General features: G+C 42.8%; 1 protein-coding gene and 2 pseudogenes across 1 annotated transcript; 1 reads left to right on the top strand and 2 right to left on the bottom strand.

Moving 5' to 3' along the window:
• Positions 1-27290: 27290 nt before the first annotated feature.
• Positions 27291-29906, bottom strand: LOC134456160 (uncharacterized; annotated as a pseudogene).
• A 9414-nt stretch (positions 29907-39320) lies between these two features.
• On the top strand, positions 39321-41870 carry LOC134457436 (uncharacterized). The gene is made up of 3 exons (XM_063209450.1): positions 39321-39361; positions 40675-40903; positions 41377-41870. Exons 1-3 carry the CDS (start codon positions 39321-39323, stop codon positions 41839-41841), a joined length of 735 nt encoding a protein of 244 aa, XP_063065520.1. The 3' UTR covers positions 41842-41870.
• A 4836-nt stretch (positions 41871-46706) lies between these two features.
• LOC134457435 (guanylate-binding protein 1-like) lies at positions 46707-121611 on the bottom strand (annotated as a pseudogene).
• Positions 121612-128918: the final 7307 nt, after the last annotated feature.

Genomic DNA, 128918 nt, shown 5'->3' with positions numbered 1-128918 from the left:
ATTTCAAGACTTGACATTCACAGGTGATCCTACTTGGTTTGGCTAAATTGGTCTGATCCAGAGCCATTTAATAACAGAGTTGCGCAAACCGGGGACCAGGAAGTCGGTTGGTGATGTGATTCGCGTAGATTAAAATGTTTCTTAACAGTAAACTTCTGTTCGTTGGAAACTAACACAGAACCATCACATACCAAACAAAGATTAAGTACAAACAAATTACATTACCTTTACCACATTTTCTGTGTTCTACGGCCACCTCCTGGAACTAAGTAACTTCTAATAGAACTAAAGTCAATGGGGATTTCCATGTTAACGCTCCGTGAGGCTCCATGAGAGCCGCCATTGCTGTGGAAAGATTGGTCCATAGAGGTCTATGGGAGTGGCGTAACTCTGATATTAGATGGCTCTGGTCTGATCTCATTGCAGGTAATTGACCCCACCCCCCAACACCAGGACAAGATTGTAGACAATTAGACAGCTTGCCAACTTCCCAAAACAAAATGAAAAAGTGAAAAAAAAACAATACACAAAGAACATTGTCAATAAAACCACAGCTACAATTATTACTAGACCACAGCCGCGATGCTGGAACAATTTGTTACAGAGAGCAAGACATATTGTGTTCCTCATTTATGCCCTGAGGCTCCACTGAATTTAGAGTATGAATCCAAAATGCCTTTCTATGAAGCCTCTCTGTCTAATTGTCTGCAATCTTGTCCTGGTGTTGGGGGGTGGGGTCAATTACCTGCAATGAGATGAGACCAATTTAGCCAAACCAAGTGGGATCACCTGTGAATGTCAAGTCTTGAAATGTGTGTCTCTCTCTTGCTATCATTTGACTCTGAAGAAGGTGTAGCAACACCGAAACGTTGGTCGGGTGTGTGCAAAAAATAAAGTCTTGAAAACTAAGCTGCAGTGTGGTCCAGCTTCTCCTTTCCAGCTATGCCAGTGACTTACTGGCAGTGTTGCCAGATGAGGCTGATGATTTCCAGCCCAAAAAATGCTCAAAACCCGCCTGGAAGCACTAAATCCCGCCCAATTCTATTGATGTCGATGGGAAAGATTGAGCGAGTTTTCCTGTAAAATGCCATTTTTACCCGCAGACGGCTATCCCAAGCAGCCCAATTGGGTGGGAAACAGCCCAATCTGGCAACACTGCTTACCGGAGCCTCAGTGCCAGTGATTTCAAAAGCACTGGGACACTGATCTGTGATAGGTCTGTTAGAGCATTAGGTCCAACCCCCTATGGGCGGGGTTGAAAAGGTGGGGAAAAGGCTTGTAGTCTCAACAGAAATCCACCTCTCTTACACTTCCTATGTCGATGATGCAAAATGACCATTTTTACATCATTGACATAGGAAGTGTTAAGAGATGAATGCGGGTTTCTCCTATCTCAGGGGGAATTGAGAGATCTTTGCAAGACCATTCAAAAGTATGACTGGGTGTCTAGCAATGGAAAGCCTAATGCAAAATGGGTGGAGTGTCCCTTTAATTGTTTGAAAACAGCTTTTTCTAGGATTTTGCTCAGGGCGGGTAGGTTGGAAATAGGTCTGTAATTGTTGAGAATGCTTTAATTTACAGAAATTGCACCACGCAGTCCTTTGAATTTGCCTTATGTAGGCCTATTCCTTTTTAGGTGGATATATAATGCTGTATAGGTTATGGTGTGATGGAAAGGTGGTGCTATAGGATTTTTTAAATGATACTGATTTTTGTCATTTTCAAAACTTTTTTTCAACAATATCGAATCGGCCTCAAATATCGGCATCGGCCGTATCGGTTATCGGCCAAGGGTGATGGAAAAAATATCGGTATCGCATCTGCCATTAAAAAACCCGTATCGGTCGACCCTTACTCAATATGTCTTGCTTTCTGTAACAAATTGCTCCAGCATCGTGGCTGTGGTCTTGTAATAATTGTAGCTGTGATTTTATTGACAATGTTCTTTGTGGATTGTTTTTTCACTTTTTTGTTTTGTTTTTGGAAGTTATAATTATCTAACTGTCTAATTATCTACAATCTTGTCCTGGTGTTGGGGGGTGGGGTCAATTAGCTGCAATAGACCAATTTAGCCAAACCAAGTGGGATCACCTATGAATGTCAAGTCTTGAAATGTGTGTCTCTCTCTTGCTATCATTTGACTCTGAAGAAGGTGTAGCAACACCAAAACGTTGGTCGCGTCGCGTGTGTGCTCAAAATAAAGTCTTGAAAACTAAGCTGCAGTGTGCTCCAGCTTCTCCTTTCCAGTGATGTCTGTCCCACTGTGATGCACCTGCAAGCAGGGTTGCCAGATGAGGCTGATGATTTCCAGCCCAAAAATGCTCAAAACCTGCCTAGAAGCTCAAAATCCCTAGCCTGGTCCTGACCATCCCATAATACTACCATTTCATTTCGTATTTATGGTCTGGCATTTGTTTGCTCTGAAGCGATTGTAGGAAGCAGGAAGTTTGCACTCAGTTATGGTTTGAAATTATTGGACACCTCTCACCCAATCGCTGGCAGTTACTCAACAACAACATAGCGCAGACCAATGGCTCTGGCGCAGATGTGTACGTCATTGTCACGAGCGTCCTCCCCCTTTCGGGGGGGGGGGCGTTGCGATCAAAATTCTACTGCTCCAGGCACTCCACAGACAAGCACGGCCAGACTACAGGAGTGGAGCCAATCCTTTGGCGGAAGTACGTAGGATGGCTTGCGAGGCTACAAAATCCCACCCAATTCTATTGATTTCTATGGCTAAAATTGGGCAGGTTTTGCTGCTAAATGCAATTTTTACTCGCACACGGCCATCCTATGCAGCCCAATTGGGCGGAAAACAGCTCAATCTGGCAACACTGCCTGCAAGCAGTGGGATGGTTGCAAATAAGTTGGTGTGGCCTGTGGAACTTGAGCATGGCAGTGCATCATGGGGATTGTTGTCACAAATCCACAAGCACTAAAAAGTCATTTTCTGCCTTTTCTTAGCCAAGAGGGCACCAAATTAGAAATGTATGCTACTATTCTACTATATATATGACCCACTTTCAATACATATTCATGTCTCCACCGGTGGAATGCCCCTTTAAGCTGCACATTTACTTTATACTATCCCTTTTCACCACAAAGGGAAAGCTGAATGACATGTTTTTGTCCATTTTGTGCTGTAGAAGACACTCAGGACCTTGTGGACAACCAAGGCAGACTTGGGGAGTCCTAGGGGGACGTTGAGAAAGATACACTTTAGAGGGGGTAGGGCTTAGTTATCATTGGGGGCATTAGTCCATTTGTTGTTGTAATACTAAGGGAGCGTTGGTAGGCTTAGGATGGGGTCAAGGAGGCGTTGGGAGGCTTAGCATGAGGTCCAGGGGCGATTGTTCAAAAAGGGTTGAGAACCACTACATTACATAGTACTGTATTTGTTCTGTTTATTGCATACTTTCCTGCCAGATACCAGCCAGGTGTTGGCAGTGCATGGCCAAAGTACACATGAGATGACTGATGTGGACCCACATACTGTACATCTGGTATGTTCTGTTCTGTAGTTTTAGCGGAGGCACGGAAGAGGATTATGAACTATCCTGTAATGCTCTATTTAATTCCAACAAAATTCCAATATTATTCATGTACCCTTATTGTAAAGTGTCACCCTATTTTCTCTGTCCAATATTTCTTCAGCACATTTGCCGTGTGGGCGTCACTGTGTGCGTCTTGCAGCTGAGGGCTCAATAGAGGCCAAGCGATCATGCTAGTCCTTGTATCCTGATCAAGACAAAGAGGTACTGGTTTTGTCTATAATTAACTGATATTTTGTGCAGCAGTCAACTAAGATTGCACAAAATGGTAAAACTACTTTGTGTTTTCCAGCTACATTACGTGTTGGATCGCAGCAATCCAGGCCTTGAATATATATAGTGAGAGACCACACGATCTGACTGACCCGTTCTGACTTCCAAACACTAGGCCTGCAGCAGAAGATGGAGTAAATTGTTAGTTTCCGTGTGGCAAGAATAACAGTTCCAAGTTTGGCACATGTAATGACAAACCTCTTTTTTTGGTACAGATTGAGAATGCCTGTTTTGGGGCACAGGTGGGTAGACAACGAAAGAACCAATCACGGACAGAAAATGAGACAGGGGCAAAAGAGACCGGCAAAGACAATAAACAGATAACAATCCTTCCTTTTTTGGACCTACACTTCACCCGGTACAGATGAGCACCTGAGTAATATTACCCTGCAAAGTCTCCTGAGCGCTTTAAGCCCTTTAGTGTCTAAACAGATAACAATGGTGGAAACAATGGCCAGTGTAAACGAGACTAACTAGAACAGGTGAACGCATTGACGTAACGAAGACGTGAACAGGGACTAAAGTTCTCCGGCCCCATGCCGGATTTCCGGCTTGTAGTGATTGGCCGGGGATTTTAAAAAACAATAAATCGAAAATAAATTGACGGCAATTAAAAAAAATGAGTGTTGAAATCCCTCTTGTGTTTGTCAGCCAATGGTAGTAAAGCAGTGCTCTGAAACTGACAGTATTGGCCAATCAGAAGAAGAATGGGGCCGGTCTAGGAAAAGCCTTTACCCCCTCCTCTCATTTCTTCCTTACTTCGATGCGGTGCAGTGCTGAAGATCGACACGGAAAGTCACCTTGCGCCGTTACAGCTCCACTCAATGGAGAGAGCAGGGACGTGCACAGGAATTTCAAAGGGCAGTTGCTCTAACCTGAAGAAAGGGCAACCCCCCCCCCGGAAACTGCACCATGGGTATTATTATTTTTAGTAGTAGTAGTAGAAGTAGTATATTATTGTCATAATTATTAATATTTTTTATTGTATAGTATCCTGAATATGCGTACCATATGATATAGCATGCTAGTTTTTAAACATGTAGGCCTACCTATTAATCATATCAGAGATGATCAGCCTTATGCCCACCTGCCCTAAATGTCTCCTGATCCACATTTCCTCATGTGTGGTATGTGGCTGCCCCTAAATTAAATGAAATTATGAGAAAAAGCCTTGATAGTTTTTAAACCTGTATCAGTCACAGAGATTATCAGTCTTATGCCTACCTGCCCTATGTGCAGAGGTCTGTGGCTCTGAGTCATCCTCATCTTAAATGAAATGAAATGATGAGTAAATTAATAGGCTAAATATGAGGATGCTTAATCAATTAACCCACTGTCATCTTTATAATCCTTGTAGCAGCCAAAGTAGACTTTAAGTTATAATAAATAGAACTAGTTAAAAATTGTTAAAAAGATCATTTAATTTGAATTTGAAATTTAATTAATAGGCATATTCCATGATTAAAATGATGAATATTATATAGGAAAGCTAAAACAATAAGAATTCACAGGTTTAGGTCATTTGTTGGGTCTTTTGTAGCCTATATTAAAAATGTGTACTGTCGCTTTAAGAATGGACGAGTCGGCTTTCATTTCAGATCGCAAAGAACCGTGGCGTGGGAGCACCAGTTCTTATATGTTGCTCTGAAGCTCCGAGCTTCTCGCAGACTTTATAACCTTTTATTTTCATTACAGATATTTTAGTTAGTTCATGCACATTTTGTAGGCCTATGTCTTGAGAAGAACCGTAAACGTCAGTTATCACGTGGAGTGCATTTATTTCAATTACATGGACATTGACAGTGGAAACAGTAGCCTATCTTTGAGTCGGAGAATAGGCTATATCAGCTTAAGAAAAAGCACTTTTATAGCGGTCTCACCAATAGGCTATCAAACCTCTACAATCCTGAAAAAGATTCTCTGCCTCACCTGCACCTGTTCATTTTTTTTCGCAGCCAACTCTGCAGAGATGTGCTTCCTTTAGCTAGCCTACCCCCTTAAGTTCTCTCTTGCTTGATAAAACGACATGTCATCTGCATGTTTCTTAGTTGGGTTAGCCTTCCACAAAACAACCTGAGCCATGTAAAACGTTGACTGCAAGCAAGCTAGCTGGCTGTCGTATTCCCCCAATATCTGAACGTGGCACACCCCGGCTGTCAGATTATTTAGGATCAAACGTCCTCGAGATCGGCTTTAAGAGACATTAATTGTGATCATGTAGTTTAATACTGTGTAGTCTGCTGTGTTTCCAGCTCACCTCAGGCCGTCAGGGCAGTCGCTCTACTCCCACGACATCTTCGACATATTTTGCGTCTCTGCCCTGGTCGCATGCATGCTTGTTCCCCCCTCCCTCCCATGTAGAGCTGCGCGTGCCCCCCGCATCGCGCATGCTGCCCCTCCCTTTGCCTATCTCGAGGTGCAGGTGAATCTGAATTTGAAAACTTAATTTAGGAAGCTTCAATCAAAAATACGAATTGCAAAGCAAATCAGTTGAAACATGAAATCTTAGCCTATTTTTCCGAGGCATATCTACAGCTGGCTGTCGGGTTTTTTTGCTACCTAAACGTGGCGCTGGTGACAGTCAGATTTATGATCACTAAATGTTCTAAACTCAACTTTAGTATTAGAGAGGTTGATTGTGAGATATTTTGTACCATAATATGTAGACTGTGTGTAGGGCTCTAGCCGACACCCAGGCATCTTCAAAATCGTTCGTGTGTCTTATAGGCGCTCAAGGGCCTCGCGTGCCTTCTCCCTCCCCACCGGAGTTGTTGCGTAGCCTACCTACCTCACATCGCTCGTGCCCATTCTCGACGGGTCTGATGAATTTGTATGACTGACTTAAGTCTTTATTGTACAAAACTTCAATCAAAATTATGAATTATAAAGAAATCAAATGATATTGAAATATGAAATTATAATTGCCATATTATTTTCCCCTCCCTTGGAAGGGCAATATCAGCCAATGTGGGCAAAAGGGCCGTTGCTCGGGCACCGTGGGCAACTATGCTCTGCACGTGCCTGGGTGAGAGGGTAAAAAGTTTAAAGAAAAGAACTTTTGTGTTTGGAGAGAAGGGCGAGGGAGAGAGAGAGAAAACGGAATTGCATGGTGGCGTGGGCAAAATGCAGTTCGTGAACTCTGGGGCAGATGTGACGACCCTAGAGAAAGGTTTTAAAAATAAATGGCGCTGGGCATGGCTGGAGGATACTGGGCGAGATGGCAAGCCATTTAGAAATTGGTGCAAGAAGTTGGGCATACCAGGTGCTTGCTACTGCACGCTATGTTCCAGGAATATAATTTACGGATCCAGTGGCAAAAAGGCGCTACGTAAACACGAATTAGACCTTGGCCATCAAGCTGCTGTCCGTGGGGTCCCACACACCACACGCTTGCCGGGAGCTACGGCAACAGCTGCTGTGCCAACATCAATAACTGACCGAGTGTGCGAGGGTGTGTGCTTTCCTCGCAGAACACAACCTGTCATTCACCCTTGCTCAAACCCTGGTCGACCTATGCAAAAAGGTTGCGGGAGACAAAGCGGCTCTCAGTAGAATGTCAAATCAGCTGGCCAGCTATTTTAATACGCACGGCATTACACCGGAGTTCAAGCGGCAGCTGTCCAACAAATTGAAAAACGACATGTTTTCATTGAACATGGACGAGGCCACCAATAACAACATGGACAAAGTTCTGAATGTCACTTGTTAGATATTTTGATACCGAGGAAAATGCCGTAACAACACAACACCTCTCGAGCCGAAAACTTAATATAGCCAATGCTGCCGTACTTGCACAGGAGGTGAAGGACATACTGCAGTCTTATGGATTAGGGCTGCAGCGGGTGACCAGCATCTTACTGGACAATTGTGCGGTGATGCGAGGGAAGAAGGCCGGCCTCGAAACACTGTTGCGTAAGTAGAGGTGCTTAACTCGAATCTTTGAGGCGTTCGGATTGATTGGATCATTCCAAGGAGAGTATCCGGATAAGACGGATCACTCGGATCACACGGATCACTTATTTAAAATAGGCCTAAATAAAAATAAATAATAATAATGTATTTTTTAAAACGTTTCTGCCGTTAAATAGCTATGCCTTTGTTGTTCCATTTATCAATTCATGTTGATAAATCAAAGAGTAAGACAGTTTGATCAACAAAACTCACTTTATGAATGTCACAGTTCCAAACTCATGCTGCGATCCGACCCACATCTCCTCACTAAACATGCGACCACAACTCGAACAGCCTTTGGCAGCAGTGAAAAGGCATGTTCCCAGGGATTAAAGTTTTCCGTCGCTATGACGGATTTCCGTCAACTGGATTTTCGTTTCGACGGATTTCCGTCCTTATAATTCATGTCAGTTAATTTACAATTTTTACTTTCCAACTGAACTCAAATCGAGAGCACTCCTGGCCATGAGAAGGGGACGAGAGGTGTGTTTGGTGCACGGATTTAGTTTTACACTCCAGCACCGGTTGTGTCATACAACAGATTCGCTCAGTAGTTTTGAGCCATCCCCTGGTCCTCCGTGTTCCAAAAAAAAAAGTACACCAGCGGTCAACAATTCGGTTGCGGCGCAGCGCGAGAGATTACAAAAATCAAATAGCCAACATTGTTGCTGATGGCAGAAAAGAAAATAAGTGTAATACTATGTCTTTAAAGTGCAATGACAATCATTAAACGGGTTGGACTGATATTCTTATATGGGCTAATAATGCGCATGGAATGCATAGCTGGAAGAAGGTAGGACACGTATGTTTCCATTATCATTGCACCTGCCGTGGCGATAGTTAGAAAAAAAAAGAATAGTTTACTTCGACTGCGCATGATGTCCTTTTCATGAAGGGTTTTTCTTTTAAGCATTGTTACTTATACTAACATTATTCATAGCCCCAATAGAGCTCTTCAGCGTTGACGTCAACTTGTATGCGGCGTTTGGACTACCGGTTCCCTGGCGATTTTTTACATTGCAAAACGCCATAGAGATTCAGGTTTGGCAAAAAATATAAGTTGCACGGCAACAACGAACATTAGCCTGTCCCCGCATCCCTTTCTCATTAGTGGAACGGATCGTATCATCATGTTGGTGTATTCACATGTTAAATCATGACGATTATAATTCAATATTGCTAACCCCTTTCTGATCATTAAAACTTCCGAACTACACACTTTCCTTTGGTTGCCATGGGTACAACCTTCCGCACGTACATGCCGTTAGATACTGGCGCCGTTTCTGTAGTCGCCAAAAGCTTCCGGGTTTAGCATATGGACGCAACATCGTATTTATGTCGAAGTTTGACACAAAATGATCAACCATGTCATACCTACAGCCTATTTTTAACACCCTCGACAGTTTGCGGGGGTTCGCTAAGCGCGTGCTTGCACTCGGAGCTTATTTGAAATTTACCCCTATTCATTCCCAATGGAGGCCGGAAGCCGATAGGAACCAGGACGTCCTTAAATGCTAACATGAAAGACTACAATCTACTACATGCTTCCGCTTCCGCTGAAGAACTCTATGGGACGGCTATCATTGGCAGCTAGCTAGAATATACCATGCGTAATAACATGCGTTTCATCCTCAAAGTTTAGCGCGTTTGTCTGGCTACGTGTAGAACTAGCTGTAGTTGTCTTTCTGACAACGGATAATTTACAGTCTCACCTGTAATCATAGCATATTAACTTTGTTGTTGCCGATATATTTAAGAAATAAGTTGAAAATGGGTTTCATTTTACAGGGGTCACGGAGGCTATCCCTGGCAGAGCCAATATTTTATGCCACGTCTTGTTCTGGGAAGCAGTGTTCTCCTGGGTGGTCAATAATTGCTGTTTCGGTGTTTGTTTCACTTTCAAGGCTTGTTGTAGGCTACTCTGTGATGCTATTTTTGCTAACTGGAATAGTGTGCAGCAACAGTTGTGTGTGCTCGTTTTTGAGTGGCTCAACGTCTTCTCGGACTATACGCTTCATTTGAGTTCAGTTATTTGCGCACTGCGCACTCAGGACTGATAGGTGGGTGATTTGTCTTCATTCGAGTGGAAAGTTGCGCGACAAGCTTGGGAAAGTGTGCTACTTTTGTTATATAGACGTATGTCTGACTGTGTCGTGTCTGCTTGCGTCGTGTCAGCTTGTAGGATAGAACAAGAGTGCGTGCGGGAATCGGGGACGTTTTTTAAATCACTGGTAAGCGTGTGCCTGGCACCGCACATCGAGAAGCAAAAAACTACCGGTAGCCATAGGTTTTCAAAACGGTAGAATACAAGAGGTAGACTACCGCACCCTGTTTGTAAACATCAACAAGTTATTTGTAACAGGACGAATAGTGAAAAACATACAAAATAACCAACTAGTTTAAATGTCAGAAATACAACTGCAAGCAATGCGCAGTGCTTTCACCAGAACAGTGTTTGCCCATTCTGATGGGAAAGTAAAAATATAGCCGCCTACTACAACAAAAAAACCATAATGGGATCACTGTATCAACGCATTGCAATTCCAAGTCAATAATTCTGTGATATCAGCTAGACCATTTTGAAGCAACACTTAATGTGAATCCATTCTGCATAGTGTTGTGAACAATTCATAAACAATGGGTAGAAATAAGAGGAAATAACCAAAACATGCCCCAAATTGCAGTTCAATGTTTGCAGTCTGATATAGTATCCATTATCCCTCCATTCTCGGCCAGTTCTTGTCAATCTGGTGGCCTAGGCCTGCCCCCTTTCCCTCTTTCATTTTTTTGTATTTAGAAATTGGCATCTGTAAACATAGCATAGCATCTGATCTAGTACCTACAGGTACATTCATACTGAGTGTTTATATTGGCCTACTGAGTGTATAATGAATATTCATTACCTCCACCAAGGAGGTTATGTTTGTTAATGTGAAGTGTAAAGTGTTATGTTGGTTGAAGTTCTGATTTTGTGGCACTTTTTGGTATTACTGGCGCCCTCAATACATAGGCCTATTCTGCTCCAGGCGACTGCCCTGTCTGCCTATGCCTAGTGCTGGCTCTGGCACCATTCCTTGCATAAAACCAGTGTATGTTTCGTTATGAGGGCAGAGCCTGGCTACATTGGTTTTCGTTGGGTTACGGAGTGATACTCGATCGGGTGCCTAACCGGTAAAAAAGTTCAGTCAGATGACTTTTTTTTGCTTTAATCCCTGTGTTTCTCATTTTGCAATAAATAATGTGTGTGTTTGTATTTAAGAAGACTAAACGTCAAATATTTGGGAGCAGAAGTCTAGTTGAGCAGGGATAGTCAGGAGGCGAGCAGCAGATGACCACTCGCTTCCGCTGCCGAGTTACCTTGCGACTCGCACACTCGTGGCAAAAACGAAACTTAAGCGTTGATCCGATCCGTAGGGGATTCGCTGCTACCAATAACTCAGTCAGGATTCGTCTCACCGAGTCGCTGAGGGCGCTGCTGCTGAGTGACTCGGACGAGGGGAGTGACACAGCAGTGGCTTTAAAGTAGTAATGTGTCGTTCAGGAACGAACCGGTCGTTTTGAACGAGTCTCTGAAGTGAACGAAGCGAACTAGTTCCCCGCCTCTCGTTCACTTCGTTCATTGGTGAATCACCAGTCTCTGTCTCTAATGTCAGTCAGTAGCCGAAGTGGTCGTCCAATGAGCATTTTAATCTGCGCAAAGGGGCGCCACTTTATCTCTAAATGTGATAGCTTAATACTATCAGAGCTTTTACACATACCAGATATTTAGTTCATAATTTGGAGCTCGGCAGCTCACCTACTCCACAGTTCACAGCTCTGAACGAGCTGACTGAGCTCTCGTTCGTGAACGAGGAGCCAGTGAACTCCAGCCAATGGTTTCCATGACCACGAATATACAACTTAACGTGGCAGAGACAAAGGCATACTTCTAGTTGGTAATGCAACTTGTAAATGATCTTTTATTCTTTTTTAATGGCTGCTACTGTTCAATAAATAAAATTAATCTGCAAAATGGGTTTCAGGTGATAGGTTTAGACAAGAGGAGCACCTTAGATCTACACAGCGCAGCAAGAACGAACTGTGTTCAGCCCGCGAACGAGACCAGCCTGGGCGCATAGCAACAGTCTCCATGACCACGAATAAACAATTTAACGTGGAAGAGACCAAGGCATACTTTTCTGTTAAAAGCAGCTTGTAATTGAGCTTTTTTTAAATGCGTGCTGCTGTTAAATAAATAATATTGTTAGGCAAAATGAGTTTAGTTGATATGTTTGGACAAGAGAAGCACACAGGCAAAGTAAGAACGCCCCCCTCCTCCTCTCGTTCACTGAACTAGTTCGCTCGACATTCACCCCTTGCTCTCTTGCATTGTGGCGTGACGTAATGAAAATGAACGACTGAACGAACTGTGAACGAACGAATTCCTCAGCAGAACTGAACGAAGAGAACGAACTGGCAGGAAAGAATCGCCATGCCCTTCACTACTTTAAAGACTCCTACGCTGTAACGCAGTGAGTGATAGAGTCACGTCTGTATAATTTCCCTAAGAGTAGCCTACAGAGTGAGATGTTAAAGCGTTGGCAGAGCACTGTTAACATTTAGAAATGTAGGCTAGAGCTCAACCGAGTCAGAAGCACACACATACTGTAGAGAGCGGGGATCCGCGACTCAATTGGCCACAACAGGCTGGACGGATCAAACAGGCTCGATGAATGACGAGGCGGGAGTTGGTTCAGTTTTACTCAGTGAGTGTTCGTGACTGAACAGCATACTAGGGAGATTAGAGAATGGCTGTTGTAGTCAACTAAAGAGGATATATTCCGGTTTCACAATTTCTCGCTCTGTAACTGCCATTTTGTTGACATATTCATGAAATGCCGTCTGGCCCGCCTTTGGCGGATCAATGCACGACAGCCATCCGGTCTGTTTGGATGAGGTCTTGATCCGGCTCTCCAACCGGATCCTCCGGGTTTTATATCATCTCTATGCGTAAGGAGAACCCTCACCTACTGGATGTATCTGGCGACACTGTCCATATGGTGTCTAATGCGGCAAAAGCCATGATGAGCCCTTTCAAGGGAGAAGTGGAGGATTTCTGCTCTGATGTGTACTTTGACATTGAGAAGTCTCCGAAACAAAAAGAGATCTTTTCGGAATTCCAGATATTGGGTAACACTTTACAATAATGGTGCATGAATTATAACAGAGTAATGTTGGAGGTAATGTATGATTTATGGTAAATTAACCCATGATTCATGTATGCAGTGATATTTAATCAATTATTAGTTAATAAGGAGTCATGACATGAGTTATGAGGTCTCACCATTAAGTAAATGTGGTATATCAAAAGGTAATTAATGGTGGTAATTACAAGGTTAACATATCATATATTAACATGGCTGATGAAAATCATGTCAGATCAAACCAATCATACATGAATCCGACCTTAGTTAATGTTGCCTTTTGAGCAAAAATGGAATAGTGTTGGAGTCATTAAATGACACTATAGGTGGTAGCCTATTTAGGCTACTAGTGTGGATTTATAGGGCTAGCCGAAATCAGCCTATTGGCAATGTGGATAGGCCTAATCCTGCATTGTGGAGCCAGTCATCTCAATCAGACCTATGGCAACTTCACAGAGGCTAGAGTAGGCTATTGTCAGGAAGCGGCTGTGGCGTTCGTAGCTGGGGTGTACGTCTTACCGCAGAGATACACCAGCGGCGACGCGATTCAAGCGACAGAGTGTAGCAGCAAGCGATACGAGCGATTGAGGAGACAAGAGTATGTCCGTACAGGCAGAAGGCAAAGCATTCAAGCATTCCCATTGGCTGTGGTCACTGACCTCTATACAGTCATTGGCTGTCGCGGCTTGTCGCCGAACCGCGTCATAGAAAGTTGAAAAGATTTCAACTTCAAATTGTCGCGCTCGTCGCGCAAATCGCTCTAGTCTCCAGAATCGCTTTTGTCTCTCGACTCAATACAAAGTCAATTACTTCCGTCGCTCGACTCGCTCAGATCGCCGCTGGTGTATTTCTGCGGTTAGGCTTCCCCCGTAAACACGAGGAGTCACATTTCATTCTTGTTATCTGCTCCCGTTTCAATGTAACGTTTCGTTTCCCACTGTCTGCATTCTTTTAGTGGCTTATTCAAGATGTTCCGATGCATAGTCCTTACAGCAGGCATCACCAACATGGTGCCCGTTAGGCGCCAGCCGAAGATGTTTGTGGTGCCCAGTGCTTTGAACTCAGTTCCCCTTCCTCATAATTTTCACCATCAGTGTTTCGACAGAATTTATCTTGTGCCACATTTTTTTAAGTGGCAAGAGAAAAAAACTTGAATAGTGTGGTTCCTACACTTCTTTTTGGATAGTAGGCTTATTTTCGGACGGTTTGGGTTCCTGCACCTCTTTTTTCCCACTTAAAGCACTGGTGGTGCCCTAGTGACGACTTCCACATTTTAATCCCGTTTTTTTATTATTATTATTAATTTCAATGAGATTACTTCTTGATAATGTATAAAAATATCAAGTATGAACCCGAACCAAATTCTCAAATAGTGCAATTTGACAATGATATCAAGGATCCTTGCGGCAGCCTAGGGCCCTAGGCCATTGTGCCAAGAGCCAGCACTTCAGAAAACTGATAGACACCCTTCGGAACAACCCCACTAGTTACATTTTATAATAGGCCTCCACTGTTCACAGCACAATATTTAGGCCTACCCAGTGAAGTGATTGTGCCCACACATGCATCTGATACCGTCCAGGTTATATCAGCCAATGACTGGCCTAATGGTTAACATATTAGGCCTACATATCATTGACATATCATCAGTATACTATGAATTAATGTTTTTTTTTGGCCACCGCAAGGAAGGTCATTACATGATTATGTGTTCACATGATTACTACAATATCAATTCGCATTTTCTTGGCCACCTCAAGTAAAGTCATTACATTATGATAGGTTAACACATGATTACTATACTGAAAACAAGTGTAATGAACCATTCCTATACAGTCAAACTAATCCATCATTAACAGTCTTTTCAATCATTAACTCCCCATCTAAGTGAAGTCACAGCATTATGACCCATAGCTCAATACATATACAATGTAATGTATTTTCTGAACATTGAGTACAATCAAAACACCAGACAAAGTACAATAACGTTTTATTATTAAAACTAAACAAGTGCTAACACACGCACACAAACACACACATCGTCAACACGTGTGCAACCCCCCCCCCCCCAAAAAAAATGCCCAAATGTGTACAAACACACGGTGTAACATTAAAGTAATACTGTCCCATTTGTCCCGACAGATTTTAATTTTCTCTACAAGACTTGAATCATTTCAATATTCTATTTCAAGGCACTACACAGTCATGTGTATAGAGGCCTGTTCAATGTCGCCACTCCTTATGTCTTTTCACCACTGGTGTGTCTCATAAAATGGCCATATAGACTAGATTTTGGGTTCTTTCTAACATGCGGACTCCCGTCCTCCCTTACTCACTTGCCTGCTTGTGGCCTCGTGATGACATCATCGACGACAGAAATGTATTTCAATATCTTGCAAAAGCGCAATTCTAATGTCATTTACTCATTTGCAATCGAGATTGTAAATGACAAACAGCCTCCAAAAAGTTGTTGTGGCTATAGACGGCGGGGAAAATGTATTGCTTTCTCCATGGAGGCAGGGTGTCAGCAAAACGCGAGGCCACAAGCACGGTCAAGGATGGGAGTCTGCATATTGGAAAGCACTCATAGACTATGATCACTTTGCCTAGGTATAGTCCCATAACCTGAAACCAAAATAATGGAATTCGTGCTTATGCATGGGGAGGCTCTTGTTTTTTTTTGTTTTTTTTAAAACTGTAGTGCAGTTTTGCATTGAATTTAGGACACATCAACTAGCTGATAAGAACAAATGTTTTGTCCTGTCATCCCCACGAAACATGACCCTTTTTTAGTTCGACACATCAGCCGTAAGCTCCTACCCCAATGATTAGGTTGTGATTTGCAGTGGAACGAGAAGCGGTGCAATACAAGGACAAGGTAGCATAATCTAACGCCCCCAAATGCCCAAATGTGCACACATACACACACGGTGCAACACTTAGGTGATACTGTCCCATTTTTGGAAATAAGCTTATTGTACGCCTCTCCTTGAGTTAAATGATTGAGTTTTACCTTTCACCCGTACTTTCAACCAGTGTTGCCAAGTCAGCTTATTATAAGCGAGCTTGGGCTTCTTTTTTTGAGCAGTCGCTTTTAATTTTGTAAAGTCGCAGGTTGCGTTTTTTTTGGGCTTGTTCTTTTCAGGGTTGGGCTTGCTGTTTTCTCCTGCCCTGCGGGTGATTTGAATGTGTTTGGATGTGTTTCTCAATGGCAACTCGTTTTTTCTCACTCATCCTTACAAGTGACCCTACTACAAAATTGTTAACTCCCACTTTCTGTGGTCACTTGTGGGGATTTTCGCTGCCACGCAGACCCCCGCAAAGAGCAAGATCTTCCCTGACCAGGCACGCGACTGACAACCCACCCCTTCGGTTGCTTCTTTTGGGCTTGTCTTCACGACGCCCGTCAGTTGCTTCTTTTGGGCTTGTTTTTAGGGCGTCAGTCGCTTATTTGTCGTAGAAAATCTGGCAACACTGCTTTCAACCGTTCTCTGAGTATGATGGCAGTGCAAATTTTACCTCTAAGCTAGCAGTTAACATTGAGTCCTATTAGACCAGTTTGCCGGCAGTTGGTCTAATAGGATTCAATGTTAATTGCTAGCATGGAGGTAAAATTTGCACTGCCATACTAGGAAAACGATTGAAAGTACAGGAGGAAGGTAAGACTCAATCATTTAACTGAAGGAGAGGTGTAAAATAAGCTTATGTCCAAAAACGGGACAGTATCACTTTAACATTCCAGCCCTCAGTACTTAGAAACATAGAGAGAGAGAGACAGAGACAGAGACAGACAGATATACAGACAGACATACACACACGCACACAGTCACAGGAGAGGAGAGAAGAGGACGGAGGACAGAAGGAGAGAACTTGCGAACACTTGCACCCTATTGCGGAGCTCACCTTCAGGTGGGCACATGCAGAAAATTTAACAGCTTAATGATTAACAACGATTTTTTGAACCTGAACAAGGACTGCCTGCTTACCATTTTTTTTTTTTTTTTAATCTTTTTGAAATATCTAGCAGGTCCCCCTTTCTTTTCAGTTGCTGTATCTCCTGCATGTGCCCACCTCATTCACACTGTGTGGCACAGTCCTTGGCGAAGTTAAATAAACTATTACCAGGAAGATATGTCTCCCTAATTTCCGTTTAATCATCAGGGCTGACCGTTGCGAGCTCAGCAATAGGGGCTTGGTTGCAGATGGTATTTCGGTCGATCTGAATTTTTTTCGTACGCCGCCGTCTTGCTTAAACCCTTTCTCACCAGCCTGACCACCTCCATATAGCGCCCTATGGACTCCTCTGGAGTCGTCACTGTAAGAGAAAAACATAAAAATATTTATTTGCATGAGCATACAGTTGCACCCCAGTTACTTATGTGTTGATGCGTTTTTGTGCCTCAGCTTAATCAAACTAATGGCATACTACTACAAATCCCTTTTTCATTTTATGTAATCAGGGTTCTCAATCAAATAATTTCCCAGGACAGTTCCAAGACTTTTTTGAATAATTAATGATAGGCACTTCAGTCTCCTATCATTGATTATTCAATTTCTCATTTAAAAGGCACAATTTCTCATTTAAAAAGGCCCAATGGAATATTATTTGGGTGTTTTCACATACAGTATAGTCCCCTTTTAGTGGACTGTCCCAAAATGTGAACCCTAGAAAGAACGATTTATGATACAAACCACAAGACAAGTTCCTCTGTGAACTAAGGTGGAGGCTGTCAGAGCTTAGCCATGCCCTGAATCTAGAAACTGTACTTAATTATTATTGATGTAAGTAATCATGGTAGGAGTAGAGTGAATTGCAAAGGCTACAGCAACATTTTGTCCGACAATGTGTGGACAAATGTCCGTCACTACCAAAAACTATTTTGGAAGACTGCAATCCTGTCCTTGAAAGTCATTGATCATTACAAGTTTGGAGAGGTTATAAAAGGTTATAACATAGCCTCTGTGCGAAGTGTTAAAGAAACAACAAAAGCAAGGAAATGTGCCTTGCTTTTCCAATAATTTTGGAGTGGACTGTATTTACAAACAAACTGTCCAGTGTAGTGCTTGTATGGGTCATGTTCACACTACCTCTTTTGAAGGGTGCCCTGTCCTTCTTCCTCTTCTTCTTCTGCTTCTTCTCTCTCTTGTTCCTCTTCTTTCTCTTCCTCTCTGGCTCCGAGTCAATTGAAGTGGAGCTGGAGGTGGAGGAATCGGAGGGTCGAGCTTGTTGGGCAGCTGCTGCCCTGGTGGCGGTTGCAGCCACTCCCTCCATAGCGGTGGCCTTAAGTTTTAAAGCTGCAAAAAGAGAGGAACTGCTAAATACACAATCCTGAGACATGACCTGACAGCTGATACAGTCGTCAATTCCAATCTCATTTTTGTCAATTACAGACAGAACAGGCAACATGTACGAACATGACACAATACTTTCAATAGCTTTGATTTAGCCCTGAACGCAATGTTGAGAAAAATAGGGCGATATTGCGCCCGCCTGCGTTTCTCATCTCCAATTGGCCAATCAGAACTGAGCCATATGTGAGCTGCTGTGGCCAACTGGAGACGAGAAACGCAATACTATACTGTTAAACTAGATAATGAAAACACAGACCAAAATGAAATGCACATTCATGCATGTAAATACTGCAAATATGTGAAAAAATGGTGGACTGTTCCTTTAACATTAACACTCAACACTTACATATTAACACTTATCAGTATCATCATGTAAAGGAAATCCGGTAACACTTTACAATAAGGGTACAATGACGATGTCGGAATTATGTCGGAACTAATATATGATTAACGCATAACTTATGTATGCATTGATGTGTGATATACTAGTAATGAAATGGGAGTCCTGCTTGAAAACATAATGACCCACGATTAACTAATTGTGCACATCATGGTGTGAGTTCCAAGTGTTAACATATCATGTGTTAACCTTTCTGATAACACTGCTGTTAACATATCACGTATACGAGTGTTAATGCATCGTGTAGGCCTATTAACACTGCGGTTAATTATATCACATGAAGGCTAGCTTAATAGCCGGCTATACTGCCAGATCGATCCTTATCACATAGGCTATGAATTTGATCAGGCTGCCTCGGTTTAAGTTTGATCCTTATCACATAAGCTATGAATTTGACCAGGCTACCTTGGTTTAGGCCTAAGTTTAAGTGTGTCGAAGTAACCTAAGGGTGACGTGGTGAATCAAGGGGAAAAAAAATAAAGGTGCAAAATTACCAGTGGAAATGAATCCGATGTTAAAATTCTGCCTTATCACGATGCAGCCATTTTTCATTTAGTTTAGGCCTAATTTCTACCATGAAGACTCGAGAGGCCAATGAACGTTATTAGCATTTATTGAACAGTTGAACATGAAAGATGCCAAGGCCTATATCTCTTTGGCGTAGTAGGTTCCCGTCTTCTCGTTGATTTCCGTGGTACGGACTGCATATCCTCCCAGACCCACCGTCATTCTTGGGTAATGATGACGTGAGTAGCCGTGATGATCTGTCACGAGACTGAATGATTGATGACTGATGAGTTACGCAGGGGTGATAGCAGTCCGGCGCCGCGCCAGAAATCCGCCGTAGCGTGGCTGTAGAAAAAAAATAAAATAATAATTTCCCCAATATTAATAAAATAATAAACTATCGCGTAGGCCTTCATTAATGTATGGTGAAAATAAATGAGCGCGCAACAGCCTGTTGTAAGAGACGCGAAAGGAACCCAAATGAGCAGCAGCCCATAATTGTATCATCCCGACATCTTACTGAAAAATGTATCAATTTGTCACGTCTTGCTCTTGAGTCACTCACCACAGCACTGGCGGCAGTCTTCTAGTTCTAGTGAAAGGAGAAGTAGATTGGCTGTCAGTATGCACAGTAAAGAGAGTTCTAGGCCCCTACTGGTTACCCTTCTCAGATATTTTCACCGTCGACGGAGGCAAATCCAAAAATGGCATCTCGTTATACTGAAGAAACGGAAGAAAGTACTATAGGCCAAGTCTAGACCATTTGGATTCCGATAAAAATTAGCAACTATTGTTAGCACAAATCCACATGGCTTGCTAGTTGTGATGGGTGTGTTGAACCGTGTGGATGTCAGTGGAATACTAGTGAAATTCTGTGATCAAGAAAACGTTTGAAGGTAAGGCCATTTAGTTATTAATTTGCCCACTGTGGCATGTTGGCTTGGGCCCGAATGATTTTGCCTTGCGCAGGTTACTCCAAAAACCTGACCATAAACGGCTTATTGATGCGCATAAACGGGCTCAGTGAGAGTATATGTTTGAAATAGGTTCGTCTATTTTCCTCATTTATGTGCGCTAAATGACTGCGCAATGTTGACAAACTTTGATGGAGATAGACGTTCTTTCAAAAAAGTCTGTATGCTCAAAACGGTAGGCTATGCTATGCCCGTCATGATACTTTTTTTCTAGGTGTAGTGCGTAAATGTGGTCTGCATTGGAATAGCGGCTACCATTGCGACATGTCCAAATGACAATGGAATGCTTGGATCGCTAATGTTTGGCAAGCCTAGTTAGCCTACACCCCTTGTAGGCTAGTGTGAGCTGAGTTCGTGGATTTTGGTCTACTGTTGATTGAGGGATGGTGTTTTGCGTCATTCCTGACAAACCACGTGTCAAACTGATTTCAGGGAGATGTTTATATTAGTTATGCTGACTAAACCAACGCGCTCTGTGAAAATCCCCAAATAGGCAGTGGGCCAGAAATCCTATCTTGCAAGTTCGTCGGAGTGATCAGGTGGCAACTTGGTTTTTGCTCATATATATCCATCAGAGTGCATAAATCAATATTCTAAGTGTTGCCATCGTCAAAAGTTGCACATTCATATGAAAAACAAAGGTTGAAATAGCGATTTTTGGTAATGTAGGAATGTAATTAAAATTGACCTCTTCAACAAGAAAAGTGTCACCAAATAAATTTGAAGTGATCCACAAGAGCAAAACTTCACATATAAGTGTATATTATGCTTATCAATATTTCTTTATGGGTGTAATGGCAGTCAGGCATAGCGCCACCATGTGGTAGGTAATTGAACTGCTTGAAATGCACTGCAGCTACTGTTAATTCCATATAGGAAAAAGTGGTGAAGTTGATGTGTAGATTCTATTAAACATGGCCTATGAGTGAAATGGCAGTCAAGCATAGCGCCACCATTTGTTAGCCGATTGAACTGCTTGAAATGCACTGCAAAATGTCTCTTTCACTCAAGACTGATAGACACAATGTATAATACAGTAGGCCTAATTGCCAATTATTGGTCAAAGGTTTTCACGAAATTGAAAAAGACAAAATTCTCAACATTTTAAGTAAGACTCTATTATTAGTTGTATAGTATTATTATGATGTATAATTATGATAATTATGCAAATATAAAAATATACATCCAAGGTGGTCACAATTTTTCAACATGGCCACCCTCTCCACTTGTAAAAAAAAAGGCATGGAATAGTTCACTTAATGATACAAGCATGCAATTTGGCACAAAATGTTCATCAGAATCCACTCTTTGAAAAAAGGGTGCTGGCCTCAGGGAATTCCAAGATGGCCACCTTCCACCAATGACTCCTTAGCATATTAACTGATTTGCATTACAATTATTTTAAGAAAAAAAAAGATCTGTTTGATCACTATCCTATCATACAGTCTGACCAAAAAGATCTGCTATTTTTGCACGATGGCATTTTTAAAGCAAAACAACATAAATATTAGAAGTGTAGTCCTATAACAAAATCTCGAAAAGAACTGTGTAAGGCTGGACAGTGGACAAATAAGACATGTAGCATTTACACCCGTCATTCTCTACTCTCTGTAATGGGAGACCCAATAACCCAGAACACTTTCAATTATTTTCCTATCCCCAGTCAGCTGGATTTTCTAACTAGTCTTGGCCTTATCAGCAGATATATTCCAAAAAACTTTGAACAGCCTCATTTCCCATCCTCTGACAAGTCAAGTGGAGTGTACTGACTACTCATTGATGCTTTGATGCATTGGTGGCTTTTAAATTCCACTGCGGAAATTGGCAAAGGTGTTGTTATCCAAGTTGACAAGTTGGGGAACCCACAGTTATTTTCTTGTTAACTACACAGCATTTACAGTCCTTCCATTTTGGTCAAGTTGTACAGTAGGTAAGGACATTAGACTGATTGGCATGATGCTGTGCTGGAAACACGAGACCCTACATCTCCGATAGAATTGATTGTGTTTGATATCTTTGACCAAGTCAACTTTGATGATGTTGAGATTTTCCTGAGTAAGTTGGGAGCTGTATATCTTTTGACGTCTGCATCAGACTTGGTACAACCAAAACTCTCTCTGAATGAGATAGGCCTACATGGTCCTAGAGGGAAGCCAATAGCCACATCTTTTCCCATGCCAAATTATGGTAAGGCAGATCGCCGAACCACGTCTGTGTAATAATAAAAGAAAGTTAATGCATGGTGTGACCTTTTCTTACTTTTCCCTGCCAAATTATACCAATGACAATTTTCTCCACTCAAGTCTAGATGTGCAACATTTAAGGCTGATGTGTGGCCAAACCCAGAGCCTTCAATTCATTGTCATCCACAAACTTTACAACACAATTGGACAAGAGAAGGCCTAATACATGCTGTTCTGCCATGCTTTTACATGCTGTGACATGGTCACAGCCTTCAAAACCAATGATAAAGGAAAGTAGTGGAATGAGAGATTCAGCACTGCAGATTGTATGAGTGATGCGAGCCATTAACTATTTTGCAGAAAGACCATGTGAAGACATCCCTCCAACAGCAGCAGCACTGATACAACACACTACATAATATGCAACAACACACTACATAATATGCAACAAATCAAGCAGAGTGCCTGTGGGTTTTGAAGCATATGCCAACCAGAACTCAAAGAAATTAAATCCAACTGACGGGAGAAGATTGGCAAAGAATGAACAGGGCAGCCATTGCAAAGAAAAGTTTGCTAAGTGCGGCAGGTGCACATGCCTCAGGCTTGGTCTTGTATGCATAGTCTAGTGAAGCTGCAAATGTGAAGTACAGTTCTGCTTAATCCTTTTACTTCAGGCCTGTCAAGATTTTGACATTATATTGTGCAGTTTTAGTATTTGTGAATCATGTTTTTGAATAAGAAATCACAGATCCTTTTCAGACTGTATCATGTATACAGTATTGTTCTTCAGTAATTTGTTGATTTCATTGAAGTAATTGCATATATGTTGGTTAGCATTAGTAATTGTTGGTGGAGAGGATAGCATCTCGAAACGTGTCAAACATCTTGGATTTTCTTGTGAACAATGTTGTTGTTTCAAAGAGTATATTCTAATGAACAAGGGTGCGAAATTGCAAGCCAAAATGTCATTACGTGAACAGTTCTTGGTCTTCTGAGGCGGGTGGCATCTTGAAAAATGGTGGCCACTTTGGATTCTTTTGGTGGCCATCACACTTTTTAAAAGGGTGTATTCTATAGAACATTTGTGCCAAACTCCATGTTTGCATCACTAAGTGAACGATTCTTTTCCTTATTTATAAGTGGAGAGGGTGGCCATATTGAAAACGGTGGCCATCTGGATTTTATCAATGGACAATGCTCTTCTTTAAAAAGTGGATTGTACATAACATTTGCAGTATTTCATGCTATCATAATTAAAGCGATACGTGGCCTCATTATGACTCAATTCGAAACAGGGAAGGCAGCTGTCCTTCCAGTGAGCTAACTGGACATCGAGTCATGAAGTGTGGATCGAAATGAAAAATTGCTTTATTTCCTCCCTCGGCAGTTGACTGCATTTGTGGGCGTAACAGGGATATTTGAGGTCAGCATCAGATGCTGACTTCGCTGCTTTGGTACCCAACATGCTGTGCGCCACCTCCCTCTCAACCGGAAACCTGAAAATCAAATATGGCTACTACCCAAGCTACTACCTTATCATACTCTTTATTCTGACACTTATGTATGTAGATATTGAAAATCGAATGGATAAATCAACATTGTAGTATCTAAATATGCTGTCGCTAGATCTATTTATAGCCTATTGTACGATTCCGCCGTCTGACGATCATTCACCGTTCAAATAGCATGCGTAAGCTAAGCGCTAACGTGATGAACGTAACTCCCGCCATAGAATCACCGTAACATCAAATGCGCAAGGCAGCGCACTCGTTAGTGCCGTTCGTAACGGCTGCCTCATCAGCTAACTTCACCTATCTGATCAGTGACCTGTTTATGTAGGAGGAGAGTCATCGAGTCACTGCCTCCCGTTTCGAATTGAGCCTCTAAGTGCAGAGGGTGGCCATCTTAAAATATGGCCGCCAGCTTGGATTTTCTGCGCGGCCAAGGGCATTTTTTTAAAGAGTGCACACTAATGAACATTTGTGCCAAATCTATACGTGCACTTTTCTGTGCACTTACCGGTATATAAATAAGGAAAAACCGAAGTAGCGCCCCCTGTGGTGGTCAAGGGAGCAGGTTTATGCCCTGGCAACAGGCAGATTTGGATTCAGCACCCCCAAATTGATCAAGTGCACATATTTTTAAGTTGCTACTAAGAGGTCACAACAAAACTCATTTTCCAGATGAGCTATGATTTCTGGTCCGCAGCCTATGTGTCATATTTTGGTATTTTCTTCCATCTTGAGTCTAGATTGTAATGTATATGTATGTTGTTCGATAATTCAACCAATTAGCTGTCATGTTTAGAGAAAAACATGGCTTGAAGTAAAGAAACAGTCCAAAACCAGCATTTTAAGTCTGAACTAGCCCCCTGCAACCCTCCCACCCCCCCCCCCACCCCACCCCCCCACACACACACACCAAGTCTTCAGTTTCATGGAAAATGTTTTTACAAAGCAATCTGTAAAATGTTATAACTGAACAGGAAAGAAAACGTTGTTTCTACCCATAAATAAGCAAAAATGAATATAGCGCCCCTTGTGGTGGCCAAACGTGCAGGTTGACGGCGTGGCAACAGGCAGATTTGGATTCAGCACCCCCAAATTGATCAAGAAAACATGTTTTTAAGTTGCCACTAAACGGATACAACGAAACTCATTTTCTAGATGAGCTATGATTCTTGGCCCGCTGCCTAAAACAGCCTCGCACAGGTTCACACAGCCTTTCTCTCTCGCGCGCTCCCTGTCGTAGCCCTTCTGCGTAATCGAATCCAGTTATTCCACGCACGATGCACAGGTTGTATTGTCTGCACGCTCTGGGCTACTTAATCCCTACTCTCGGGCAGGGTGCAATTATCAATATCAGACTCTCATGAACTTCAAATACTTGGCTTGCGTTCATGTGGCCGCCACGGTGTCACCTAGACATGCAGTGAATGTTCATCTTATCTTCACGCCCTGTGCTATTTTCATGTAGCTTAATTCGGTCCTGACTTTGTTTTTGTTGCTTTCTGTTATCTTTTCAACTCGTACATTGTAATGGGCGTGTGTACACGCGAGTGATTTTCATGTATTTTAATTGACTACAACCCAATGCGAAAGTCGCGCAGTAGTCACACAGGCTATATATACTGTCCTGTCCGTAATAACCACTGGTTCTGTCATCCGTGGAGTCGAAATATGCGATGTGAACGTGGGCCTGCATGTAGCCAATCATGCGCTTGTGCCCTAAATATCATGTACCGGTAATTAAAGGGCGTTTCCCTACAACGGAAAGGCAGGGGTTATAGCACAGCCCTTAAACAATCTGTGGTTATAGGTAGACCATGGGGTCACGAGTAGGCTATCTAAACGTATATCCAGTAGCCTATACAAGTTATATGAGCAATGTCCCAATGAAAATGAAACTTATCAGCTTGCAGCAAATGTCATGTCATTTAAAAGTATTGCTCAATTAATTGGTAATCACCACCTCTATTTTGGACAGAGTGTAGTTACTGTACTTTGGAGTAGTATTGCCTCCTACTGACCTGTCTTGGTATGGCTGCTACATATGTAGCTTTCAGTTAATTCAATGTGGTAAAATATGCACCATGTTTTCAGAAATGCATTCTGGTGTTGAAATGTTGCATTGGTTCAATACCCACCTCAATAACTTTAGTGCAACATCACAAGCCTAGAATGCATTTCTAACTGCATACGTTGGTATTCGTTTTTACAGCTAGAATTGAACGTGGTGGTCAGTTTCTTTCAGCCAAGTGCTGTAGCCTACCAACAGGGAAATGATCTGTGTTTTCGTGAATAACACTATAGAAATAATGCAAAAATGAAAACATTATCTTAAATGTTTGAATAATGTGTTTGAATAATAATAAGGCCTACATTACGTCTCATATGCAGTATGTCCCGTCGTCCCCCGGCCCCCCCTCCCCGACCAGGAAAAAAGTTCAGGCTCAGGATTTTTTTTCACTATCACCCCTGGTTACGCAAGCTCCCATACCATATGTCCCAAGTGTCACGGTCTGCTTGTTAAAGAGGCGTACGAGTGCAATGCGTCTTATTGCTTATGTGTGGATGCAGAGCAGTCGGTAGGCTACTATTGTAGGGCTAGTGGGGCTTCGTCTTGTAACCAGCACCACGCCAGTGATATATTTCTGTATGAGCTCATATCTTAAGTAATGATTAGCCTAATTAATGTATTATTTAGCAACGTCTTTTGGAGTCATAATATGAGTCATGATGGCTACGGCATTAGCTAATGTATACATTAGAGATATTCATAGTATGTTAATATATGCGTCCAAGTCTGTTACTATATACTCACAAAAGATTTCTCGCTTAACTTATCATTCTTTGCCCCTCATTCTGCAGTCATGACATTATAATAGGTACTACGGCATTAGCTAATGTATACATTAGAGATATTCATAGTATGTTAATATATGCTTCCAAGTCTGTTGCTATATACTCACAAAAGATTTCTCGCTTAACTTATCATTCTTTGCCCCTCATTCTGCAGTCATGACATTATAATAGGTACTACGGCATTAGCTAATGTATACATTAGAGATATTCATAGTATGTTAATATATGCTTCCAAGTCTGTTACTATATACTCACAAAAGATTTCTCGCTTAACTTATCATTCTTTGCCCCTTATTCTGCAGTCATGGCATTATTATAATAGGTACTACACCATTCGCTAATATATACATTAGAGATATTCAGAATGTATATTCATCAATGACTAATATTTTAAACCAATACACCAGATTGTGTGCAATGAGCAAAAAGTTTAATGAACAAAAAAATGAAGAGAGAGAGAGAGAGAGAAATACACACACACACACACACACACAGAGTAAGTGCAAAAGTCCAAGCGGCATGGTCCAGAGCGCATGCGTACACACACACACACTAGACTCTGTACTGTCGTCGAATATCTCGCAGCAGTCTTCCGAGGGTGCCATTGCGATGCACGTTGCCGAGCCAGTGAGTCCACTCGATGAGGCAGAGGTGGTCCTTCAGGAGTGTCTCCGTTCTGTTTCCCCTCAGTCTCCAAATTGTGGACTTGTACTTCAGCCATGCCCTCTCAATGTGCTGGGTGTGGGCCCCGGTGTTTGGATCCACAAACCACTGTGAATGGTTCACCGCAAAGCGCAGCCAATGCACCCCTGTAGGCGCCCCACTGGTCACTGATGACGGTGGTTCCTGGACGCACATGTTTGACCAGGATGGGAATGAGATTCTCCCGTCGTCGTCTTCTCACCAGCCGCAACAAGGGGCGATTCCGCCGGCCACCTACTCCTAGGATGCCAAACACCCACTTTTTCCTTCGCCATGTAGCAGCCGCCCTTCCGCAGTGATACTGTAAATACACAAGAAAGTAAAGATTTAGCTGTAAATATTAACAGGGCTCCAAGTAAAGGGGAAGGGAACTATGTCAGATACAATTCACACAGCTTGGCCAGCGAGTTTGGCCAGCACCATGGGTACCGTAATCAGTTAAAGATGCTCCAACAACATGGTATACCTAAACTGGGGCTCTACAGCCCACCAGAAATGGGTTGGGGAGCGCAAGGGGGTGGGGGGTGGTTGGTGAAGAATACAGCTTAGAGGGTGCAGTGCCTAATTGCCATTGCGGGGCATTAGACATTAGCATTATTTTATGTTTCAATACCAACGGGGGCCTTGGCATTCCTAAGATTAGGTCAAGGGGAAATTGGGATGCTCATGAGGATAAGGGGAGGGTTTGTTTATATATATATAAAAGTTTGAGAACCATTCGTGTTTGTGTATGTGACACTTTTCCCCTCACCTTGCGTTTATGTCGGAAACAGCTCTCATCTATGACGGCAAACTCCTGTCCACCTCCCACTACTTGGCCCTGGCGTCTTCTGTAATTCTTCATGGCAGTCTTGCAAATTCCTCTGAGAATTTTGGCCATCTTGGAGAGTGTCCGGGAACTTCCGGCGAGCTGGTCCTCCACCATGTCGCTCTGCCGGAGACGCAGTCCCTGGGAGAAACTGACCAAATGCAGAATACAAGAAAAGCATGAAGCATACTGCCGATAACACAAGACTGTTGTCCAACATTCCCACGTGATCGTGTCTCCTTGAGAATGGAAGTTATGCACAATAAACTTACCGGTATATAAAGGTCATCCAGGACGCTAAGCTCACTTTTGACCTTTCAAAGAGCGAACCACGCCGCACCGTGCTGCTGGTCTTCCTCCCTTTGTGGCTTGCATGCCTGCACACCCTTCAAAATACAGCAAGAGCAGAACAGGTAAACAAAACGCACCGCACCAAAACAAAACAAAAAACAATCAAGAGCTGGCCTGAGCGCCATGACGGTTTTGACCGTTTTTGACCACCAGGTGGAGCTCTCGAACCCAATGCAGCAGAGCCGTATGCAGCTATGCAAAGCAGGAAAGTTTTTAAGAACTCGCTATGATTTGTTTACGGGATATATTTAATTACCGGTACATAACTATAGGCCTGCTTAGCTATATCGTATACCATGATGGCCTGAATAATACAATGTAATGTAAGATAAAGATTGTCCATATACATGTCCGTTGTTTGTTTGTTTATTTATTTAAATACCGTAAAACAATCCAAACCTTTTCGAAAATCGTTTGACATTTGCGAGAGTTACGGATATCTGATGAGTAATGTTTTCTAACTGTATGCAATAGGTTGAGCCCTGTGGTAAAGCCAGCAAAGCAGGGCTAGGCTTGATAAGAGTGAGTGAGTCGCTCTTGCTTAAATGTCCGCCATGTGTTAACGTTCGTCTTTCTTTGACGGCAACGCGGATGACTTGTGTCTTCAGATCTGTACTTTTACAGCCCTCTTGCGGCCTGTTTACTTATGCAATCGGGCTCGGGGGGGACGATGGATTGTTGTGCAGAAGAAAAGGGTCTGGCTCAATGCATGTACACTCCCGTTTGGCTTTGCGCCCATTTCTGGTCACACCAGTAATGCATTACGAATGCATATGTTGTGGGTGTGGATATGGTGTGCCTGCCTTAATGCAGTACGGTGGTTTTCCTGGGATAATTTGGGAAGCCACTACGGTGATTTTCCTGAGCTGGCTGACTTGAAACTCGGTACTGGTAGAGCCCAGTAGCTGCTAGCAGCTAGGCTACGAGACTAGGCCTGTGGGTGCACCAACCAGACTCCCAGTCCACAGCCTGTGCGGCGCTGTCTAACGTTCGAAAGAGTGACGACGACTTGGTCATATTCTTACGGTTCTACTCACCTATAACCTATACTATAACCCCATAGCTCTCCGATATGAAATGACACATGGTGTCCACGTAACAAACAGTTATCCCTTATATGAAGTTACTCACCATTTGAAACCATCGGATGTGCTGCTGCTGACCATTTTCATGTCGCGGTGGCAAAGTCGGCACTTCACCACTCTTGGCAGTAGCCTTTTCCTTTGCATCCATGCGATCAGTGTCTTTGTCGACTTTCCCAACGGCTCCCGAATCAGCAACAACATGAGTTCGGTGGCTAAAGACATTTTATTTTTATTTTTTTGCGGGGGGAGAAATTCGCTCAAAGATCCTCTTCTCTCTAGCATAGAAGATTAGCAAATGGCGTGTGCGTGGCATCTCCACCTTCTTCGGTCTGCCTGTCCGATTGGTCACTTCTTTTTGGAAACGGAAACACGTCATGGGCCCTTCAGACATTTATAGACGTTCTTTGATTACGATTGGTCCTCCAGTCAGGGGTGACAGATCAAATCTCCTTTTCAAAAGTATGGCCAGTCACTTGGAGACTGTTTGTTTCACCGAATTACTTTAAAGAAAAAGCAGCAACAAACCCACGGAATCAACACCCCAAAATAACTATAATTACTTTCAAAGAATTTCACCACACGTATATTCTCTATTATTACATCACTGTCAAATAATTCAACAAATTAGCCACTTAATAAATATCACCCCCCTGAGAATTTGAAGTTGACACAATTTGGTCAAAATGCAGGACCTTGCATTTAAAGCAATGCATTCGTTTGCTGTGTGAAGAACTTGGAAGTGTTACTCGCTGCCACCCGGACCATCAGTTTGACCCATCGGTTGTCTCCGAGGTGTAGAAATTCTCTGCTCCAACTAGGCCCATTTAAAAGTGTATGGCGTTTCACCCGCAGTCAGATGCCTCCGTTTCTGAAACTGAAGTACTATACTTCTTGCCAGCATTGTGGTAATGTCATTAATACAACCTTAATGCATGTGTTAGATCATCAAGCAGCTGGGAGGATTTAAGGGTGCAGCACACCATGAAAACGAGCCATGCCGCACAAGCCAAGGGGCAACGACATGTTAAAAAAAAAAAAAGCCAGTGCAGTACCTTATGACCTCGACTTTCCCATGCCCACGCAGCACCAAGATATGTGGATAAAGGATGGGACTCTATAGACACCTTTGGATCCAAAAGGTCAAATTCCCACTGGCAGCCAGGACAGTCATACTCATTTCAAGAGACAGTTGACTGTTTTGATTGTACAATATATGCCAGCCAGCAACCGTCTAAAGCTGGGCTTACACTGTGCGACTTTTGCCCCGATTTGGCACTCGCACGACTTTTTAAGAGTCGGGCCGATTTCTTGCTCAATCGCAGGTCAATCGTGAGTCTCGCATCGTGCAGTGTACATGGGGTAACGACAAGCGATTTCGCCTCACGATCGTGCAATCGCAGGGTCGCAAGAAAATCAAAACGGTTTGAAATTCTGGTCGTGGCTCGTGCGTAAATCGCAGAGTTAAAGCAGTGCTAAGACCCGATTTGACACTTCACATGCACAAATGAATAGGGCCGTGCGATTCGCTTTTGAGCGCAACCTCATCTCCACGTTCCCTCCTCTGCAGACAGAGGAAACATGCCTGTCGCGTCGTACGGTGGAAGCATTTCGCTCGCATCCGACTGTCGGCTCGTGTAGTGTGAGGACGTGAGTTGTGAACTTTTAAACAGTGCAATTCCATCGTGCAGTGTGAGCAGAAGCTTAAGACCCACGAGTGAAAATATCGCACAGTGTATGCCCGGCTTTAGACACGCGTGGGGAACCTCAAAGCCCGTTTGTGTGTCCCTTGAGGCCGTTTTATCACCCCCCCCCCCGATATCATTTTCATGTTATGCAGCTTCATATGACGACATAATTTGTAATGGAATCTAAGAACATACAGTTGCTTGCAATACAATCAAGTTATATTCAGGGGACCTAGAGAAGGTGGGATCTGTTTAAAAGCTGGCTGCCTTCAATACAGGCCTAAAGTGCAGGCGAGGACTTGTTACTTGCCTGTTTCTCAAGCGATGGTTGTTACGAGCTCACAAAGTTTAACAAATGTGCAAAAAGCACAAAGGGTCTGCGTGAGAGCCGGGCTAGACTTTTACGGCCCTCGGATGAATTTGAAGTGGCCCCTTGAATTAAAAAGGTCCCCCCCGCTCCTTGACTTGAGTTTACACATCCCCAACGATTAAGGTCTTTTTGTCATTACCTCATATGTTCGCACATGATATGATAACTCTACTGTAAAAAATTGGGTTTTTGAAAAAAATAAAATGTATTCAGCTGGACTTTTCAGTCAGGTACCAAATGATGACACAGTAGTACAATGCACTGTACATTCTGATGATTGCACTTGAAACTGCAGATGGTGTAAAATGAACAATTTATTACAGTACAATAACAATTTATTAACAGTAAAATCCAACCACCCAACACCCCCAAGACTTTAAAAAAACAAAACAAAACACATGGCCTTAAAGGGACACTCTGCAAAAAAGGTACTACAACTATGCTGATCACTGAAACTGGGCTGCTTATTGCCAAACTAATAATGATAATAAACTAATAATGAACAAATATCTTCCAGTATGGCCCAAGTAGTCATTTTTGCAGCTAATATTTGTATGAATTTTGGAAATAAACAACTAAAAATCTCAGTCCCTTTAACACCAAAACAAACCCCTTAAGACTAAACAAAAAAAAAAACCAAACAAACAAAAAAATCATGGCCTTAACAGCAACACAACAAACCAACACCCCCACCCACCCACCGCCTTATTTAAAATCTATCACTTCCATCACTTCTTCTTCTTCTCCTCCTTCTTCTTCTTCTTCTTCTGGTCCTTCTTCCTTTTATTTTTAGAAGGCTCAGATGAGTCGGAGGACGAGGAGGATGAGTCCGAGGGACTGGGCTGTGTAGGAGGTTGCGGTGGAGGAGGTTGCGGTGTAGCCGGCGGCGGCGGTTGTTGGCTCTGATTATTGGGGGGTTGGGCACTGGGAGCAGCCCTCAATCGTGAGGAAAGAGGAAATGAACAAAACCTCACAGCTGATACAAACATTCTTTCCAATCTCCTTGTCTCAATTACAGACCTATCCACAAAGTCAGAGAACGCACGCAAATCTGTAGTACAGGAGCTGGACCAAAAATAAGTCAACTGAAAGGAAAATGAAGGTTTGCAACACTGATGCCCCCAAAAATGTAATAGCGCAACGTTTCAGACTTTCAGTCCTTAGTCACAGCGCAACAGAGAACAGGTGTAGTGGGAGTGATATACAGTAAATACCTGGCGGGTAGGGGGGGGGGTCACATAAAAGGAAGGTGGAAGGTAGGCTATATACAGAGTTTGGCACCAGAGGGGACGTATCCCTTAACCTTATATACACTCAGCTACAGAAAGGTTGAACAATATTACAATTATTGACATCTGAAGTAATCACAAACATATCAGTTTATAAAGAGGTCTAAAGCAGATCACCAGTCTCATGGCCTCACCATAACAAGGTACAAGTACACATTATAATGTAGGCCTACATATGTATGTGCCACCTACACCTGTTCTCTGTTGCACAGTGATGAAGGACAGAGTCCAAAACGTTGCCCTATTACATTTTTGGCAGCTTCAAACAGTGTTGCAGACCATTATTTTCTTTACAATTATAGACCTAACAGCTTGTATAGTATGAATATCCTGTGCGGTCATTGACACAGCCACTCCTATGATTTAAATATTTGAATTCTATACAATCAGGAGCCAAATACCTTCGGTCAACCTGGCTCTTAAATAATCTCTCTCCTCAGTCAGGCTGGCAATCAAGTCCTCTTGGGATGCAACCTGTATCCTTAATTCTTCCGCCTTCACCCACTCTTTCTCCAGAGCCAGCTCTTCTGAAATGAACATTACAGAGAGAGTTACGGTGAAAGTCATCTGCAATTCTAATGTAGTACACTGTTGCCAGTCACATTAACTTCTCAGACACAAAGACAGAGTTCCAAAAAAAACATACTTCCACATTCCATATTAAATACTCAACAATGTAGTGTGTCAAAGTGAGACAGAAAATTACACAAGGACAAATGAACCATATAAACTGTACTCAAACATTAAAACAACAGAGTTGTGTCATCACAACAAATTCTTCGCACATGGTAACCGTGTGTTATACATACACTATGAGCACTAGACTGATGGCAACATGGCCATATAAATGGAGGGAAAATAAAACGAACAACAATGTAGCATCTAAATATGGGAGGTCAGGACTCGCATTTAGCAAAAATAGCCACAAAAGTCCAAAGGGGGGGCCATACACAAACATTTTGTCGGCGTGGGAAATCCTTGCAATGTAATGGTGGCAGCACTGCGTGGTTCAAACTTACACCACCTTACATATAGTATGGAATAATCAGGAAGTGACAGTGGACGTAATCAATTTACTCTTCATGTTACTCCGATAGGCCAGTAATGTTACCTTGTATTACAGGCCCTGATGTCTGGAGATGTATTAAGTGGAGTCATCTGTTAGGGCTGCACAATTAATAGAAAATAATTGAAAATCGTGATAATATGGAATAGCGGACGACAAGGTGTCCCGATATCAAGGGAAATAATGGACGAGGCGGAGCGTTCTAAACAGCCCGACGGCGCAGCCGAAGGGCTGTTCGCTTCGCCAAGTCCATTTTCCCTTGATATCGGGACACCTCGAAGGCCGCTATTCCGCTTATCACCCGGTTACCAGCATTTAAGTATGGAATAGCGGACGACGAGGTGTCCCGATATCAAGGGAAATAATGGACGAGGCGGAGCGTTCTAAACAGCCCGACGGCGCAGCCGAAGGGCTGTTCGCTTCGCCAAGTCCATTTCCCTTGATATCGGGACACCTCGAAGGTCGCTATTCCGCTTATCACCCGGTTACCAGCATTTAAGTATTAATTTATTAATTTATTAATAAGTTGATCTAAGGCTTCGTGAGAAAGTAGATTCACCACTGCGCTTGGTACGTTGCTATGGGCACCACTTCCTAATCTAGTGAGACGCGCCTCTATCGGAGGCATAGCCTAAGGACGCGCGCAGAATGTTGGGGTGACTTGACAACCAAATGCGATAGAATTGACGACTGGGTTTTTGACTTGACAACGAGATGCAATAGAATTAGTAACGGGGTCTTGACTAGACAACCAGATGCGATAGAACTAACAACGCGGTCTTGACTAGACAACCAGATGCGATAGAACTAGTAACGGCACTTCGCCAGAAAGTTAGAAAAGAAGCAACTTGGACGCCCGCACGCCCGCATGACATCATAGGTGTCCTGCTACCGGGGAATAAAGGACACCTGCTCAGCCAATCAGAAGACGTTCCCCCTGCTCACTGGGTGATAAGTATTAATTTATTAATATGTTGATCTAAGGCTTCGTGAGAAAGTAGATTCACCACTGCGCTTGGTACGTTGCCATGGGCACCACTTCCTAATCGAGTGAGACGCGCCTCTATCGGAGGCATGTAAGGACGCGGGCAGAATGTTGGTGACTTGACAACCAAATGCAATAGAATTGACGACTGGGTTTTTGACTTGACAACCAGATGCGATAGAATTAGTAACGGGGTCTTGACTAGACAACCAGATGCGATAGAACTAACAACGCGGTCTTGACTAGACAACCAGATGCGATAGAACTAGTAACGGCACTTCGCCAGAAAGTTAGAGAAGAAGCAACTTGGACGCCCGCACGCCCGCATGACATAATAGGTGTCCTGCTACCGGGGAATAAAGGACACCTGCTCAGCCAATCAGAAGACGTTGCGCCTGCTCACTGGGTGATAATATCGTGATATCGAAATCATCAATCGTGATTTAATGGTAGTAATAGTGATCTACCTTCAAGAGACTCCTTGAAGCCAGAACATTCTGACAGCCTGGTGTTTCTGGCCATTAATCTGTTTACCTAAGTTTCATACTATTGCCTTTTACATGATTATTACAATTCATTTTATTTTGATCATCCAGTATATAATTCATTCTTGGTTATATTTCATTTTGTTATAAATTTTTTTTTTTTTAAATCAGCAATTATCATGATGATTAATTTGTTAGAATCATGTGACGTCACTGTAGCTTTGCGCTGCCATTTTAGAGACATGGAAACTACACACAAAGAGACCATTTTAAACATGCCTGCAGTTCTTCTAGTGGCCGCTGTCGAAATACGGCTCTGAGCACAGCCAGAGATTTTGATAGGAAGGTGAGATGGGACAGCCATGTAATCTTACATAGAAATTAACTGTGAAGATTCGTAATGCAAATATGGCGTCTACTCGCACATCTCCCGCCTTTCTGGTAACAAGAGCCAATGTGCCTGCTGAGCTGCGGTGCCAGTGATCCAATCATCTGGCTGCATCGGCGCACGCGAAATGATGCGCATGCTCAGTTGTGAAAAGCCGTTGGTCTCGTGCCATTACGGAACTACTGCACCTGCGCTCTGTCAAAAAAAAAAGTGAGAAAAGTGGCTTAAAAAGCTTTGTTTTGACTCGTATAACACAACCAAGCAGTCTAGATTGACCAGTTTCACGGTGGTTTCAACCATATGGTTTTCACAACCGATGGGTTCTTCCCCGTCCTATACTCAGTTTCCCCATTCATTTTTCCCATTCACTCTCAGATCTGGTCTACTTATGGTGCATTCCCCAGAGGTAGGAGCTTCCTAGTAGGCAACAAGAAGGCAGCTACCTCCCACTTGAAAGCGTTCCAACCAGCAAGTCAAACAAACTACAAACATGGAGGGACAAAAACTACATATCCACTTCCCAAAGATGTCAGCAATGTGAACAACATCATGCATTATTTTCATTCAGCCGCATTTCATCTTTGAAATACACAATGTCAATATAACTACACCTTAGAAAAGTTAACAGGCTATTTTGCAACCGTTAACCTGTCCGAATCAACTTTACTTGTCCATAGAATGGTGATGTGCAACATAAACTATTTCTAACACTGTGCGCTGCCATTGCTGTGATGACATCACGATAGTCAATGGGGCGAAGTCGGTTTGCTTTGCTTTTGCCCCAGCTCGCGACTTGAACATTCCGCTTCAACAGGCGTTCCAATGCATTTTACCTAGTAGGAGGTCAGAAACATCCCATTTCCCATCCTCGGGGAATGCACCATTAATCGCGAAATAGCACTCCGAAGGCGTCACCAAGATGGCCGCCATATGTCCCGTCTCGATCTAAACCAGTGGTTCTCAAACTTTTTCCATCATTCCCCCCTTCAGAGGCTCTGAATGCTTCCTTTGCGGTCTCTGTTATTTGGCCATCTATGGGCAATTTGTTATTTTTAGAATGGCCATCTATGGGCACCTGCAAATCTGTTCTTAACATCACCTTTAACATTTGTTTTCAAAAATATGCAACTTGACAAGTCTTTATCACTATTCACTGGTGTTCCATAACATTTTTTAAACAAAATATGACATCTGTCGTGTTTTATGTAGCAACTGGTAAATTGAGTTTCACTTTCACTTTCCTTCACAAAATGGCAAGTAAAAAAATGACGGAAGCCATATTTCACCTTGAAACGTAAGCTGTAGACTTTACAAATGTTTAAGGTGATTTTAAGAACAGAGTTGCAGGTTGTGATAAGTTGCTAGTGAAATATCAAATACTTTGTAAATAACAACAAACAGAGTAATATAGCAATAATAACCTTCAAAGGCACTTACCCAGGTCAATGGCATCTAGGTCAGCAGGGGGTGAGAAAGCACTAGCTCCACCTAGAAACATCAACAGCATACAACTCACGTCACATTCCATTAAAATCTCACCATGTACTCCGCCAGATTACCCACACGAGCTTGTTGATGGCAACTTCATTTAGGTTATCCCTTATGTGAAAAGTCCCCAAAGTCTTTTGTTTTAAAAAGGTGCACAAAGAAGGAAATTGAAAAAAAGGTACTGCAACTATGCAGGGGGAAACTGTTGTCTGCAAATATTCAGGATAAGGGTAGGCTAATATTAGTGAATGGGAAGCATGCATTCTGTAAGTCATTAGCCCCATACGACTTGTGTTACTGTCGATCAACATTGACGAAGCACGTGAGCGAGAACTTGTTGTCACGATGTGGTTGTTATTAAATACAGCGCATTTGCAGTCGGCCACAAAAATGAACGAGACGATGAGCTCGCACCGGTTTGCTCTACTAACACACCACGTGTGAGGAGTGGGGGGACAGGCAATGAGGAGGAGCTGAAGTGGGGACCTGCGCAAACTTGTGTAGAGGTGTGAGACAAGAGCCATATACACACGTGAGTAAGTGGTTGACCAACCAGTTCATGGGGCGTGACCTCGGAGGCAGTCTGTCGACGAGCGTTGAAGGGGATAAGCAACTGCAGAGGTTGCAAGATCTGACTGCAACCGCATTCATCCCGCGATAGTGTTACACCATGTGACATGTCACCTCGTCAACGCAACGTCGACGAAATTTCGAAGTTTGACAGGAAATCTAACCGTCATGCAGCATTTTCATCCAGGATGCATTGCTGTCTGTATGTGCATGTCTGCGTTGATGTCATGTCGAATGTACTTACTTTCATGGTGTGCTGTAAATGCAACACGTTCCTCTGTCACCCACTCCCATACCAGATGGCATGTTTCTTTAGGTTGTAATCAGCATCACATCAGTGATGGTTTAAGAGAAAAGCCTACCTATATTTTTTGAAAAGTGATGCAGATGTTACCTGGGGGTTGCACGTGACATCCCCAATTGGCACTGTTTACGTCGTTAACATTTTAAAACTCACCGGTGCCTGCTCGACTCTAAATGTATTGTAATATGGATATCACTCAGGTTCTTCTTTGCTTCTTTTTAATTTTTTTGTGTTACATAGCAGCGGAGAACAGACAAACGTTTCGGCTGTTGCCTACTGAATTTTTTTTTAAAAAGAAGCAAAGAAGAACCTGAGTGCGATCCACCTCTTTACTTGCAAAGTTTATTCAACTGGAGACGCACCGAAGAGCGCGGTGTATCAACTACAATATTGTAATATGGATACAAATAGGTGAATACTTTTTTTCTCCTATCAAATAGGAAGAGTGATTATACTCATATTGTACGCACTTGGTTGGATGCCTTGTCTTTGTACACAGTATGTGTAGACCTATAATCAGCTCTAGCTTGTAAATGGTAGGGGATTGATTACAATTGTGCGTGGCTGTTAATTCTGTGTGATTCACATGGCGGTTTTTATTTATTTATTTATTTAAACTAAAACACACCGTCTACCAGCCAGGAAGATGTCAAACACAAATACATCCTCTTTTAAATTTCTCTGCTTCAAACAAGGTTGAACAGCCTATCTACAGCACCTTGAACACACACACACACCTTGGCCAATCACAATCTGAAGTACCCATGACGTATCTGATAAAGCGTCCAATCCCTATGATTGTAGGAGCACGGTACATTGACCTGACCACATCTGCAGCAGCAAGAGAAGACGACACAGACAGTGTTGGCAGCATGTGGCTCTCAACAGAGTTAATGCTTTGCTTATTTGTGAGCCCATGAGAAAGACGTCAAAGACACTCATAGCCTGGCCCCAAAAGAAGAGGCTACTGGCCAGATGTGTAAAATGTCGTGTTTGCCATCGCACCATGAGAATGGTGAAAACGGGGAAAAGCGATGGCTTCCGCTGGTGAGTAATTATTTCCTCTCGACTAGAACTATGTGTTTTGTGGACGCTACATGTCATTTCTCTGTGGCCTTGTAAGAAGAACCACTCTTTGGAAGTAGTTTGGCGGTGGTGCAAAGCCATTGCAGTTTGATGACCTGGCTTGTGTATGTTGGAAACCAGCAACTTCGTGACTTTCAGTCCCTTCAACGAAAAGGGCATAATAACTATTTCTGATAAACTAGGGCTGGCGTTCCAAAGTTTCAACCTTTTTATGTTGAAAGTAAAAACTTGAACGTGAAACTTCAGACGTTTTTATATGTTTCAGAAGTAGTACACGTGCTAGCTGTGTACACACACGTTAAGCTGGGCTTACACTGTGCGACTTTTGCCCTGATTTTGCCCAGTTTTGGCACTCGCACGACTTTTTGAGAGTCGGGACGATTTGTTGCTCAATCGCAGGTCAATCGTGAGTCTCGCATCGTGCAGTGTACATGGGGTAACGACAAGCGATTTCGCCTCACGATCGTGCAATCGCAGGGTCGCAAGGAAATCAAAACGGTTTGAAATTTTGGTCGCAGGTCGTGCGTAAATCGCACAGTTAAAGCAGTGCTACGACCCGATTTGACACTTCACATGCACAAATTAATAGGGCTGTGCGATTCGCTGTTGAGCGCGACCTAAGGTGCGCATGTTCCCTCCTCTGCAGACTGGGGAAACATGCCTGTCGCGTCGTACGGTGGAAGCATTTCGCTCGTATCAGACTGTCGGCTCGTGTAGTGTGAGGACGTGAGTCGTGAGTTGTGAACTTTTAAACAGTGAAATTCCATCGTGCAGTGTGAGCAGAAGCTTAAGACCCACGAGTGAAAATATCGCACCGTGTATACCCGGCTTTAGTTGCGCAGTTAGCCCCACTCTACGCGCAGCAAAGTCGTAGAACTAGAACCAAGGAGTTAAACAAAAAAACGAAGGAGTTTCAACAACCTTCTGGAGCCGTACAAGAAGCGTTTGAAGTGGCGGTTTGGTGACCTACCATGACCGCCATTGAAATTATAGGCCAGAGCCGTTTATAAATCTCGGCTCTGGCAATTGCCCCGTATGTGCGCCCCTATAGTGGCCTTTTTGGTTAGTAGCGCACGGATCTCCATTGCTTTGTGAAAGTATCCAACGCTGCATCGCAGAGCCGTTTAGAACTACAGTAGGCTATTAAGATTTTTCTTTATAAACGGCTCTGCTGCATCGAAACCTATAGTGACCCCTAGTGAAGGGTGCAGTGACGAGGGGGCGTTGGACAAAAGTTCAGTGTTATCGTTTGACTTTATTTTAATTTTTTTAAGTAATTTTCCTCCTTTGGTCAGTTTTTCGCAAGGTTTGCGCCTCAGACAGAGTGATATGGTGGAGGATGGCATTGCAAGGAGCTCACCGACTCTGTCGAAGATGGCTCAAACTATCCGGGTGGTTTGCAAGCGTGCCATGAAGGACTACACACGGCGCCATGGCCAGGTGGTTGGAGACGGAGGAGAATTTGCGGTCATCGACGAAAGTTGTTTCCGTCATAAACGCAAGGTGAGAATGAACAGTGTGGCAAAATAAAATGTTGAACTTGGACCTCATTAGGATGTGATTACTGCACACATGGTGTTGCTTAGTTCAAATTAACTTGCAGTGTCTGGAGTTATTTCCTTCCAGTGTTGCTTAAGTTTTCAATTAAATATTGTATTGACAGTGGTAAAGATTGAATGTTCTGTATGGACCTCACCAGCAAATCCCAAAGATTCTCAATCCATGTGCTAAAATGTGTCAATCTAAGTGTCTGATGATTTGAGTCTGATGAATCTCAGCATTGCCGATTGCAGATTCTGGTGAAAACTTGCCTTACATCATGGATTAGACATTGCAAAAGTCTATTGAGATGATGCAAAATGTATCAATTTTGTGCAGTAGAAGGGAGCAACGATATGCCCAGCTACAGAGCCTGGACTTCCGCTTTATTTGGATCTATGTTCATATTTACAGCTGTCTTTTTTGCATTTTTACAGTATCACAGAGGAAGGGCAGCTGCTACATGGCGACGGAGGAGGTGGGTCTTTGGGATCTTGGGCGTAAGGAACCAGCAGAGACGTCCCATCCTGCGCCTTGTGAGGAGAAGAGGGCGAGGGAATCTGATCCCCATCGTGGTGAAGCACGTCCGTCCGGGAGCCACTGTGATCAGCGATGAATGGGGGGCGTACAGAGGAGCGTTAGCTGGCCTGGGATACACACATTTCACCGTGAACCACTCACGATGGTTTGTGGATCCACAGACTGGGGCCCATACGCAACATGTGGAGAGGGCATGGCTGCAGTTTAAGTCCACCGCTTGGAGGCTCAGGGGTAACCAGACGGAGGCAATCCTGAAGGAGCATCTCTCCCTAATAGAATGGACATACTGGCTGGGAAATGGGCATCGTAATGGTCCCCTAGGAAGACTACTGAAAGACATTCGGCGCCACTATAGGGTGTAGTGTGTTCTCTCTTTCTTTCTTTCTCTCTCTCTCTCTCTCTCTCTCTCTCTCTCTCTCTCTCTCTCATTCGCTCTCTCTCTCATACAAGTGTGTTATGTGTTCGTAATTCTTTTTTTTTATTAACTTTGTTGGACTTGTACATACAGTATTGGTGTTCATTGTATTCAAAGTATTTAAAAAATACAGGAGTTTGTAACATGTAATTGTTATGAGTTGTGTGTCATAGTGCCGTGACTTCGCTTGGTTTAGATGGGTCTGTTGTGTACGAATGGTATTTTAACACAATTGCTAATAGTATGGTAATCATTATGATGTCATGACGTTAGAATAGGGTTACATGACTCGTAAGAAAAACCTTAATTAATCATTGGTTGACATATAAGCCCCATCAGGACATCGCTTCTTCAGACATTTGCTAATAGTTCTGTAACCATTATGATATCATGTCTTGTAAGAAAACCCTTAATTAATCATTGGTCGGTATATAAGTATATATAGGCTCAATCAGATCATCGCTTCTTAACACATTTGCTGATAGTACAAAAAACATTATGATGTCATGACGTTAGAATAGGGTTACATGAGTTGTAAGAAAAGCATTTATTAATCATTGGTTGGCATATAAACTCCATCAGAACATTGCTTCTTCACACATTTGCTGATGGTTAAGTAATCATTATGATTTGATGACTTGTAGGAAAACCCCTAATTAATCATTGGTTGTATATAAGCACATTCAGAACATCACTAGTTTACACATTTGCTAATGGTACAATAATCATTATAATGTCATGACGTTAGAATAGGGTTACATGAGTTGTAAGAAGTAATCATTATGATTTGATGACATTTAGGAAAACCCCTAATTAATCATTGGTTGTATATAAGCACATTCAGAACATCACTAGTTTACACATTTACTAATGGTACAATAATCATTATAATGGCATGACGTTAGAATAGGGTTACATGAGTTGTAAGAAAAACCTTTATTAATCATTGGTTGGCATATAAACTCGATCAGAACATTGCTTCTTCACACATTTGCTGATGGTTAAGTAATCATTATAAATTGGAAGAAAACCGCCAATTATCGGTTGGCATATAGGCCTATAACACTCCACCACACATTTGGTCATGGTTCAGTAGCCTAATCAGTAGCAGTTACATCACTGGTGAAATATGGTTTACTTTTACCCAATTTACAAGATATACAAAAAGTTGGCACTCACAAGGTAAGCTACCCCAGCTGGCGTTGTTTCTCTGACATTCTCGGTTCGCTGAAGTGCTGTAGCCTACCGGGTCTGGCGCAACCATGTGCTCATACAAGGTCTCCAGCGATGGCTAAGTATTTGCATCACATCCCTCACGAAAGCCACTACATCCAACGGTAAAGGCACGCAGTTTCTCTCCAAGCACAATCACCTTGCTCTTGGACGTCCTCTCACTCGCTCGTTTCAGGTAGGCCCATATGACTACCATGGACTGATATGGTAGGCTACGTCTTTTATCTGCAGTGGGAGTAGGCCTAGGCCTGGTAGCCTACTAAAATCGCGCTATTACTTTATCACACCATGAAACAGAATTACTTAGCCTAAGGTTAACTAATGTCTGATTCACATATGATCGGAAAGATATCGTAGGATCTTTTCCCGCATGTCTGATTCACATATGATCGGAAAGATATCGTAGGATCTTTTTCCGCACATGATTTATTAACATTTGGAACTCACGCCCTTAATTAACCTTTGGCGTACCACATTACTTCATAGTGAATCATCAATACTTAAATCTTGAGTCACACATACTTCTGTATCGACTACTAATTACTGCATACATTCATCATATGTTAATTCGCTATTAATCAGTCATTACTTCAAACGTTATTCAGTCATTATTCATGTAACCTTATTGTAAAGTGTTACCCATTCTTTTTTGTTTTGAGTGAGCAACAAATTCAAGCAGTTATGCAAGTTGTATACAGGTTACAACTCATTGTATTAGTCACATTTCTTGAATGCTGTCCTATGAAAATATAATATATTATATACTTACAGGAGGCTTTGGTGATGGCAACAGGAAGGCCGGCAGGACAGATGTTGGAGGATCTCTTAACGTCTCTCTCACAGACACACAGACAGGGGCAGGGCAGGTATTGGAGGATCTCTGAACGTATGTCTCTCTCACTACACACAGACACGGGCAGGGCAGATGATGGAGGCTTTGGGGAGGACCGCAAGCAAGTAGCAGAAGGCAGAACAGGTGGCACCAGGCAGGGTAGGCGTTGGAGGCTCGGTGAATGCATGTCTCTCTCACAGACACACAGACACGGGCAGGGCAGATGTTGGAGGCTTTGGGGACGGATGGCAAGCAAGTAGCAGCAGGCAGGACAGGTGGCAGCAGGCAGGGCAGGCGTTGGAGGCTCGGTGAATGCATGTCTCTCTCACAGACACACAGACATGGGCAGGGCAGGCGTTGGAGGCTTGGTGAATGCATGTCTCTCTCACAGACACACAGACACGGGCAGGGCAGATGTTGGAGGCTCGGTGAATGCATGTCTCTCTCACAGACACACAGACACGGGCAGGGCAGATGTTGGAGGCTCGGTGAATGCATGTCTCTCTCACAGACATGGGCAGGGCAGATGTTGGAGGCTCGGTGAATGCATGTCTCTCTCACAGACACACAGACATGGGCAGGGCAGATGTTGGAGGCTCGGTGAATGCATGTCTCTCTCACAGACACACACACACACCAGGCATATGTCTCTCTCACAGACACACACCGGGCATATGTCTCTCTCACAGACACACACACACACAGGCTGGGCAGATGTTAGAGGCTTTGGGGAGACAGCATGGCTTCTCGAGCAGATGGACAGAACAGGTGGCAGCAGGCAGGACAGGTGGCAGCAGGCAGGGCAGATGCTCGGTGAACGCATGTCTCTCTCACAGACCGGTGTCTTGCGGAACAACACCTCCATTTCCTCAATGAAGTGGTGCACCACTTCACTAGGACGACACAGAGCTCCTGGTTTGAAGTCCTTCAGATCCACCAAAGATGAAACTGCTGTGGAACTGCCTGCCGTGGAGCTGCCTGCTGTGGAACTGCCTTGCACTACAGCAGCCTTGCATACGTCACACAACTTTGAACATTTCACAATATCCTGCCATGTGGAACAGAATGCATCGGTCTGTTGTAGTGAGTGCAGGTGTGGTGCTAAGCTGCTGTACTTGAACAGTATTTGCAGTGCACTGTGCCTTGCTACCAAGGAAATCTGCCATAAAAAAGCTGTCATCCTCCTGGTAGCTTCCGGACCTGATAGCAGTCAGGAATTGGCCTACTGATATCAGCCGGAGGGCATGATGGAACTCAGAAGGTGATGGCACAGGGTTCTTTGCCCTTACACAGCTGAATGTGTTCTCCAGACAGTCTTGTGTAAACCTGGAGGTCAGAAGAAACTGGTGCCCCATAGACAGCATCTGCTCTTGGACGGCCAGGATGGTTTTAGTTGCCATGGTCACACCTGACTGGAATGGCTTCCAGTTTCCTTTTTCTCCAACCTTCATGTTCCGGAAGAGGTAGATCATGCCCTCCAGAAAGGAAATGGCCTTCTGGTACTCCTCCATTCTGTGCCTACTTAGGGCTGTGATGGGGTGGCGGGACGACATCAGGTCGAACCAATGGTCCATCTGCTCGAGAAGCCATGCTGTCGTCAAGTAGGATGCAGGCCGCTGATGTTGCTGAACCAGGAACTTCAGCCCTGCACTGCTTGACTTGCTGAAGACATGAAGGGCTGGTCCTACCTTCATCTTTGCAAAATGTGATGGGGAAATACATGTATTTGTTAAATGTGGTGGAATCTTCAGAGGCATGCCCTCCTGCATTGTGATGAGGTCCTTCAGCGGGGCCACAGACACCTCCCTGGATGGCAATTGTTCCCCCTTCACAACGTCATCTGGAAGGAGAAACGTTTGACCTTGTTCAAGCGCACTTTTCACATTCTTAATCAAGTGCGGCACATCGGGCATGAAATGCAGCTGTCTTGCTGGTGTAGCAGGATGTGCCACAGATGTGTTTGTGTGGTCCACGCCAAATGCCTTCCACATTGCCCGATTGCTGCTGCCTATGTCAGTGGTGACACAAACGACATGATGGCTGATATCTGCTGCCCTCTGTACAATTGCTGTTATTATGGCCTTGTACACAGCCCCGTTTGTAGAATTGCCAGTGAAGTGGTATGCCACTACCTGCTTCCACCTTGTCGTTGCTCCTGCCAACATGAACACACAAGCGTGAGTGGCTTGTCCTGTGTGGCCTGGCAAGGTAACATTGCCAAAAAGACTGCCCGTGGTGATGTTCAGCTCGATAGCAGGGGTGATGGCCATCTCGTCCGCAGTCAGGACACACTCCCTCTCTAGCTCCCCGAGTGCCAATGTCATTTTCAGGTGGTCAAAAACTTCTCCCAAAATGCCTGGCCGAAACTTCATGTGCTGCATTCTTGTCTGCAATGTCCTCAGTCCTGGCAAAGGCACTTGCATGTCTTGGAGGGTTTTGTAACCCGTTGGGCCACAAGCCAGACGAAGTTTCATTGCCTTCTTGACTGTGTCATTGCTCCATTTCATGCCCCTTGTAGACAGTTTGCCCATTGCCTTCACCTGGTCCTGTCCAAACACCTCCTCCCTCAGCTTCAGGCTTGTTCTCTCTGCTGCCCTCCTCAACGCAGCATTTTGTTTGCGCAATTTCCTAATTGTTGCCCTGGCTCGTGTAATGGTTTTCTGCTGTCGTTTTATCTTTTTATTCAGGTTGTCCAATTCAGTTGTAGTTGTTGTTGTTTCCTCTCTTTCTTTGTTGCGGTCATCAGTTCAGTCAAGGTCCTCCCTGTCGTAGTCTTCAATTCCGTCAAGGTCCTCCCTGTCGTAGTCTTCCATTCCATCAAGGTCCTCCCTGTTGTAGTCATCAGTTCCGTCAAGGTCCTCCCTGTTGCGGTCATCAGTTTCCTGAGTTTCCTCAAGTTCCTCCTCACTTTGCCTTCTGCTCTCCTCAGCAGCAATGTCCTCAGTAAGTGCTAATGGAAATATAAATTTGGTTCTTAGAACACCTGGAACTAGTTTTATTGAGATGTTACAGTGCACTGACTACTGCAGAAATATTGCTATACAATATACTGTTTCAGTTAAGTGTGATCATCATCATTAGTCTTTTTTCATCATTATTACTGTTATTGCTGGGTCATGTCACATGAAATCAGACACTTTGGGATCCCACCCACAACAGATTTCCATTTCATTTAGTGTGACTTTGTCATGGAACGTTAGAACCCTGAACATACCGTTGCATGAATCTGTGACCAATATTAAGGAAGAATCAGACTAATGAAGTCTTCAATAACATGGTTGGTCACTACACATTCACCCTTGATCATGTCAGTCAATTTCAGTCACACAAATATGTTTTTGGTAAGGCCCTTACTGGCTCTACAAATAGCAGAAGTAGCACGGAATACCGCAGTCATCTTAGTATGAATTATGGAAAGGTGAAATGTTAAAAGCTGAAATAGCACAGAGTATTTCTGGTATAATTTCTATGTTTGCCATATTTGTAGGCTATGAGATCATTTCATTCTTCAGAAAGTGTGGTCTTTGGGGCTTCAGTTTTTGCAGAGATGATAATGTGATAATAACATTGTAATGATAGTAAAGGAAGGATGAATCACCACACACTGGTATTATTTGCTTGGATTACTTTTACTGCGCTTCACCAGTACCTGGACAGTGGTTGTGCACAGGGACACCACTTTGAGTCCAAAGTTGTAATGATGTTGTAATACAGTAGGGTTACAGAGAAGTACCTCACCTGACACTCGCCCCAAAATGCTCATAGTCATACTAATGCTAATTTGGGCATAAAGTGTCTATTTGAGTGTCAGGTGGGGTAATGTCTTGTAATACTGCTCTATTCATACTTCACTGCAATTAATTTCACCTTATATGATTTCGGAACCAAGCAGTACATTTTTCCAGTGTTTTTCATGACACTGCAGGCTAGGCTTAGACAAGTTATTGGCCATTTGAAAATGTAGGGATTCTGTTATATTCAGTGTTGCATATTTGAATGTTATAATTGCAATTCGGTTTAGTATTGCATTCCATGCTGTTTGTGTATTTGTTAGAACCAGGAAAGAACTTTCAAACATCATAATCATCTCTGTGCCTGACATTGACTGTCATAATAAAGATGAAGTGTTCTTCCCTGTTAGTTAAGACTTTCTTAGTCTTCTTCCTTCATGTTGGTGCCAGATCCATGCAACTGCAGTTCTAGGATTGCTCTAGCTTACCACCTACCTTCTATCTAAGCACACAGAATTCAATTAATGTCTGACTGTCAGGCCCGAAAGTGTCTGGTTTCACGTGAAATGCTGCCATAATTGTATTTTACATTTTAACGAATTTGACATTACCGACACAGTTGCTAGTTCACATATTTGTGGTGATTACCCCGCAGTAAAGTTCGTTAGTCCTTATTTTTGGATTTTCGGATGGTGTATGTTAAGTCTATGGAAAGGCAGCCGCTTTAGGAACTACCTCGATCTCGTCGAGGGGCGGGACAGTTTATATATCCTGGTCTTCCAATCACGTAACTCTCCCCTCTGTATGGCTCTGCTTACCACCTCCTCTCGGCTGCTTACCACCTCCTCTCGGCTCCCTACCACCTCCTCTCGGCCATCCTCCTCCTCCTCTCGGCTGTCCACCTCCTCCTCTCGACTGTCCACCACCACCTCCTCTGGGCCATCCTCCTCCTCTGGGCCGTCCACCTCCTCCTCTCGGCTGTCCTCCACCACCTCCTCTGGGCTGTCCACCTCCTCCTCCTCTGGGCAACCAGTTATTTTCCCTTTTTTATGGTCCAGCCAAGAAATCTACTGCAACAGCCTTCCGATCAGAGTTCGGATGACTCAGCACCCAGTAAAAAGTGGAAAAAAATAGTGCACTTTGTGTTTCATTTTTGAAACAACTTGCGATCATTCCAACTTCACTGAAAAGTACTTTGGATATGCAAATGTAGCACTTTGTTCAGCACCCAGTAAAAAGAGGAAAAAATGGAGCACTTTATGTGTCATTTTTGAAACAGGTTGTGATCATTCCAACCTTCCTGAAGCACTTTGTTGAATTCTATCTGATTTAAGTTATCATTTTATGTAGTATTTAATGTTTTTGATGCATACCTGCCGACCATTACGCATTTTGTGTAGCAGATACGGATTTTGACATCAAACTACGGCGCTGTCACTTCAAAATACGGGAAAAAAACGAAAGCAAAGTGTGTTCATAGGCCCTTATAAATTGCTCTGTAGACTTGCAACCAGACAGAGCCGTAGATATGGCTCTGCTTGCAATTGTCTCGCGCTGGCCTTTCCATTGGCCAGCAACGTGTGGGGGGGAATATTGACCAATCAGAGCGCTAGTTTGGTCTTCATTTGTTGTGCTGCGCACCTCTCGAGGCAAGGCATCAGCTGCCGATAATAGAAAGCTTGCTTCGAAATCACACAAGCAGATCGGGTAATATATTCCTATAATCTCTGACACGAGTGTCCTCCTCCTGTCATCATGTATTATCCATCTTGGTACTGTCGCTGTAGTTTTACAAGTGAGCACCGTCAAAATCACCGTTTCAAAGGTAAATGGGCTTTGAGAAAGGTAGCCTGTATGGGAATAGTGAATTGCGTCCAGTTCCTAATCCGTAAACTTATGAAAATAAATAAAGGCCGAGGTCTGTCGTAATGGTTCACCCAATGTTTCGCCGTATTTGACGGCAATATGTTGTTGTTTGTTCTGATATTGGACCGAAACGAGATTACTGAGAAAATGTGTCTATGACTGCGCTATAAATTAGCAGATTAGCAGCAAACTTAATTCGGTTTCCCTTTGCGTCGGATCATTTTAACTCAGGAAAATAAAGCGATAGTTCTAACGGTTGTGCTCGGAGTACATCCGTAACCTACCATGACACCGTATAGGAATACTGTTGCCCCTGCGTCGTGGCCCGTTCTGTGAACAGGTGTAACAGGTCGTGCGCCATACCAAATATGCATCACTCCACGACTACTATCCGTAATCACGTATGGCAATCTATTAATAAAATCAATTCTCCTATCATCATATATGTGCCGAACAGTGAACAATACCCAACTCATGGCGGCAGATGAGTGTAGATACAGTAGGCCTACTATTATGCAGAGAAGTAAAAAAAAAAGAAGCGTGCATGCCCCTCAAAAGTTACCGTGGAAGTTCCAAGAGCAATGGCCATTAGTCCCCGTCCCTCAGTAGAGCCACTACATGACGCATTTTGTTCTGAATGAAGGCAAGTGTGATTTTGATGTTAGCCCCCAAGGTAATAATATTAACCTGATATTATCCTAGCTTAGATAACACTTGTCTTAATCTTTTTCTCTACTGCTGATGCTTCTTCACAGCAGGTGACATCACCATTTATTAATATTGGGGGAGATGATGAAAGAATCATTACAATTCAACTTTTTGTTAATAAAAATCACTGAAATGCCTCGGTATTATATAATCAAATGATACATTTTCCTACATGTACCTTCTACAGCCAAAAAAATAATCAGCAAATGCTTAAATTTCATACTCAATTCCAGCTCCTTAACACCCCCCAAGTGACCAAATGCTCTGTTTGGCTGGTACATAGGATATCTTAATAGCCACTTACTAGCCAGACTGGTGGTATGTTTGACTAGTAAGATTAACAGCCATATTGGCTGGTGATCAATAATGTTAATTTAGAGGCCTGAATTCCAGCACACTATATCGTAGCATTTTATTGGTGTTATGGTGTGAAACAAAACAAAAAAAGTTTAATAAATGATGGTAGTTCAAAGTACTGTGAAGAGCTAGATTTGCCAGATACACGGGATGTTAGGCTAAAATGCATTAAAATGCAGGAAATTGCATCTAAGAAAAGCTAATTTTTCTGGGGGAGGACCCCTACACCCCCTGCCTGAATGAAGTGTCTCATATCTTCCCTGTTGACATTTGGCAACCCTAGGTGTAGGGCAGACTATGCAAAACAAAGTAGCGTTTCAGATGGGCCCGCCGGCGGCCCCATTGCTTTGCCATGCCAAGTTGTTGCTCAAAAAAAAATTGAAAGGTTGGCAGGTATGTTGATGTTACTAGTTTTTGATGTTAACGTTCTATTGGTTTAAATAACATTTGTGTATTTAATTTGCCATTCTACTACTGATGTTCAAAGTTATTGAAATGGTGAAATTGTTCAATTATTTCAATTATTCAAACTTTTAATGCTCTCTTAATGCCATACTGAATTTCATCTACCTTTGTAACAGTTCACCTTGTGACTGTAGGTTAATTTATTACTTGTTAAGGACAACGCTGAGCACCAAAACTGGATATCAAAAGAAATGTGGTACATACAGGTGGTAGATATACACTGTAACAAATAGCTGTTTATTTACGGCAATTCTGCAACAGCATTCTACTGTTTTTCGAAAAAACAGACAACTACTGTGAAAATATTACTTTGAGTCACATATTGAGCATAAACAGTAAGTACTGCACAATAGCAGTATTCGCCGTTGTGGAAAAAACTAGAGATGCACCGGATCCTGATTTTTAGGATCCTGCCGGATACCAGATCCACTGAATAAGATCCTGCCGGATCCGGAACCGGATACCGGATCCTACAAAAGGGTTGAAACATATAGTCTACTCGCACACGTGGGCCCTTTTTATTACGTTGGCGCAAACTATTTTTTAGACTCATTGGCTTATTGCCACACTGCCTGCAATAGCCGCTTCCAAAGGGATTTCACTCCATGCAGTGATAGGGGTTGTGAAAGACTGAAAAGCCTAGGCTAGACATGCACCAGACCCTGATTTTTAGGTAACATGCCGGATACCAGATCCACTGCTTAAGATCCTGCCGGACCCGGACCCTGTGAAAAACTCTATTATCCTGACGGATCCGGAACCGGAACCGGATCCGGTGCATCTCTAGAAAATAACAAGTTATTTTAGGCAGCACCATTGAAACCCATTCATCCTCCACTTGTCCGTGATCACCATCAAACTTCAATACCACCTGAAGAACTGAAGTCATTCTGACTGGTTAAAGATTATCTGATACTATCAAGCATGATGAAACAATTTCTAAGGAAACTACAATACTTAAAAAGTGCTTGATGCAGCAAAGTGTGAGTAGCACATGCATTTTGATAGTGATGAAAGTGTGAATGGCTGAAACATGTTAAGAACTTGTAACACTCTTGCAACAAGCAGCCCCATCTAAACCAATCTGCTAATCAGTGCCTGGCCTCACCTGAGTAGGGCTGTTATGCCATTATTCAATTACGGGCGTCACCTGCCAAGGGCCTGATGACTCTGGTCACATGGTACTCTTGCACCTGTATATAAATCTGGACTATCAACACTTCAGTTGCTTGCCTGCCTGCTGGCTGGTCTGCATGGCACAGCATAGCACTTGTTTGCCTACAAGCTTGCCTACAAGCTTGCTTACATGCTTGCACACTTTCCTCTTTGTGAAAGCTTGCTGTATGTGGCATCATTTGTGGCATTGTTGCATATAGTGTGTCTGCTGTAAATTAGGCATTGCTTTGAGAGCTAGCTTGTAGTGCTGCTTGTTTGCTGTGCTACTTGGTGTAAAATATTTTTTTAAAGACTGACCAATGCTATATTCATCATTGGCTCATCAAGAGATACAGTAAAAAGCCCACCTTGCACACTATCATTGTAACATAGCACTGCGTACTCTGAAATTGTATTCATGCCCACACTTTCAAAGGACCACCGCAAACCATTTTATCAATACAGCATAGCGCCATAGTGTCATGCTCAAGGCACTCCAGTCATGGTCAACGATGGGAGGGTGGGGTGGTAACATGGCCAGGGTTAGGTACCACAGTTATGGAGAATGATGGGTGGGGTGGGAAGTTGCCATGGCCATATTCATGAATACAACTATGACCCAGTATTTGCCTGTCATCACACAGTACAATTCAACTTTTTAACTGAAATGTACTGTTCTTTTTCTGTAGAGTACTGTTATTTAACAGTTCAATTGCTGCTGAAAAAATGTTATATACTGTGATACATTAAACAGCAATGAGCTTTATTTGATTTTTGGTGTGAAATAACAGTAGAATTACAGGTAAATATAATTGCCAGTAACTGCCGTTATTTTGCAGGGAAATTTTCTTAGAGTGTAGTAGATGCACTTTTGCCATCTTCTGGCCGTTTTTGTATTGGATTTTCAAAAGTCAAATTTAATTTTCCATTCATGCAATCTCTGATCCCATGCCCCCACAAACCCCCTGGTATGGCTTGAAAATAAACACACAATCCCAAACACGTGCACACACACACATAAACATATATATATGTGTGTGTGTGTGTGTGTACTATATATATATATATATATAGTTTCTTGCCTGTGTCGACAAAGTTCAGGCTCAGGATTTTTTTTTTTGCTTTAATCCCTGCGTGAATGTCCTAGTGGGCAGGTGCGCTGCGTAATATGTGGTCTCACCGGGTTCAAGTCTCGCATGGCCACATGAACATGGACACACATGAAAACTTAATAACATATTTTGGCCTATTCTCTCCTTTGATGTCGCTTTGTGGCTGTATTCATTTGCTATCAAGCAATAGGCCTACCGTTAAATGTAGACCTTAACATTTTACAGCATATGCAATAAAATAACGTCTTCACAACCACCTGCAGACACCAACGCTTGAGTTTGCATTGCAATGAGTCAACAAATGATCTCTGCCTAACATTTTACCTAGGCTATGCTTTATTTAATGCTACAACAAATTCTTCTGAAAGATGAAATTAAAAAAAAACTATTTTTACGCATTGAAATAATGGCATTCGAGGCTCTCCCTATGAAGATTGAGTTATGATCTGTCAATACGCATGGTGGGGATTGAACGTGGGCCTCTCAACCAGAGTACGGTTACGTTACCACTCACCTACAGATGCTCGCATCATATCTGCAATAAAGACTTAATTTGACAACGCATGCCCGAGTCTACAACATTATCGCTTTTTCGACAATCATTGACATGGACTTCCCCTGTACAACGTGCACGAGCTCAACGCCAGCTTTGATGCGAGTGGCTGAAGTGAAACTAGCCAAGGCACAGCTGATCTTCAGTGGTGGAACGGCGTCAGACTTAAGCTGGGCTTACACTGTGCGACTTTTGCCCCGATTTTGCCCCAATTTGGCACTCGCACGACTTTTTGAGAGTCGGGCCGATTTCTTGCTCAATCGCAGGTCAATCGTGAGTCTCGCATTGTGCAGTGTACCTGGGGTAACGACAAGCGATTTCACCTCACGATCGTGCAATCGCAGGGTCGCAAGAAAATCAAAACGGTTTGAAATTCTGGTCGTGACTCGTGCGTAAATCGCACAGTTAAAGCAGCGCTACGTCCCGATTTGACACTTCACATGCACAAATTAATAGGGCCGTGCAATTCGCTGTTGAGTGCGACCTCATCTCCACCTCAGGTGCGCATGTTCCCTCCTCTGCAGATCGGGGAAACATGCCTGTCGCGTCGTACAGTGGAAGCATTTTGCTCGCATCCGACTGTCGGCTCGTGTAGTGTGAGGACGTGAGTCGTGAGCTGTGAACTTTTAAACAGTGAAACTCCATCGTGCAGTGTGAGCAGAAGCTTAAGACCCACGAGTGAAAATATCGCACTGTGTATGGCCGGCTTAAAGTTGAAACTCGGCTTTTGCGCATAAGCGCTGCTGAATTCAGCGCCAATGATGGAATGGTCCCCAGGTGCAGACAATGAGTGCGTCTTAATATGCAACCTTGCCTCCTCCACTTGCGCTTGTCTCCTCGTCCCGCCTCCTGGCCCCTCCTCCGTGGAGAAAACGATAAAGTTTCCCAGCTAGTCCGGGAGCCGTGGGGTTGAACCCAGATTTCTTTGATAAAGTTCTTTTTTTTGCTTTATCTGATAGATTTTAGGCAAGTCTTCAAGATTTCAGACGATGCCCGGTGATATCACTTGAGCATTTTCAGATTTTGAGCCTTTATTGTCCCATAAATGCAAATTATGACAAAAAACTAAAGACACCTAATATTACTGTGAATAATGTTACAAAATGTACCAAATTGCTTATATTACCTGAAAAGCATTCACATTGGACTGCCTTAACACTGCCCTTATTGAAACAAACCCAATATGGGGTAATAATTAACCCTTTCATAACAGCAATCCCACAAATAAGGCGAGACACTGTAGGTGAATAGGGTATTTTTTTTAACTTGCAGATATCAATATGAAACTTTATCAGATGATTACTCGTATGAATTGGAGAAAAAAATGTATTACAAGTTTTCTATATTTTATGTTTAAATATGCTAATTAGGCTATTATCTAATTAAATATGCACTAATTTGCATTATATTTTGATGCAATGAATCTGACCACCTGAAAATGCCAGCTTCAAAGTTCCTTTTTTATTTTGTTAATATCGTACATACAAGAATATTTACTCTGGTTAATTGTGGCCATCTCCTTTTGTTATCCAGGTACAGAGAAAATACTGCTAATAACCTTAAAAAACGCGATTTCGGCCTATTTTTATGCATTTAGTTATATAAATCAGGTCATGAATGACAAATCAACAAATGCCTCAGTAAAAACATTCACAACATTGCTTAGAATAAGACTGTAAAGTATGGAACGGATTATGCATTATGAGATCCTGCATAACATCACATCATGACAACATACATGTCAACATCGCCGGTAGGTAGCCTACCACAAATAGCCAACATAAAAGAAAAAAAAAAAGAACAACAGAGTGTGGGGGTAACTGGTGAGCAGTCGTTGGCTGTTCCAAAAGATGAGTAAAGAAATGACATACATCCAGTGTATCCAGACTGGTATTGAATGATCACTTAAATCCATAAAGCCATCAAATAAGATCTGTACATGCATTTAAATTTACACAGAAAGACCTATATACACTGCAACATACAGTACCGCACGCTCAGAGACAGTGAGAGAGAGAGAGAGAGAGAGAGGAGAGAGAGAGAGAGAGAGAGAGAGAGAGAGAGAGAGAGAGAGAGAGGTCTAAACATAGGAAAACAGCTATACATTATATATACGGTTGAGTCAAAAAATTAAGTCAATCCAGTGTATCCTGACTGGTATTACAGTTTTTGCCGACTGCTTGCACACAATTTGCAAAATTTGGCTCATAGAGTCAAAACAAGCCAATTACTCTCAACACTTGGAGATAAACCCATCACATATACAGTACATGTATGGCAACAGGAAGCTCTGCTATGAAAGCATAAACATTGCCATAAAAACCTTACAATCTTTTGTCAAAACCTCACTTTCATGTCAAAAGACACACAAAAGCACCAAATGAGAAAACAAATTAGATCAACTTTAAAACAGTTGTCTGCTTTATACAAAACACAGCAGTCTTTCTTTTTGGAGCACTCTATTCAGTCTCACAGAATGTACATTTTCACACAAGACCCCAAAAACATTACAAAACTGCACCTTACAGTACAGGACATTACAGTACAGGACAACCGAAGCAAAATATATCTCAAACAGTACATCACTCTAAATACAACAGTGTGTAGGTGAGCTTATGTACCTTTTTTCTGTATTGGTTATATTCACAAATTTTCAAACATCTAAATATGATATAAATATGGGGTTACGTCAACATGCTGTACTGACAATCATCAATGACAATCAAGTCAATATAGGCTATTTTCACAGACACACTATGCAGCTGACATCTACATGACATCATCAAAATTATATCATGTTCAGTCAGTTTGCTCAAGTGGTCTTGCTTGGTTGTGTTCTGAAAATGACACTATTTCTACAAACTATCATGTTCACATTACCTAACATGTGATGATGAAGACAAAGGCTACTCTTGGCGGCATGTATCATAGGTTTTACAGTACGTGAGTCAGTCAATGCCATACTCCATATTCTACACTTTAGTACCATTGTACTATTCGCCTTGTTTAGCATACAAGCAATCAAAGTAAAACAAATAAATGCAAAATAAAACAAATGCAATGTAATATAAAGCATGCAACTTTGTAACATGGCAGAATAGTGTTCAATTTTGAAAGCATGTGTTTTATTGTCTGTGTCTAAATCTTGTCATACATCAGTGTGTTTTGTTTTTTTAACAGATGTGTTTTCACAATGACACTCTGAGATTTTACTTTTCAACAGTGTCTTGTGTATGAAATTGTGTGTAGACAGCTGGAGTCTGTGTTTTGCGTAAAGTGCCTTGCTAAACTGGTATGAAAGTGTAATGCTTACTTTTGTTTAAAGTCAAGCAATAAGTGTTTAAGTTATGCACCAACAACTTAACGATACGCTACTTTGGTTTAAGCATCTGCCTATAGTGTTTAAGCAGTAGGCAAATACTGTAAATGATCACTTAAAAGTCCATGAAACCATCAAATAAGACATGTACATGCATTTAAATTCGCACAGAAAGACCTGTCTACACCTATACAACATACAGAGTCCTTAACACCTAAAACACCTATAGCCTACATTGTACTACACGCACACGCGCACACACACACGCACGCACACACACACACACACACACACACACACACACACACACACACACACACACACACACACACACACAGTAAAGCTCACACAACATTGGTTCGGCAGCATCCCAGCCAAAAACATGCACAGAAAATGGTGCAAGGCACACTGTTTACAGCACAGCTACATTTCTTAGAATTGCAGGGGCTTTTACTCTTGCAACCACATCTGATCATCTGTAAAATGTAGTTTGGTGCCACTTTGACCTTTTCTGGAACACTTATTGGTATCAGTGCTTTGTTGCATGGGTCTTTCTTCCATCCAAATGCTTCAGGAGATAGTTCAGGTAGAGTGTGAACCAATGTCCTCCACAATATTGCTTGAAAATGAGCCCTTTTCACATTCTCAAGAAATGCCTCTGTTGTTGGTGGAAGAGCAGCCAGGTTAGGTGAAGATAAATGACCTTTCCCATTCTTTTTTCCCCATACCACCAACCTTGTATGTGACATGCTGATACTGTCTGGAATGCCATAACATGCCGACACAAAGTTAGTGGCCTCACTGGAAAATTGTTGGAATGGTGCCAGCACATTACCAATTGATGTCAAGGGATATCCAGCTTTTAGGGTCTTGATAACAAAGCCTTTACCAATACCAAAATAGGATGCCACAGTGTCACACCCTGATATGGCATGGGCTGGTAAAAGGTCAATTACAATGTCATTTTGTGGATTTACATTTTTAATTTTATCTCTTTCCATGTTAATACGACCACCACTGAAATTATGTACTTTGTAGGCAAACAAATAATCAGCCAAAAATTATGTAATTATTACTTACAATTTTTATTTTGTGTTACAACAGCACAGGAAGAGTAAATAGCAATGTATGAAATGGTGAAATTCTGTGTTGAATTAGTAATCCTTTCTGGGTATGTCTAAGCTGACACCACCAATATTCGCCTAAATGTTACATATTTCTGCTTGACAAACAGCTAGTTATGTAATTGTGTAAAATTTATTTGGTACGAGGACACTTTCTCCACTTTGATGTGGCAGGCCTACCACCCAGAATGCTCTATGGTTAATCATAGTGCAGTTATGAAGCTGTCAAAAGCTTGTGGGCTATGGCTGCAGCGAAATCAACATGAAAGGGTTAATATCTGAAATTGGCACCTCACCCACTCTTATCTTGATGGGTAAGTGTAGGGCAACAAAAACTGCAAAACCAAACAGCCCACTATGAGGTATAAAGCCAGGTTTGTCAAAATGTTGGCCTTTGTGTCTTCGACTTGGTAAATCAGGCTTTTTGGGTGAATGCCCCGCCCCCAAACATGCATGACCCCACCCCCACCGGTGTCCATACCTCACCACCTGTTCTTATACACATCCCACCATGTAAACAAACTCAAAATAAGTATGGTATAGGGTATTTGGTCAGCATAACATGAATTGGAAGCCAAAGACTGTTGTAATCTATGGCTGCAGCACATCAAGCATAAAAGGCTCAATATCTGAAAATGCTCAAGGGATATCACCGGGCATCGTCTGGAATCTTAATAGGTACACCTTAGGCAACCACAAACTGCAAAGAAAAAAACTTTATCAGACGAAACTGGGTTCGGCTGATATTTGGCTTTTGGCTGCCGGACTAAGCTGTCAGCCTAGCCACAACAACTTTTGAGGGACTGTTTTTCATTCACCATCCCAATTGCAAATGAGAAAAAGACTTCACAGTTGAGCTTTTGCAAGATATTCAAATATAATGCTGTTGTCAGTGATGTCATCATGACATATTACTTCCTGGTATGAGGCCACAAGCACAAGTGGAGGAAGCAAGCATATTGGAACGCACCCCTTGACAGAAAGCAGGCATGGGTAACAGGAGGACAACAAGGAAACAAGAAAAGGGGCAGGTTCCAGATGGAAACAATCAGGAGACCTGAACAGGGCAAACAAGAGACAAGTGAACCTGGGGACCATTCCATCAACGGCGCTAACCCCAATCCGAGTTCAAGTCGGTGAGCTGCGCTATTTTAAGACACAGATCCATTCCATCACTCTTGCTAACCTGAAACTCAGCTGAGTTGCCACGGTAATTTATGCTTCAACTCAAACCTGGTAACTTCCAGGTTTGACACCAGGCTAAATGAATCAGTGTTACAAAAAAAAGAACCTGTGGGAAACAATGTCACAACCGGCACGTTCCGCTTCATTCCCGCCATCATTTTACAAGATAAAAGCGAACCAGTCTCACTATTTTATTAGTCTATGGTGTGATAATGCCTGTAAAACAGGGGTGTCAAACTCATTTTGGTCCGGGGGCCGCATACAACCCATGTGGACCTCAAGCGGCAGGCACGTGCACAGCATAGTTGCCCACGGTGCCCGAGCAACGGCCCTTTTGCCCACATTGGCTGATATTGCCCTTCCAAGGGAGGGGAAAATAATATGGCAATTATAATTTCATATTTCAATATCATTTGATTTCTTTATAATTCATAATTTTGATTGAAGTTTTGTACAATAAAGACTTAAGTCAGTCATACAAATTCATCAGACCCGTCGAGAATGGGCACGAGCGATGTGAGGTAGGTAGGCTACGCAACAACTCCGGTGGGGAGGGAGAAGGCACGCGACAGGCGCTTGAGCGCCTATGAGACACACGAAAGATTTTGAAGATGCCTGGGTGTCGGCTAGAGCCCTACACACAGTCTACATATTAGGGTACAAAATATGCTCACAATCAACCTCTCTAATACAATGTTGAGTTTAGAACTTTTAGTTATCATACATCTGACAGCCAGCCAGCGCCACGTTTAGGTAGCAAAAAAAACCCACAGCCAGCTGTAGATATGCCTCGGAAAAATAGGCTAAGATTTCATGTTTCAACTGATTTGCTTTGCAATTCGTATTTTTGATTGAAGCTTCCTAAATTAAGTTTTCAAATTCAGATTCACCTGCACCTCGAGAGATAGGCAAAGGGAGGGGCAGCATGCGCGTTGCGGGGGACACGCGCAGCTCTACATGGGAGGGAGGGGGGAACAAGCATGCATGCGACCAGGGCAGAGACGCAAAATATGTCGAAGATGTCGTGGGAGTAGAGCGACTGCCCTGACGGTCTGAGGTGAGCTGGAAACACAGCAGACTACACAGTATTAAACTACATGATCACAATTAATGTCTCTTAAAGCCGATCTCGAGTTTAGGACGTTTAGTGATCCTAAATAATCTGACAGCCAGGGTGTGCCACGTTCAGATATTGGGGAAAAACGACAGCCAGCTAGCTTGCAGTCAACGTTTTACATGGCTCAGGTTGTTTTGTGGAAGGCTAACCCAACTAAGAAACATGCAGATGACATCGTTTTATCAAGCAAGAGAGAACTTAAGGGGGTAGGCTAGCTAAAGGAAGCACATCTCTGCAGAGTTGGCTGCGAAAAAAATGAACAGGTGCAGGTGAGGCAGATAATCTTTTTCAGGATTGTAGAGGTTTGATCTTGGTGAGACCGCTAGGAAAGTGCTTTTTCTTACGCTGATATATACTCCGACCCAAAGATACTGTTTCCACTGTCAATGTCCATGTAATTGAAATAAATCCACTCCACGTGATAACTGACGTTTACTGTTCTTCTCAAGACATAGGCCTACAAAATGTGCATGAACTAACTAAAATGTCTGTAATGAAAATAAAAGGTTATAAAGTCTGCGAGAAGCTCGGAGCTTCAGAGCAACATATAAGAACTGGTGCTCCCACGCCACGGTTCTTTGCGATCTGAAATGAAAGCCGGCTCGTCCATTCTTAAAGCGACAGTACACATTTTTAATATAGGCTACAAAAGACCCAACAAATGACCTAAACCTGTGAATTCTTATTGTTTTAGCTGTCCTATATAATATTCATCATTTTAATCATGGAATATGCCTATTAATTAAATTTCAAATTCAAATTAAATGATCTTTTTAACCATTTTTAAACTATTTCTATTTATTATAACTTAAAGTCTACTTTGGCTGCTACAAGGATTATAAAGATGACAGTGGGTTAATTGATTAAGCATCCTCATATTTAGCCTATTAATTTACTCATCATTTCATGTCATTTATGATGAGGATGACTCAGAGCCACAGACCTCTGCACATAGGGCAGGTAGGCATAAGACTGATCATCTCTGTGACTGATACAGGTTTAAAAACTATCAAGGCTTTTTCTCATAATTTCATTTAATTTAGGGGCCGCCACATACCACACATGAGGAAATGTGGATCAGGAGACATTTAGGGCAGGTGGGCATAAGGCTGATCATCTCTGATATGATTAATAGGTAGGCCTACATGTTTAAAAACTAGCATGTTATATCATATGGTACGCATATTCAGGATACTATACAATAAAATAATATTAATAATTATGACAACAATATACTACTTCTACTACTACTACTACTAAAAATAATTATACCCATGGTGCAGTTTCCTAAAAATTCTGAAGGCCGCTCATTGTTGATGTTTTTTTTTTTTTTAGGGGGGGGGGGGTTGCCCTTTCTTCAGGTTAGAGCAACTGCCCTTTGAGATTCCTGTGCACGTCCCTGTCAAGCGGGCCGCATTAGTAACATCATCGCAAAAAAAAAAGGTAAAGCAGAGGATTAGTGTTCAGTACTATCACGTTTTAAGTGTGTTGAATATGTAGAAAGCAATGCAATACTGATAATCCTATGCAATATTTTCTTGACTTCATTCATTCATTGCCAACCGTCAACTAATTAAGTATGGGACAAAATTTTGTATTTCTTATATGTAATTTCCTGCATTTTCACGCATTCTAACATCCCGTTTCCAGTTTGTGCTTAATAGGAACCAATACAAATCCAATTATATTTATTATTTAATTACAACCAATACCAATACAATAAGAATAAGAAGTATTAACATTTTATCTCTATATATGAGGTCTATAATATATGAGCTTTATCAAATGCCTGTTACAGTACAAATTCACTATTTATAATAGAAGTGTGATGTGCACTTTACTACATATATACAGTGTAACAGAGGGACCATTGGGTTAATGTCATGCAGGTCTCGATTTTGCCCTGAGGGCCGTAATTGCGCATTTCAGTTATTTCATTAAAAAAAAAGAAAAAAAGTAAAAACGCGGGCCGTATGTTTGACACCCCTGCTGTAAAAAGTACAATTATTACCATTGTCTTTTATTTCGGGGCCTTTCTGATAATCAGCACATTTTATTATAAAACTGTTATAGTGTTGATAATACTAACATGATATTAAACAATTCCTTTCACGGAGACGAAGACGTGAATGGCAGTGGACAGGTGCGCTGCATAATATGTGGTCGCGCCGGGTTCAAGTCTTGCATGGCGACATGTTGTAGAAATGAAAACATCATAACATACTTTTGTCTATTCTCTTCTCTGATGTGACTTTGTGGCTGCCTTCATTTGCCATCAAGCAATAGGCCTACAGTTAAATATAGACCTTTACATAGGTAATAAAAAAGTGTCTTCACAACCACCTTGCAGACGCCGACGCCTGGAGTTTGCATTGCAATGATTCAACAAGCTCTTCCTAACATTTTACCTATGCTTTATTTTATCCTAAAACAAATTCTTCTGAAAGATAAAATTAAAACACATTAGATGAGGCAAGCATTTTATTTTTTACTTTAAACATGTACAGTCTGGTTATGTACTGTGTACATTACAGTAAAATATTGTAAATCATTGAGTCAGAAATTTGGGATGGGATTTTACAGTTAATTACTGTGAGCAGTGTAATATTTACTGTTTTTCAAGAAAAAAGTGACCATGACCACACAATTGACATGAAAAAGAACTTCAAATAGTAATATTGTATTGGCATAAATTATTTCATTAAATGAAATAGGAAACATTGGACTATAGAACAATTTCAAATAAAAAATAAGGCAAAATAGGGCCATTTATTATTTTATGGACAGTGGCCATTAGGGGACGCCGCCAATTTGTAGCCGATGAATTTTGGAAAATTAAGGCCCATACCTGACACCCTGCCAAAAATCAGAAACTTGTCACAAAGTGCTCGATTGTTATGACAATTAACGAATTCCCTCCAGCATGTAAGTTGATGAGACATTCGGTTTGTTTTCAACCATTAAGGGGCACATTTACAGCCAAGCACTCGGATGGCCGTTCATGCCTATAAGCAACAGGCCGGGCAGAACTCGAAGCAGGCGGTTGTCGTCAGGAACAGGCGGTTCCTCGAATGCTGATTGACCAACTGGCCTTGCGGCGTCCGGCTAGGGGGTTGGCCCAGCAACGACGTCCGGCTCGGGGGCTGCTGAAAGGTTGGCTGGGACTGGAGCTGTGGGCAGATTTGCTGAGCGTGTTCTGGTGGGTTGAGGTCCGCAGGTTCCTGTGCACAATCCTCTCCTTCCACTAAAGGGAGACTAACCACACAATAAAACAGCGAGGACGAAACTGAAGCTATTATACAACAGCCAAACATCAGCACAGTGACACTGCACATAACCTGAAATCTGTAATAACCTGTTGGATCTGAACACCTGTAACCAAGGCTACCTGAAGACACAAACATGGAGTTCCGTAAGTAGCCCTGCATTATACACTTAAATGTGTATGCATTTTTATTCTTAAAAATCGTAAATTGTATTTTAATAGCATTCAATGTACTATTTGGAAAACTAGTCATGCTAGAATAATTATCCATCCATTGCTTGTTGTGCACATAAAAGACAGAATCTTATTTTATTCCAGTCTTTCAAAAACATACATTTGTGTCACATCTCTCATTGCCTTTATGGTCTGTCGGTTCAATTCCACACAACAGGATGTTGACAGGATGAGCGACTATGGGAGTCTTTTGTGATTCTTTTGTTTGCAGAGTTTTTAATTGCATTAGTTTTGATGGTGCCACTGTGGTGTTTGCTGTGGCATTATGTGAACTCTGTGTGGGGAAAGTCAGCCAATTTGCAAATGTTACAAAATGGGGAGTACACTCATCATAATTATCTTCTTTTGGCATACTGTGCACATTTCAGAAACTGGTTGTTACACAAATATGGATTTTTTTTAATGTGGATATTTTTCTATGTAAACGTGTAAGTGTGACATAGATAAAAAATAAAAACTCTACTGTGACAAGCCTAAATGGGATATTTTTTAAGAGTTTTGAAAACCAATGCATTCTAAGAGCTTCTATGAAAAAAGTGCTAATTATGCTACATTGGCTAGCCTAATCAGTCCATGCTTCAGCCACGGCTATATTAATTAAACAGCCGACAACACAACATCTCTTTGGCATGTAGACCGTGAACAATGCTAGTCCACAGGTCCTTGTCTTTCGTTTATTGTTTCCCAACACCAGCAATTAACTTGCACTGGCCTTTCTCCCAACCTTTCCCCCCAAAAAGGGGCGTAACACACATGGCACATGTCACGCCGTTCATGCGGATGGCCAGCACTATTAGCAAACAATTAGGACTCCTATGCCTGGGAGCGGCTCTGCTTTGGCTATTCAGTGGTAAAGCCCTGAACAAGTGAGATGGAAGGGAGAGGTAGGTGGGGAAAAAGAGTTCCGACAATGTTGACGTGACTGCTTGTGTAATCACTGAGTGATGAATGATCACTCGCAGATTCAAGTAAGCTCTCTGTGTGAAATGCCTCGTTATGTGTAGGGCTTCTGATAAACATTTTGCAAGCATCAGGAAAGAAAAACATCCAACAACTCACCATGTTGGATATGCAGAGACATTCACTCTGTCTACTAGCAGTCCAAAACCAAGTGTCCAAACCTTGTATGCCTCGGAAGCATTGCATTATTTAAATTCGGCAATCGCTGTAAAGTTTTAAAGTGTCAAGCTATTAGTGGCATAACCGTTAAAGTGAATAAGCTCCCAAATAACTCCAATGATATAGGCTAAATAACACAACATAGACCATTGACATCCTCATGCCTGAGTGCAAAAGACACAAGGGGGTTTGGGGCAATAAAAGCGTTTAGTGATGGGACAATGCGACTAGACTGTAAGGAGAGAGCTATTGGGGTAGCCCAGTTTGTGTTTTCCCCCTTGGTGTGTAGGTGTGTGTATGCGTCTTTGTGATTGTCTTTGCCCTTGTCTTGGTGTTAACATGTTGTTTCTTTGCCATACTGTTTTTGTTTTTGCCTTTGTTATCATTCTTGTATACGTGGGTTCTGAGTGTTTACCAACACAATGTTATGAGGAGGGGCAAGACACTGGCAGCCAACCATGTGAGCAAATTTTTTGACCGACAGCGGTTTCCAACAATCAGAGGTTGAGTTGTGCGCAGTTCGTTTCGCGCAGGCAGGTTATAAACAAATTTTAGAACCCATGTATTGGTGTGTGTGTTGCATGTTGTATGTTGTGTGGGCCCGTGTTCATTGCGTTGCTGTTCATGTGTTACTCCCATCTACTTTGTTGTTGTTTAATAAAAGAAAAAAATGATCACCAAAAAAGCTTAGTTTAGGATGATATAGTAGCAAAAAGTTAGCCTGGTCCTGACCATCCCATAATACTACCATTTCATTTCATAGTGGAGCCAATCCTTTGGCGGAAGTACGAGGATGGCTCGCGAGGCTAGGAAAAAGTCACCACAACCATAAAATGTAGGGTCATCTTGACGGGAATGATGATTATACAAGTTAAGGCAAAAAAAAAAAACAATAAAGAGAAATCAATCATTTAATGGAGGTCATGTGGAGAATGAGAAACCAAAAAAAATTTAAAAACTAAACATAAACATTAAAGCTTAAGCCAGGGTGGAGGGCCAACCGCTTGTTGCTATGGATACCAGAGCACCAGTGTCTTGATGTGTGCACTCCACTCTGACCTCACTGTGGACACACACACACACACACACACACACACACACACACACACACACACACACACACACACACACACACACACACACACACACACACACACATAGTCAACCATGGCAAATCATGGCTTTCATGTTCTTTTTAGCATGATTTATAGTTATTTATTAATTTATTTGGCTAACGCTTTTTTTATCCAAAGCACACATTGGTGGCACTCCTTGAAGCAATGTAGGGTTAGGTGCCTTGCTCAAGGGCACTTTAGCCATGGATGGAGGTTTAGGGAGAGCTAAGGGTGGGACTCGAACCTTCAACTCTGTGATATTCAGTCCAACTTCTTAACCATTACATCACAGTTGCTCACAGGTTGTTATTCATTCAATTTTTTTGTGGGTTACCCCGCTGAAACAATGTCAGTTTTCTTACAACATGTGGAATTAAAGTCATGTTCGCAACTACTAATGTAAACCACTAGATGGCAGAGTAGGACCTCTCTGTACTCTCTCCCGTGGGCTGATGGTTTTAGTTGATGTTTTTTTTTGTGTGCATCACTTCCCTTCAGTGGTGCATCTGCATCTGCATTTGTTTAAAATATTACTAATATATGCTGTCCCTTAAATAAATAAACTTCAAATATCAGTGATGGCATTACTCCTGACATCTAGCTCATTATGCCTGCAATGGATGTTATATTTCCTTGTCCCTGGCCCAGGGACAGAGGGGGACCAGAATTGGATTCTCATTCATTCTTGTTCTCACACACTAATATCACATACCTTTACCTTTGATTATGGCGTATATGTGGCATTACATAGTTTCAATACATTTCTACAATGTCTGGATTTATTTCCTTCCATTGTTGCATTGATTAGGTTTTCATCTTGTATTGATGACTACGTCTGAACACTGTGTCTGAACCAGGGCAGGAATTCCGCGAGGGCCATGAGGGCCCTCCCTCTTTGACCATGTGCCCTTGAAAAAATATCTGCCACAAGGCTACAGTGGCCCTGATGCCCTCTCTGATGCCCTCTCAAGTGGCCTTGCCCGAAATTCCAGGCCTGGACTGAACGCATCCCAAATATTCTCTCTGAGGTTGTGGTCTGCACTCTGTGGTGACCAATCCAAGTGTATGAAGTATGTCTCATGCTCTCTAAACTAAGCTTTTAAAATGTGGGTCCGATGACTATACAGTACAGTCCGAATACAGTATGCACATGCCATCAGGAAAGAAAAACTACCATCATCGACGGGAAACCTAGAAAACATCAGTAGATATCAATAGATCATGCATCACTAGATAGGAATAAACCCAGACCTTACAGAGGTAGACATCAATCCAGACCTTACAGAGATTCATGTAAACAACACAACACCATCTGCGTGCCATCATTAAGTTAGGTAGATAGATAGCACATTTCAACTGGCTTTCTACAGTATAGCGTACAGTATTGCTCACAGTCTACCTACAAATAATGGCTGCCAGGATCGCCATGACTACGGGGGTGGTGCCACCTCTAATCTGTTTTTTCTACCTCTGACCACTCTCTTATTTGACAGTTATTTGGGTGGATTCCAATACGTGTACTCCCGTCCTCCCATGCTCACTTGCCTGCTTGTGACCTTGTGATGATGTCACTGACAACAGAAAATACAATTCAGTACAAAAGCACAATTCTAATGTTATTTTCTTACTTGCAATCAGGATGGTGAAGGAAGAACAGTACTCCAAAAGTTGTTGTGGCTAGGGCTCACATCGGGGGAAACCCAAATAGTTTATTGTTTTCTCCACGGAGGCGGGGTGTCAGTAAAATGCGAGCCCACAAGCACAAGTGGAGGACATGAGTCTGCATATTGGAATGCACTCTTTGACTCAACAGTGAGGGACACTTGATGCCGCATAAGCTCAGCACATATGACTGAATAGACGGCCAGGACTAGTATAGACCAGGATTTAATTTGCACAATGTAGTCCAATCCATCTGACCTTTCCTGGTTGATCCCTGATGACTTCAAATGAAAAGAAAATGAAAATAAATAAATAAATGGCACAACTCACATCAGTCTTCTGCTCAGTGTGACTTTCACGCAGACTTAATCCTGTAATTCTCCACCCCTGCTCTCTGTGGCAGACTGGCACCTACTCAGTACGCAGCCTCTATATGTGTTTATTTGTGAAGAGAGAGTGAGCCGGGCTATGGAGGAATATTTTACAGACTTGCCGTTATTTGCATGTGTGAGAAAAAATGTAGGCCTATAAAATGATTGTATGCATAAACTTTTAGTGATGTGGTATATTGTCTAGGGGGGCCCTCATATGGGAAACACAGCCCAGAGCAGTGTTGGATTTACACTGCAAATATTTAGACACAAAAAAGACTAGACCTGCAGTCTCAGTCTCTTTGTGCCAACAGGTCTCTATTTGTAGTTGCAGGCTGTATGCAGGTCCGGCCGGCTGAAAACTTTGACCAAGCCTGGGACCAAATCATTTGAAAAGCCTGGGACCAAATCATTTGAAAAGACTCCTATCTCAATGTGTATATGCAATGGGGCCAAGACAACTGACCTGTTCGTCCCCTGTGTCAGTGGCCCTGGTTGTATGAGGGAGAAAGATGTTTTTTGGGCTCAGACGTCAGGTGGGGTAACGGCATTTAATGCCAATAAATTACTTCATTATTAGTAATTAGTGGTTGATATGCTGAAATGAATATGCTACTTATATAGTCCACTAACAACAGGCAAAAAATCCATACAACTGTGGCACTGGCTGTTGTTGTGCTGTCCTGACATGTACTACTGCTGAAACATCACTGACCTATGAACCAAAGACTGCAGATTCTAATATGCGGTCATTGGTCTGAACCACGGCAGAGCACGGGCGGGACTGACTTGAAATCTCCACTGTCCCTTGCTCTGTTTCAGGAGGACAACTCAACTAATCCCATAGTCACACTTTGACAACAAGAGCTTTTCTGTCAACCGGAATCTACACGCCAGAGTGTGTGCATGCACACGCTTAGCTGCTTAGGGTTGTCCATGCCAATTCAAACATGGATAAGGGTGCAAGGAGGGGTCACATGAGCCGTGTCAGGATTAAAATGTCAAAGCATGCTGTTGGGTGATGTGGCAAAATGAATCAGAAGCAGAGTCCAGTTATTGGCCAAGAACAACAGTGTGTGCAAGAAGTGTAATACTCTACATAAACAGCACTAAGTGGGAAACAGAATGTCTTTCTGTGTTCACAAATGCTTAACAATCAAAAGCGTGTGACAATATTGCCCCGACACATTATAGGCTATAGCCTCCATAGCCTAGTAAGGCAGCCGGAGGTTCCACATGCCACCTGTCCCCTTGGCATTAGAGTTTTAAATGATCTGGAAAATGTCCAAAAATGCTTCCCCATTGATCAAACATTCATTCAGAAAGAGACTGGTTGATTTTGGACATTACTTTGATGGTTTCTTTGGCTTTTGGCCATATCTGAATGTATCAGAATTTTAACCTCCCGTTATGTATGCTATTCCTGAGAAGTAAAGGTACAGTATTTCATATCTTTGACACTAACTGACCATAATTGGTGATTGACTGTTTACATCAGATATTTTAAATATTTTACCATCTGCTGTTAATTCATTTTGAATTCATTTTGTGTTATAGTGAAATGTCTGCTGAAGACACCATGGCAAGTAAATGAAGATCAACAGCTTAGTGAATGGAACCGTCCATGCTGTGTCATGCTGGTGGTGGCCTTCTAGTCCCAATGGCCAATAAAATCAGGAAGCCTGATGATGCTGTTGTCCAGGCAAGGCATGCTCATCAGCAGGGCCGGATTAAGATGGCCCGGGGCCCTTAGGCTACAGGTTGCTGTGGGGACCCCCAGGAAGACAAATTTCGCTACAAAATTACAGTGTCATAATTTTCGATCTTGGAATTAAGGATAACATGTCCGTCAACCACGGAGAGGAGTATAGACAGGATTTAAAACTGTACCAAACACAACAGATGAATTAGAATATGAATTTTCAATATAGCATCTTGCTAGAATTCTGCATTTTTTAAATTTTGGCCAATAAGGGGACCCCCTGGCAGGTGGGCCCCCCCTAGGCTGCAGCCATGTAGCCTCTGCATTAATCTGGCCCTGCAAGGAAGGCAGGCTCATCACAGAAGCTCATTTGGCGGTGTGATCGATATGACCCAGTGCAATGATGTCGGTCGTTAGAAGAGTAGCCTGTGTCTCATAATGCAAACAGACCGGCCATTAGATCGATTGGCCCACACAATTTACATTAAATTACACTTAGCCAACGCTTTTATCTAACGTAATTTACTGTCATTTATTTAGGTATGTGGATAGTGCTTGCGTACAATCCCTTGAGCAATGAAGGGTTGGATGTCTTGCTTTAAAGGTCCAACAGTTATGGGTAAAGGTGAGTTGAGAAGAAAGGGTGGGAATCAAACCCGCAACCCTCAAGTCTTAAGATTAACTTCCTTAGCATGAGACTACAGCTGCCCCCAACCTGTATAACACTCTACCTGAAGTGATTTCCATTCGCTCCACCGTTGCTATACCATATATGTATATTTGACTTACCACATTCAATCATTCAGGAAAAGAACTGTAGATACTGCATTTGTCTCTTTTATGTTTCAGTGATTTATCTGATTTAAATACGCTCAAACTTTGTTATGTGTAATACGACATTCCATCATGTCAGGAAAGAACAGTACTATAGAGCTTGTCAGAATCCCATAGGGTCTGCACTTCAATGATTGGATGAGTTACAGTACGTGTGCTCAACCTGAAGGCCACTATGCAGGGCCACTGACAACTTTGGCCGAGCCTCGGTCAGTCATCTGGAAGGCCCCCCACCCAATTTATACAATGTAATGAGATCCCGATTCCGGGGCCCTCTCTCTCCTTGGGCCAGGGACAACTGACCCCTTTGTCCCTCCCCCCTGTCGGCTTCCCTGATTTGATGATTTACATGCACTCAATCTTAGTATTGTATTATGATGAGTGAAAGTCCTTCATTCAAGAAGGGAGCTTGTCTGTTTGTGCTCGAGTGATTTGGGTGATTTACATTCGCTCAACCTTTGCTATGTATATATGTTTCATCTTTCAGAAGGGAGGGGCACTGTAGAATTTCCCGGAATCCCACAGGCTCAGCATTTTTTCTCATTGTGTTGGATGATTTACATTCGTTCAACCTTAGAATTGTAAATATGATTCATGGCGTTCCATCATTCAGGAAGGGTACTCCTGCAGATCATACCCAGCATCCCACAGGGCCCAAACTCGTCTCTTTGTGTTTGACTGATTAGGATGATTTACATGTGCTCAGCAGTCATTGTATGTGTGTAGGACCTATGAAGCGCATGCTCCTTCATTCAGAAACCTTCCCAGAACTCCACAGGGCCTTCAATCATCTTCATACACCTGTTATTCTCGTTGCATTTACCGTTATGCTCACAGATGCCCTTTCCTGTTCTCTTCCCGTTCCTTGCCGTCCTCCCTTTCCTCCCCCTCAGGGAAGCCGACAGCAGGGACAAAGAGATCTGTTGTCCCAGTCCCCTTGATTTGAGAAATGTGTCCCCATTACATGTATGTATTTGGTTGGGGGGGCTTTCAGAGTACTTTTTTCCCAGGCCCAGTCAAATCTGTCACCGGCACTTCCTGACACCCCCCCCCCCTAATTTCATTTCCCAACATGCACGTCCATCACATGGACATTTCATTAATGTGCCATGCTGCCATGCTGCCATGCTGCCATGTGGTGTGGTTGTGGTGCTGTGTGATGTGGTCCTCCATGGAACACAGAGCCTGCTGGAGACAAGCAACTGGTGCTAGGCTACCGTGCATGGCTGGACTGGCCATAAGGCACACAGGACATTTACTTGGTGGACTGTTGATGATTTTGGCCTATTCCTCCCCTCATAGTAGCGGTGTCAGTCTTCATGCCACCACAGCTGACCTGTCCCAGTCAGATTTAAATATTCATTTTGGCTGTTGTGGTCAAAATAGCTCGTTTTATATGACTACAAATTTTGTCACAGGCTTCATTCTCTCTCTCAAAGCCTTGTGAACCGGCTGATTGGCTGAAATTGCCTGGCTTGATTTTTTTGTCCCAATCCAACCCTACTACCGCGTGATGTATGCCATTCTTGATGCTTTTTCTTTGTTTTCACCTGGTAAACAAATCATATGCAGTGGCCTAGCGTTGCGTGGCATACCCGCGGTTGCCATGTTTTTTTGTTTGTTTGTTTTTTAAAAATGACAATTACTACTGAGGGATGAGAGGGGATGACAGAGCGGTTTTCATTCCCAGTCCCATTGTGATTTAAATTTATTTACAGCGTGTGTCACACAACTCCCTCCCCAGTGACCTTAAAGGCCAAATTGACATTTACCATTGTGGCATTTGGGAGCGGAGTGTGTGTGTGTGTGTGCGCGTGTGTGTGTGTGTGTGTGTGTGTGTGTGTGTGTGTGTGTGTGTGTGTGTGTGTGTGTGTGTGTGTGTGTGTGTGTGTGTGTGTGTGTGTGTGTACTGTATGTCTGTGTCTCTGCGTGTGAGTGATTGTGCAATGTGAACAGCAAGAAAAACACATTATTATTTGACGTCAATAGTTTGCACTGTCTTTTGCTCTATATGTAGATTTCTCTGAACAGTAATAAATACACTGAGTTGCTTTCTCGTCACTGATGACTCCCATGTTAACATGCTGTATACGCAGTAATTTGTCATCGGCACTTTGAATCTCATCAAGAAGACAGGCGCTTCTCTTAACCTATGCCACTGTCCCAGCCCAACCCCTTTTAGACTGACAATTTGCCACACTCCTCCTCACTGTCGCCAATTCCTTCTCTCTCTCTCTCTCTCTCTCTCTCTCTCTCTCTCTCTCTCTCTCACTCTCTCTCAGTGCTCATTTGCCTTTCTATCTCCTTCCCTGACTCTCTCATCTGATCTCTATCTCTCTGCCTGTCTGTCTCTACAGATATGTTCCTAATTTCTCTTCATTTTTTTAGCTCTTTCACTCTCACTCTCTCATGTACCCTCCATATCTCTCTCTCGCTCTCTCTTTCTCGCTCATGTACCCTCCATCTCTCTCTCTCTCTCTCTCTCTCTCTCTCTCTCTCTCTCTCTCTCTCTCTCTCTCTCTCTCATATGTATATATCTCTCTCCCTCTCTCACGTACAATGTGCCCTCCATCTCTCTCTCTCTCTCTCTCTCTCTCTCTCTCTCTCTCTCTCTCTCTCTCTCTCATCCCTCCCCCTCTTTCCCCTTTCCCTTCTTTTTTCTTGTATGCCTGTGCTCCATTTCCTGACACCATTACCATTTGATCAGCTCTGAAATCTCTGGCCAGCACCACCACAACCACCACAACCACCACAACCACCACAGCAGAACAGATTTTTTTTAAACCCTCATTGCTCTTCGTCCATCAGCGCACCACCAAATCCCTGCATGGTCTCTCCTCTCTCCCTCCTCTATCACCGTCTGTGGAGATTAGTCTGTGGGCCTCGCTGTTCCAACCAAAGCAATTACCGACCTGTCCACAGTCAGTCCACCCACCCCGGCCGCCGGGCTAATGCTATAGCACTTTGCATGGACTCAGAAATGTGCTCTTGCTGATTGTGTGCTTTTACAAGGTCCAAAAAAAGACACACAGGTCAGCTAACGACAAACTGACTTTGACACATCGAAAAATAAAACTGGTTGAAAAGTAATACAAACAAGTTTGTAGTCATGATGGAAATGTGTGTGTTGATTGGATTTGATGTGGACAATAGACACGCTAGCTCCTGTAACACTAAGCTGACACATTGGATATAGCATCCACACCCAAAGATATAAAATTGTGAAATTTAAATAAATAAAAGGAAAACAATAAAAACTAAAGTAAACAATAGTTAAAACATGTAAAACATGAAATGGGTTGGCGGCATCGCCTCACCATAAAACAATATGCTCAAAATTACACACGCACATACACGGAGTGAGTCATATGAGAGTGGTGTTGTGTTATGAGTTTAAATGAAGCAGGCGGCATGCTGGTGTGTGGTGATAGCGTGCCACGTGGAGTGAGAAACAGAGAGAGAGATTGTCTGTGTGTGTGTGTGTGTGTGGTGACAGTGCATGTGTCTCATGGTGTGTGATGTGTGACAGTGAGCAAGAGGGATTTGTTTATCAAGCACAGGCATACGTGTGTGTGTGTGTGTGCGTGTGCGTGTGCATGTGCGTGTATGCGCGAGTGTGTGTGTGCGTGTGCGTGTGTGTGTGCGTGCATGTGCGAGTGTGTGTTTGTGTGTGTGAGTGTGAGTGTGAGTGTGAGTGTTTATTTATGTAGCCCAGGGCTAGGCTCTGCAAGAGGCTTCCTTCAGACTTGTGAATTAGCATGCTTATGGCTAGCTAGCCCGCTGAGTGCACCTCAACCAACAGACAGATAAGAGAAGAGGAATGCCTTAACGGCACACTCACAGGCACCCACACACACACACAAACGCAAGTGCACATACAGACACAAAGGCACACACAGACACACGCGCACACACATACACACACACAGACCCACACACACACACAAGCGCACTGATTAGTTTGCGTAAACACACACATGCACACACACCATCACATTCTCATTAAGCCTGATTGATTTCATCCTCTGACACCATACCTCACTGTGTGTGTGTGTGTGTGTGTGTGTGTGTGTGTGTGTGTGTGTGTGTGTGTGTGTGTGTGTGTGTGTGTGTGTGTGTGTGTGTGTGTGTGTGTGTGTGTGTGTGTGTGTGTGTGTGTGTGTGTGTGTGTGTGCGTGTGTCTCTGCATGCATGCATGTGCGTGCGTACATGCCATTGTGCTTGCATGTGTCTTTGTGCTGTGAAGAAAATGTGGCGGCGTGGCGGCGTGTTTGTGATGCAGACCAAAAGAGAGAGCTGGGTGGGTGAATGAAACAGAGCTGGTTGAGGAAATCAATGAAATGTAATGATTAGCCGAATAACGAGATGAGAAGGAAAAGACACACGCACACACATGCAGACGCATGCGAGCGCGCACACACACATGCACACACACATATACAGATGGACACACACACACACAAACACACATGCACACACTATCATACACACACATGCACTCATGCACATGCAAACACAGTCAGTCACACACACGCGCACGTGCGTACACACACACAGTCACACACACACGCACGTGCGCGAACACACATACAGTCAAACGCATGGGCGCGACCAGAAATGTTGGGCCCAATGAAAGATTCAAAATATTGAGGGTCCCTGTCAGTGCTGTCAGTGCTTGGGCCCTTGCTGTCAGTGATTGGGCCCTTAGAATCTGTAACACTTTACCCCCCTTGTGGCACCCATGGTCGCACACACACACACACACACGCACGCACATACACACACACACATACACACACACACACACACACACGCGCACGCATGGCACACATGGCACACATGGCACCCAATCTTCTGAGATGCTTAAAACCAACCACAGTTTTTATATTTTTATTCATTAGGGGCCAATGGAAGAGGATTAATAAGCACATTTTGTGTTACTTTGGATCAAATCAATCCACTGGCTTCGTCTTATAATTCTGTCTAGATATTCTTCAGTTCAGTTGTTTGTGTCTGTAGGGAAATCCATACATTGATGGTCTACACATTGTGTGAAATTTCTGTCCAAAATGTGCACGGGTAAACCTTAATACCACCTTTTCTCTATCTGACTCGAAGACCTACTGTACCATATAACAATGGTCTTTGTTTCCCCATTTCGTATACTCATCATCATCATCATCATTATCACCAACAACCCGTTTTGGAGGATAAACAGCTTGTATGTATTCATGCCGTGTCCCGATATTTAGTCAGTCAGGTTGTTGTGACAGTCTGGCACACCGACGAGAATCATAATCATCATCATCATCATAAGCATACTGACTGGCCGACTGACTGACTGTGGCTGCACACACGCTGATGAAAAACCCTCTTCTCTCTCAGGTGAGGCAAGGTCACGATGGTACACCACGAGTCATGTCAAAGAGGACCTGTAGATCCGGGCCCTATAATGGAGGTGGGCACATGGGTCAGTTGTCCGGGGCCCAGAGAGGGGGGGGGTTGTGTTGTTGCAGAAGTGGGTCCTCTGTACTTTGTGCAATATGTATTGAAAGGGGGAGCTTGAAAATCAATTCATCCTGTGAACACTGCCAGTGGACCTGTATACAACACACCCACAAATAACGCAGAGCACCTGTGTGCAGCTGCAGGAACACACACATGACTAATCCATCCACCCGTGAAACACGATCCACACTGCAGAGAGATGTATGCCATTGACCCCAATATGCAGCCGCAACAGGAGTGTGATCATCAATGTGGCACGGAGAGAGGTGAACTAATGACTGAACAAAACAAATGCGCCTGTTAATGATCTCATGCTATGTGCCTGTACACACAGTCCTACGTGGAATGAATACATAACTAAACAAACAAGTGAAAAAGTCGATACAGAAATGCAAAAGGAGAATGTGTAAATCAGGGATGATCAACTGAAGGCCTCACTCAGTGCGGCGCGTATATAAAACATATCCTAAAATAAGTGATAAGATATTTTTTAAAACACTAGTGAATCAATACGTTGTAATTATTCCTATTCCTTCCGAACAATAAGGGCAGTCAGTGACCATCCAACTGGACACGACACTGCGAGTTGCTGTCAGATCATGTGGCCCTCCGATAGTGGCGATGGAAAAATGTTAAAATGTGGACCTCCTTTTCATGAAAGTTGGCCATCCCTGCTGTAAATGAATACATAAATAAATAGAAATTATGTAAAGCCTTAGGGGGTCTGTGGCGAGCTTCTCTGTTTACTTTTGTCGGCCTGTAATATTATCTTAAACAAATTAAATACCAACAGATGTGATTGTGCAGCTAGAGGCATCTTGTGAAAAGAGGGATTTATCATTTACAGTAAATTAGTGAGCTAAATGTATCTTCACATGATGAGATGGGTATAAGCATTCTTATGTTTACAATTAGCGCCCACAATATTGTATCTGTGTCTGCACAGGTAGATTGTGAAATAGCAGAACTTAATCTAGGATTGTGTGAGCGGTTCTCAACCATTTTTGAACAAACGCCCCCTTGGCCTCATTAAGCCTCCCAATGGTCCCTTAGAATTGAAAAATAAAATAGACTAATGCTCCCCAATGGGAACTAAGCCCTGACCCCACTCAGCTGTATCCTTCTCAATGCCCCCTGGAGCACCCCAACGTACCCTGGGGGGCTGTTACGCCCCCATTGAGAAACAAAAGTATAAATGGTCCCACATTTGCTTATAATAAGTACACCAATGCATTTTATAATGAAGAAATTGCACAGTCTGTGATGTAACAAAAAAAAAATCATCATAGAGAATTCTGGAGGAATTTACTATCGTCGTCTTATGTAACGTTTCTGCATAGAGCACGTCCTCTAAATGATAGACGATTCGTAAAATTACGAAATTATTTAAAATAACAAAAAAACAAAGACGCACACTACGAAAACAAAATATGTTATTTTTCTGCCTGCATCCAAAATGTTCAACCTGTTCTGTGGCAGAGTGTGCTTTTGTTATGCAAAGGTGGAGGCCACACATTAGAAACAGTGTTGAAAAGGGGAACAGGAGCTTTTTACACGTTGCTTTGTTCTCCTCCGTGTGCCATAGTACATTATTTCAAAGCAGCGTCTCTTTCCTTCCCTCCACACTGAAGCCTTGATGCATGTACACACGCGCACATGCACACACACACACAGATACACACATACTCTCTCTCTCTCTCTCTCTCTCTCTCTCTCTCTCTCTCTCTCTCTCTCTCTCTCTCTCTCTCTCTCTCTCTTTCACACACACACACAACCCCGTAAAGAAGCCTTAGAACATCTGTGAACAAAACTACCGACACATATGTCGTCAAAGACACACACACACACACAAACACTCACTCACACACACACACACACACACACACACACACACACACACACACACACACACACACACACACACACACACACACACACACACACACACACACACACACACACACACAGTCTCCATCTGTAGCAAGGACACCCTTCACCCCCACACACACGCCCACCGCAAAACCATACTGTACGCATGCTGAATCCAGAAGCTGTCAAACATTGGGGAGCAGGGAGTGGGAGTGTGTATGTGGGTTGTACCTAAACCTGTGTCAGATAGTAATTCTGGAGGGGTTAGCAGTGTGTGTGTGTGAGTGTGTGAGTGTGTGTGTGTGTGTGTGTGTGTGTGTGTGTGTGTGTGTGTGTGTGTGTGTGTGTGTGTGTGTGTGTGTGTGTGTGTGTGTGTGTGTGTGTGTTCATGTGTGTGCAGCATGTGCATGCGTCCGTGCCTGCATCTGTGTGGGAGTGCATGCGGGCGCACTTGTGTGTTTGTATGTGTGTGTGTGTGTGTGTGTGTGTGTGTGTGTGTGTGTGTGTGTGTGTGTGTGTGTGTGTGTGTGTGTGTGTGTGTGTGTGTGTGTGTGTGTGTGTGTGTGTAGAGGGGGCCTGTGTTTGTTTGTTTTAAACAGTGTGATGACAAGAGAGCCTCTGCCTCTGCCACATAATGACAGGAACAAGCCCCTGGTACAGAGAGAGGTGAGGCTTTAGCTTCTGTTGACAGGAGCCAGGGATGGAGGATGCTGAGAGGAGTGTGTGTGTGTGTGTGTGTGTGTATGCGTGCATGTGTGCGTGCATGCGTGCGTGTGTGTGTGTGTGCGTGTGTGTTACCAGTCATGTCAGAAGTAGGGAGATGGTGAGTGTGTGGTGATGATGGTAATGTGAAAGTGAAAGCCCAACAGGGAAACTCCAACTCCCATTGTCAACGTGACACAGCACTCCACAGCACACAAGTGCACACTGCACACAACGAAATTGCATGTATGCCTCACCCGTACAAGGGGGATAGGGTGGAGGCTTAAATGAACACTTCAGAATTTACTGCTGGATTTAGCATACTATATTCATTCATTTTCCTTTATTTAGCCAGGATTGTCCCATTGAGACTACAGTCTCTTCTGCCAGGGAGTCCTGGTCAAAATGGCAGCATACCGGTACATATACTGTAGTTACAGACACAGACAAACACATAGACAAAAAGGAAAATAAATGTACAAAAACACATTAAGAAGAATAAGTTTACATAAAACGTATTTTGAGATATAAAGTAGCCTATGTGCTGCATAGTCAGAAAGTATGTCACTCCTCTGTGTATACTGTATTAATTTCCCTCTTAAAAGTCTCTAATGAGGGCAGAGAGTCCATACATAATATCTTCTTCAACTCTGCAGATATGGGGCATAAAAAGAAAAGCCTGTTTTCCCTAATTCAGTGTGAGGAGTACAAGACTGTAGTAGTAACTTGTGTGAGGAGCGTGTGCCATAAGATAAAGTACAAAAAGTCAATAAATTACAGATATAATAGGGAAGTTTGCCCAACAGTGCCTTTGCAATAAAAAGTAACATGTGCAATTTACGCCTTAAATACAAGGATGGCCATTGGACTTTAGAGCACAGCTCACAATGGTGGGTTCTTGAGGGGGCACCTGTTACAAATCGCAATGCTGAATGATAAACTGCATCCAGCTTCTTGAGGAGACATAAGGGCGCATGCATATAAATTGTATCCCCATAATCCAACACTGAGAGAAAAGTACTTTGAACCAGCCTTTTTCTTGCTAGAAATGAAAAACATTTTTTCAAACGAAAATAAAAACCAACCTTAGGTCTTAGCTTTTTAAAAAAAAGATTATGTATGTGTACCTCAAATGTGAGCTTTTGGTGTAGCCAAATACCAAGATATTTATAAGAACTAACCCGCTCCAGGAAGGTACCATCAAGTGTTGCTAAGTTACCATCAGGACAAGATCTTGAGCGTTTGAAAATCATATACTTCGTTTTATTTTTATTTAGTGCTAATTTCAATTGCAGTAATGCATTTTGAATAGATATTAAGGCAGTTTGTAAAGAGGCCAAAGCATCTTGCACTGAGGTACCAACGGTGTATAAAATGGTATCATCAGCATACAGATGTACTTTGGCTGGGTTTAGGCCCTTATCTATATCATTAATATACAGAGAAAACAGGATTGGGCCAAGAACTGACCCTTGCGGGACACCTGCTTTTATGGTAAGTAGGGCTGATTGAAGGTTCTCTAATGCAACACACTGTGTCCTGCCAATTAGATAATTTGAAAACTATTGTAACACTGGACTACTAAAACCTATTGCCTTAAGTCTATGCAACAGTATTTTGAAATCAACAGTATCAAATGCCTTGGAAAGGTCAACAAAGAGTGCACAACATGATTTTTTTGTGTCCAGGGCAGAAATAAAATCATTTAAAACAGATGTTACAGCAGTTACAGTGCTATGACCTTGTCTGAAGCCTGACTGAGTTGAACTCAAAATATTGTTTTCAGCTAGGTAGTGTTTTAATTGCTCACTGACAAGAGATTCAAACACTTTAGCTAGAGTTGACAACCTAGAAATTGGTCGGTAGTTATCTAAGATAGACGGGTCACCCCCTTTTAAAAGTGGCAGTACTTGAGCTGATTTCCAAGATTGTGGGATACATCCACTTGTTAAACTAAGGTTAAAAATAGTAGAGTCTGAAATTTAAAAAGCAGCAGTTTTATAAAAGAAAGGTTCGATTTGATCCGGCCCTGCTGATTTTTTGCAATCCAAGTTTGTAAGTGCCTTCTGCACCTGCGAGGTGGATATAGGAGTAAATTGAAAACTACTAATGTTGGATGTAGTGCTACATGTGTGGTCAGTATTTGTTACATCAGTTTTGGTTTGGGTCATAACCCCTGCATTTATGAAATGTTCATTAAAAGCATTTACAATGTTTTGCTTCCCTATAATATCCCCCTTGCTACATGAGAGGGAGTTTGGAAGAGTGGGTGGCGCAATTGCACCTTCAGCAGACTTTATCAGTTTCCAAAACTTTCTAGGGTCATTTAGATTATCATTTATTCAAGGTAATAACCACTTTTTGCATTCTTCACTAATCTTGTGCACCGATTTCTGAGAGTCCTGTAGTTTACCCACAGCTTGGGGTCATTATGTTTCTTAGCAGTTGCCCAAGCTCTATCCCTTTCTCTAATAGCCAGAGCAATATCCTCTTTAAACCAAGGGTTGTTTTTACCACTTATTCTAAAAGATCTCAATGGAGCATGTTTATTAATTAAAAAAAGAAAAGTTGATTTAAAAAAGTCCCTAGCCTCTTCTACAGCAGTCATATTACATACATAATGCAAATCACTGTGATAAACATCGTGCAGGAAGGCTTGATCATTAAAATGTTCATAATCCCGTTTATAGATATACCTTGGACTAGGTTTGGGTAGTTCACAGTTTCTGACACACACGATAGTGCAGTGGTCACTAACATCATTGCAAAATACACCAACAGCGGCGTATTTGTGTGGTGTATTCGGGAGAATTACATCCAACAGAGTTGACTTGTTATGGGGCACCTAAGTCACGCCCTCTACTTCCTGGTTCATGGGGCAGGGGGAGTCAAAAAATAATTACTGGGCTTGAAAATGAGTGATTTTTTTGACACCAATCCAAACCTTGGACCTCCACCTATGTACCACAAATCCAAAAATCACTCATTTTCAAGCCCAGTAATCATTTTTTGACTCCCTCTGCCCCATGAACCAGGAAGTAGAGGGCGTGACTTAGGTGCCCCATTGTCCTTGGCATTGATACGGGTGGGCGTGTGCACCAACTGCGAGAGGTGAAGGGCATCACAAATGTCCTGAAGTGCATTAGATGTTGCGGACAACCAGTCCCAGTATATACATACTGGAGGATGTCAGTCAGGGGTGGGGGTGTGAGGGCGATGATGCTCATGATTGGGGTTAAGGTGGGGTGGAGGGCCGTTGGTTGTCATTGGTTGTCAGCAGTGTAGCCAGACTGGGCTGCTTGGGATGGCCGTCTCCAGGCAAAAACGGGAAAAATGGTCCATTTGCCGGTTCTTCAGACATGGATGGAGGTCTACGGAATGGTGAGGGCAGGATTCGAACCTGCATTCCTGTGATCTATAGTTCAATTCTCTAGCCATTATACCACGGCTACTCACATATAGTTATTCAGGGTTTTCGTGTTTTCTTGGGTAACCAAGAAAACCATGGTTCGTGACTATGGTTTAATGCACCCCTTCCCCCCACCATGCTGTTTAAAACAATGGTTTTTAAAAAGGGCTTTTTGGGTGGGCGACCATGGTTAAAATAAAACGTGGTTTGGGGGGAACCATGGTTTATGGTAAAGAGTATACTATGGTTATACCATAAGTTAAACCATAGTCACAAACCATGGTTGTCATGGTTACACTAAAAACCATGGTTAACTATAATCCCTGGTAAATCTATGGTAAAACCATGATTAGTTTTCATAGTACAACCATGGTTAATCTTTGTAAGGGCTACTACTATGACAGCTAGAACTATGGTTTGTTGATAGTACTTGGAATCACCATGAAATGTGGTAGTAAAACCATGGTTACTGCATTACAACCATGGTCGATTTTCGTAAGGGTAGAGTAATCATGAAATACCATGGTAGAACCATGTTACTACATAAAAATCACAGTAATTCCATAGTAAGCCATAGTATAATTATGATAGGTTCAGAGTACTTAGAGTAACCATGACATACCATGGCAGAATCATGATAATCATAGTAATACCATAATAAACCATGGTCCATTTTTGTAAGAGACATCTGGCAACACTGGTTGTCAGCCCTGGCAACAGTGGAAACATAGCTTTTGTGTTGCGTAAGTCGGAACCTGGCGTGGAGGCTGATGGCAGAGGGAAATCAGTGCACAGAGCTGAAAAACACTAGGACTAGATGGCAGACTAGACTATGTTGGGAGGTAGGGGTGGTAACAATGCTGGTGGGTTGAGGCTTTTGGTTGTCAGCCCTGGCAGCAGTGGCGTACTGTAGCTTGTGTGTTGCGTAAGTTAGAACTTGGCGTGGAGGTTGATGGCAGAGGGAGATCAGGGCACAGAACTGAAAAACACTGGGACCAGAGGATATTGGGAGGTAGGGGTGGTGAGGGTGGTAACAGTGGTGGTGGGGTGGGGCTGTTGGTTGTCAGCCCTGCCTGGCAGCCAGAAGCAGGGCTTTGAACCGGTTCAAGGAACGAAAACGAAAACCGGGAACTTTTTGTATTTTACAGGGAACAGAAACGAAACCGGAAACGTTATTATTTTTTATGTTCTGGAACGGGAACACTTATTTAAAAATAATGGTAACCGGTTAATACCGTTCCTCAAACAAAACAAAAAAAAAGTAATTATTTTCCTGCGCACGTTACCATGACTGAGGTTCACGTCCTATGTGGCATCAGACATTCTCTGACTGAATGGAGAGAGAGCTGTGGACTACTAAGTCTCCACACCACATCTTAAATAAGAGAAACCACTGTCATACAAAAGGGGAGAGTTTCCATTGCATCATTGTAAGACATTGCAGAGAAGCGCGTGTAAAGCGCACCGAGAATGTTCAACGTTATTGGGCATCCATGGCCGCTTCAAATATGCACAAACTCACAATGTCCGTCATAGCGCTCCCCGTGACCCAAGTCAGCGTGGAGCGTGCATTTTCATCATTGAGGTTTATTCTCCGTTAGGTCGTCCCTGAATGACAAAATTCTGGAGGATATTCTTTTCATTTGCTTGAATAAACAGTTTGGAATGTAGGCTGACTCATTTGCACTTCCGTTTTTCTTGGTTAATTAACTTCAGTTAGGCCTATGGGAGTAATTAGCTGACAGGAACGAAATTAACCGCTCCGGAAACAGTATTTTTTTTGTTCTAACCGGTTCGGGAATGTCAATATATTGGTGGAACTTATAAGCGGAAACGTTATGATTCCGTTTCTGTTCGGAACGGAACGTTTGGAAAAAAATAATGGTTCAAAGCCCTGGCCAGAAGTGACTCTTGGGTCAGCTGTGACCCCAAGCAAATATTAAAAAGAATGAGCATTTGAACCAAAATCACCACTGCTGTGGTAAAGTGTGGGCTGTTATTCACTAAGCAGCTGCTTGCCTAGCCTGGTGACAAGATGCGCCTCTGCTGGTGGCACTGGCATAGCTTGTGTAGCTGAAAAACACAAGGGATGGAGGATGTTTGGCATGGGTGAGACCAGCAGTGTCAGAGGTAGGGGTGGTGAGGGTGGTAACGATGGTGATTGGTGTGGTGGTTGGTGTGGTTACCAGCGCTGTTGTTGTGGTGGTAGGGTGGTGAAGACGGTGGTGATGAGGATTTGGGAGGTGGGGTAGGAGTGGGGGTTTTCAGGGCAGTTTTACACAGTGCTGTGACATGGAAGCTTGTGTGTTGGAGCAAGGGTTGGAAAAAGGGTTGTGGGGTTGAGGATGTTGGGTGTTTACCAGTGTTGTTGGTGTGGAGGTAAGGTAGTGAAGGTGGTGTTGATAATACGGGGTTGGGGGGGAGCCAGTGGTGGAGCTATAGGTGGGGCGAGCAGGGCATCTGCCCCTGGGCCCAGGGCTCCCCGTATAGGTGGTGGGGGCCTCTTACTTTGTTAGGCCGTGTCAGAGACGGTTTAGGTAGGAGGAGACAAGACAGTCGCCGCCATCTTGTTGACGCCTTTGGGGTGCTATTTTGCGATTAGTGAGACCAGACCTGAGAGTCAATGGGAAAAATGAATGGGGAAACTGAGTATAGGACGGGAGGGAACCCAGCGGTTGTGAAAACCATATGGTTGAAACCACCGTGAAAAACTGATCAATCTAGACTACTTGGTTGTGTCATACGAGTCAAAATAAAGCTTTTCAAGCCACTTTTCATAATGGCACGAGAGCAACAGCTTTTTAATACTGAGCATGCGCAACATTTAGCATACGCTGTTGCATCCAGACGATTGGATCATCTGCTCAGCAGGCACATTGGCCCTTGTTATCAGAAAGGCGGGAAGACGCCATATTTGCGTTACGAATCTTCACCGTTAATTTCTATGGACGCTTACACCAGCTGTCATGTCTCCTCCTACCTAAACCGTCTCTGGTCGTGTAGGGGGCCCCCATCAGTGTTTTGCCTTGGGGCCCTGTGTACAATTGTTCCGCCTCTGGTTCAAGCAGTTTTAAACAGTGCTGTGACAGGCTTGTTTGTGTGAGACTGTTGAAGGGGAGGGGGTGAGTTGTCATTGTCGGAGCAGATTCAAACAGTGCAGTGGGTGAGGATGTTGGGGAGGATGTGGGACTGGTTGTCAGGGCAGTTTTAAACAGTGTTGTGACAGAGCACTCCATGCCACACATTGACACGACACTCCCCACCAGGTCCACTGGCAGCTTTGGCTGGGCCTGGGACAAAGTCATCTGAAAGGACCCCCCCTACCCAATACATGCAATGTCATGATAAACCAATTCTCGGCCCCCTTCTTCCTTCTCCCTGGGCCCGGAACAACTGGCCCCTTTGCCCCCCCTGTTGGCTTCCCTACTCCCCACCCCATGACACAGAGAAGCCCTGGCAGCCGGGGGGCAGGGGTGGGGAGACTTGTGTGTTGAAGGGAGGCAAACTGGAGACAAGGGATCAGGGCTGCTGACAGCTTTTGCTGGGCCCATGACAAAGTCATCTGAAAGGACCCCCCACCCCCTGTTGGCTTCCCTACTCCCCACCCCATGACACAGAGAAGCCTGGCGGAGGTTTGTGTGTTGAAGGGGAGGCAGACTAGAAACAAAGGATGTGGAGGGGGTGGAGGAAGCATGGAGAGGTTCGAGGGACTGGGGAGGTATGGGTGGTGATGGTACTTGGATGTGTGTTGCGGGGCAGTTCCAAATGGTGTAATGACAAGACAGACACCTCCCTGAGACAAGACCTGGCACCTGGGAGTGCGTGTGTATGTGTGTATGTGTTTGTGTGTGTCTCTGTGTGTCTCTGTGTGTCTGTAGGGGTTGATGCCAGTGTTGCCAGATTGGGCGGTTTCCCGCCCAATTGGGCTGCATAGGATTGACGTGTGCGGGAAAAAATGGATTTTGGAGGAAAAACCGCCCAATTTTTGGCCATAGAAATCAATAGAATTGGGCGGGATTTAGTGCTTCCATGCAGGTTTTGAGAATTTTTTGGGCTGGAAATCATCAGCCTCATCTGGCAACCCTGGTTGATGCAAGGGGTAGCAGGGGTAATTAACATCCCTGGAACAGAGAGAGGAGGTGGGATTAGAACGCCGATGCCAAATCTCTCACACGGCTGCATTTCAATTAGTGGAGCCAAGCGGAGAGAAGACACAGCATGTCTTACAGCCTGGTGAGAGAGAGACAGATTTGAGGGTTTGGGAACAGGCTGGGGAAAAGTCACAAACAGAGAGACAGAGTGAGAGAGTGAGTGAGAGAGAAATAGACGGACGGACAGATGGACTGACGGACGGACGGAAAGAACAGAGAGTTGCACTGCACTTGCAGCTAGCTCAAACCATACAGCAGCAACATACTAGACATGAACACTACACGCCGTGTTCAGGCTTTTGGCGTGGCCGTCTTAGACTGGTATCCTGATATTTCTCATAGATGTTACCGCCACCTACAGGAAATTGTGCATATTTCCCTGTCCCCGATCGATGGCAGCAATACACCGGCTTAAAATGGCATCTATATGAGTGGTCAGTGCAGCATTTAGTGTTCATACCTATGACACACCACTATATTTTCTGCTGTGGTTCCATTGTCATGGTTGTGGTTGCGGCCTCACTGGCCTAACTGTGCTTCCATGAGCTTTTCTTGTGATGACGTCAAACACGTTCCGTTTTGAAGGGAAGCAGGTATACATGACTACCGGTTTCCATAGAAATCAGAGGCATGTAGGCACGTATGTCTTTGCCTACAGATGCTAATTATATCTGCTACAAATGAATTGAAGTGAAGGTGCTGACGTCACATGAGAAAGGCCTATTGGCCTTGTTGTCTATGGCAACATTTAGCTGGACCAATCAGAACAAAAGTACAGGTATGTGACCAGTGAAATGTAGAGGCAGCTCTTCTCTGAGGTTAATTTGAAGAAAGCATTCATTAACACTCCAGTTTGGTTGGTGCTAAATTGGTGCTGTCTACTATGGGAGGTTGAAAAATTGTTGGCTCTTCTGTGTGTCTGTTAATGTGCCCAGTAGCCATGGAGTTATAAGGTTATAAAGTTGGTTTTAAGGTAAATACTGCAGGGTTGCAGGTTCACATCCCACCAATACCTCTCCTGGCTTTTTTTGTGGTGGGCATACTGTATATTTGCACATCTTTTGAGGTGGGTATATTGTATATATCTGTGCTATTCTAAATAAAGGATTAATCAATTTTAGGTGGGTATACTGAAATCCCTGAAATTTTGATTTATACTGTGTATACCTGCGTTCTACGCAGACTACACCACTGCTCTGTGCATGATTAATTGTAAGTTGCTTTGGGTAATAAAAACAACATCAGAGCTAGACATAATGTCTGTCTGTCTGTCAGACTCTTTGTTCCCTGAAAGCTGCAGAGTACATCATTAATGCAACACCTGCAAAGTAGGCCCAACTATAGGAGAGTGTTCATTTTGACTCTTTCAGTGTTGAATTACCACTGCAAATGTACTCTATGCTCTCTCTACACTCACAACCCTCTTGAAGCTCCATGTCTGTATGTACGTACTATGTATGCCAATATGTTTCTTTTATTTCATCTTATTTCTTTAATTTCTTTCATTCTGCTTGTCTATTGTTGTCTTTGTTGTGCACAGTGCCTCTGTGGTGTCTTATGTTGCTTTTCAATTTCATCAATGACTTGTTGTTCTGCCCACAATATTTCTCCAAATCACTTCACCTCTGATCTTGATGTTTTGATGTCCATCTCACGTCATTTGGCCCTGCCTCCCTCTCTCATCTTCTCTCTCCCCCCCCACACACACACACCTCAACTCTCTCTCTCTCTCTCTCTCTCTCTCTCTGAATAAACAGTCAGCCAGCTATGATGGGCCTTGGCATTTGCTATCTCGTCTGCCCACCCTTTAACTGAAGTAATGAATAAAAATCACTATTCGATTATTTAATTATTTTTAAATTATTAATATAATTATCACCGCTTACAGCGCTGACAGCCCTAGTTCTGGCCCCAGGATAAGCACTGCATTAAATAAGACTGCGTCAGGAGACCATGCCTCAGTCTGACACAGTCTGCTGTCACTGCTATCAGAAGGCATCAGATGCAATCACATCAGCTGACTTGTTTATACAGACCTGTGAGGAGAGGACCAGACGTCTGTATTTGAAGGTATAAACACTGACAGGTACACGCACGCACGCACACACGCACAGCTGCCACTAAGCACTGACACACACACGCACAGGCACACACACACACACACACACACACACACACACACACACACACACACACACACACACACACACACACACACACACACACACACACACACACACACACACACACACACCTGCCACTAAGCACTGACACACACACACCTGCCAGTAAGCACTGACACACACACACACACACACACACACACACACACACACACACACACACACACACACACACACACACACACACACACACACACACACACACACACACACACACACACACACACACACACACACTGTCCATGAGGTGACAACACTTTACAGGTTCTACTCAACAGATGGCACACATGACAAAGCACTGTGACAGCTTGATGTTATAATCAGTTCATCTATGGTGGATCTCCCTATATGTCCCCAACGGCTTTCACATAGTACTTTTTGGCACTGGTGACTGGACAAGTAAGGAACAGCATGTGGTGCTATTTCCACACATCACACTTGCAAACACACTTGCACATGAACGTGTACACCCACACACATGGGATCTATGCTAAGTATTATATGGTAGATACGTAGAAAGACCATAGATTGCACACACACACACAGAGACACACACAAATACACACACAAACACGCACGCACGCACATGGACATGCACACATACACATACACACATATACTGGCATGTGACTTAGGCGCAAACACAGCTATGTCAGCCATCTGTCTTATCTCCAACGGCTGCACTTGTGAATTCCTCTGAAAAGGTCAAAGCTTTCAGCCCGTTCCCTGAAACCAACAGGTCCATATGTCAAGAGCCTCTGTGCGAACGAATGAACGAACGACAGTGCCCAGGCTAATGAGTCACACACACTGACAATCCGGAGCTAAATTGCTTCCATCCGCCAGGCAGCACCACCATCCTCCCATATCAGCCCCCTTGTTCTTTTCTTGTATTGGTTCATAATTGCATTCGGGTGTACGACAGCAATAGGTCCTACGCTAAAAAAATGAAAATAAATAAAGAGTGCATATTGCATACCTTGAGTGCAAGGGTTTTGATTTCCACGAAACGGTGCGCATTGGACCGCAATTACCTGCTAACGAACGATAAGTGCCTCCCTATTAATTGTCACAGTTCTCAAATTGGACTCCATTCCAAACAATGACTTGGGGCAATGAAGCGCTTGAAGAATATCTTGTGGCTCATAGACTCCCACAGTGAATGGTAATTATCAGAAACGGCAGGCTACAGCACAGTATAGAAGTAGGCTATCGTAGCGAAAAGCTGCTTCTTTTGAGACACGGCCAAACTATTAAATGTTTTGACTAGGCACATATCTTTCAGCCTTTACTGTAAGAAGTAAGTAAAGACTCTCCTCTTTCTCTATTACACTAATGTTTGAGCTACCGTAGTCCCAGGCCATACTCTTGACATGATGTGGGTGTGTGTACTAACCCCCCTTTTACATCTGCACTGGTTGTTCTGTATATTTCTTGTGCACTTCATATCTGCTAGTGATGTTGGCTATGATTATGTCCTTGATTGTAAGTCGCTTTTGTAATGTATTGGTAGTATGCTGCTGCTACTGCTGCTGCGTTTAGGCCTAGCATATCATTGCAAGCTGTTCTCTTTGGACCTCAGCCAAAACATAAATTGAGACATAAGGAGTCACTCATACCAGTAAGTAAATTCTGAAAAGTGAGAAATGAGACATTTAATTTCAGTAAGGAGAGTCATAAAAGTGGTTGATGGAGTGATGGTTGTCAGATGAAGCCTCGCTCAGAAAATAATAAAAAACTAAGTACTCGCGCAAGCCTGAAGGCATGACTATTCATTTTATTCTATAGCAGACTTCATTCAAAGTAACTCGATTTGTTTCACACAGGCATAGGCCATATATAGCAGTTCTTCAATAAAATCCAAGTCGGCACAATAAAAGTATATTAAGTTAAATAAAAGTGCTGCATCTTCCCCCAATATAAGCGTAAATTGTAAAAATTCAATAAAACCTGGAAATTACACTACAAGTTCTGAAGATGGAGCCTTTAAAGCGAAAAAGTCTGTAGCACAACTCTGACAAGAAAACCAAGCATTTTGCAAGAGACAATGTTTGCACCCTCTACACATCTTCATTGTCCTCATTTGTCAAAAATATTTCAATACATTATGGCTATGAAGATCTTTTCTTTCAGATCAAAAAAATGAACAACACAAGTTTTATTGTAAACAGTAACTGTAATGTTTTGTTTTGGAGTAATTCTGTACTGTTTAGGTGGGTGCTGTGGCACGGCTCATAGGGCGCCTGACCAGTGCGTTTCTCGACAACTTTTTTGCTAACTTAGTTAGCAACTCACTTGGTTGCATTGCAATTTGCAATATCCCATTGGAAACCTATAGGAAGTTGCTTAAGGGCCGTACACACACGTCGCTACTAGTTACTCGCTCAGCGAATGATGTCAATAGAATGTCAATGTGTTCCAGCGAGAGGAGCAGACGAGTAGGCGAGTACTGTACAAGCGATGTGATGTTGAAAATATTTTAACTTTGAATATTATACTGTACATTACCTTACATTTAGATGACACTTTTATCCAAAGCAACTTACATGTAGGTTATGACTGTACAAATGTATAGTAGGCTACTGTATATTACCTACATGTAGCTGACACTTTTATCCAAAGCAAATTACATTTACTATAGTTATTCTTTCTACTGGTGCCGGATTTGAGGAAGTAGACATATGCCTCTTTTCCACCGCAGGTTTTCTGGTAGGTCAACGCAGCATAGCGGTAATTTTTTTTGCTCTTTGATTGAGCTGTGTCGTGCCCAATCGAAAAACAAGTGGCCGCCGAGTCGTACTGTGTTGAAGGGTAGGCCTACCAGAAAACCAGCAGTGGAAAAGAGGCAAAAGAAACTTCTGGCTATAATTCACTTAATATAGTAATAACTTAAGTGTTTTGGCAATTTCACTGCAGAAAAAACATGTTTTTCTGCATGTTTCTGTGCTTGTTTTGGGGAGCTTTCCCGCTTTCCCAATGGGGCAAGGCCACCGTGTACTACTGATGGATGCAGATAATGGGGTAATCGGTGAGGCACACACACACACACACACACACACACACACACACACACACACACACACACACACGTTGTGTGCTGTTGATGGACGCAGATGATGACGTTTTTCAGCTTTGACGGAGAGCAATGTTTTAGCTGGCTGTGACTTCTGAATCACTCACCCATTCTCTCTCTCTCTCTCTCTCTCTCTCTCTCTCTCTCTCTCTCTCTCTCTCTCTCTCTCACACACACACACACACACACACACACACACACACACACACACACACACACACACACACACACACACACACACACACACACACACACACACACACACAAAGGCTGTGAGGGGAAGAGTGATTAAGCTGCGTGCGTCCTCCATCATGCATACACACACACCCCTGTGGAGTTACTGGATGGGCTACTGCCTCCTGAGCAGTGTGAGCTCCACTCTAAATGTGTAACAATTAAAACACATTCACACAGCAGGTATGGATGTTTATGTGGGTATGGATGTTTGTGTGGTAGAATGAGAGAGAGACAAAGAGAGGTAGAGAGAGAGAGTGTGTGTGCGTGTGTGTGTGTGTGTGTGTGTGCGTGCGTGTGTGCGTGTGTGTGTGTGTGTGTGTTCGTGTTCTTCTCTAGCAGGTGCAGCCAGACTGGTGGCCATGGGGCTTTTATAGCCTCTGGTTGCAGAGATGAAAACAAGGTCGGAGAGGAGGCCTGGAATGTGCGCATGTTCAAGTCAGGTGTGTGTGTGTGTGTGTGTGTGTGTGTGTGTGTGTGTGTGTGTGTGTGTGTGTGTGTGTGTGTGCTGCGTGCATGCTTGTGTGATTGTATGTGCATGGATGTCTGTTTGTATGTACGCACATTTGCAAGTATGGCGTAGCCTATTTGCGTCAGTAAACAACATATGTCAAATAATTCTCTTGGCCCTGCCATCTGAAATGGTAGGGCACTGAACTGTCACACCGTGGACCCAGTTTCGATTCCTCCCAGATGCAATATCCCGATCCTCCCCCATCTCTTTCTCCCATTCGCTTCCCATCACCATCTTAAACTGTCCTGTCAAATAAAGGTAGGCTATAACACCCTAGCCTGATTATCGTCGACTAGAATATTTACATTGGCCTGACTATAAGCAACGCCGGGGATGTTGCATATCTAGGAAGGTGTGACCTTGCTAATACCCCCCCCTCCCTAAAAAAGAATACTCATCTCTGAGCACAAGCCTCATAGAACAAAATATGGAATACAGAATGTATTTTATTTGTCATTGTAACAATTAAACAAAAGCAGTCCTTGATCGGTAAATCAACATAGGAACATAGGCCTAGTTAAGATAAAAAAGAAAAATATATCAAAAATAAAAAAGCACACAAAAATCTCACACACCCACTCATGTACATATCCCAACCACATACAAAAAAACACACCCCCATGAGCAGAACATAGATACATTATAGCCATACACATCCACATTTAGTGTTAAACTATATACTTTTCTAGCCTGGGCGAAAAGCCGACTGTTGACTCCGTCAATCGTTCTGTCAAAAGCCAAGAGTAATCTGTCTCCGTGGATGGTGGGAGATGGTCTGATCTTACTCTGCCATTTATTATCATTGGAGTTCCGAATTCAAATTAAAACCCATATTATGCTTTATTAGCATGCCTGTTACGATATAGCATCGCAAAAGCATACGTATAACAAAACAAACGTGTGAATATAGTTAACCAATCAGTAATGGACCTCGCGGGTGAGTTCTGCGTCATCACTCTCAACTGTTTGCTGATTGGCTAAACACTGAGAGAACCGAGGTCGAGGCTTTTGCCAGACGATGTGCGGAGTACATAGGAGGGCGTCGCCAGGCTAATACTTTTCTAGCATAATTGTAAAGATCAGGGAAGTTCAGTAATGGTTGTTGGGTAGAAACGGTTTTTGAAGTCCATTTATCCTGCTTTATATATGCCTGGTGGCCATGGCCGTAACTACCATTGAGGACACAGAGGTCATGTCCTCTTTATTTTTTTCAGTAATGTAAAATGTATCTACTGATGAAAACCGATATATGATCAACAATGATAAATTCAATCTATATACGTCACCCCCATTTATCCTCAGGCAGTTGTGTCGCCATTAGGGCTATGTATATAGAGAAACTTTTATATTGACACTTTGAGAAAGAATAGCACTTTTATTTTGATACCGTTTCCTGTATTTTCTTTACCACTTCCTGCCTTGTCATCAGTTACTTCACTTTCAGTTCCTGTCTACTGAAATCGGTTTCTACTTCAAAAAAATTCCTCCGTGAACGATGCTAGAAGCAAAGTCGTAAGTGAATGCCTTGCTAAATTGAAATATTGATAGTTTGACTTAAGTTTATGTAAGAAAGAGGATGTAATAAATAGGTTAAAAAGATCATTTTTATTTACATGTATTTACAATGAGACTTCATGTGGAGCTGAGCTTTATGTTAAAAACAGTCAAACTTTGTTTTGTTACAGTTTTCACTCTGCCATGTAGGCTAATGCTGGATTCTTCAGATAAACAACAGTGAAATGTTAAACACAGAACAGACTCCTGGTTATTGCATCAGAGTTTAACTGGTTGGATAGCTTCAGTTCATACACTGCAGTGAGGACAACACAGCAGTGATTAATGAAAACAAACTTAAGAGTATGACTGCAGTGTTTGAAGCATTCTAAATGTACAGTATGCAGTACAGCATGCAGTATTTGACCCCGGTATTTGAAAATGTCTGGTTACGGCCCTGCTGGTGGCAGCAGTTCAAACTGTTTGTGCCCTGGGAGTGAAGTGTTTATCAGAATGGAGCGTCGCTCGGAGCCAGACTTAGTTGTACCCACTTAGACGTACAATTGCCTCTCATACCACAGTTTACTTTGAGGTCGTGGGTTGAAGGCTGGGACTGGACTGCATAGGAAAACGTTGGTGACAAATACATTTGTGATAGGTAGGCCTATGGAGAGCAAAAGTAACAGAAGGCTTTTGGTGAAAAGTGTTATAGTATATAGTGTGTGTGTGTGTGTGTGTGTGTGTGTGTGTGTGTGTGTGTGTGCGTGCGTGCGTGCGTGCGTGCGTGAGTGAGTGAGTTCTTGCGTGTGTGTGTGCGTTTGTTCCTTCCTTCTTTCGTGTGTGTATAGGTCGATTACTGTGTCTAGACTGCACAAAAAGACCTTGGTTACATATGCATGTAAACATAGAGGAGAGAAGGACAAAAGTAACAGGCTTTTGGGGAAAGGTTTTGAAGTGTATAGTGTGTGTGTGTGTATGTGTGTCTGTGCGAGTGTGCGTGCGTGTGTGTGTACGCCGTGGACAGTGTCTAGACTGTGTAGGAAGACCTTGGTTACATATGCATGTAGGCATAGAGTATCAAAGAACCGAACCATGACTTCACACCTTGGAGGGAACAAACTGAGTTTTATAAGGTTACATTCAGATTTTTATATTGCAATATTCAGAGTTTTATATAGCTATATTCAGAGTTTTATATAGCGTTACATTCAGAGTTTTATAATGCAATATTCAGTTTTATATTGCTATATTCAAAGTTTTATATTGTTATATTCAGAGTGCTTGCCTAGCAGGTTTGACCAGACTGGTGGCCACAGGGCTGCTGACAGCTACGTATGGTGTGTGAGGCATGTGTGTGTAGGGGGGCATGTGTGTGAGTGTATGCTCAAGTGTGTGTGTGCGTGCGTGCGTGTGTGTGCATGCGTGCGTGTGTGTGTGTGTGTGTGTGTATGTGTGTGTGTGCGTGCGTGCGTGTGTGTGCGTGCGTGCGTTTGTGTGTGTGTGTGTATGTGCCTGTGTGTGCGTGCGTGAGTGTGCGTGAATCCCCCCACTCACCTGTGAGCCCAATAACACATGTAGCAATTCAAATCAGTCAGAGGTAAGGCTGGGTGTCTGTAAAACATGATGGGACAGCAATGGATGTCAGCAAGTAGCCTGATCATCATCGACTTTCAAATCTCTTCGAGACTTGGTCTGAAGAGCATAACAATTAACGCTTCCCAAACAGCATGGTTGACCCACCTCCCTTGGTTTGCTACTGGTTGTTTGCTTCCCAACAAAGTGGGAGGAGTTCCCGATTTTTCTAGAGCTCAGAAACAATTTTTGCATCGCTCCTGGCCTGACTAGAAGCAACGCTGAAGGTGTTGTGTCACTAGGAGGGCACGCACAGAACTCAGCATAGAATGTAAGTTAACCTCCCACCCGAAGTATACAGATACATTACAATCAGTGGTCGATTTGTAAAATCAAACCAGGGGGGATGTTCAGAGATGGATTTTGATTACTGGGGTTCGGGGGTTTGTCCCCCAAGAAAAAGTGGAAAATGTAGTTGTTTAAAGTGCAATTTTGACACAATATGTGAAGAAGGGATGCCTGTTTTAGGGATGATTTTTGACCATATCCATTGAGGGGGATGATTTAAGACAATTTTCATTCTAGGGGATGGCATCCCCCCCATCCCCCTACAACTCGAGCCCTGATTGCATTACACTTAGCTGACACTTTTATCCAAAGCGACTTACAGCTGTTTACAGGACATTGGTTACAGTCCCTCGAGCAGTGTGGGGTCAGGGGCCTCGCTCATGAGCGCCTCAGCCATGGATGATGGTGTAGGGAGTGGAAGGGTGGGATTCAAATTTGCAACCCTCTGATCTAAAGCCCATCTCCTTAACTTTTAGGCAATCCGATATGCTACTTACTTGCTACTGTATGAGCCTGGACTTTGGCTCACTTAGTAAAGTGCCTGCCTCCTATGCTGAATTGTTGAGTGTGTTTGTGGGTCTGCGGTCGTGTGTGTGTGTGGACGTGTGTATGTACCTATGTTTGTGAGTGTGCTTACAAGTGTGGTGTGTTTGACTGTGTGTGGTTGTGTATGTTTGCTTGTGCATGCACACGCTTCCAAGTGTGTTTTCTTTGTGTGTGTGTGTGGTTGTGTATGTTTGCAAGTATGGTTAGTTGTTTGTGTGAGTGTTCAAAGAAGTCCCCTCAAAAAGACATGTGGCAATTTCAATCAGTCGGAGGAAAAGGTGTGTGAAATGTGGCTAGACAGCAAAAGCTCCTGAGAACAGCACAATCACAGCTGTGAGCGAGACACATACCAGGGTCAGTGCTCTGATCACAATAGTGTATCGACCAATAGCAAATCACCCAAGAGGGAATTGACCAATCTGGAAATTGAGCAGCAGGGAAATTGACCAATCCAGTGTCACCAACCTTTTGTGAATGTTTTTTCCACCATGGTTCGATTCAGACATCATTATTAACTCTGGTGAATGACATTTCAAGGACATACACAGACAACACACCCACAGACAGACAGACAGACAGACAGACAGACAGACAGACAGACAGACAGACAGACAGACAGACAGACAGACAGACAGACAGACAGACAGACACACACACACACACACACACACACACACACACACACACACACACACACACACACACACACACACACACACACACCACGCGCACGCACACACGCACAAGCAGGGCCAGATCTAGAGAACTTGGTGCCCTAGGCAAGCACCCCTCTTTGCTTTTGGTGGAATTGGAATGTATAAACATAGTGCCATACATCTGATCGAGCACAGCTGATCTACTACCTACATACAGTGCCCTCCATAATTATTGGTTGGTCAACCCCTTGGTTGAGATGTGTTTTTTAGCTTCCAATTATTTATTTTTTCTAAATAATATGGGACCTTAATGGAAAAAAAGAGAAAAATCCAACCTTCAATACAAGTGCATTTATTCAGTGGGGGAAAAATCCCACATAAAGAAATAATTATTTGACATCAAATAATGTGTGTCACAATTATTAGCACCCCTGGTGTTAATATTTTGTACAACCCCCTTTTTCAACAAAACAGCACCTAATCTTCTCCTATAATGTTTCACAAGATGGGAAAAGACAGAAAGAGGGATCTTCAGCCATTCCTCTTTGCAGAATCTCTCTAAATCATCCAGAGACCTGGGTCCTCTCCTCTGTACTCTCCTCTTCAGCTCACCCCACAGGTTCTCAATGGGGTTGAGGTCAGGGGACTGAGATGGCGATGGGAGGAGCTTGATTTTGTGTCTGGTGAACCATTTCTGTGTAGATTTGGCCATATGTTTAGGGTCATTGTCTTGCTGAAAGACCCAGTGACGACCCAGCTTCAGCTTTCGGGCAGAGGGCAACAGATTTTGATTTAAAATGTCCTGGTATTTCAAAGCATTCATGATGCCATGCACCCTAACAAGGTTCCCAGGGCCTTTGGAAGCGAAACAGCCCCACAGCATCACTGACCCACCCCCATACTTCACAGTGGGTATGAGGTGCTTTTCAGCATGCGCATCTTTCGTGGTACGCCAGACCCACTTAGAGTGTTTGTTGCCAAAAAGCTCAATCTTGGTCTCATCTGACCAAAGCACACGGTCCCAGTTGAAGCCCCAATACCGCTTGGCGAACTCCAGACGCTTGCGTTTATGATTGTGAGTGAGGAAAGATTTTCTCCGTGCATGCCTCCCAAACAGCTTGTTGGCGTGTAGACAGCGCCTGATGGTTGATTTGGAGACTTTGTGACCCCAGGATGCTACCATTTGGTGTAATTCTGTAACAGTGAGCTTTGGAGATCTTTTGATTTCTCTTACCATCCTCCTCACTGTGCGTGGTGGCAAAATAAACTTGGGTCCTCGTCCAGGCTTGTTTACCACTGTTCCAGTTGTTTTGAACTTCTTAATTATTCCTCTCACAGTGGATATGGGCAGCTGCAGTTGAGTGGCAATCTTCTTGTAGCCTCTGCCTGACCTGTGAAGGTCGACGCACATCTGCCTCACTTGTATGCTGTGTTCCTTTGTCTTTCCCATGTTTAAGAGTGGATAAGAGAAATGGCCTCGGTGTCACGTCATATTTATATCCCAGGGAAACAGGAAGTGATGAATTACTAATTAAATGTTCCTACATACTCTGGTAAACTTTGTAAACTACTGTAGAAATGACAGAAATGCTTCAATTATATTTATTTCCTGGGAATTGTTAAGGGTGCCAATAATTGTGGAACAGGTGATTTAATGAAAAATAATTATTTTTTAGTCAGGGATTTTTGTATTTTCTTACAATTCATTTGAGTTGAAGGCTACATTTTCCTACAATTTTCAGTGTGACAGTATTCTTCTGCAATAAACACTGAATTTATTTTAAGGCTTTTAACACATCTCAACCAGGGGTGCCAATAATTATGGAGGGCACTGTATGTACTGAGTGTCCATAAATAATCATTGTCAATGCTTTATTTTGGTTAGTCTCCTAATTCTGTGGGACTTGGCGCCTCCAAAACATTTGGCACCCTAGGCGACTGCCTGGTCTGCCTATACCTAGCGCCGGCCATGCGCACACGCACACGCACACGCACATGCACAGACACACACACACCTACACACACCTACCTTGACCTTTAAAATGTTTTATTGACTTAAGCTAAATAAGTGGGTGGGCATAAGGAGCAAGTATCATTAGCTTGGAGCTGTCTTTATATTTACCTGACTGCACATGCTATTTTTTTACCATAATTATTATTATATATACAATTTTATTACAACTTACACAAGCATATAATTTGCCATCATGGTCAGTGGAGAGAGCTTCAAATCAGATGCTTGCATGGTTGGTTTTAATCAACAACTGTACACTCTACCGCACAGTTCAATGAAATGGAGCCATTTCCAACAGTCAATTTTGTTACAAGGTACCAAAATGTTTTGGTTTATGATGTCGATGATATCGAGTGGGTGTTTCTGATTGGAAATTCCAACCAGGAAATCCAATGTTATGTTGCAAAATTGTCAGTTGAAAATGGTTCAGAGGGACTAACTGAATGCAAACCGGATTTCAAAATTAGGACACTTGGTATTCTGTGTGTAAAAACAAAATGCTATCATTTTCAAAATATTTAATCCATACCACCATCAGATGGAGAATTGCGCAAAAACAAAATATCAGTTCTTAAAGCCACACAAAATGATTGCATTAAGGGAAAAATGCGCTCATTTAAAATTTGAGTGCTGTAGAATGCAACCTTGGTGTACATTTTACAGTACATTCTAACATATAGTTATTCATCCTTTCTTCTACTATTTCCTATGTAACTAAATGTAGGCCTACTACTTAATTATGCACATGAAACCACTTGATCAAGACCCCAATGTAGTACTTCGTGAAGCAAAATCATCACTATATACATGGGGACTTCACTTGCATAGCACTTGCACCACTGGGTCACCAGATACCTCTTGCGCTTTAATCGCGCCATCATGCTCTCAATTACCCCTGCTACAGACATGTAATCAGGGCCCCTGACACCACACACACACACACACACACACACACACACACACACACACACACACACACACACACACACACACACACACACACACACACACACACACACACACACACACACACACACACACACACACACAAAGGCAGCCCAGCCAAGAAAGAGAAGCATAGAGGGTCCTCATTATGGAGTTGATATCAAAGAGGACAATACAGATGGTGGGGCGGAGAGATAAACAAACACATTGAGAGAGATGAGAGCGGGCGAGAATGAATGAATGAATGGACAGTGTAATGTAAAGACGTCATGCTTCTATAGAGCAGATCTCAAAAGGAAATGGCAGGAGAAAAACAAATTGAAAAAGGACAAAAGAGAAACGAGATGATTCCAAGGACCACTCCACTTCTTTGCAAAGTAACAGTGTTTGTTCAACATTTGATGAGTAGGATGGACACTGTGAGTGTTAAATTCTACACTGTTATTGTATTTTTATTTAATGAAAGAAAAAAACTTATTTACAATATGCTAAAAGACAGAGGCCATATTTTGCTACACCACGTGCTATGGTATTTGAAGATGAGAAATTCACTTTACTGCTCATGTTGGGCAGTGTGGTATTGTGTGTTATCCGAGTTACTCCGAGTTATCCGAATTTTGAACGGAATATCCATTCTGTTGTGGAGTGTAGTACTGTTTGTGCTAGCCAAAGTGTTTGTGTGAATTTTTACAGACATACAGTTTAGGTTGTGGACTGTATTATTATTTGTGTTATTCAAAGTAGGCCTACTTGCGTGAATTTGTAACAGACATACTATTGGTGTGCACTGTGGTAGAAGAGCTTGCTTCCTCTCAGCCCTTGATGTTGTAGATTCATTAGGCCTATTTGTGTCATTCTGAGTACCTGCGTGGATTTAAGTGGGTGAACTGTTTTGTACTGTTTGTCTTACCCAATGTACTTGTGTGAATTTGTAACAGGCACACTGTTGGGGTGTACTGTTGTAGAAGACCTTGGTTTCCTGTCAACCCTCGATCTGTTCTGCTCTTCTCTTCAGCTCTACCTACTCTCTGCTGATGCATGTAATTGGGGCATGCCCCCAGCACTAACGCTAGATGGTTGTGTGTGTGTGTGTGTGTGTGTGTGTGTGTGTGTGTGTGTGTGTGTGTGTGTGTGTGTGTGTGTGTGTGTGTGTGTGTGTGTGTGTGTGTGTGTGTGTGTGTGTGCGTGTGTGTGTGTGTGTCTGTGTTCTTATGCTCTAAGCACTACCACTGGGGGATGTTTGTGCATGCTCTATTCTCAGAAAAGTAATTTTGACCTTTTGCAGTCTGATTCACAAGTACTTCAGATGTAGGAGATGGCAAACAAAGCTGTCTTTGTGCGTAAAACACACACCAGTGCATATATGAACCTGTGTGTGTGTGCGTGTGTGTGTGTGTGTGTGTGTGTGTGCGTGCGTGCGTGCGTGCGTGCGTGCGTGCGTGCGTGCGTGCGTGCGTGCGTGCGTGCTTGTGCGTGCGTGCGTGCGTGTGTTTGTGTGTGTTACCTGTCTGTCTGTGTCCCAGACAGGCAATTTGAAGTCTACCTGAGGTCTACCTTTCTGTCAAATTCTATTATCATTGGCTAAAATACCTTCTTTGTAGGTGTTTCCAGTACCCAGGTACAGAGAACAGAACACATCATAATACCCTTTTCCCATTTGTATAAGATTGATTTTAACATGGTAGGCCTACATTGGTGCATCTTGTTCTACTGACACTACCCAGTAGAACAGTGTACTGTAGGCTTGGGGGCGCTGTGGTGCAGCGCGCTAAGCCCCCCTTACATTTGGGCCTGCATGCCCACGGGCACCCCGGCTAATTTCCCGGCCCTGACCCATCTCTCTCTCCCAATCATTTCCTGTCTACTCTCATACTGTCCTGTAATAATAAAGGCCAAAAAGCCCCCCCAAAATACTTAAAAAATAGATAAATAAAATAAATAAATAAATAGCCTAAAAAAAAAACAATAGGCTTTATCTGGTGGTCAGTCAAGCGTGCAGTCATTACGGGAGTAAGGCAGTAAATCAGTAAAGCAGTGGTTAAATACCAAACGAGAGCAAACAGCAATTAATGTGCCCTAGTAAACAGGCATTATCTCTCCTCAGCTAATGGCTTACGCAACTCAAAATACTCAAGGGAAGTTTAAAAGGTCTTTCGAGGAAAGAAAGCAAGGAAGACAGAAAAGAAAGAAAGAGTATGACAGAAAAAAACAAGATGAAAGAAAAGAAAGAGAGAACAAAAGAACGAAAGAAGCTGAAAAAAACAAAGAAATAAAGGCAGAAAGACAAAAAAGAAAGAAGGAATAAGAATGACGGACAGAACGGGGGGAAAAAATCAAAGAAAGAATGAATAAAAAAGAGAGGAAATCAAAGAAAAAAGAAAAAAACAAGCAAAGAAAACATCAGAAAGAAAGAACATGGAAAAAAGGAACAAAGAAAATACTGGTCCATGAAGGTGTAATCCTTTGATGAGTAGCCGTGGGCTATAAGGCTAAACAGATTAATTCACAACAATGGCAGCCGGCAACTGAGACAAGTGAGAGTAAAATGCCCTTTATGCCCTTCACAAACCCAGTTCCCACTGCAGATACGTTCTCCACTGCACAGTCATTTCAGCAGTGTCCATTCTACACTTGAACTGTTAAATGATAGGTGTCAAATGATAACATTAACTCTCATAGTGTTGTGTACAGTAAGTGTTGAATAAACACTATAACAGTTACTGGGGACAAAAAATAAAAGCCTAATCTACCAAACATCCCACAGGCAAGGAACCCATAGCCCATAATCCTCGATGAGAAGCCATATAAGGTTAATACAATCAGCAGGAAAGACAACGAGAAAACAAGCAGGCAGTCAGCCACACACACACAATCAACCTTTCATCATGTGACATCACACAAGCACCCATCCATGTAGTCTCTCGACTTGGATGGGCCCTGTGCCAATAAAGACAGCTCAGGTGAACAAGATGGGTTTTTGTTCATCTACTGTACTTTCAACATCTCCGTCCTCAAGGTTATGTAAGACAGAGCCAGTGCCTCTCAAAGTGGCTTTTGCTGCCTAGTGGTGTGTTGGCTTTCAATGATCACGATACTAAAACAAGGGAAACTGGAGCTCGCACTCAGTGAAAACGATGTCTCTGCCGGGCGCTTTACAAAAGCGAAAAGGGTCTGAGTGACCCCATCCTCAGGCATCATCACAGGGAACTAGCCATCCAGCCACATATGCAATCAACCTGCCATGTCTAAAGAGAGTCCCTGTTAGTCCCTCGACAGCAACATTGTGTTCAACATCTTGTTCAAGTGCATCTTACACACAGTCTGTCACTTTTGAAAGAGTGTAAGTGTATATCAATGCAGGTGCCTTCTCAGAGCCAGCAACAGATTTTAGTGCAACATGCGATACGATGGTCAAGCAAGACACAACCATCGCATTCACAACACCAAATGGAGTTGCTGCTGTCTTCGAAGACTCTTTGATAGCTGTGAAACTGCCATGTGTTGGGACTGGACTGCTATGTCTTGCTCGATTATTGGGTACAATAGTGGCAAAAATTCTGCATAAGCTTGGAGTTTTCATAACTTTTGGACGTGTGGCAAGGGCTGATTGCGTTGGACCTCGTACCCATGAGGCTGTGAAGGGGCAAAATCGCTTCTCATTGAAAAAGGCAGCACGATGCAATGGTCACATTGCTTGCTAGTGGATTATCAGCCTTAGGGAGAGACTATCAGGTCATCAGTTCTTGTGAGCTTAAAACAGGTACAATTGAGTCGCTGCACTTTTGACATAAAACTGTCTGTGAATTACATGGCAATATGAACACTAGACTATCAGGGCCGTAAACCAGACATTTTCAAATACCGAGGTCTAATACTGCATGCTATGCTGCATACTGTACATTTAGAATACTTCAAACCAAGGGAGTAACTTTGACTTTGACATTGGTAGGGACATAAAATTGGTAGGGGTTGGGGGGTTTGTCCCCCGAGAAAATTTAGAAAATACAGTTGTTAAAAGTACAATTTTAACGCAATATGTGAATGTATTAGCCTATGAATGAATGTAGCTCAATGGTTTTAGAGGGGGATGATTTTTGACAATTTTCATTGTGTGTGTGTGTGTGGGGGGGCTGATTATCAATCATAAGTTCATGGCACACAGATGTTATATCAATGAGCAGATGATATGTCAACGAGCGTTCCTTAGGAAGTTGGTCTTTCAATCACACGGTTGCAGGCTTAAATCCCACCCTTAGGCTACCTCTGTTTACACCTCCATCCATGACTGGAGTGAAATTGACCAAAGCAGCTAGTTCTGATACAACATTGCTCCAGAGACTTTTACCAAATAACATATAAGTCGCTTTGTGTTCAAATGTCAGCAAAGTGGTATTGCCTAACATGAAAATGATCACCAGTTCTGCCAATAGGCCTAGCCTACTCACTTTATTGACATTTAGGCCTATTTTAACAGCAACAAAAATTACACTGACATTTGCTTGCCTTTTCTTGAAATAAAAAATAAATAAGACGGGGCCTAGAAAAAAAATGTTTTGGTTCCGGTGCCGACTGACCCTTTTTATCCTCCAAAATTAGCGATGCTGTGTGGACTGTTGTAGCCTACATACAAAACAACACACTTCTTCATTCTCATAGGCTAACTCCCTATATCTCGCTTTCTTCCTGCCTGTAGCTGTGTTTGCATCATAGCAGCCTACAGGCAACACACATGCGCGTGCAAGTGTCTTTGCGCAGCGCGTCTTGACAGAAATCCCAGCGATGTCACCGCATAGTTGCGCACCAACTGTGTCACGTTGTAGGCGAATTTTAATGTTACAACATACCAGTTAGCTTTGTAGCCCTTCTACATGACCGAAATGCAATACAACACAATGATTAGGTGTAGGCCCTATCTGCGATTTTTGAATGATGTTGGTTACATACTCGTCATGGAAGAAGGCTTCCATTTCAGTCGCGTTGGATGTTCAGCGAGATCAGAACCTAGTCGCAGCAATTAGTCTAGGCTACTCAAGTAGTCCTACAGTTAAATAGACTGTAAAACAAAGCCAGGTTAATTTAATATGAAAGAAGGGAAATGTTTTGCCGAAGTGTACCTTTAGGAACTCTTTCATTTACCACATGGGTCGCGTTAACAGAGGTTTGTCCGTCATTGACAGTTTTTTTTTAAAAGGAAGACTGAAGATTCTGAAGCCTGCCCGTCCTTTCGATGATAGTTTAAATAGGCTACACCCGTATCAGTAGATCAAATGTGCATTTCAATTCGTTATTATCTGCGCTGCGCAGAGACCACATTTCTTCTTAAATAGGCCACTTTATCCTTCACCTTTCTCCGCCTCTCTCTGCTTGTCACGCAACTATTACGCATCTGCAGAGCTCCGTTCCCTGCACCCAAATAGTGAATTAGAAATTGCGATGATGTCGGCACAACTGTTCGAATAGGCTAATTAAGATTCAGAACCATTTGTAGGCCTATACGTAGGGCTAGGCTACTACATTTCCTCCCCACAATCTGATTTAATGGGAGGGCGAAGTTATCCCTCTATCGTCTTTCATAAAAGTGTCATAGGCCTATCATAAAAGGTTTTTTTTCATATCATATCCTCAGGCGTCGCCACAAACTCCTCGCTTGAAACAAAAAGTAGGCGGGCCTATGTACCAGAAATAGTAACGCACGGTGTCTTAAATAACTTTAATCTGACGTTTTGAAATGGTAGTTAGACTACACGTTACTGAAAAAAAATAGTGTCCCTACCGTCCCCACCATACATTACGCCCTTTAAGTTTGTTTTCATAAATCACTACCTTGAGGACAAATGGGGGTGGTGTATACAGACTGAATTTATCATTGTTGATCATATATCGATTTTCATCATAGATAAATTCTACATTACAGAGAAAAATGCCAAGGACATGACCTCTGTGTCCTCGATGGTAGTTACGGTCATGTAGAATATACATAAGCATCTGTAAATGTGTGTGTGTGTGCGCACGCGCATGTGTGTGCGCAGGTTTGTGTGCATGCGTGTGTGTGTACTGTACAGCATATGTAGCTTTGCATGAAGGGAAAACTATCTGAATATGGTACCCATGGGTAAACAGTTTCATCAGATAAGCATCTGTCCACTTTATTTCAACACTGTACTTCTCAAATGTACAGTAAATCATCTGTGAACTATATGCAACCTTTTGTATATGTATGTGTGTGTCTGACAGACAAATGACAGTTAATTACAAGCAGGTAATTGGAATGCTTCTGGGTCTTGAAGTTTTTCCTTGGTGCTCATCAGTGTAGGGGCTCTCAAACTTGGTCCAGGTAGACAAATGCTGAGGCACTCAAGGTTGCAATTTTTATTATAGGTCTATATATATATATATATATAGTATAATCCCTGAAGAAGGCCATGAGGGCTGAAACGCGTAGGCATTGTAGACAAATGAAAAAGTAGAAGGAATAAAAATCAACCTTGAGTGCCTCAGCATTTGTCTACCTGACACAGTTAATTGTCTGTCTACTTTCCACCCAATTCAACTCTGTACCTCTGGGATGTACAATACATCACCTATGGGCTATATGTAGCCTTGCGCATATGCATACTGTACGTACATCTGGACAGATGACAAAGATAAATGTCTGTCTGCTTTAATTGCACTCTGAACTTCTCTACAGTACAGTGTACATCTAATCTGAGGGCTATAAGTAGCCTTCTGCATATGTATACCGTTTGTCTAGGCAGCTGACACAGAAACCCACATGTGGAAGCAGAGCTGGACTGGCATGAAAAACCAGGCCTGGCATTTGTTGCCAAGACAGGTCCACTGTAGCCTGGGCGAATAGCCGACTGTTGACTCCGTCAATCAGACTGGCAAAAGCCATGAGGAATCCGTCTCCGTGGACGATGGGAGATGGTCTGATCTTACTCTATCATTTAAATTAATTGAAGTTCATGGATGGAGTACATGGATGGCGTCGCCAGGCTAGGTCCACTGTGCATGGAGAAAGACAATAAAGCCTTTGACAAAAAATGTAGTCATCTAATATGAGCTATTTTGACCCTAACAGACAAAATTATTAAGTTTATTAGTAACTGATTATCTTGGAACAGGCCTGTTTTAGGAGCATGAGGACTGATACCATTGAGGTGGAGGGCCAGGCCAAAATCATCAACAGTCCACCAGGCAAATGCCCTGTATGCCATATGGTCAATCTAGCCGTGTGTGGAAGTGAAAGGAAACACAAGTTGACCCAGCACACTGAGGCAGGAAGAGGGGTGAAGGAAGGAGGAGAAGGGAATTAGCATTAATGAGAAGGATGAAAGACGAAAGATGAAAGGAATTAGTGGAACTAAAAGGAGAATAAAGGAAAAGCAGGTGAAATGAATAGGCTGATAAAAGAGAGTGGAAGATGGAATACATGAAAAGAGAGCTAGAATGAATGAGTGCGCAAAAGACAGATGTAATGAATGAGTGAAGGAAGGAGAGAGGAATGGACTGAATAGGGAAAGCGGGAGTGGAGGAGAGAGATGACATGAATGACTGAACAAAGAGATAACATAAAAAATAACAACATGCAGCACTCCTGTATGTGCACTGGATGTATTTGTATTTGGTGAAACAGCTGGTGAAAACAACTCACTCACTCAGCTGGGGAAGTGCGCCTGGGGATGTGTGTGTGTGCGTGTGTGCGCGTGTGTGTGCGTGTTGATGTGAGATCGGTGGAAATCAGATTAACTTTCGAGGTGGTCCAGCGAATCAAATGCATACATCCATATTACACGCAGACATCAGCCATAAGCTTATCCCAGCTCCTGCTGCTCCTATGCAAGTAATGATGCAGGTGACTCTCCACCTGCCTAATGGATTTGTGGAATTGCTTTGGGATGATTGCACTCACTGCATTGCAAACAGTGTATTATTTATCTATGTATGTGGGTTTTTTGTGATTTTACCCTTCAATTTTTTATTGGTGTTTTTCTTATTTGATTGTGATTTGTACTTTTTCTATTTGCCTGTACAGTAGGGTTGTCCTTACCTGACTCTTGCCCTATGATATGCTTTTGCATACCGGGAACACTCCCGCGTGTAGTTGCTGAACACAGGCAGATGATGTAAATCAGGTTAGGGTTGTCCAACATTCGTCCAACAAATGTGATTTAAAAATAAAAGAATGTTGAATTTATGTATCGACATAATGCCTAATGTAGCCTACCGAAACACATGAAGAGTATTTAAACATGTTGTAGGACACAATGCAGTGATGAATCATCATCCATGTGTACTTTTGTGTGTGCTCTCATTTGCATAGACTAATGCTATGGTCGCATGCTTTGGGATTAATGGCTTGTTCTTTTGTGATTGGGATTCGGCCAGGGCTTGACTGGACATCTGGCATAGCAGGAATTTCCCAGTGGGCCTTGCACCCTCGTGGGCCCCTACTTTTCTTATTGTGAGGGGGACCAAAAGTGCCCGTGCCCTATTTCTCACCCAGTTCAGCCCTGGACTCGGCAAAATACAAACCTCCCCGCCTTATCCTGCATTCCAGAGTGGAAGGAGCTTTCCAATATGCAGCCAAGAGGCAGCTACCTCAACAAGCAACAAGTCAAACAGAAACTATTCCCTTCACTGTGCACTGCCATTGCTGTGCTGACATCACGATTTCAAAGTCGGTGTACTTCGATGTGGCCGCAGCTCGTGACTTGAACATTCCGCTTTGACAGGATTTCCAGTGCATTTTAGCAAGTAGGAGGTCAGAAACATGCCACCTCCCACCCTTAGGGAATGTGCCATTAGAATATGCAATAGAACGGGTAATCAAATCAGGGTTCTGAAATAAAAACAAAAGTGCAGTCCAGTGTAGTCTGAGTTTGTTAAATATTTATGTTCTCAGAGGTTTGTTTAGTTGTCCCCAACTGTTGCAATAAAATGCACTTACAACGGATGTTGGGAGAACTAGCCAAGTTAAGTTTTTTTTTTTTTTTTTAAAGAGCCATAAGGAGCCAAGCCAGGTAAACTCAATGAACTCTAACAAACTTTTATTGACTGTCAGTTTAGTCTAGCACCACAGTATTGCTAAACAAACAAACAAAAAAAAACACACAATGACATTGCTATCTGTGAGTATCTGGGTTTACCTCTGTGTTAATCTGTGTGGTAAATCGTTGGGGAGGGCTCAGGTAGATGAATACACAGCATTTAAGCAGTTCTTTGAATACCAATCAGGTTCACTACAACGTTCAGCTTCATCAATGGTGCAACAAAGGACTGTTCATTTCATGTTATAGTCTGCTTTATGTAGTTGGCTACTAGTTGAGGTATTGTCTTCAAAAATGTTTTTCACTTTGTAAATGGGGCATAATGGGTCATGTGTTTTTAAAAAACATTAATGTATCCGTGTACAATATTTCTGATTATTGTGTGTGTGTACATGCATGCACCTGCATTGTGTGTGTGTATCTACGGTATAAGCCTGGTGCCATCAAGCCTGCCAGAGGGTGGATATAGAAGAGAGAGTTACAAATGCAACACAGAGGGTGGGTGGGTATATAAGAGAGAACTGCAAATGCAACACAGAGGCAGGGTGGTATGTAAGAGAGAACTGCAAATGCAATAGATTGCAATTCAGTGCTGCTTCCCATCTCTCTCCTCAGATCTCTCCCATGCTGACTAGAGGAAGGCTGAATATGCCATCGATGGACTGCCAGTTTGAATGACTCTCTCCTCTCCTCCTCTTTTCTCTGCCCTTTTGCCAGTTTGAATGACTCTCTCCTCCTCTTTTCTCTGCCCGTTTGCTCCTCTCATCTTTCCTCTCCCTTTCTATTCAATGAATGAGTTAATAAATAAATGAATGTATGAATGAATGAAGTTTTTTTTTTAATTCCGTAATCTGCCCTCAATCCTCTCCTTTCCACTCTTCTCATTTCTCCTCAGATCTCCTCTCCTCTTCCCCCTTCTTCTTGTCTCCTCTCCTCTCCTCTCCTTTCTCCTCTCGTCCCCTTCTTCTTGTTAACTGGCTAACCGAGGCCATATGTCCTAAAAACCCAAGACAAAACTGAACCCTCCCAACATCACCCCATTCCCCAAGGGGCCTCATGTACCTTGTAGCACAATGTACCTCTGTCAAGTAAACGAATTAAATGAACAAAATGTGCCGGGGTACCCCTTCCTCCATCTATTTTGGGGCTACCACCATCCTTGCTTTCTCTTCTGTACTCTTCTGAGAGAGAGAGAGAGAGAGAGAGAGAGAGAGAGAGAGAGAGAGAGAGAGAGAGAGAGAGAGAGAGAGTGTAGGAGAAACAACATATGGTAAAGCGGTAGTCCTATAGAAAACACAGTTGGCTATTTAGAAATTCTGTGTATCTACATCATTGACTATATACTGTAGGAAATCCTATATTTGCATAGAAATAACACATCAGTTGCTGTCAAATACTGTTTCTTGAAAATGCTTGTAAGCTAAACTCTTCTCTTCATTACTATTCTGTGCACTAGGTGATCATCCCGCTCCCATAGCATCCCAAAGCACTGCCACACTGAAGGATAATCTCACCAGCTCAGACGCTAGGCAACTCTTCTTTTCCCACTGTGACATCATGCCACATCCACTATTTACAGAGAACTCTCAAACGTAGAAAACAGAGTAATTACCACTTAACTGAAAATCACTGTTTGGAGCTCTCTAAAGGAAACAGCAGAGACAATTCAATGCGAGGATTAAGTGGAGAATCAATATAAATGGGACATGCCCTATAATCGTTGAAGAAGGTCTGCACACTGCGGAAAAAGCTCCAGAAAATACAGTTTACTAGATTAAAACAGCAAGGTTTCGATCACCCTGGATCTTCTTCAGGCATATTTAATTTAATAAACTTTATTTTCTGGAGCTTTTTCACTCTAAGTGTTGAACTGCAATATGGAAGCAATATTTTTTGCAATTCAACACTCACGAGAATTGGAGAATTGAACACTCATTTAGAGCATATTTGGTCTCTTACATCAAGAGTGTTGAACTAACACTGGAATATATACAGTGTTTTAACGTGAAAGTGAAAGTCCACCTGGGCAACTCCAACTCCCATTGTCATTGTCACAACACACAGTGCTCACTGCAAACAACAAAATTGCATTCATGTCTCACCTGTGTAAGGGGGCAGCCCCCAATGGCGCAAAGGGAGCAGTGCGGCAGGACGGTGCCATGCTGAGTGTACCTCAGTCATGGAGAAGGATGAGGGAGAGTTCTGGTTAATTACTCCCCCCACCAACCGGTGGGTTGGGATTTAAACTGTCAACCATTGGGATACAAGTCTGATGCCCTAACCGCTTACTCACAACTGCCCAATGTTGCTTGCTCAAAAGTATAGGGATGCTGAATAAAAGCACTATAAGTCCTGAAGGCCTACACTGCCCTTTGTTAGCTGTGCTCCAATTAACACAGCGTCATATCTTTCCTCTACCTCAGCTTTCAGTTGGCATTTCCTCTTAGGTAATAGTGTCCTTGTTGTAATAGTTCTAGGAAATAATAGGCTATTTTTATAGTTCTGGTAAGAATATTGTTTTCACATTGAACATTGATCTGTTGTGTGTATTATCTTTACATTTACACTGATTTGCATTTGATCGAAGGACATCATAGATTTCATTGTATTCCTGTTAAAATCTGCAACTCTTGGCCCTGCCGTGGCTCTATCGGTAGGACACTGGGCTGCTATGCTGATGATCCGGGTTCGATTCCGGCCTGGGTCATTTGCCCACCCCTCCCCATCTCTCTCCCCACTCGCTTCCTGTCTACCTCTCATACTGTCTCATCATCAATAAAGTCGAAAAGATACAAAAATAAAGGTGTTACTCTTGAAGTAAAGGGCTTTAAAAGACATACAATGAAATGCTTCCTATTAGACGTACAAACCCCAACTCCGATGAAGTTGGGACGTTTGGTAAACAGTGAATAAAATTAAAATGCTATCATTTTCAAAACATTCAATCTATTCATTAGATGGAGAATAGTGAAAAGACAACATATTAAGTGTTAAAACCAAGAAAAAAGATTGTTTTGGGGGACATATGTACTCATTTCTATTTTGATAAATCCAACACGTCTCAAAAGAGTTGGGACGGGGACAATAAATGGCAGCAAATGTCGAGGAAGACTAAAAACAAAACAAAAGTCAACACTTAACAGTTAAATACATTAACCAATGAGATGATATAAAAAAAACAGTGTTAATTCCTATCTTGGACATGACATGATGGGTTTATTCCTTGTCATGTTTTGCAAATGATGGGTTTATTCCTTTGCTGTTTTATGTAGTGCTTAGTGTGACAGGTCTTGACCAAAAACCCATTTTATTTTATCACCTGCTGGTCCTTATGATGGAGCCAAACTGTTTAAAACATAGTAGAGAATGCAATTTGACCTTACTATGTGGCAGTAATCGAAAAAAATATAATGCATGAGTGGCTTTTCATGCTGTTTAAAACCCATTTATACCATTCAGCACTGTATTTAACTCTACAGATGAGTGAGAACATCTTAACCAATGCACTACTGCACCCGCACGCCATCATGGAGGCTGACTTTTGAAGCTAGCACTAACACAAGTTGGATGGTCCATTTTCACTGTAGCACAGGATGTGCCATGCTCTATTATTGTCAAAAAGAATGGACTTCTACAACTTCTGCTGACTTCTGTAAGCAAAGGACTGTTTCCCATGTCTTCTGGGTCTATTTCAAGTGAGCTCAGGTGCTTAGGAGAATGTTACACCCCTGTATCATTTGCACGCATTAAGCATTCTTAATATGGTCAATTTTCAATAGCTCTAGCACTCCAGGAATTAGAGTGAGACTACAGCCAATATATATTTCATGATGTCATGAACCTATACAATGATTTTATGAACAAAAATATGTCTTATATACACTCAATCGTGGTATATCAAAGGGAGTTCACAAATGTATGTAATAACTATGGTAATTATTCCCTTTGCATCTTTAATTCTGAGTGACTCAGCCTCTCTGTGATGATCTTATACCTGGACACCTATATTGTCCATCAGTACAATTCATTTTGAAATGTTCCTCTTTGTTGTTTTATCTTATTTGGATGTTTACTAAATTTCACTGATCCCCGTCCCAACTCTTTTGAGACGTGTTGGATTTATCAAATTAGAAATGAGTACATATGTCCCCCAAAACAATATTTTTTCTCGGTTTTAACACTTAATATGTTGTCTTTTCACTATTCTCCATCTAATGAAAAGATTGAATGTTTTGAAAATGATAGCATTTTGATTTTATTCACTGTTTACCAAACGTCCCAACTTCATCGGAGTTGGGGTTTGTACATGTATTTTACTTAGGCAAGGGCCTGTGTGACGTTATGAGCCTAGTAGTCATGAGTCATCTTCACATGTCATTCAGTCGTTGCTGATGGGAGTTTTTCCTCCCCAAGATCCCACTGCACTGTGCCAAATAGGCCGCCCTCAGTCATTCCTCAAACCCATTCAGTCAATCAAGAATCCTAGCAGTCAATGAATTGTGCACTGGCTTTTGTATATCAGAGAATGAGAGAGAGAGAAAGGGAGGGAAAGGAGTAGGGGGCAGAGACAGATAAGAGAAGAAAAGGGATTTGTTTGGTTTACAAGGGAACTGCTTAAGCTTGAAATGAGGAGGGTTCCGTTTTAGAATTAAGAAGGCGTATTCTGACTGGCATGTGGCTTTGTCCTCTTAAAGGTCTATGAGCTCCTGACAGATACATACATACACACACACATACGCACACATGCACGCGCACACACACATATGCACGCACGCACACACACACACAGACGCACACACACCACATAGGCATAATGCCATATATAACTTATAACTGTAATTGTAAAAAACTTTGAACTAACCTTTTAAGCCCACCCTCTGAGTTCATTTAGTCTGTGCATATGACAAAACACAGACCGACTCGCAGCATTAATGTTAATATCGATAGGCCTAAAATTACAATATTTCCTATCACAAATTGCCAGAGTTGGACCTTTTCGTGCCATTGTTGCTTTTATTGTGCCAATGGCCATCTCTGTGGCTATTAAACCGTACAGTTTTCAACCATAAGTATAGCTCAGTCAGACACCACGTCGCCTTGCTCTGGATGTGTGATGAGCCAATTGAGAATCATGAGCTCCATTTTGATGGCCAGATCAAGACCAGATACAAGAAGTGTAACATCCTACAGTTTAAATACAGTTAGATAGTAATGTAACATAACTTGAAGATGGCAGTGACGGGTAATAAATAATACATTACAGTTAACTTGCTCTCTCTGTTAAATAATGTCTGTAAAGATTTTTACATATCATGCCTGGGAAGACTCTCGTTCATCCAGGTGATGCTATCCAAAGGATTAGATATCAATGCTAGTCCATTCCATTACTGTACGAGTTAATGCTGCAACTTCCAGGACACATCAGTGGTGGCACCTTTATGACACAAGTCTGTCCTAAATCTTCGACGGAATCGTGTTAATATTCACAACTGACTAAAAATTGTATCAGATCCAGTCTGTAGGTGTTATGCGTTCAAGTCTTGTACTAATAGTTTAAGACTGAGAAACTGAGGCCAGCTTGATTAACAAAACATTTAAAAAAAAATTATGAACTAAGGCGGTTCTGCCTAAAAGCATGGCTGCAAACCCAAGTAACGGTTCGCCGAGGACAACAACTCTCCCCCCGATCTCCAGGACATCTGCAGCCATACGCCGCCAGCCTCCTCCTCTTTTCTCTCCCTGGCAAGACAAGGCAAAATAGCGCATCTCATACACAGATGCACTTCAATGCGATTCAGTGAAATAAAAAAATAAGAACACAGCAAAAGAAATGAAAAAAAAAATATATAGGCCTATTAATATATAGAATAAACCTAGGCCTAACCCTAGAACACAATAGTGAAAATCAGTGAATATTATAAAATATGAATATTATAAAAATGAATAAAAATCTAAGGCAAAGTTAAAATATTAAAATCAAAACGTAATAAATCGGAATACTAAGACAACGCCTCTGACAACAGCTTTGTCTTGAGTCTGGACTTAAAACTCAACAGTAGGAGCATTTCTCTACACTGTTCCAAAGCTGAAGGCTTCCTCACCTGCTTCTTCTTTGGGCGACGCGCCTCCTCCTTCACCCTGTTCTCCTCCTCACGCAGCCGTGTCACCTCCTCCTCCAGCTCGCGCATGTGCCTCCCTGACTGCTCCTTCAGGGCCGCCTCCTGCTCCTGACACACATACACACACACAATAGATTCGCTCACACACCAATCACACACACACACCAAACACACACACCCACGGTCTCTCTCTCTCTCTTACTCGGAGTTTGGCCTCCAGTACCCGCTGCACCTCCTCCTGGTGTCGTCTGTTCTCCTCCTCCATCTTCTCCTCCATCAGCCTGACGGCCTCCTCATACTTCCTCTGCATCTTCCTCTCCACCTCCTGCAGCATAGCAGTGTGCTCCACCTCTAGAGCGCGCATCCTCTCAGCCTGCTCCCTCAGCAGGGCCTCCTCTACACACACACATACATGTACACAGGCACACACACACACACACACACACACACACATGCATGTACGCAGACACACATGCATGTACGCAGACACACACACACACACACACACACACACACACACACACACACACACACACACACACACACACACACACACACACACACGCACACATTCAGATTCATAGTGTGTGTATGTGTGTACTGTATGTGATACCCAAACAACTTCACTATTAACCACTCTGTTGCTCTGCTTGCGTAAGTGTGACTGTGTGTGTGCACGAGTCTGTACCAGTAATTGTCCTGTACAGTATCTGTTGCTGTGTGTGTGTGTGTTAGCCTGATTATCATGACTTTAAAATCTCTTCGAGACTTGGTCTGACCAAGAGCATAACAACTAACATTCTCAAACCGCATGGGTGACCAACCTCCCTTGGTTTGCTACTGGTCAAGGGCAGGAGAGGCTGATCCAAAGTTTAAACCAAACATTTTCTTAGTCCCAATAGAACCTCTCTGCTTAAACCACGTCACTGCCTTGAACACGCCTCTACCCAGCACCGTTGGTGATGCTCAAAGTTGATTGCTTGCGTTTGTGTGCGTGTGTTACCCTGTCTTTGCTGCTCAGCTTGCGTGAGTGAATGATCTGCAGCCAGGATGCTCTCTCCAACACACATCTTTGCTTTCAGATAGGACATCAGCATCTCCTCCCTCTACGCACGCACGCACGCACGCACGCACGCACGCACGCACGCACGCACGCACGCACGCACACACACACACACACACACACACACACACACACACACACACACACAGGAGTCAAGTATCTATCTAGTATGCCTGTACCATGATGCAGAGTACTCCAAGTCAGTCCTGTACCCACACGCACTCCTCATACCACACACACACACACACACACACACACACACACACACACACACACACACACACACACACACACACACACACACACACACACACACACACACACACACACACGCACACACAGTGTTCTCACCATGATTCCAGTGGTGTGTTGCTGTCTGTAGAGTGCTGTGGCGTGCTCCAAGGCCCCCCTGTACTCCTTGTAGCCCCCCGTCCTTATGAATTCCCCACGAGACACACTGTCCTCCAGGGGCCCGAAGACACGGGACAGCACCTCACCACACGCACGTCGAGACTCTTCAACGTTACGGCAGCACCACTCCCCGTAATTTTCAGCCATTTTCCTCTGGGGAGTGATAGAAATGGTTATTCCTATAGGTACTATAGGGGGCAGTAGAGAGGGTGTTATTGGGCTTGTTCGTTATGGGGTATGCAGCACATGTGCACTGTGAAATTAAAATCCATTTTGGCTGGGAAATTCTTACTTATAATTTTCAAACTCTTTTCTAGCATGCAACATCACAGTGGGGCCATTCTTCCCTTTCCTTCTACCAAGTGACATACCTGTACTCCAGCCCAGGGTTGTTTATGCTAGCAAACTCATGGCAATTATGCTACCAAACATTCTGCGTAATACATGGGTTTCCTGTTTATAAACATTCTGACGTGCAGCGAGGGAGCAAGAAATGCTAAGCTAAATGCTAAGCTATTTCAAGAAGGCAGGGCTTTATCTTCCATTTTTCAGTCCTTGCCACCAACAAATTCTTTCAAACATGTTCTCTTTTCATCTTAAAGAATAAACATAGTCTACAATATGTAGTGTGATTCGATACGAGCCACCAGTGTCGCTGAAACACCAATTAATTTGACAAGCTACAGGACAGAGAGATTCTCAGAAATTTAAACCCGTTTGTGTAGCTTGTGGAGACCCCCCTGATTCAGTTGTGTGGAATTACACAGAAATCTCCCAAGAGCCATGCTAATGAAAGTGTGCCATGTTATGTAAATGAGTATGTACCATAAGCTCATCCTGATAGGTATGTTCCCAGTCGTTAAAGGAGGCCTTGGTGAAGATGCTAATGGCTTGGGTGCTGGCGTCGGAGTGGATCTGTGACAGCGCCTCCAGTGTCTCGGAGGGCAATTGCACAGAGCGCTGCATCTCCCTCTGGTAGTGTGCCAGAGCCTCTGCCACAGTCCGCCCGTTCTGGATCAGCACGAGCGTCTCTACAGCGCTCTCCAGACACTGCACCATCCCACTGCGGATCGCCTCCACATAGGTCTCTGCTAGGCAGCCCAGCACTGTAGTGCGAACATACACACACACACACACACACACACACACACACACACACACACACACACACACACACACACACACACACACACACACACACACACACACACACACACACACACACGTAACTGTTATTACTTACAATTCCTGGAACAATGTGTTAGGTGACTTGTTAGGTGACTTGCAGGTACAGACAGTGGTGAGGGTCAAACTGGTTACTCTTCCTCCTCCATTTGGCCACAGCTGCCACAATAGCTGTACCGGTAATTGTAATTTGCACATCGTATGGCAGTAATTGACAGAGCTGCACTGCTGTACTGATTCATCCTGACATAATCTGAACATGTTTCTGCACAGTCTTTAAGTTCAAATCGTGTTGTTTTAAAACTATACATTTACGCTGAATGTGAGCACAAGAAAAGGTAAACCTGTACAAATACCACACTAACTAATATAGTAATTGGTCAATACACACTCCTGCCAGTGACTCCAAGGCCACCCCTCATGGTTTTGGGCTGGGCATGGTTGAAAATGTAGCAGCAGAACTTCTTGGCGTCCTCAAGGAAGCTCTCGTTCAGGTCAGCATCAGTCACAGCCACTATTAAGACTTTATTCGCAACACTAGGTTTACAAGAATATGTACACAAAACTGGAGTACACCGCAATGAATAGCTTCCCACTGGTTACCTCGACGAACTTCTCAGTCAAATTAATAACATATCCGCATTTCGAAATGAAATCAACTACTGTAGCCTACTGACACGGGGTTCACCCAATCACAAGTCGGAGCTCCAGTCTCCGGTCCCTCCCCCCTCCTCTCTCTTCTCCATTCACTCCCAGTGAGGCTCAGTCTCAAAATCAAAAAAATTTCACGGCAATAGCCAATGACCGTTTAGCATTTTGCCATTGAAAAACCATACAATCCCACATGCCATTGAAGTCCATTGAGACTCGACTCGCTTGCGTTGTCATGAGCGGAAAAAAAAACTCGTGCGAGCCTCGGGATCTTATTACAGATTGGTATAATCTATAAGTTGAGCACATGCATTTTCTATGGAGCTGGGTCTGAAATAGCAATGTTATTAAGTCGTGTAAAGCATTAGTTTACATACTATTCTCCGTGATTTTGGACAGGAGGCGGCGCCTCCCTTGTACTCAAGGAGGAATCGCCTCTGGTGTGTATGTGTGTGTATGAACACGTGTGTGTGACCTGGTTTGAGCTTAAGTGCTTTCTCCAGGTACTCATCAGCAGTGATGGGTTTGCCATCCAGCTCCAGCTCCAGAGTGAAGTATCTGACGGTCCACACGAAGGAGGGGAAGACACGCATCAGCTCCGTGCTCTGACTGTACTCACTGCTCTTCACCTGGATGAGCTTCGTCAGTTCCGTCACATACCTGAGGGGGGCGCTGTTGAGGAGACTAATATGCTAGCAAAACACCACACTCACACAGTACTCACAGCTAGCACTACACCTCTACATCGGGTGCGCACATGTATACTCTCCGCATACTATGTTTCCTGGTTGACATTCGATCAACAAAATTCCTGTTTAAGTGTGTGACATTATACAAGGTACCGTAATTTCTATGGCAGCACTAGATAATGCGGTAACACTTTCTTTTAAGGTACAGTTACCTTACATAATTACTGTGTATTTTCTTAGTAACAACAGGGTAACAGAGAGAAGTTAGATGGTATCTGTAACTTCTCTCTGTTACCCTGTTGTTTCCTAGAAAATACACAGTAGTTTCACTTTCGTAGTAATTCTGGAGATATGTGTATTACATTTACTTTAGTAATTATCCTCTTTTTAGATACCATGTAATTTCTCTCTATTGTTGTTACCTAGAAAGTACACGGTAATTACTGTACCGTAAAAGCAAGCGTTACGAAATGTTTAAATGCACTTACTGCAAAACCTATCCTTACCCCTAAGCAGATTTTCAAAACTGACCAGTGAAGCTTGAGCTGGCCAATAGGACTCGGATTACATATGCCTACTGCCATATTTGTGATTCATGCAACTTTTTACCAAATTATTATCATTTCATAAATCATAAATAATTAGATCCAAATTATTATGCAAATGACAATTTTTCACTGATTTTCGTAAAAAGTCAATATGTAAGACAGTCGTCATTGGTTGTTCAAGTCATCAACCATTAGGGTGCAAATCAAATGTTTCTGAACAAACCCTCTAATCATATGATTTCTTTTCTGTTTAAAAATAAAAACAGTGTAGAATCCAGGGAGAACAGGGATGACCCCACTGCATCACCCTCCCAGCTAATGCTACACCACACTCAGCTACAACTATGACATTACACCCCCCTCCCAAATAAATACAATGTACTGAAGACCCAATTACTGTATGGGCCCCATGATCTCTCACTGGGCACGGGACAACTGACCCCTTTGTCCCGCCCTGTCGGCTTCCCCGTGTGTGTGTGTTTGTGTGTGTGTGTGTGTAAGGATACTGTAGTTTCTCCAGTGCGCCATTGTCAATGGTGCCCATGCTGTTGTAGACCAGAGTGCTGCTGAGGAGAACAGCCAGACAGAAGATCCGCGTGTCATGTTTCTCTTCGCCCTGGAAAACACACAGCAAACAGCATAAACACAAACGTGCACGTGCGCACGCGCGCGCACACGCACACGCACGCACGCACGCACGCACGCACGCACGCACGCACGCACACACACACACACACACACACACACACACACACACACACACACACACACACACACACACACACACACACACACTGTATACACACACCTTGTCCATGCCTCCTAATCCTTCAGTGTCCAGCAACACCAGAGTGTGTCCTGTGTAAGAAAGCAAAAACAAGTTCATGAGGTACTGAAGGTGTGTGTCAGAGTGTGTGTGACCCTGTGTGTGTGTGTGTGTGTGTGTGTGTGTGTGTGTGTGTGTGTGTGTGTGTGTGTGTGTGTGTGTGTGTGTGTGTGTGTGTGTGTGTGTGTGTGTGTGTGTAAGTCTAAGTCTAAGTGTAAGTGTAAGATACACACCTGGTTTGCTTGGGTGAGGTACACACCACATCCATATTCCTTTGGTTTCAGACGCGATGGTGCTGCCCAGGGCAAAGCCTGAGGAGTTAGGAGGATCATCTTTTAAACACCAGTCTCACATTCCCACCCAGCTTTTTTACTGCATTTGATCAGGCACCAATTTGTGATGCCAAAGGCATAACTAGCATGTTGCATGTTGGCACAGTTGCCTAGATCTAGACCTAACAGTCAATGAAGTTATGCAGCTGTGAGGGCTTCTTTTTGACTTGCCAAAGGCATACCATTGGCATCTGGTCAAATGGAGTCAATTGACACATAAGGATGAGACTGTGCAGTACATTCACCTGTGTGTTTGCACATGTTTCAGGACTGTGTGTGTGTGTGTGTGTGTGTGTGTGTGTGTGTGTGTGTGTGTGTGTGTGTGTGTGTGTGTGTGTGTGTGTGTGTGTGTGTGTGTGTGTGTGTGTTCTACTACCTCTCTGTTTCTGGGCCAGCCTGTTCATGAGGAAGGATTTCCCCGTGCGGTAGAGCCCCACCACGGCCACCACCACCACCGGCTGCTGGATCTGGTCCAGGATCTGCAGCGCCCCCTGTTGGACCCTCATGCAACCGTCTGGCCCATTGTCCACCAGGCACACTGGCTCCTGCATGGCCACTGATGCCATATTTTTGACACACAAGTAAGTGTGCACGCACACGCGCGCCTGCACGCAGGCACATGCATACAAACGTACACACACACACACAAATATGTACGCAGACGGACACCAAACACACACACACACACACACACACACACACACACACACACACACACACACACACACACACATGTACACACACACACAGACACGCTCACACATGTACACACACACACAAAACACAAACATACACACACATGTGCACGCACACACACACACTCACACACACACACTCACACACACACACACACACACACACACACACACACACACACACACACACACACACACACACACACACACACACACACACACACACACACACACACACACACACACACACACAATTCAAAATGACGAAATTTCTGCCTACAGGTTTTTTCAAGCTTTTCACCCAAACAGTAAAGAACATGCTTTTACACAAATCATTAAAAATACAAATACATGCCTGGAGTGCCTTATACATTGCATTCAGGCTCTTGAGATTTGAGGGTTTTTTTTTAAGCATTTTTAATGTGGGTATGTCAGAGCTGAATAAACACATTATAATGTGAAATGAGGGTTCTAGCTTTTAAATGCAACTTATTTTCATGTTTTTATGTGCTTCGGAGACTGAGATATTTAGGTTATTATTGGCAGAGGGCACCTTTTCCCGAAAAGGGCTTAGCCATTCAGCAGGTATTTTTTTGATGGTGCCTTTAGCTAAAATGGGTAAATGTAATACAGTGTCAAATCAAAGAGCATTCAAAGGGAGTTGATCTGGTGGCCGCCATGATTGTTTTTTTGATTCACCGGTGAGGGTGAGCTGACGCATGGCATTCTAGGTAGTAGGCAGCGACATATCCGCTTAGCTGGGTTCCGCCAACTGAGAAAACGAGGGCTGGTTTTTGAACTGTGCTGTGCCTAACTTGACTAATCAAAAAAGAATAAACAGTTGCCGCATTGTGCCATGTCGAGATGTACCTGGTTGAAAACAGGCAGTTGAAAATGCCTTTTGACATATGGCTAGACTTTACTTCAGTTGCTGGTGATGGAAGAACACCCTTGCAATCATATTAAAGCCTTTTTAATAGAGACAAAATCAATCAGTGTGCCTTTGAAAATCATTGGTAAGACTTAAACAACAGCAAAAACTGAAGTCTGACCATATTTCTCAGTGACTCATTTGTTCATTTACAGTAACAGGAAACGTGTTGAACAGTTTAGCATTACTGTACACTACAGCCATAAATTTGCATCTGTGTTCTCTCCTACAGGAAGCTATGCAAATAAAACATAGGCCTACTAGTGCCACTACAAATAAAGTTGATACACTAAAAAGCAGCAAAATCATACTGAGACATCATTCTAAAACATACCAAAGCAACACACATCATCACATTTATTTAAAATTTGGTAATAAACATAAAATGATAGATAATAACACTAATGAAGCAACGACATTTTCTGCACTTTGAAAGTGAAATTTTGCTTTTCAAATACATTTAAACAAGTATGGGTATATTGTGATTATCTTTGACTTAACAGAGCTCAAAATTAGTTTTCCAAATAGATTTTGGTATAGTGTCATCTCAAAAAGTCACCCTCTAAGCTAGAGTGTGCACGAATTTCCACGTACAGTCAATACAAATGTGAGGATGTCTCCCGCAGAAGTTTTTTTTCTTCCCACAAAGCTTTACTCAGCTCCAAAAGTTACATGTGGGGAATTCTGACTGCAGACGGCGAAAGTGGTCTTTAATTTTTTATATATTATGTTACAAAGTCTTATCAAGTACAAATCAATCATCAATGTTAAAATGGTGCAACAGACATGTATGGCATTATATTTACCTTTGCAAATACAAAAGACAGGGACCTGAAGGCTCTGTTTCTTGCCTCTCCGCTGCTCTGCTCTGTTTCTGGCCTCTCCTCTGTCTGCCTCGCACACAACACTGAAACCAAGTCCTGATCCATTTATGGCACCCTGGCTGAGAACTCACAGCTGATATGGGCCTACTGGAAGTGGGTGAGTCTGCCAGAGACCTTTGAACAGGTACTGTAGGGGCTCAATAAAGTTTTATAGGACAACATACAGTTGGCCTAAAGCAAACAAAAACTTGAAAAGACATACATATATACATACATACATACATACATACATACATACATACATACATACATACATACATACATACATACATACATACATACATACATACATACATACATACAACACATTGAATGCCACGTATAATTTTTAGGCTGTTTTTTATTTCCATGCGTTCAGTGCCAACCTGTAATAACATGGTTTTCCTGTTATGTATTTATTTATTTACTCTACTGATTCCCTACATTTCGAAGCTATATGCTCTAATGCACCTTTTGTGTGATTTGGTAACAGTGATGAACAGAACTGACATAGACCATGAAAACGCTAAAGCCATGATTTGGATAGTTCATCTGGGTATTTTATAACAGAGTATTTCGATTGTTATTACAGTTTATCAAATCATGCACTTCCTGATCACATCATGTCAAGATTTGTTGGGTAGCCTAATCAAAACAAGGCGTCTTACCAATGCTTTGCTACTCACAGGATAAACAGAAGGACTTGGGAACTGTGCTGCCACCAATTTTCAAAAGTTGGAACAAATGGAAAAGATTGATGAGAAAAAATAGCACAACAGATGTGATAGCAGCAGCATCAATCAGTGCTGGGTGAGTGAATCCACTTGTTCTATTCAAAAAGACAAATGCCCACGTCTAGCAGAGACTAGCAGCAAAATCGACCAAAATAGGTAATGAGGAATATTTATCAGAAGAATATGTAAATAGCACTTTCCTCATATCTGGCCATGACCTTGACTATTTAAGGTCTCCAAAATATTTTCCGTTCCTGTGTCTACAGTGCACATCAACCTACCCTTGGAAGCTGTGGTGTAATGGTTAAAGTGTATATCTCAGGTTAATTTTTATTCAAAATAATGGACTTCCTTTGATAGTTCTACCACTTGAACAATTATCCATCATTTTTTTTAACGCAACAGCACATCAGAAAATGAAATATAATGAGGAAAAGTGTGTATTTTCAGTAACATGTTCAAAGAATTCTAATCTATTGTGTGACGTCAGGCGAGGCCATTCAGTAGCCCGCAGTAGCGGTAGCCCAGCATTCTGTACGGTGTGTGATTGAATTATGCCGTACGGGTATGAAATAAATATAATTGGCAATATTATATCATGACCGCTACAGGGTGCCATGTGACCGTGAGGCAGTAAAAACCAGTGTTCGAACTATGCCCAAAAAAAAAAATGGGGGGGGGGGGTTACGATTGCGCTTGCCTCAAAGTGCGAGTCTCGAAAGCTTGAATTTGGAGAATTTCTTGTGATTTCAAATTTCAAGTAGGCCTACACTACAAATTACCAGACATTAGTATCAACCTTTAGTAGGTCTATCACGCCATTTCAGCATCATGTCAAAGTGGGAAAGAATGTAAACAGCGACAAATAATAAATAAATAAAACCGTTTGGGTGAATCATTCGCTCCAAGCTTTTTAACGGCAAGGTGCAAAGCAGTCGGCTGCATTGTAAGAGTGCCAGAGATTACCAAATTCAAACGACTGCAAAGCAATCTGTCTGGGCACAGCGGAAAGCACCTGTGCGGTCCACACGGCCGTCAGCAGAAAACGAATGAACCTCCCTTGCAATACGCCCGAGAACATCAGTACACCGTATGTCAAATGGCGCATTTGTCTACTTGTTTCGAGCACCACGTTTCATTGTCATTGCCGCGAGTTTCTGACAAACCACATAGTTGAGCTGCACAACGTGACACTATCATACACAACATGATGAAGCGCCCCCTCACGTTTGACATCCTCGGGCCGAAGTCTCATAAGGGGGTAAAGACCGTGAACATAGTGACACACACTTCACAGTGGTGTTGGTGAAAAGTTGCCTCCCACGGCCCAAACGCAAAATAATGCCGAAAATTGAATGCCCCCTCAGTTGTCCTGGCTAGGGCAACTGGCGCGTTATCACTGCTTCTTATCCAATGCAGCAGCACTTTCATTGTACTCGCGCTGCACTTGTCTCACAATGCAATCAGCTGCGTGCTCCGGGCCAAATAGTCAACTCTCCAACCTTGTGGACACAGAAGGGAACAATTTGAAGAACGCGTTTCAGACGGACGGACAGACATAGCCTACCCAGATGCTGGGACGCATCTAAAAACATGGATCCAACGCGCGTAGTAGGAAAATAGAGACTGAAAAGATACAACCAAAAGGCTCTACTCGAAGGCTCCAGCCAACGCTGTTGAAAGATTGTTTTTGATTTGTTTCTGAATGAGATGCTTTTATCAAACGTCATACCAAATCTACATTGGCCTATAGGCTAGTTTTGGTATTTATGTTTGATCTGGCGACTATTGTTGTTTTACTGTCTTGCTTGAATCGCTCTGTTTGGATTACTTGAAGACTTTCCATGGATTATCCTGCATCGTCTCAGTGCCGTGAGTAACCTGGAACATAAGTACTAACCCCAACTCCGATGAAGTTGGGACGTTTGGTAAACAGTGAATAAAATCAAAATGCTATCATTTTCAAAACATTCAATCTATTCATTAGATGGAAAATAGTGAAAAGACAACATATTAAGTGTTAAACCGAGAAAAAATATTATTTTGGGGGACATATGTACTCATTTCTAATTTCATAAATCCAACACGTCTCAAAAGAGTTGGGACGGGGATCAGTGAAATTTAGTAAACATCCAAATAAGATAAAACAACAAAGAGGAACATTTCAAAATGAATTGTACTGATGGACAATATAGGTGTCCAGGTATAAGATCATCACAGAGAGGCTGAGTCACTCAGAGTTAAAGATGCAAAGGGAATAATTACCATAGTTATTACATACATTTTTGAATTCCCTTTGATTTACCACGATTGAGTGTATATAAGACATATTTTTGTTAATAAAATCATTGTATAGGTTCATGACATCATGAAATATATATTTGCTGTAGTCTCACTCTAATTCCTGGAGTGCTAGAGCTATTGAAAATTGAATGCTTAATGCATGAAAATGACACAGGGGTTTAACATTCTCCTAAGCACCTGAGCTCACTTGAAATAGACCCAGAAGACATGGGAAACTGTCCTTTGCTTACAGAAGTCAGCAGAAGTTGTAGAAGTCCATTCTTTTTGACAATAATAGAGCATTGCACATCCTGTGCTACAGTGAAAATGGACCATCCAACTTGTGTTAGTGCTAGCTTCAAAAATCAGTCTCCATGATGGCATGCGGATGCAGTAGTGCATTGGTTAAGATGTTCTCACTCATCTGTAGAGTTAAATACAGTGCTGAATGGTATAAATGGGTTTTAAACAGCATGAAAAGCCACTCATGCATTATATTTTGAAGGGAGATCTTCGATTAATGCCACATAGTAAGGTCAAATTGCATTCTCTACTATGTTTTAACAGTTTGGCTCCATCATAAGGACCAGCATGTGATAAAATGGTGGGTTTTTGGTCAAGACCTGTCACATTGTAAGCACTACAGAAAGGAAAACCTTGCAAAACATGACAAGGAATACACCCACCATTTAAGCTGGTGAAATCATGTCCAAGATAGGAATTAACACTGTTTTTTATATAAAATCATCTCATCGGTTAATGTATTTAACTGTTAAGTGTTGTCTTTTGTTTTGTTTTTAGTCTTCCTCGACATTTGCTGCCATTTATTGTCCCCGTCCCAACTCTTTTGAGACGTGTTGGATTTCTCAAATTAGAAATGAGTACATATGTCCCCCAAAACAATATTTTTTCTCGGTTTTAACACTTAATATGTTGTCTTTTCACTATTCTCCATCTAATGAATAGATTGAGTGTTTTGAAAATGATAGCATTTTGATTTTATTCACTGTTTACCAAACGTCCCAACTTCATCGGAGTTGGGGTTTGTAGGCTATATCATCAGAGGTGAGCTTAGTCACTTTTGGCCGCGAGAGACTTGGAAGGCGCTACATTTGCGCCACACAACGTGGATTATTGAAACTGAAGACTTGATTTCTTCTATTGGATAATTTCGTTTGGTAGGCCTATAATTACGGACAGTGTAGTTTTTTTGTGACACTCGGACTTTTTTTTTTTCAAGGAATATAGGTTAACCGAAATAGTCCCGCCGCCGCGTGGGTTACCTATGCTATTGATTTGTGATACGCATGTGGGTGACCTTTATTGAAGTTGCATGTAATTCTATAGAACAGTCAAAGGAAATTGAAAATGTGATTTTTACAACAGCGACATGACTCGGGTGGTATAGGCCTACTTTAGCCTACTGTTTTGCACCTTGGAACAGTCCCTCCCCAGTCGGGCGAATAGCACCACATTTTAGGCTACGCAGATCATTTCCCGTTTGTGCTGTTTGTAATGTAGCCTATTGCACTTAGCTGACACGATATTGGCAGTTCATTAAACATGATTAAAAGCAAGCCCAAAAATATGAAGGGACTAGTAAAAAAAAGAAGCCCATGTCGCATAGTCTAGTCTAGCCTATAGGTCCAAGCAGAATTTGCAACCCTGCATGAATAGCATTTCTACTAAAACTAGTTGGCCAAAAGTTACTAAATCATTTGGAAGTTGTTACAGTGCCCTGCATGAGAAAAGCCGCACGATTACAGTTGCGATTTCTATTATAGGCCTGCAGGCCACGGCCGTTATATCATTAGTGATCGTCACCTCGCCTATGTAAAATTCCAGGCAAATAAAATTAGAACGTTCACCCATGGCCTCGCCTGACGTAGTCGCCAGGTTACGGTTAAACCCACATTTGCCACAACAAACAACAAAAATCGTTGTTTAACATCGTTTTTGGAAGGACTTATATATGTGGATCATTTATTAAATACAGTGTGTACACATTGATCCAAAGTAGTGGTTAACCTGCGATATGCACTTTAAGGAGACGGGCTTAAGATCAGATTGTTGGCATCCCACCCTCCCACTCCCACGCACGCACACACACAGCTGGTAGCAATAACACAAAAAACATCATGAGTTTAGTTGCATTAACAACAGAATCAGAGAAAAGAAAGACCCAATCCTTCACATGGCTCCATTTCATTAGCTCCTGAATGACCTTTCAGGAAATCATATGAACTCTGCAGGCCATTCTGGCCACGGAACCCAATTACACTGCAGCTGATTGGCCTCAGAAACACATTACATTGCTGTTGATTGGCCACAGAAGCACATTAGGTGCAGATGATTGGCTGTGGAACC

The sequence above is a fragment of the Engraulis encrasicolus genome, chromosome 10 (genome assembly GCF_034702125.1).
Source record: "Engraulis encrasicolus isolate BLACKSEA-1 chromosome 10, IST_EnEncr_1.0, whole genome shotgun sequence".
Classification (NCBI taxonomy): Eukaryota; Metazoa; Chordata; class Actinopteri; order Clupeiformes; family Engraulidae; genus Engraulis; species Engraulis encrasicolus.
Note: the sequence above shows the minus strand (reverse complement) of the source record. Positions and strands in the feature narration are given on the sequence as shown.

What these genes read in the sequence shown, in the direction of transcription:
- LOC134457436 (XM_063209450.1), top strand. Translation starts at nt 39,321, where the DNA reads ATGAGAATGGTGAAAACGGGGAAAAGCGATGGCTTCCGCTG. An exon ending in AAAAGCGATGGCTTCCGCTG is followed by an intron (nt 39,362 to 40,674) that starts GTGAGTAATTAT and finishes AATTTTTTTAAG; the next exon opens with TAATTTTCCTCCTTTGGTCA. An exon ending in GTTTCCGTCATAAACGCAAG is followed by an intron (nt 40,904 to 41,376) that starts GTGAGAATGAAC and finishes GCATTTTTACAG; the next exon opens with TATCACAGAGGAAGGGCAGC.